The sequence below is a fragment of the Microtus oregoni genome, unplaced genomic scaffold (assembly GCF_018167655.1).
Source record: "Microtus oregoni isolate MIOR12 unplaced genomic scaffold, Mior012 000005F_ref0000423, whole genome shotgun sequence".
In the NCBI taxonomy this organism is placed as follows: Eukaryota; Metazoa; Chordata; class Mammalia; order Rodentia; family Cricetidae; genus Microtus; species Microtus oregoni.
In genome coordinates, this window is record NW_024543064.1 from 14,611,893 (window position 1) to 14,755,474 (window position 143,582).

The 143,582-nt window shown below is 50.2% G+C and overlaps 1 protein-coding gene and 1 non-coding gene across 2 annotated transcripts; both read left to right on the forward strand.

The window, feature by feature from the left end:
- The first annotated feature begins 31,467 nt into the window (after positions 1–31,467).
- On the forward strand, positions 31,468–101,147 carry Vwa5b1 (von Willebrand factor A domain containing 5B1). Its single transcript, XM_041653093.1, has 23 exons — positions 31,468–31,638; positions 31,927–32,223; positions 52,262–52,424; positions 54,319–54,462; positions 56,072–56,342; positions 58,870–59,015; positions 59,734–59,865; positions 60,402–60,526; positions 64,942–65,118; positions 70,400–70,510; positions 72,440–72,642; positions 73,090–73,204; positions 73,537–73,722; positions 76,063–76,234; positions 77,796–77,986; positions 82,656–82,857; positions 83,241–83,555; positions 86,825–86,962; positions 90,372–90,506; positions 92,700–92,774; positions 93,656–93,710; positions 94,472–94,589; positions 96,107–101,147. Exons 3-23 carry the CDS (start codon positions 52,286–52,288, stop codon positions 96,614–96,616), a joined length of 3,660 nt encoding a protein of 1,219 aa, XP_041509027.1. The 5' UTR covers positions 31,468–31,638; positions 31,927–32,223; positions 52,262–52,285; the 3' UTR covers positions 96,617–101,147.
- LOC121449013 lies at positions 77,078–77,182 on the forward strand. Its single transcript, XR_005974471.1, has one exon. It is a non-coding gene; the product is annotated as a U6 spliceosomal RNA (small nuclear RNA).
- Positions 101,148–143,582: the final 42,435 nt, after the last annotated feature.

A 143,582-nucleotide genomic window follows, 5' to 3' on the forward strand; every position in this document is an offset into this window, starting at 1 on the left:
TGATGGCAGATCAAGGGGACTGGCAAGGCCTGTCCACATTCTTCCACCAGTGTGACATTTCTTCCCTGATATTAGGCAGGTCCTCCCCTGATTTGAAGTCTGATGACTTATAACCAAACCAAGTAGATAAGGGGATTTCTTTAAGGCAAAGTCTCAAGCAGAAAGGCAGGGCCATAGTGTGACATCTTAAGTTTTATGACTATCACTAGGGAAAAGGCTCCCATTCCCTTGACCTGCCTTGGGGAAGAGGAATCTAGTTTCTGTGCTTTGCATTAGGGTTTTTTATGAGGGTCCAGAGAAGGGAGGCCAGGAGGGCAAGGGAGAGAAATGTTGTTTCCTAGGGCTTCCTTTGTGACACAGACTTTTGAGCCCCCTATCCAAGAATCAACAGGCACCCTCACAGTGAAATCTGAGGGGAAATAATGGTGGAAGTGTGGGGCCAAGGTAAAGACTGCAGTGCCCTGGGGTGGTCACAGTAGGGGAGCAAAATACCCTGGGCTGCCAGGGAGAGATCAGGAAGCATTTAGTAGCAAGCTGAAGAGAGACAACTTCTTGTGGAGAGGGCCTTTCCAAAATAAAAGCTCCCGGTCTTTAGAGAGCCATCAGCCTGCCAGGAAGCTGCTGCAGGAAGGGGCCAGGGAAGCAAGAGCCCACTCCAAGTCTCCCTCCCGCAGAGCTGGTGACCAGCAGGACTCCCAGAGTCCCTGTGTGGCTAACCCACTTTGGTCCTAACCTCCCATAGTCTAAGACTGTGGTTTCATAATGTCCTGTCAGGGCTGACCCTTCGCCGGCATCCAGTGAGTCCGTTCCCTGAACTTCCCCGGTGCTTTGTTGATGGTTTTTGCACAAGTGTGGCCTGGTGGTCCAGCCCTGACAGCATGCGGAGCGCAGAGATGGTCTTCCTCACGGGTCTCCAGCAAGCTCAATGAGAGACATTTCAAAGAAGCTCACTTATCAATGCCCAGCCTTTCATAGACAGCCAGCCAGAACCAAAGCCAAAATAAAAAGCAAAGCCCCCACAAAGCTAACAGGGATGGCAAGGAGCTCAGAGTGACAGCGCTGCCCAGCACACATGAGTGTCCCCCACTCACTCCAGGGCATCAACAGATATGGTCCCAGTAAGCCTTTTTTGTTTGTTTGTTTGTTTGTTTGTTTGAGAAAGGGTTTCTCTGTAGCTTTGGAGCCTATCCTGGAACTAGCTCTTGTAGACCAGGCTGGCCTCGAACTCACAGAGATCCTCCTGCCTCTGCCTCCCGAGTGTTGGGATTAAAGGTGTGCGCTACCACCACCAGGCCCCATTAAGTCTTAATAAGAAGCCATGCTGCGATCTCCATTTTACTCCTCACTCCCAGAACACTGAACATACCAGACAAGCCCTCTCCTATTGACTTATACCCGGTCCCGATTCATGCTAGCTCCATTTGTGTATATGTGTGGTGGGTGTGTGCACACACAGGTGTGTTACGCACATGAATGCAGTTATGCATGATGTCCATACAGACGCCAGAAAAGGACATCAAGTGTCTTCCTCTGTCACATTCGGTCTTGTTGTCTTGAGACTGGCCCTCTCACTGAATCAGAGGTTTAGACTAGGCTGGCTGGCCAGCAACTCACTTGTCTCTGCTTCCTACAGCTAGGATTACACACATGGACAGCTATGTTGGCCTTTTTATTCGGGTGCTGGGGATTTGAACTCAGGTCCTCGAGCTTGCACAACAAGTGTTCTTAACCACTGAGCCATCCATCTCTCCAGTCCAAACTAGCTCAATCCTAGAGATAAAAACTAGACTGAAGATACAGCCTCATGTTGGAAGAGTCTTTACCTAGTGTGCATGAGGCCCTGGAATCTATTCCAGGTACAAAAAAGTAAAGTAAAATATGAATATGAACACAAATGAGGGCTTTGAGACTTGGGAGAGTTACATGAATGCCCCGGGTAAGCCATAGGTTCACAGTTCAAACCCTAGACATCCTGAGTCTGGAACCAAGGCTTTCCACAAGTCAGAACAACGGGGAACAGAGTCAAGCTGAATCAGAACGTCAGAGATGGGTCAAACAAAAAACTGCCACCCCCACCCCGAATGTGGGGAACGCAAGCATCACAGACGTGCCCTCGGGTTTTCACTGCATGAAGGAAAAAGGAGAGGGTGCAGTAAGAACTGCTCATGGAACCTTCTGGAAAAGAATCTTCTCAGTGTTCAGTGAGATACGGGAGAGTGGCTCTAACTTGAGTTTCCAGCCTCCTCACTGCTGGCCCTGGTCACTTGGGTCATTCTGTGGTGAGGCTGTCCAAGGCATGGCAGGAGGCTGAGTGGCCCAAGTGTTAGCAGCAGTCCATCTGCCCTGATGTCGCCACCCTGCGACGGCAATGTCCATGCCCTTCCCAGATAACGGCTCTTCCCACCTACTTCCCACCTCGATTCTGACTGAGAGCCACAGCTGTCAGTTCTGAGTAAGGGTAAAAAGCTGGAGGAAGACTCAAGACAGAAGCCTTTCACCTTAAACAGATGAAGGTGCCACCTCCGCATGGCAACCCCGGACTCAGGAGGAAGGAAGAGCCCAGGATGAGGAATGCCACCCAAAGACCTGGTGCTTTGATGCAAAGATCATGGTCTTCATCACTGACCGGGCAAGGCTCCGAACATGGGTCACTCATTGCTACTCAAGGGGTAGGCAGAGTTCCAGACTGTGAGAAGGGCAGAAAAAAAACTACATATCATCAAGGCTGTATTCGCCCAGGCTGTCTCTGCCCAGGCTGTCTTGGCAAGGGGCTCCCCAGCAAACCGATCATTCTCCTCTATGGCCAGGACTCACAGAGCGCTGTACCCCTCCCCCTTGTTTCTGAATCCGACAAGGTCAGGTTCTGTGGCCGCTAGACTGACATCCATCTTCCTGCCTGCTCTGATGATGTCCTTGCTCGCCCTCTAAACAGCTGGCCAAGGATGAGTCACTTCCCCAGGAGAGTCATATCTTAGAAAGGGAAAGGGGAGGGGCGTGAGGGAGAGTGTGGAGATACAGTGAGGGATGGAGCACGTGGGAATGACAGCGTGGTTGGGCACCCAAGGTGTGGCGACCCAAGAGCTGAAACCTAGCGATACACTGGGGGCCAGGGTCTCCCTGTTCATCTCCTGCTCATCCATCACACACACCTACTCATCCTTCAAGACCAACCACGGTGAAGGAAAAATGGAGCTTGTTATCAGTGGGTACAAAGTATTCAGTCAGGTATCCCCTGGATACTGGCGATTCAGTGTTTGAATCCAGACTGTGAAAGCCCCATCCTTGTTCTGTTGACATGAAAACTCCAGCTTAATTAACCCTGATCCCAAACACTACCTTCTCTAGGATGTCTAGGCCACCCCCCCCCCCATCAGTCCATGTTCTCTGTCCCACCTAACTTCCTGGGCCTTTGCCGCACTCTTGATAAATACATGTCGTTCTATGAAGCTTCGTTTGAACCTGCTTCTTCCATAGGGCAGTGTGCTCTGTGGCTCATCTTTCTATTCTCCATTACCAGCATGGAGTCAACACACCACCTATTGCCAGTGGCCTCTCCAGCACCCATTCCTGCTATCTCCCTGCCTAATAGAATCCCGGCATGGTGACAAGCTTAACCAAAACCAGTCACATCATCTGGAATCTCAGATACCATGCAATTTTGCAAAATGAGTTCAAGTTGAATTCTACAGGGTGGGCTCTTAGTAGAACTATGGCTTTCTTGCTAAATGACCGAGTCTTGGGGTGAAGTACGTTCACTGGTCTCTGCCTCCGGTGTTGACTGCATGGACACAGTCAGAGCCGTCCTCCCATGCCCTTGAAGATGAAGGACTCACAGCTGAGAAAACACTAGGAAGGAGCTTGAATGTGTGGCTTGTAACAGCTTTCTGCTTCCTTCCCTTGGGCTGGCTTTTAAATATAAAAACAACCCCCAGTTGGGGTGACCCAGCATGGGCCTCTGCTCTGGGTAGCTAAATGCACTCCTTAGTGCTGTGGCCCATCGTAAATGGCACTCGGGGACCTGTGATGACCCAGTTCAATGTCCAGATCTCTTGCCTGCTCAGCTTGGGCACTGTGGCCTCTAGAGGGTTTGTAAAGACACGCTTGAACGTCCGGACTCCTTAGGCTTCTTGTTCTTTGGCTGGATATTCTCTCTCTCTCTCTCTCTCTCTCTCTCTCTCTCTCTCGTGTGTGTTGTGCCCATGTATGTGTACATATGTGTGCAGGTGATGTTCATTCGTGCATGCTTGTGCACATGGAAACCAGAGACCGACTTTGGGCATCTTTCTCTACCTCTCTCGATTTTATTTATTGAGATTTGTCTTTCTTATTTTTAATTATGTGTACCTGTGTGTCTCTGTGTGGCTGTGGGTATGTGATGAAGATTCTTAAGGAGGCCAAAAGCATGAGATGCCCTGGAACTGGAGTTATAGAGGTGGGAGCTACCTAACATGGGTGCTGGGAACTGAACTTGGGTCCTCTGGGAAAGCATCATGTGCTCTTAACCACTGATCAAGCCCATCTGCATTATTTTTTGAGACAGGGTCTCTCACTGAAGCTGAATTTCACCATTTTGGCTAAGGGATTGGCCAACGAGCTCCTAGGACCGGCCTGTTCCCATCCCGTACCACACGCACGTGCTACCATCCTTGGCTTATCTGTGGATATTTGGGGTCTTCACTCAGTTCCTCATGTTTGCACAGTAAGCACTTTACCCCCAGAGCCCTCTCCCCAACCACTCTCCCACTACGTGTAATACATAAAGATTCAGTGCAAAACCCGAAATGGCCCTGTACTACGTGCTATACGGTACTATGCATGAAGCTCCCATGCCACTACAGGTCAGTACACACAGGCCAGGAACTAAGCCTGGAGACTTCAAAACACACGCACGGATACACAGACAGACAGAGAGAGACACGGACACGGGTCATCCTTGATACAAGAATGCCAAGTTTATTGTGCTCAAGGGCAGCTTATATAGGGCTCTGGCCAATTCCCAGCTCTCGGGATCTTTCAGCTGCAGACCCACCAGCCTGCCATCAAGGTCCCGTGCTCAGAGCAGCTGCAGGCAGCTCAGAGCAGAGGAAAACAAGTTGTTTTGCTCAGAGCAGCTGCAAGCATAGGAAACACAAGCCGCTCACAGGGAATTCAGGGTCCGGGGGTCCACAACCCCCAATAGCTCCCAACAATTCAGGGGTACCCTCCTTTCTTGGAAGAGACTTGTTCTGGGGGGCATTCCTCATCTATCCATGGAGGTTCAGAGGGGGAATCTGCGGAGCTGTGGGTCCAGGCCTTGGCCTGAGATCAGCTGCAGTTTTTTTGTCTTTCAGCAGCTACGTGCAGAGCCACGGGTCCGCCATGCGGGGGCCACTGTGCTGAGAGAACAAGAACTGACCCTGGGGAAATCTGTTCATCACACAAAAGCATTGTGGAAGGCTCAGCTGCCCAGAGCACCGCGGCTTCCAGGAGAGGGTGGCAGATTGGGTGACGTCTGCAAGTGGCCTTGGGTTCAAAGCTCTGATTGGTCACCTGCTAGTGGATGTCCTTCTGGGTGCCTCATGGAGAAGAGAGGGGCATCGCTGCTGATCTCTGCTGGTTCAAACCTGCGTCCAGCTGCCCAGGAAATCTACACCGGACAGGATGCGAGCAAAGCCTTTCCTGAAGTCAAAGGATAATTAAGTCCCCAGGGCTGACCCCATCCAGGTCCCCATCTCTTCTGCCATGGTACTTTTCCTGGAGTGTGCCTTCCCATACCACCTCCAGTTACTGCAGACTGTATGGAGCTAATTCAGGATAAAGGATGGGGTGGGGCTTTAAATAGCTCTCTGGGAGACCAGAATTGTAGGACTGGGGTCCTACAGAACAGGACACTATCCCCAAACTCAGGGTGCCCCTCTCCAGATCTCCTACCAGGATGGCTGTAGGGCAGACCCACCTGCGGAGACAGATAAACCCACTTTTGTCTTTGACTCTCAATTCCCTCACTTGTAAAATGCATAGACTAAAATTCATCGTTCTTAAACGATGCCGAATGTTAGAATAAAACCCCCAAACATTCTCCCTGCACTGATAAAGAATTGGACACAGAGAGGGCCGGCTGTTTCTCTAAGGTCACACAGCTGGGAAACAAAGCGGAGGTTCACGGTTTGGAAGGATGGGCTGGGCCTCCTACACTGCTGAGCATGTAGTCTTAGAGGAGCTGAGAATGCTGATGCCCCAGTCTCGAACACCTTGTTCAGATCTCATGGGTTGGGGTGCAGCTGTAGAAGGTATTAGGAGAAGGAATAGGAGTCTTCTCTGTAAGGGGCTGTGTGGTAATTGCCACCAAGTCCCAGGCCGAGGTTCAGCCAGTGGGAGCTGCTATCTGCTAGAGCTGTCCTTGTTCATGTATATCGAGATCTCAAAGATGAAACAGGAGGAGGTGAGGGTTGGGAAGGAGGAAGAAGGACTCTGGTGAGATGGCCATGGTCTGTCACTTCTCTGCAGCACAACCATCCTGTCCCACCAGCCATAGCAACAGAATCCCATATTCTGTCAACCAGGGAGACAGGCATGCACTGGTGGTTAAGAATGTTCCAGGGCCTGGAGAGATGGCTCAGTGGTTAAAAGCACCCATGTGACCATGCAGCAGTTCACAGGGCTTTGTAACTCTGGTTCCAGGGATCCGTACTGCACGCATGCATCTCTCTCTCTCTCTCTCTCTCTCTCTCTCTCTCTCTCTCTCTCTCTCTCTCACACACACACACACACACACACACACACACACACACACACACACTCAGGCAAACACATGCAATAAAAAATGTAGTTCAGGGCTGGGGAGATGGCTAGATGGTTTGCCTCTGTGGCATGAGAACCCATGCCCAGTGGGCCTTGCAGCTCCCCTACAATTCCAGTCTCAGAAGGGAAGCGTGGGGTCATCAGAGCAAGCTGAGCTCTGGGTTTGCTCGAGAGCCCTGCCTTAGCGAATGAGGTTGAAGAGGCTGGAGGATGACGGCCAACATCAGCCTTTGCCTCCACGTGGACATGTGCGCAAGTGCAGCTGACCCCCCCACACACACACAATCACATACTCATCACACACACGAAATATGGGTAAGAGGAAAACCAAATGCTTTGTTTGTAGGAGAAAGGATGGGTGAACACAGCCAGCCAGTCAGCAGAGGCCTTGCTGCTGCACTACCCAGCACAACCTGGAATTTCCAGGGAACTGTCAGAGGGAATCATAATTACTTTATCATAATTCATTTAAGCAGTGAAGAGCCTGAAGCACAGAGAGGTTAAATAATTCGCCCAAGGTCACACAGCAATGAGTCAAGCCAGGTAGCAAATCTAACTTGTTTGGGGTTTTTGTTGTTGTTGTTTTGTTTTGTTTTCCCCTTCAAATTCTAGTCTAGAAGTCATTAGGAAGTGAATGATTCTCTGCAACCTTCTCTCGGAGGACAAAAAACCCATCATGTCAATCAGTCTTTTTTTTTTCTTTGACGTTCGCCTTATCTCTCCTTTCCTAGCGGACGCAGTGCCCGCAGCTAAATGGAGCAATCGTGATAATTAATAATAACATTTTACACTTAGAACTTCTCTCTGCCAGCAGCTGCTCTGAAAACATCTAATCATTCAGCCGCAAATATCAGCCAATCAGCCAGTCCCAGGGTGCTGATGGCGCTTGGGCCACCAGCTCCTGGGCCAGGTCCTGGAGGGACAGATGGTTTAGAAACAGATTCAAAGGGCAGAAATAAAGTCCCACCAAAAGTGGCTTTGGAATCTAAGGCACGGTAATGGAAGACATATTGTGTTGATATCTTGATTGTGCTCTAACAAATAAAGCTTGCCTGAGGATCAGAGTGTGGAGCTAGCCACTAGTTAGCCACAGAGGCCAGGCAGTGATGACACGCACCTTGAATCCCAGCCCTCGGGCTGCAGAGGCTGCAGAGGCCAATGGACCTCTGTGAGTTCAAGACCACCCTGGGCTACCCTAGATAGATCAGTCTCAAAGAGAAACAGAGCCAGGCGGTGGTGGATCATACCTTTAATCCCAGAGCTAGGGAGCCACAGGCTTTAATCCCAGCACTAGGAAGATGGAGACAGGAAGGGATATGGCTGGGCAGAGAGAGGAATATAAGGTGGGAGGAGACATGACCAAGGCATTCAGGCATTCAGTCTGAAGACTTGTAGAAACAGGATACCCTCTTCGGTCTGAGGGTTTCGTAGAAGAAAGAACTAGTAACTGGCTTTCGCCCTGGAATATCTCCGGGTTTTTATCATTAAGACCAATTAGAAATTACGCTACAACATATATTGTTTGTCCTTCTGTGAGATTTAGCACTAAGTGTTCCTCGTCAGGCAATCAAGCCTGCATGGAGTTCATTGGCCAAGGACAATCGGCACACAGAGTGCTGCAGGTGGCGCTTTCTACAGCGGAGGGCAAGGTGGTTAAGGCCACAGGAAGCGCACAGGCAGAGGGGTGGCAAGATGGCTCAGCTGCTAAAGGGCTTAGCCCGAAGACCTGAGTCTGGACTCTCCAGAACTCACACAAAATCCTGAGGAGGTGGTGTGCACCTGTAGTCCCAGTGATGGTGACCTGGGGGGCAGAGCTAGGAGGATCTCTGCCTTTGCCTCATGGGGTGCTTGCAGAGTGAGACAATACCCCGGGGAGGCATAACAATTAGGCCCTTGATACACATTGGCTCTAACTAGAACCTGCAGGCTTCTCCAGGCCCCAGGTCATGAGTTTTCAACTCTGAACCTCAGTAAGGAGAGACGGCAGGACCCTCCCGTCTCCTGTCTCTCCCGTAAGGAGCCCAAGGCTCACAGAAGTTAACCTGAGTTGCTCAAGGCCACAGACTCACAGAACCTGAGCCGGTTGGTTCTGACTCTACAGATGGGCCTTCCGCCTCTGTGAAGCTCAGGGCAGGCTCCACCTCTCTAGTGTTTTCGGGGAGCAAGGAAGCAAGCAACTGCCTGGCAACCACTCTGGGAAGCCCTGATCTGCATCCTCGGCCTCTTGATCTGCATCACCTCCTCTGTGAACCCCACCGGGCTTCTTCAGTAGCACCCACACATGGTGTTCACTGTCCAGATCCAGCTCACCCAGATCTGTGACTGGTCTCAGGTCCCAGGAGGGATCCCAAAAGTGGGCAGAGCTTCCCTCGGGACAAGCAGCTGGCAGGGGTCAAGGGCCTCGCAGCCACTTGCCTCTCTTCTCTATGCTCACCCCTCCGACAGCCTAGGCACAAGTTTTCCAATGCCTGGTACTAGCGTTTCTCCATTAGTAAGCAGAAATGGGTTCATACTCTCTAATCAGCATCTGGCTTTCTCAACTACTCTCCTTCCTCCCTTCCCCATTGTCTCTCTCCCTTCCCTTATTCTTCCTTGATTCTCCTTCTTTTCACCTTTCTAGCATTTTCCCTCTGCCCCCGACAAGCCTCCCCCCGACCCCCACCTCTGACCATGACCATAACCATGACCACTCTGCTGTCAAATTCTCTGCACCCTTTCCATGTCCCCCCTACAGAACACCCATCTCCCATCATGGGGAAGCCTGTGATGAGGAAGTGGGCCTCCGGAGCCCTGCATTGCCAGTCTCTCTGGGGAGTGAGCTGCCCACGGAGAACCCAGTTCTGTTTGGCTCCTCCAGTCCCTGTCATGGCCCAGCACGGCCCACACACGGTGGGCGAGCCTGCCTATTCTGAGCCCAACAGAAGGCAGCCCACTTCTCTGCACAGGGAGCCACTCTGTCCACCGGCGGCTTTGTCTTAGTGGAGGCAACGGTCAGGCCTCCATCTGCTTTCTTCTCGGTTCCAAATACACCTGGGGGTGTTGGGGTACTGTTTAGGGGCTCCTCTGACTTACGACCCTTGAGGTAGAGCTCACGCCCAAAGGTCTGGCTCATTTTAAACTGTGGTTCCACTTAAGTTGTGCTCACTCACAAATAACAGAAGGTCCGTCTAAATGTAGCTTGAACAATAAGGGGGTTGTTAGCTCAAGTGCTAAGAATTCTGGGGGCAGACTTGTTCTCCAGCCTCCTCATCTTGGGCTCGCGCCCATGCTGGACTCCTGGCCCAACCCTGGGTCACTTGTCCCGTCACCGCACACACTCCATAGGTGGAGGGGACAGAGGTTAGGTCACTGGGTCCCATTGTTGGCTGTGTGAGCTCCCATCTGGGGGGCCTTGGCCAAGCACACTAAGCTCTCTGACCCTCAGTTTCTTCCAAGGGTGCAGAGGGTCTGAAAAGAAACCCGAGTGCCTGGCACAGTCCTGCACAGCAGGGCTCAGCTCCTTGCAGTTTGTGGCCTACTTTTCCTCCTGCAGCTTCCTCAGGGAGGGAGGGAAGCTAGGAGTGCCAGTGTTAGTACTTAGAAGTGCTCAGTTTATGCCTTGGCTTCGTGTGGGCGTTGTTCTAAGCAAACGGAAGCCTCTTACCCTGGTCACATTTTTCTCTTTTTCCTTTTCTTCTTTCTTTTTTCCCTTTGAGATGGGGTTCTGCTATCTAGCCCCACCAGGCCTTCAATTCTGTGATCATCCTGCCTCAGCCTCCCAAGTGAGAGGGTTACAGGCGTGTACCACCACGTCTCGCAAGGAGTGCTTTAACCTGGCCCCAGGTCCCCATGGGGAACGTGTTCCTCTGGAGCCAGGCAGTCATCCCTGGCTTCTTTTGTGACTTGTGACTGATCTGTCCCCAAGCACACAGCTACCCTTCTCCATGGGGCCACCTCAGTACAAACTCAGCGTCACTGCCTGGGCTCGCCAGGGCAGCCCCAGCGAAGCACCCCCCCCCCCAATCATCTCCCCATTGGAGCACCCTAATGTCTCCCTTCCATAAGGACACCTGTCATGCTGGCCTAGGGGCTCGCCAACCCCGGAAGGACCTCAGCTCTACTAATGACGTCTGGAAGGACACTGTCTAGACAAGGTCACAGGCTGAGGTACTAGTGTTAGCGCTTTGATGTGTGAATCTGAGGCCACAATCCAGCCCATGCTTACACTGCCTTGCAGTAGACTCTGACAAAGTACTCACTCCTTTCAACCTGTGTTCTTGCTCTTGGGACCTTTAACCCAGGGTGCACTTCCCCTCTGTCTACCTAAAAATACCATCCACCCTTTAAGGACTATTTTATCTTATTTATAAAATATGTACTTTGGGCTGGAGAGATGGCTCAGTGGTTAAGAGCATTACCTGCTCTTCCAAAGGTCCTGAGTTCAATTCCCAGCAACCACATGGTGGCTCACAACCATCTGTCATGAGGTCTGGTGCCCTCTTCTGGCCTGTAGGCATACATGTAGACAGAATACTTAGAATACTGTACCCATAATAAATAAATCTTTTTAAAAAATATGTATTTTCTGTCTCTTTTTACCCTTTTACGTATCTATTATGACTTCCAGTTTAACATTTTTTAGGGGATTCCCAAGAGTACAAATGAGTGGGGCTCTGTTTCTTGCGTCTTCTCCAGGGCTCTTTTCCTCATGTTTTTGTTGTTGTTTGAGTTTTTTGTTTGTTTGTTTGCTTGCTTGCTTGCTTATGGGTTTTTTGTCCAATTCTGATGGATTGGTTTTTGTTCTTTTTTTTTTTTTTTGTTTGTTTTTGGATTTTCGAGACAGGGTTTCTCCGTAGCTTTTGGTTCCTGTCCTAGAACTAGCTCTTGTAGACCAGGCTGGCCTCGAACTCACAGAGATCCACCTGCCTCTGCCTCCCGAGTGCTGGGATTAAAGGTGTGCGCCACCACCACCCAGCAGATGTATTGGTTTTTGTTTTAGCTTATTTTTTTATTATTATTATCCCCTAGAAGCCTGTTCATTTTCTAATGAGACAGAAATGGGATAGATCAGGATGGGAGGGGAGGTGGGGAGGAGCTGGGAGGAGAAGAGGGAGGGGAATCCATAATCAAGATATATTATGTGAGAAAAAAAAAATCCATTTTCAATAAAAGGGAAAAAGAAAAAAAGAAAGAAAGAAAAGAAGCCATCATTGTGGAGTTTATTTTTTGAGGGGCCAGCTCGGTGTTTATTTTTGTTTCATTTTCATGCATTCTTTTCTGGGGGGAGTATTTTGTTTTGAGACCCTTCCCTGTGTAACCCGGGCTAGCTGCCATACCCGGCTTAAAAGAGCCAGTATATTTAGTTCTGCTTAGATAAGGAAACCAGGATCCACAGAGTTTGGAGTGCCTATGCGAGTCCACCCAGCTAGCTACTGACCGCCGGGATCCAGTGCAGACGTCTGCTCTTTCTAAAAGCAGGTAGGAAGAAGGCGGAGACAGAAGACGCCTGAGATTGCCCCGTGCCGCTCCTCCAGCTCAAACAGACAGGAAGTCTGTTTTCTGTCCATATAGTCAAGATGCTGCAGGGGAGAAAGCCATGCTACATGTCTTCAAAGAGCACGACTTTGTGTGTGTGTGTGTGTGTGTGTGTGTGTGTGTGTGTGGTGTATGCATGTGTATGTGGTGTGTGTATGTATGCTTGTGTGTGTGCATGCAAACATGTGGAATCCAGAGGTCATTCCTAGTGTCGTTCCTCAAGAGCTATCCGCCTTGTTTGGTTGAAACAGGCTGTCTCTCTGGGACCTGGAGCCGGGGAGTTTCAGTAGTCTCGGCCCCATCTCCCGCACTGGGGTGGCAGATAGCATCGCATCTGGCTTTTGTGTGGGGTCTGGGAACCCAACTCAGGGTCTCTGCTCACAAGGCGCATTTCTCACTAAGTCGCCTTCCCTGAACATACTGAATGCTTCCCAGAAAGGACACGGTACCTCCAGAGAGGTTTTCCCAAGTCACAGCCTCTTCAGGCTTCCATATAAACATGCTGCGTCCGACTCCTGCAGCTAAGACGGTAGGAGGGACCATGGGCTGCACAGAACAGAGTCCACGCAGGTCCCTTAAGCAGCAACAACAACAAAAACAGCAACAACAGCAATAGCAGCAGCAACAACAACAAAACAGATACTGGGGCCAGTACCTACAGGCAAAAAACAAATTTTTTTAAAGCCACAACCTTAGCCATAAGGGAAACGCCAATCAAAACCATAGTGAGATTCCACCTGAGCCCAGTCAGATGCTGGTGGCGGTGCCAGGGCCAGCAGGAGGGGGAGGGATCCTGATCCACTGATGGCAGGAACGTGGATCCTTCCAGTCACTGCAGAAATCAGTACAAAAACGAAAGCCAGTAAAACTGGGACTACCACATGGTCCAGGTACGGTTCCTGGATGTGTATTCAAAGGAATCCGAGTCAGCCGTAGGAAGATTATGGACAGAACTGATGACCATCGTGTTAAACAAATAAGCCAGACTCAGAAAGACAAAGGTCATATGTTTTCTTTCCTGTGTGAACTCTGGGTTTTATATATGGCATGGATGTAGAAGTCGGATGCTTTGGATAGAAGAAGGGGATGAACAGAAAGACTGAGCGGACATAAAGGATGGCGTGGGTGGGTATGACCAATGTGTGTGGCTTCCCTGCAAGGAGATGTCACAGTGGAACCTCTCACTTTGTACAGCACGTATATGCTAATCATATAAATTGGAGCGTGTGACATAAGGAAAGAACAGAAGGAAGGGGATTCACTGTGGGGGATGAGGAAGCTTCCAGGTCAGAGGAAAAAGTGGAACGAACCAACCAGACCTTAGAACAGACGGGAAGCATTCAGGCCTGTGGATGAATAACGCTCACCCAGCTGCTGCCTTCCTGGGACTTCCCTTTAAACTCCAGGTACAATTCAGTAAATGTATTAGTTTGAATGTAATCAGCCCCATAATCTCACAGGGAATGGTACTATTAGGAGGTGTGGCTTTGTTAGAGTAGGTGGGGCCTTGTTGGAGGAAGTGTGGGCAGGCTTTGAGGTTTCCTATGCTCAGGATACTGCCCAGTGTCTCAGTAGACTCCCTGCTTCCTACAAGCCAAAATGTAGCCAGAACCATATCTACCTGCATGCCACTATGCTCCCTGCCGTGATGATAATGGGCTGAAACTCTGAACTGTAAGGGAGCCACCCAAATTAAATGTTTTCTTTGTAAGAGCTGTCACGATCGTGGTGTCTCTTTACAGCAATAGAAACAAACTAAGACAGGTACTTGAAAGGTTTCTGTACCCAGATATTAAGTCTCCCTGCCGATTCAGTAATCCAAATGAAACCAAATTAAAAGTTAAAAGTCCAGGTTTGCTGTTAAAATGCTCCCAGAAAATTCTCCAGCCCCTAGAGAGGGTAGGAAGAAGAGATGGACAAATGCATAGCCAGTCTCTGGGGGCAGTTTAAATACCCTGTAGGTGTGGTCTTGAGCATCTCTGGGGGAGGAACCACCAAACAGTGGGCTTTCTGAGATGGGACAGGGTGTGGAGAGAGAAAGAGAGAGAGAGAGAGAGAGAGAGAGAGAGAGAGAGAGAGAGAGAGGAGACTGATGTGGAGCTTCCACCTGAACAGTACTGTCAAGTTACTGCCATCTGAAAGGTTTCTGTACCCCAATATTAAGTCCACCGATGAAATAAACCAGATCAAGTCAAATTAATAAGACCAGGTTTAATCTGAGCAAAGCAGCTCCTGCTCTCCTGCTCACTGTATGAGTCAGGTATGGTTAGGATGATGCTATGTAACAAGCAATGCTTCTGCCCAATCCAGATGAGTTGCCTCAATGAGCACTTGTTTTTCTTGCTAATGGGTTTGTGATTTGTCTGGGTTAAAACTTCAGGCTGCGGGGAGAGTTCTGGTCTCCTTAAATGTCAACCAGACTCTGCAAATGCTTTTGCTCTCTTTGGGTGTGTGGACAGGAGCAGGGCTGTGCATGCGCAGGTGGAGGCCCAAGCTTGATCTCAGTTTTCCTGAATGATTCTTTCATCTTAGTCTTCAAGGAAGGCCCTCTCAGCCAAACTCAGAGCTCACCGGCTCTGCTGGTCTCACTGGCCAGCTTGCTCGTGGATATCCTGTCTCTACCCTTTGAGGCTGGAAAGACAGGCAAACCACTTTGCCCATCCATCATTTGTGTGGGTTCTGGGTGTCTGAACGCCAGTCCTCTTGATCACCCAGCAAAACTACCCACAGAACCTTCTCCCCAGCCCACAGTGCTTCTGAAGGCTCCTCTTTTATCATGTCTGCTGATACTGCAGCAATATAGCAAGTCTGGAAAATGTGCTCTATGTAAGGAAGCCATAGCAGGGGTCAGGAAGAGGGGAGAACCTAAGGCAAAAATACCACCTTCAGCTACTGTGGCAGCCCATTGAGAAAAGAGCAGCCTTCCCAGGAGTACCAGACTAGCTATGTTTCAAAGGACAGTTTTGATCCAGTTGATCTCCTATCTAAACTGTTTGGGGACAGTCCAGATTGGGGTCTGCCTTCAGAGTTCTGCACAGTCTTAGTGTGTGCACACCTTACTCCAGCAATGCCGGGTCCTCTCGTGATGACCTGAGCTCAGCAGGAGGCTGCCTGCTCTCAGCACTTGCACTTCTGTTTCTCTTCATTCATGTCTGTCTCTAACCCCACCCCTTCCTCCCTGGAAAGCTCTTTGAATCCTTCCAGACTCTACCAGGATGCCATACCTTCAGGGAGGACTGCCCGACCCCTTTCTCATCCACAGCCCTGAATCCCTCTTTCTTGTTGTGGGCTAGACTATGCTGCCCAAAAATTCTCCAGACCTAGAATGAACTCTATTGGGAGGAAACGGTCCTAACTATTCCATTTAAATGAGGTCACTAGGGAGAGTTCAAATCCAGGAAGACCGGTGAATATAAAAGTGAAGGTGAGGGGCTGGAGAGATGGCTCAGTGGTTAAGAGCATTGCCTGCTCTTCCAAAGGTCATGAGTTCAATTCCCAGCAACCACATGGTGGCTCACAACCATCTGTAACGAGGTCTGCTGTCCTCTTCTGGTCTGCAAACACACACAGATTGAATATTGTATACATAATAAATAAATATTTAAAAAAAAGTGAAGGTGATTAGGGCGCGCACACGAGCACACGCATGCACACACACGCACATGCATGCACGCACACGCGTGCACGCACACACATACACATGCACACATGCGCACACATGCATGCGCACACGCATACGAGGGGGGGAGAGGAAGAGCGAGCGAGCAGGGGAGCACAAAACGACATGAAAGAGGCCATCTATAAGCCAAGCAGAGAGAAGATGCCAGCCCTATAGCCCTTGATCTCAGACTTCCAGCCTCTAGAATCCTAAGAACATAGATTTTTGTTAACCCTCTCCAGTCTGTGACACTTTGGGGTGCCAGCCCTGTCAAGCTAACATACTCCTAGAAGGTTCTGTCAGAGCCCAGACCACAGTGGTAATCACAGTGGTTGCACAATTGTTTATTCTTGTCTCTCCTATAAGGCTAAATATCTACACAGCCACTCTGAGATCACACATCTGTTTACTGTGTGCAACACACTGTAGGTGTTGGGACGAGAGTGAATGAATGAACGAATGAATGAATGAAGTGAACGAATGAGCCTCATCCAGATGAGGAAGCAAGGCGGAAGGCAGAGGCTGGCACCAGGCAGCTCCTGCATCAACTCTTGGCATTTCTCAAAAGAGCTGCTCAACGCTCAGATCTGAAATTTGATTTACTCCTGTATGACATCATAGCCATCACCATGGCAACACCCAGCGATGCCTGTCTGCCAGACAGAGTCTCTGCCATCAGCAAAGGGCAAAGGGACTTAGAGGATAGAAAAGAGCCACGTAGAAGGTATGAGCGTCAGATCTGCTACACGGCAGCTGGGACCCGTGGAGCTGCTGCTGATGTAACCTGTTCTCCTAGGGACACTCAGGACCACCTGCTTTGACCCAGAACTCATCCTGGGGACAGATCAGCCTGCAATAAACAAAATTACAAAGAAAAGACAAAGTTACATTGGTGGAATCCACATACAGCCCACAAACAGACATGAGCCCCCTGGTCCCTTGTGTTTCTGTGAACTTTGCCCTCATGTCTCCTGACCAATGAACAAAGCCATTCTTCCAGTCTTCTATGCTGCCTGCTTCCTGCCCTTCCATGCTCCTTACCGGCTCCCTCTCCCTCCCCTTCTCTCTGCCAGCGTCTGTTAAGAATCTGCTGTAGCTGGGAAGTGGTAACTGGTGTTCAGAAGGGAGACTCAGTTCATCACGGGGCATAGTTCCTGCAGGGAAAGAGCTCACTCCTGATCGTTGCCTTCTGGGGGAAGCTCTGAAGTGCTACTTTTGTTTCTGGGGCATCGGTGTCATGAGCAAGCCCCACGTACAGCTCTTTCAGCTTCAGAGTTCCAGGTGGCAGCTGGTTGAGGTTGGCACCCTACTAGTGCCCCCAAGTATTGAGGAGGCAGAAGTGTTAGTGACCCATCTGAAAACCCAGGGACATTCTTACAAAAGGCCAGGGGAATCCAGATCCCAAGCTCTGGACCCTGTGATTTGTACTTGGAGGCCTCCCTTTCCCTCTCTCTGAGCCCGTCTTAACACCTCAGAAGCCAAAGGATCGGAAATTTAGATGCTTGATAGTGTTGACTCCCAAGCCAGGCAGCCTGACTGTGAAACTATGATGCTTCAAGATGCAGGCACTGCCATTGCTCAGGTCTGAGAGTTCACGCCACCAGCCTCAGTATTTCGATCCATAAAATGGGTATGCATTGGCTACATTCCTGGATTATTGTGGGGAATGGGGCCATCATGTATAAGTAAACAGAACAAATACCAGCTGTTCCAGTAACTTCTGCAGGTAGGTAACATGGTGTCTTTCAGCACCTCCCACCCCCCACCTCCACCCCCACCCCCGCCGCTGCACTAGAAAGAGCAAAGTGCTGGGAGATGCCTCCTGAGCAGGAGCTGTAGTGGTCGGTCTTGGCCCCGGGGAAATCCAGCCCTGACAATCTGCCCAGACTCTGCCAGTTTTTTCCTAATCGTTGATGCTCTTGAGGGACTCGCGACAGCTGAGCTCACTCTTCTTCCCATCACTCGGCAGCATCTGCCTCAGCCCTTACCGACAGTTAAAGAGTGAGGTCACTGGGGGCCATGCCTTAGACTGACAGCCTGTGACAAGTTAATGGGGCCTCCTGGAAGTCGGATTCCATAGCAGCTTCCTGCCAAGGCACCAAGAGGTTTCCGTGTGTTTAGTTTGCTTGATTGGTTGACTGGTTGGTTGGTTTGGGGGTGGGATTTGTAGAGAGTGGCACCGGTCTTCAGGCTCTGTAAGGTGCCTACCCTTTGTACTGGGTTTCATTACTATATAGTAGGGCGTGGCACAGAGTGAGTATTCACAAATACTAGGTGGATGGATGTCCGAATAGATGGTTGAGTGAATGGGAAGGATGATGGATGGATGGATGGATGGATGGATGGATGGATGGGTGTGAGGGTGGATGGATGGATAGATGGGTGGGTGGATGGGTGGGTGGATGGGTGGGTGGATGAATGGGTAGGTAGATGGATGAATGTCTGAATAGATGGGTGTGTAGATGGGTGAATGGAGAGATGGATGTGGACATTGATGGGTGGGTGGGTGGGTGGGTGTGAGGGTGGATGGATGGATAGATGGGTGGATGGATGGATGGACGGTTAGGTGAATAGATGCATAGGTGGATGAATGAATGGTCAGAGTATGGAGAACACAAGTGAAAATTGCACATGAGATGCTGGTCTTAGGGTTCAGTGGAATGTGGGCTCTGGGAAAAGCTATAAGGACCCTTGACATGAGTGGGCTCCTAATAACCTTAAGACCCAGATCAAGTCATTGTTTGGACATATGTAAGATGATTATTATAGAGGTAGGGACTGCGAACTAGCCCAGCTTCATCTGGTTCATTTTAAATGGGGGTTTGAGCCTTTGTTTTTCCCACACAACAAGAATATAGATATGATACCTCCTTATAGGGTCTTAGAATATTTTTTGGATACTGCCAGCTAAGCAATTTGAATAGTCTGACAGGTACCCATGTGCAATCAAAATTCACTTTCATTCATAATACCAACACCTTATAACACACAAACACCGACTATTAATATCACTATCTGGGGCAGAGAAAGAGCAAGACACTTGCCTTTATTTTCTTACATTGTTTCCTGATGCCCTCCCTTCAGGATCCCAGGGAACCCCAGGAGACCAAATGGCACCCCCATCCCACCCACCTTGGGAAGACACAGTGGCCATATTGTAAAAAGCATGGTAGAGACCCCAGCTCAGCTGCATTCCTTCTGGGTCAACTTGAGCCTCACTTTTTCATCTATAAAATGGACATGACTTTGTGCCCTGTATATGATTTTTTTTTAACCAGCTGTTACAGTAGAATCATCTGGGGATGGTCTCAATGAGGAATTGCCTACATTCCTCAATTGTCTAGATCGCTTTAACTGATTTGGGAAAACCCACTGTGAATGTGGACAGCACCTTCAGGTCACACCCAGACAAACAGACAAGCTTCTCCTTTTGCTCCCTTGGCCTTCACTCTAGTTGGGGAGTGCATCTACCCTGTTGCTGTCATTGTTGATCCCTTCATTGATTTCAGAACCAGCCTCCAAGCTTTCCACATGGACGGAAGACCACAGCATTCCAGGTCTCTAGCACCATATTTGGATGCCAAGGCATCCAACGCCACAGACTGAGCAACCATCAGGTTCTCAGGCTCTCGGGTATGAGGCAGCCATTGTTGGATGACTCTCACTGTGCTGGGTAATTCAGCTTCATCAATCCTCTTTTAATGTATGTTTGTTCTATTGGTTCTCTGTCTCCCCACGTGCCCACTCAGAAAACCTCAACTAATATACCAAGTGGACCAGCTACTCCTCTAGTTGGCATTACAGAATACCTGACAAGAGCGACTTCAGGAAGGAAGTGTTTGTTCTGGATCACAATTCAAGGGTGCACAGTCCATCACAGTTCAAGGGTGCCCAGGCCATCACAGTTCAAGGGTGCCTAGTCCATCACAGTTCAAGGGTGCACAGTCCATCGCAGTTCAAGGGTGCACAGTCCATCACAGTTCTAGGGTGCACAGGTCACCACAGTTCAAGGGTGCTCAGTCCATCACAGTTCAAGGGTGCTCAGTCCACCACAGTTGAAGGGTGCACAGTCCATCAGGGCAGGAAAGGCATGACAGTAGGAGCATAGAAAACTACAGTCAAGAAGCAGAGAGAGCTGGACACTGTGCTCAACTTTCTCTCTCCTTTTTATTTAGTCAGGACCACAGCCCGTGGGATGGTGCTGTCCACATTTATGGTGGGTCCATTCACCTAATTAGGCAAATTTAGGCAACTCCCTTAGAGTCATGCCCAGAGCCTTGTCTTCTAGGTGATTCAAGATCCCGGCAAGTTGACAGTCAATATTAACTATGGCATCAGAATTATTCAAGACCCTGGTCTGGGGAGATAGTCTGGTCCATCTGCCCTTTGCCCTAAAGAGGGAACAGGAAACATGCAGAAGAGACCCTGCTCTCAGGTGGACCTTACAGGATGAGGCACAGGCTTCAGATAGAAAGCAGCCTTGGGGAGTTAAGTCACTGTGTGTTCCGGAAGCTGGAGGGAAGGGGACAGAGCGGGGACTGTGACTACTCAGTCTGCACATTGTGCTGTAAGCGGGTGGTCACAGCCTGTCCTCCGTGGTATTCGATCAAAGCCAGGCTTTGACGGGAACTCTGCCATTTCAGGCACAGTAGATGATAATCAGGGCAAGATCGGATGCCACAAGTCCATCTGGGGGCTGATTAGAGCTGTGTGAACACGATGGAGAGGCCTGGGTGAAGCCGAGGCAGTAGGAAGGGATGTGGGGGTGGATTTGAAATGCAGGGGTCAAGTATTTACTGAGGGTCGCTTTCTATGCCTCCTACCTTCTATGCCTCCAGCTCTTCCCTTGGCGGCCACCTGATCATTTTCAAAAAGATCAGACCACATCTCTCTGCTTAAAAGCTCTCTGATGACCCTTGAGATTAAAGTCAGATTCCTCAGTCTGTTCCATGTTGTTTCTTGTTCTCTCTGCCCCAACCACACTGTCCATCCATGCATCCCACCACAGGGCCTTTGCGTATGCTTTCCTCAGTGCTAGGAAGCTTCCCCTTATCCTCTGGTCAACACACACTCATTGGGGGCCTCAACTTGCATAGTTAGAGCAACTTCTGTGGCCAGCCAGCACCAGGTAACTCTCGGCATTAATTAGCATCAATTAGCATTAGTTAGCATAATTAATTAGAAGTTCCCTCTTCCACTGAAGTGGAAGCTTCACGATGGCAGGCCCTGGGATGTTTCTTACTCCCTCATCATAGCCACAGTGCTGGACACTAAGCACTAGGTAGGTGAACGGATGGAGCCATCAGGGTTGCCCTGAAGCCAGATGCTGTGTTCAACACTGTGCAGGACACAGGCAGGGACTCTTTCAAAATGAGAGATCAGCCTCGAGAACAAAGATGCCACTACGGGCCGGGCGGTGGTGGCGCACGCCTGTAATCCCAGCACTCGGGAGGCAGAGGCAGGCGGATCTCTGTGAGTTCGAGACCAGCCTGGTCTACAGAGCTAGTTCCAGGACAGGCTCCAAAACCACAGAGAAACCTTGTCTCGAAAAAACCAAAAAAAAAAAAAAGATGCCACTACGGACCCTACGCCTACCCCACCATCAGCATCCCCAGAGCCTCTTGGGGGCTGGCATCCCCTGGCAACATTGACAGCAGCCAGGCACGACCTGCTGGTGCTTACCTAAGCCATGCCGGCTGGACCCAGTCAGAGAGGAGCTAACGCAGACACCATGGCAACAGCCGGCTCCTCAGAGGCCCAGAATGGCTCCCGGGAATAGCCAACCAGATTTCTCTGCTCTCTGGAAACTGGCCCAGGGTTTGAGTTGAGGATGATGAGAGCCTTTGGGGGGGGCTGAATGCTCCTTCAGACTTCTGAGAAAACATCATTGCCACTGATTGCCTGGGAGAACTCAGGGAGCCACTTTTGTATGCATTGGCCCAACCCATAGACCTGTTCACAGAGACATTCGTTCAGGGCCCTGGGGTTCCTCAGTGGGGGAGAGGGAGCCACACCCTAGAGTAGGTCAAGAAAGGCTCACCTCCTCTACACAGATGAGGTTGGGTCATAGCGACAGGTGGATGTGCCCTTTCACCTGCCTGTGTCCAGGGTCCTCACTGACACAGGAGAGATCAAAGCCAAGACTCTTGCGGTGCTTCTGTGAGACCTGGATCTGTTACTCGGGTGAGCGCCCTGGAGCACAGAAGGCATGGGTGAGCCTTCCAGGCAGTGTCTTCACTGCCTGGGTGCTGCTCCTGTGTAAAGGGCACTGTGAAGATGGACTGTGACGTCATCTATCGTCTGGGGAGTCCCCCCCTTGAGTCAGCAACATCCTGAGAGCGGCCTGCCTGGGCTTTGAAACTGCTGGAACCAGACATTGCTACCCTGGGCACTGATACGTGGCTCACGTGGCCTAGCAGAGGAGGCTTTATCCAATTAAGTCTCTCAAGTCTTGGGCAGACATGTGGGGGGGGAGGGGGTTGAGTCTTCTTAACAACCACTTTCCAGAGCAAGAGGGTGAGGGCCAGAGAGCTCAAACAACTTCCCGTGCTGTCAGCCACGGAGCCAGTCTCTCCAAATCAACCGTGAAGATGCCACTGAAGTTGCTCACCCACCGACTACAAAGGACCCCTGTGAGCCACCCTCGGCCTGAAAGCCACAGCTTCAGGCAGAAGTGCTTCTGGTGTGATCACCATTGCCCGAATAACTATACTGGCGGGCACATGTGGTTCCCCCAAGTCCCCATCAGTGATGTGGAACCTCGAACAAGCAAGAGTTGCTGGCAGAATGCTCCAGGACAACATCTGGGCGAACAGACACCTCTCACTTCTAGGCACCACCCTGTCTTTGCCGTGCTTAAGAAGATTCAGCACAGGCCAGAAACAGCCCTGCAGCCAACGGATGCCCGGCTTCCAGTCCGTGGGGCATATGCTGCCAAGTGCCAACTGTGCTCATGCCTAGTCCCCAGAAGGGAATTCTGGGGCTTTCTGGAGACCCTGTTCTCTGCCTAAACCAACTCCAGAAGTGTAGGTTGAGCCTAGATCCCCCTTTAAGAATGCAAGAATGGAAGGGATACAGATGTGTTTACTAAGTAGGAACCATTTGATTGCCACGAGAGCGAGGGGTCCTGGTGATGTTGACAAGTCACCGGTAGGAGCTCAGAAGGAAGAGGCAGGACCCCTGGGCTAGTGAACTGAAATCCCTGGAATCAATGTACTCCATGTTCAACAAGAAACTCTGCTAACAAACGGAGAACGACACCTTATGTCAACCTCTGGCCTCCAGATGGACACGTGTACATGTGCCCCATGCGGACATACAAACATCCATACACACACACACGTCACATGCATACATACACATGCAACGATTATCATAATACATACCTGTTAGTTCAAGGCCTTTATCAAAACAATGCAGGCCTGGCCCATGTGTCTGTGCTCAGGGCAGACACTCTACAACCTCCCCTGAACCCAGGCCTTGGCCCCAAGGCTTCTTCCATGAAATCACCCTTCCCAAGCAGAGGCTGGACCTGCCTCCATGGCCGATACAGGACACACTGGACAGTGAGGACCACTTCCAGGCCATGGACAGAAGTGAAGGCCTGAGAGACCCAGAGAGTGACTCCAGATCCCAGAGTCCCCATTCCGTAAATTTTCAAGCCATAAATGTAGAACTGTTCAATCACTCAGGACACTTCCGAGAAGCATTACCTAGGAAGCATCCTGAGAGCATTCTCTTCAATAAATAGCTGAGAATTCATTAATTTCTTAAACCCAGCAAGTCTGTACTGTCTGTTCATGGGCATCTGCTGTCTGGTAAGTATTGTGAAGTGCTGGCCAGCCTCTGAAGCCAGGAACATAAAACGGACACGGCCCCCACCCTCACAAAGCTGGGGGTTTGGAGAATGGTAAGCAAGGGTCAGGCAGGGAGATGGAGAGCAAAGACCAACACCAAACCAAGGGAAGGCAATACAGCAGTCGTGTACAGCATGCTCCAGGAAAATAAAAATGGTCCCCCAGTTCATCAGAGGAGGTCTGCCAACAGCACGTCACAGGGTCTTGCTATGTAATCCAGGGTGGCCTTGAACTCCTAATTCTTCTGCCTCTGCTTCTCAGGTGCTTGGGTTTCAGGCAAGTAACACCATGCCCGATTTATAGATGTTTTAAAGAGCTGGAAAAATAATATTTCTCAGGCTCTCTACATTTTCCCTCAGAAGCATCTCTAGCCTAGAAGTTGTGCCGTGCTACCTAGGGCCTGTGAGGTCAAGGTCAGTGGCATCTCGATCTCACCCTGGCTCTAAACTGATCATATGACTCTGTTTTGCTTCCATGTGACCTCATATACTAAGGCATCCCTGAAGAAAAGGAACAAGCTTATGCCTTCATCTCCCTCCATTGGTGTTGTACAGGGACCGAGCACACACGTGTTATGGGCTGGATTGCAGGTGTTGGGAAATGGGCAGAACAGGCCAAGCTCCCAGCCCTCAGGGCTTGCAATTGGTGCTCCAACCCTCTACATCTATTTGGTATCTGTTGCGCTCCAAACTCATGGCCAATTTTAGGCTCTGTTGTGGAATATTAGTTGAAGATGTGTTACATTTATGTATGCTGTGGAATATCGGCCTAAGGATACAAAGGTGTGTTGCAATCCTTTACATTGCATTTGTTTAACTCTGTAAAGCTCTGTTACTTTGCCTGTCTAAAACACCTGATTGGTCTAATAAAGAGCTGGATGGCCAATAGCTAGGCAGGAGAGAGAAATAGGTGGCGCTGCCAGTGAGAGAGAATAAATAGGAGGAGAAACCTAGGCTTGCAGGAGGACCAAGGAGCAAGAAAAAGAGGAGAGGAGGACACCAGGGGCCAGCCACCGAGCCACCCAGGCAGCCACAGAGGAAGAAGTAAAGAAAGATAAATAGAATAAAGAAAGGTAAAAACCCAGAGGCAAAACATAATTAAAGAGAAACAGGATAATTTAAGTTAGAAATGCCAGCTAGAACCAAGTCAAACTAAGGCCAGGCATTCATAAGTAAGAATTCCAAAAAAAAAAAAAAAGCCTGGATACATGCCTTTGCCCAGAACAGATCTCTGGTCCCCACTGCTGCCCACTACTGTCACCACACAACCTGGTCTTTCCTCATCTATCTCACCCACTTAGTACAGAGCCCTTAGCCTAGGCAGCATCACTGGGTCTTCTCTCTCTCTCCCTCCCCTCCCCTCATCCAATCAGCCACCTCCCCATCACCAGTACCGCCATGCCACCATCCTCTCTCTTTACCAGTGTCTTCCCTGTGGACCTCCCCACCATACTTTAACCTGCGCTGAACAGCAGCCAGGAGAATTTCATAAGATGGAACCAAAGCATGCTTCTCCCCTTGTTAGACCTTTTCAGCGACTACATTTTCCCAAAAGAATACATCTCATGTCTCCCAGGGAGCCCTATACTTCCTCGCTACTTCTTGCTCATCACCTCCCTCTGTGGACCCCACTTATTTTGCTCTAGCTCCTGTTCCTGCTGGGCTCTGAGAGGCCTTCTCACCCTCTGCACCTGCGGCCCCTGGTTCTGAATATTTCTTCTTTGCCCTGTTCTTGAACTAAGTGAGACCCCGGGCCTTCCTATTTAATTGTGCGGGCCACTCCCTCTTGAACAGCCTCCCTACCCCTCGCCACCACCACCCCTGCTGCCACTGATTTTCTAACCCAACAGGCCATCCCTTGGCCCAGTGACTATAGCATTTTACTCAAATGATTTCCTTTAGAGTATCTATCCACCTCTTTATGGTACGGGACTCATGATGGAAGGAACAGTGTTATCTTGTGGGCTGCTGGAGCCCCGAAGGAAACATTGTGTTTATTGAATTTGGACAACAAACATTTCCCAGATAGGTTTTGAAGATGACCTGAGTCGGTGTGGATCAAAATGCCTGGCACTGTCCTGGGTACACTGGAGGTCATCAGCACGGGCACAGTGTGTCACGGATGACCTGAAGACTAGAAATGTACTATCCTTCCTTTTCGGGAAGAAACACAAGGCACAAGGAATGGGAGGTGCTCCTGCAACATGTCTGAAAGTCTCTCCCTCCTTGCCCCTTTTGCGACGAGTCTATTTTTACAAAGCTGGAGGAGCGTGGCATGAGATTGACAGCTTCAGAGATTGGCCCTTTCTGCTTCCCGAGCAGCCTCTCTCCTCCGTCCTATTGCTCCCAGCAGCCACCTGTTCTGGGACAGCCACCTCTGCCTCATCCCTCCATCCTCAGTGAGCTGCCAGCTCCCACCCCGCACAAGGCCAGCTGTGCTGCTGCTTCCAGGACAGCTTTGAAGTCTAGAGTTGTCACCACTTGTTTGTACCCAGGCACTGCTCATGGCAACAGATCATGAATAAGGAACGAGCACCTGACAGACACACAGCTGTCTCCTGCCAGCCCTGACCCCTGTCAGCCACTGTCTGCAACCCCAGGTAGCTTGCCTCCTGCAGAGAGAGTGAGGGACTGACAATGGGCACTGGAATCAGCAGTAAACCCCGTTCTGCTCAGTAGGCGTGGAATGAGCCCTTTAACGTACAAAGAGCTGTGCCTGGATTCCAGCCTCGGTTCTCCCACTAACCAGGAAATGGATAAGTCCCTTAACTTTTCTGACCTCCTCTTTCCTCATCTATAAAGTAGTACAGTAATAATTCTAAATGAGTGCCTATCTTGATTTTTAAGAAAGGTCTCTTTCATCACGGGTTCACTTGGTTTCATTAACTCAGTTGTTCTGCCATGTGCTCACTCTCTGCCAGGATCTAAGCTAAGCATGGTAGATACCTAGCAGTCCAAGAGGTAAGTTGTTGGCCTCCAGTGAACTTGCACTGGGGCAGGGGAGAAAGACATCAATCAAATGATCTCATAATAAAATATTAACTTGTAGTCACAATTAATGCTATAGAATCGATAAAGGATGGATACCAAGAGATCCGGAGATCTGCAACGGAAGATGTGAGCTTGAAGCCCCATGGGAAATAGGTGGTTGAGCTGACACCTGAAGAAGTAGAAGTGCTAACTGAAGATCAGCCAGAAGGAACATTTAGGCACAAGCAACATCTCTATTTGAGGACAAAGCCCAGGGACCACAGGGGAATCCATTGTTTTCCAGGTTGTAGAGTAGGTGGCTAGACAGGGAAAGGGACTGGAGACGTCAGTGGTGTAAGACCTATGGGCCCCTGTTGGTTGAGGCCAAGGGCATTGTGTCCTCCTGAGCCCCAGGAAGCCGCATGCAGGTCTCATTGGTATTTGTAAGGTATGGCAGGGTACTGAGCAAGGTTCACTTTGGTTAGTGTGCAGAGATTGGAGGTTCCTGAGAGAACAAAGGAGGTGACAGGCTGTAGGAACTATTGTGAAGGAAATGGGGGTGATGAAGGCAGGATTTGAGAAAGCATCCACATGGCCAGACACACATCAGTGAGGAGAGGCTATTTGCCAGATATATATAGTCCACACGCGATGGGACCAGAACTTGCATTTAGCCTTGAGAGACAGAGGTTTGATCAGTATCAGGCACCATTTTTTAAGTGAGGTCTGAGTGACTCTGAGTAAGAAGTGTCCCCTAAACCAGAGCTGTTTTTTTTTCTTAAGTCTCTAGATGCCTTGTTGATGACCAGGCTGGTCAGTACCCACTGGCTGACCAGCTTTTTCTCCACCCATGCCAAGTCTTCAGTCAAAGTCAAAAGATGCCAGTGGCAGCCATGAGGAGATAGGAGCTTAGGAAGTGTGTGAACTCAGGCATCCCAACCACCGAGAGTCCTGATCCTACGCCGTTGCCTTCTTGCCGTGTCCTGTGCCTCACCTGTGGCTTTGCGGTACCACACCAACATTACAGCCAGCATATGAGCCGTCATGACCCAAGCTATGTGCCCTGGGGCTGTCCCTTTCACCAAAACCTCAGCTACCCTATGCTAGCAATGGGATACTATGGTTCTGGTCAAGCTTCCTCAAAGATGTGGTACTTTCATTGTGCAAGACACATGGAGGATAGCTATACAGAGAAGAGAAGGGTGTTGCCAAGGCAGAGGGAGCACGGTGGGTAAAATCCCAGGAGCATAAAACAACTCGCGTCCAGAATTCTCGTCATTTTGTATGGGTGGAGTAAAGGGCCCACCCAAAGGACCGGACAGAGGCCAGATCTGAGAGAAAGAATTAAACAGCTATCAAAAGGCCTTGAATTTTATGTAAGTGAAGCTTTGTGAGAAGTCCACGGAATTGAAGGGCCCAGGGCTGCTTGAGAAAGGGTGACAACAGGGGGCAGCCACCATCAGACCTAGCTACAGCTTGGAGACTAGATTGGAACCCATTAGACTGGAGGTGGAAAGACCCAGTAGGGAGCGGTTAGGAGGCTGGACAAGGGGAAAGATATAACTAAGCAATATAGGAGGCAGGCTCTGTAGAAGGCAGCGTGTCAGTAACCTTTATCTGTTCAACTACCTGCAAAACAGTCTTGGCCTCTGCAGACCCCGCATTCACACTCAGTGGACCCCCTCAGTAACCACAGCAGAGCAGGGCCTCTGAGGGACACTGTGCCGTCAGCTCCATGCTCGGAGTATCTAGGAAGAACCCTTTCCCATTACCCTGGACTACACACACCACACACCACACACACACACACACACACACACACACACACACACGTTGTGGTCCCAGTTGCCCTACCAGAACTGCCCTGAATCCTCTGCCAGACTTGCCCTGGCCTACCAAGGTGCCTCCACAGGAGTAGTTTCTCACACGGAGTCTCTGTTGATCACACATTCCCCAGACTCCCTTTCCTGTGTGGGCAGAGACAAGCGCACGGCTTCCAGTCCTGAAAGGAGAGGGTGGGTGGGAAAAGAGGTGTGCATTCCCAGGCAGAAGGAATTCTCTTGGGGAGAACCCCACTTCTCCTCTGTACTTACCCCCACCCACCTTCCGCGCTTGCTGCCCTGCCAGGCTATGACCTCAGTTTGTTGGGAAAGGAGACTGGAGGAAGGGAGCGTGGATTCCCCGTATCCTCCCTGTCCAACTGGGCGACCAGGGAAAGTTACCTCCCCACTCGGCACCTCAGTGTTCACACCTATAAAACATGAGCATTTGTGGAAGGAACATTTGGTGTTTAACAAACATTCAGATGGTGCATACGACGCGTCCTGCTATCTTAAGTGCTTTGCAAATATTAACAGCGGGGAGATTGCAGAACAGAGAAGGTAGGCTGCTTCCCTAAGGCACACAGCTGGAGATGTCAGTATCAGCAGCTGAACTGAAGCAGTGCAGAACCGGGCCACACTTAACCTGGTGTGTATGACATCGCCTTGCCTTCTGTCTTCTCTGAACTTCTATAGTACAGCGACAAGGCCCCTTGGTGTTCTGCATACTCTGTCTTTCTTTAGTTCCTCTGAATGGGTGTTGTGGGTTGAACTGTCTCTCCTGCCTATCAGGCAGGTATTTTCTTTTTCTCCTCGATCTTGGCATGTGTCCATCCGTGGCTGTGAGTGAAGGCACGCCACCCCAGCACACATGTGGGAGACTCAGGTCAACCTCTGGTGCTGGTTCTTGACTTCTACCTTGTTTGTGGTAGATTCTCTTGGCTGGGAACTGGGGCAGATTTCTCCTCTCACCTTCTCATGCTTGCTCTACACTCGATAAAGATGAGGGTTCAACAGGCTGGCTACAGGGAGCTGCTGAGTGGCAGAGAAGCATGCTGGGTAGCCAGTGCTGTCATCACCTCTCCCAGGTTCCTGGGAATCTCTGTGCTGTTTATTATCAAACACCAGCCCAGACTAGTTTGCGGTGGGAGAGTATAAGAAGCCGGCAGTGAACTTTGTCTGGTGCCTCGGCCTGTCCTCAGAGGTTAGGGGATGCTTTCCATCCTCCAGACCATTGTCCTCCCCCATGACAGCAGCTTCCTTCTCTATGGAGGTCAGACCCCCACCCCAGAGACTTTGAAGGAGAACCCGGGTGACACAATCAATTCTGAGCAGGTTGTGTCCCACACCAGGCTCTCCTCACCCGCCCCAAAACCAGCCCCCACCCATTGCATCTCCCCAGCAGTTCTCCGAATCCTCCCCAAACTGCTCTCCAGTGTTCTGCTGGGGGGTCACCCTCAGCTGACCCACACTTATGAAGCTGGAAGAGACCTGAGGCTCCAAGCGGCACGTCTAATGAAAGCCCTCTCAGAATTCTAATGTGGCTGTCTAATTGTGGAATCACTGGCTCAAGGACTTCTGGGTAAAACCAGATCACCTATGACCACAGGAAGAAGACTGTGGAATATCTATTCCTTACACCAGAGCACCCATAGTGCATAATACTCACCACCCCTCGTATACCTCCAGAATCTGCCTCCTCTAAGTCAAATCCGGGAACATGTCTGATGGGGAAGGTAGGGTAGAGAAACGGAGACAGACAGACCTAAGTGTGAATCCCGGCTCTCAACCTTTTCTGCACCTTCAACTAAGAGCCTTGCCTCTCTGTATTCATTCACGAGGGGAGGGAAGCAGCTACCTCCAGTGTTGCTAGGAACTCAGGGCTCCCCAGCTTGGTATATGGGGCCTGACACATAGTGGTATCTACTGAAGGCCAAGAGGACGGAATGCAATGTTTCCAGCAGAGAGACTGACGGGTGAGCGTGTGCAGCCCTGCTCTGCCGTTGCTTGAGGGTGCTCCTTGGGTAAGTTGCTCCACTCTGTACAGTTTCTCAATAACACTGGGCAGGGGGGACCCCTTCTTCTTGGAATTTTCCTTATGGAATAAGTGAGTTGAGACACACAGTCATTATTCGTTTCACCTTGCATCCCTGGCTATCTTGTGTTATTAGTAGCACCCACCCTCGTCTTTGGGACCTTTACCTTTGGGCCTGAAGTTTAGATTTAGTATTTCTACTTGTCTGACAATGAGAATTCTATATCTGCCTGGCCCGATCTTAATAAAACCCCTGGCTCTTTGAGTCACCCAAATTTCTACCCAGAGCCCCCACTTCCTGGAGCTGCCTAGAAATTTCTCCCATGTTTGGCCTGGCCCTGGGTAACCAGTGATGGCTTGGGACCCATAAAAGACACTGGCAGATCTGCTTACTGCCTGGGACCACAGTACCCAGGGCCATCTGCTTGCCTGCATCATGGCCTCTTGGGGGGGAACTGGAGTGACAGCTTGGAACAGTTTTCTCACAGATGAACTTGCAGAGGAACAACACTGGGATCTGGGGGAGGCTAGCTCCAGAGTCAGGACCCTGGGAGCTCTGTCCAGCATTGAATTGCCTCAAGGTGCAGCAATTTGTTCCCCCTGGGAGGGGCTGCCCAAAAGCCTGCCATCCCTGGGAGCCAGACATTTGCTAGCAGTCCCTGCAGGGGTTAGCCAAGCCTGCTAAGTGGCCTCCTGCTTCCTCTTGTGCTTAGGAGAAGGGGGAAGGGAGGGCGCAGGGTGGGGGAAGGCTGCACAGTCGTGTGAGCCTGGGGTGATTGTCATGGTTACGCTCTGACAAAACAAATGGCTCTGCTTCCTGCAGGCCACCTAAACAGCCATCGCAATGTTGGCATTGATCAAGCCAGCTGCCAGGGCAGCCAGGCACTGGGCTCGGGTACCAGCGCCCAGCTTGGGAGCCCTCTCCAATAGCTTTGGGCACAGGGAAGCAGCTGCTGCGGCTGTGGGGAGAAGTGTTTGCCCTCACACATGTTGCTTCTGGGACAAGGTAAGGGTCGGTGCAACCAGTGCCCTGCAGTGCAAGGATAAGGGACCTCATCCCAAGTGCAGAGGGTGCGCATGAGTGTAGAGGCACGGGGAGTTTGTATGGAAGTGTCTGAGCACTGTGTGCTCACTCTGTGGGGAGGGGCTCAGGAGGTTCCAGCATCATAAGTGAGGATGTAACCACATGTTGCTCCCATGCCTCTCTCTCTCTCTCTCTCTCTCTCTCTCTCTCTCTCTCTCTCTCCCCTCCCTCCCTCTGTCTCTTCTCCTCCTTCTCCCTTTTCTTCCTTAGTGTCTGTTTTCTGTGTGTAATTCTCTCAGCGTCTCCTCCCTAAGTCTCTGTCTCTCTTTATCTGTCTGTCTCAGCCTTCCATCCCTGCCACCTCTTTCCACCATCTCCCTGTCCCCATCATTTCTAATCTGTCCTCTAGGGCTCCAGGGCAGTCAGTGCTCCGCGGGCTGCCCACCCTCGCTGCCAAGCTCCAGGCTCGTGCCTGCTGCCCTCTGGGTGCCTGGCGTGCGACTGTCTCTACAGCCGCTGGCTGAGTGTGCTTTCTTCTCTGAGCCCTCACATCCTGGGATCCTGGAGGTAAGAAGGCTCTGAAAAGAGAGGGGGCATCCTTGGGTAGGAAGAGGTGGGGGGTCAGGGTATTTGGCACTCTGAACGGTGATTTCTGCTAACGTGCCAAGCCCCTGCTGAAAGTGCACTCATATCTCCTGCCGCAGCTCTGGAGGTCCTAGGAAGTCCTAGTGTTTTATTCTAATGATCCTGTCTCAGCCAGTGGCACAGGAGGTTTGGGAGTTGGGGGCCCAGAAGCCTCTAGCCCCTCCTCCACTTTGAAGAGCAACAGGCACCTCTCTCTCTCTCTCTCTCTCTCTCTCTCTCTCTCTCTCATCAGACAGTATACCCTTCTCCTTCACTTCCTCTGCTGGGACTTAAGCCTGTTTTCTGTGTCCACCTATCTAAACCAAGCAAGTCATGGGAACTGGGCAGAGGCCAAAGTGCACAGGGTGGCCTGCAGCTCACTGGGAGGAGGGGCACTCAAGGGCACAGAACTCCTGCAGTTAACTGGGATCAGACTGGGGACTGAGCCCAGTGGTCCATGATATATGTGGAATATGTACTGGGGAGGCATATAGAGGCACATTTCTGGAGGGAGATGATGTGTATGGAGCAAGTCACATGAGTAGATGAAGTGGACCATGGTACATGTATATAAACATGTTCACATTTCAGGAATATACGTGCAGTGTGCTTTTTAACCAGTGATGCGAAGGGAATTAAGAATGTGTGTGTGCGTGTGTGTGTGTGCGTGTGTGTGTGTGTGGGTATGAATTAAGATTGTTAAGACTGTGGGTTAAGCCTGGCCATGGGGTGACTGAGCAGGACCCCTGAGGTCTGACATATGAATGCAATGTGCTTCAGCTTTGGGGTGCTCATTCATCTCCAGGGGCAGTGCTTGGACCATTTCTAACCCAACTCAGGTCATAATCCGTGACTCAACACAGTATGGGAACTGTGTGCCTCTGGGTAACCTATGGGGCCCCTGTTTTTCAGGCTTGAGACAGGCCAAGATGCCTGGCATGGGGGTGACTTGGGCTAGAAGTATCCCTCCACCATAGCTTTAGGAGCTGGGAAGCTCAGGGGCCTGTAGCCTCCTGTCATAACCACTGTCCCCAAACGTGGACCAGATGTTGCTCTCAGGATGGTCCCTAGCCATTGGTCATCAGGCTGTGGGTCAAGTTATCCAGGTCATGGGGAGATGTACCTGGGTGGTAACAATGTGCCGTGGTGGGAGGGGATTTGGGTGTCTACCGAGATACCCTTCCCAGCTCACCTAGTCAGCTTTGGCTGCTTGCCTCTCATAACTGTTCTCCTTCCAGAGAGTACCTCCTCTGACTGGCTGTTCTCTCAGGGCCAGACAGGTGATGTCAACCGTAGCCCTAGGGAAGTCATCTGTATAAACATCCTGGGGAATAGAGTCTGAAGAAGGGGCACCTAGGGTCCTGGACAAAGACCATGGCCTTGGCCTTTTTCTTGGTTCAGGTTTGGCTGTGTGCCGTGGTTTTTCACAGGGCCTCCAAAGACTTAGCTCCAGAGCCCAAAGGCCAAGCCCTATAGACTCTCTTGGTCTCTTAGGCTCCCTTTCTTTAGCCAAACTGGGGAGAGCAAAGCCATGTCAGGTGACATTCTAGCAGCAGGGAGGTAGAGTAGAAACGGATCAGCAGAGTTCAGTGAACCAACCGTACATGGCTCCAGCCTAAGGTGTGTGGGAGTACACAGGTCTTTCAGTCTTGTTAACTCCACCCAGTTTCTCTCCTTCGCCTCGGGCACTTACCTAGCCGTAGAGCTGACCCCTGTAACCCTCTATATACCTGGATTCTTTATAGCAAGGGGATTGGGGTCCAGAGTGCTCAATGAGGGACAAGGACTAAGATTGGGGGTCAAGGGTGTTAGTGTAGGGGAGTGCAGGAAGCCACAGATGCATGAGGCCATGTGGAAAAAGAGAGGCAGGGAAGTGTCTTTTCTATGGCGGGCTGTGTAGACGGGTGGAGAAGGAACAGAACGGTTTGGTCCCCAGAGTGTTGAGTCAGTTTGCACGATCAGGCAGGGCGGGTAGGGAAAGGGACAGGAATGAAAGTCACTGAGTCATTGGATGCCACCTGATGCCAGGTACTTGGCTGGGTGTTGGGTTTCTGTTCTCGAGGAAATGAGAGCTCAAGTTGGAGAGGGTGGTAATCTATTTCCTAAGCTTATGTCAACCGGTACCCACAAGAAGAGCCCTTGAATTTGCGCTCTAGGAGCCAGTCAAGAAGCCAGGGATGGAAGGGCCGAGATAGTCTGGGGTTTAGAAGCCATTGTAGACATCCGTGGATCGTCCACTTGCTCACTGTAGCTAGGAGAGACTGAGCCACTGTGAGAGAGAGCAGAGAGCTGGCAAGGGGGACAGCCTGGGATAAGAGCTTTAGGGACATTTCACCTCCAGCTACTGGCCTCACTGTCTCCCGGCCCTGGGAATGAACTCGCAGAAGCGGGAGAGGGAGCAGTTGGAGAGGAGGCCAGTGGCTAGTGTGACTGTGCCAGACCCTTACCCTGGTGCAACGGCAATGCCATTTTATTAGAGAGAGGCTGGAGTTGGGGCAAGTGGCCTAGCATTTCCTCAGTAGGTGCTGCAGGCCGGGTATGTGTGAGAAGAGGCACTAAGGGTCTTCGTGCTACTTCTAGAGATATTCAGATCACTCCATGAATGGCAGCTCTTACATATACCTCAGAGGAGGAATCTAGTTGGACTTCATGGAAGAGGAGGCGGGGCTTAAAAGAGCCCAGCAGGGTAGGTAGCTTTAGAGAAACCCGGACATGGGTGGTATGGCTCGGAGTCAAGGAATGAGACTAGTCCAGGGCACAGAGTCAGGACTAATGAACAAGCATAAATTATAAGAGCCTGTGAAAGAGTCTATGGGATCAGGGCTCTTGAATCTGCCATGGGACCTGGAGAAATCGGGAGGATCTTGGTCCTGTATCCATTCTGAAGCCCATTGCTAAGTGATGGGCTGTGAAGTCTTCCTCTTCCTGCGTCTGCACTAGGACTCAGACTCCTGCCTGGAGACTGCTCAGAGTCTCTTCTCAGGAGACTATGACAGAAACCAGGCTAGAGCAGGGAGCTAGAGAACAGCCTACAATGGCGCCAAGCAGGCATAGCTCCAGGAAAGGGGTGGTCTATCAGGTTTATATTGTATCCCCACTTCTTTGTTCAGGTGTAGTAATAAGGGCGGCGGGGCTGTGTTCCCAGCACCCCGGCCGCCTGCCCAGCACCCTGGCTGCCTGCTCGGCTAGCTTATGCCCCGAAATAATTACACGGACACTGTATTCTTTTAAACACTGCTTGGCCCATTCTCTTCTAGGCTAATTCTCACATATTAATTTAGTCCATTTCTAATCATCTGTGTGTAGCACCCCAAGGTGTGCTTACCAGGGAGATTCTAGCCTAGTCCATCCTGGGTCGGAGCTTCATCCCAGGAGCGGGGCATGGCGTCTCTCTCAGGCGTCTGCTCCTGAGAGCAGAGCGGTCGAGACTGACCTCACTTCCTCTTCCTCCCAGCGTTCTGTTCTGTTTACTCCTCCCACCTAACTTCTAACCAATAAAATGGGCCAGGGCAGTTCCTTTATTAGCCAATGACCTTCCTCCATCATTCAGGCACCTTGCAGACCTCTGCCTAATCTACTATCTGAGACCACACACTTGCTGGAGTCTAAGCTTAAAAGTTTTCCCCATCAGGGTCTTGGAGGGAAGCTCACAAACCTGAATTAGATTCCCAGAACCCACGTAAAAATACCAAGTGTTACGGAAAGTGATTGTAATCCCAGCTTTGGAGGAGCTGAGAAGGTGGATCGCTAGGGCTTGCTAGCTAGCCAGTCTTCGCTAATCGGTGAGCTCCAGGCCTGGGAAAGACCCTGACTTAAAAGGAGGTAGATGGCATTCCTAAGGATGACACCAAAGATTGACCTCTGACCTACACACACACACACACACACACACACACACACACACAGGCACTCATACTCACACACATATATATATATACTCACTCACACATATGCTCTCTCTCTCTCTCTCTCTCTCTCTCTCTCTCTTATGGTTTCTATTCCAGTGATAAAGCACCATTAGCAAAAGCAACTTGGGGAAGAAAGAGTCTATTTCAGCTTCTAGCTCTCAGGCCACACCTTGTCACCGAAGGAAGTCAGGACAGGGATCCAAGGCTGGAACCTGGAAGCAGGAGCTGATGCAGTGCCCCTGGAGGAACATGGTTTACTGCCTTGTTCCTCACGGCTTGCTCATTCTGCTTTCTTATAGCACCCAGACCAGAAATGGAACCACACACGGTGGCCTATGCCTGCTCACATCAATCATTAAAAAGAAAATGCCCAATAGATTTGTCTACAGGCCAATTTATGGAGACATTTTCCCAATTGAGAGTCCTTCTTCCCAAATGAGTCTAACTTGTGCCAAGTTGACATAAAACTGACACACACCCTGCACACACCCTGTACACACCCTGCACACACCCTGTACACACACCCTGTACGCCCCACACGCCCTGCATACACACCCTGCACACACCCCGTACACACACCCTGTATGCCCCACACGCCCTGCATACACACCTTGCACACACCCTGTACACACACCCTGTATGCCCCACACGCCCTGCATACACACCCTGCACACATCCCGTACACACACCCTGGATATACATCCTGCACACGTACACAAAGTCCGCGTCACAGAAGGATACTAATGAACTGAGTCCTTGTGCAAATGGTCAGCATAAGCACTTGCCCTTACTCAGGCCCATGTCAAACCTTGCCCATTGGTTGGCACCTGTGTCCATCGATGTCTTGGAGGAGAAGAGATGGCCATAGAAAGCCAAAGGATTACACCATGGAACCGAAATCTCAGGGAAGCCATGAGATTGAATGAGGAGATTTAGAAGGGATGTTGGGTCTTTTGTTGTAAGCAGAGGCTGCTTGTACATTTCCCGGCCATCCAGACCCAAAATAATCACACAGAAACTATGTTAATTAAATCACTTTTTAGACTATTAGCACTGGCTTCCTATTGGCTAGCTCTTACATCTTTGAATTAATCCATTTCTGTTCATCTGTGTATCGCTATGTGGTTGTGGCCTACCGGTAAGTTTCCACCTGGCATCTGGCGTCTGTTTCCTGCTGCCGCTCCATGGCTTCTCACTGACTCTGCCTTCTTTCCTCCTCTCTCTGCTTGGAACTCCCACCTTGTTGGACTCTGCTAAGCCACTGACCGAAACAGCTTTATTCATTAACCAATAAGGGCAGCACATAGACAGCAGGACTTCCCACACCATTTTGACCCAAGCAATGCCATAGACAAAGGAGAACCTGGTCACCAGGCCAATGAATGGCAGGAAAAGAGAAAATTGACAGCAGTGAAGTATGAAACATCACAGTGAGCTAAGCAGAGAATTCTCTAGAAAACTTGTACCTACCCAACTCAATACTTAATTTGCTCTTTGTTCATTTACAGTTTTTGTTGTTTGTTTGTTTTAGTATTTTTGTTTTGTTTGGTTTTGTTTGTTTGTTTGTTTGTTTGGTTTTTTGAGACAGGGTTTCTCTGTGTAGCCCTGGCTATTCTGGAACTTGCTCTGTAGACCAGGCTGGCTTCATACTCAGATATCCGCCTGCCTCTGCCTACCGAGTGCTGGGATTAAAAGTGTGCGCCACCATCACCCAGCTTCATTGAAAATTTTAATATACACTTATAATCTTATAATCAATGTAGAATTCTGTTTTCAAGTTTTTAATCTTGCTTTTTTCCAAAATAAAATCCCAGCTGAAAACTTTCCTCACCATTTCCCATGAAACCTGGTCCCTGTTTTAAGTGGAATCTAGGGTCTATCTCTGATCCAGTTATTGGGGGACAGGATAGGAGTCTGTGTTTTAAAACTTGTGAGTTGAGTAAGTGAGTGAACGAGGAGGAAATGGGGAGCTGTTGCTGGAACTGGGAACTTTCAACCGTTGTTGGGTTGTTGCTTCCACACTGTCCACCACCACACCTCACTCCTCTGTTCATTTATTCAACATTTAATGAGCATCCGCTGGGTGCTAGCCACTCTCCTGAACACTATTGGGAAAACGAAAACTGTCTTCATGGAATTTATTCCATAGTGCGACCCCTAGTCAGTGTCCTTTTCTGCCACGCCCCAGTCTCTGCCCCTGACCATCATCTTAGCTTACAGACCAGAGCAATCATGGCTTCACTAGCCAGGTTCCATTGTGTCACAGTAACAATAAGCACATGTTCATGCCACATGCCCAAAGCAGGTCACATGTCATCAAGGAATGCCACCGCTCCTACACCCGTTTTTCCAAGATTGCTATGGCAGGCAGGAAACAGGACATCGCTAAGCACACACTGATTTTCAAAGTCTCCAGTCCAGAAGCAAAGGGCTTTACTTATGCATAACTCACAGGTTGAAACAAAACACACTTCAGGTTTTAAAGAGGGCAGGGGCACACAGCCGGCCCTGTCTCTATGATGAGGAGAGCACAGATCTGCTCAGCAGCGTCGAGATCACTCTAGGTTTAACCAAAAGAACATGGGCGCCTGTCAGAACACTCACAGGACATAGGGCAGAGTGGAGAGATTAACCTAGAATAGCCACGTCCAGAGTCTTAGCTCAACCCCAGTCCTTGGCTCTCAGCTCTAATCAGCAGATGAGACTCCCTGTGCTAAGAGTCAAACTCCCACCCCTTAGCAGGGCAACAGGCTAACTTTAGCAGAAGACTCAACCCTCCTTTGCTTCCCATCTAAGCCCAGGTTCCCTGATCCTGAAGAGGGAGTCACGGGGCCGCTGGCTTTTGTCTCTTGTTTTCCCTCTCCCCTGGCTCTTGGAGCTCTAACGTTTATGGATGTGGCGGTGCCTTGATTACAAATTGCACAAGGTATGAACGAACAGCGGTGCTTGTATGACTCACGGCTGCATTTGAAAATGTTAATTGGTCACAGGCTAAAAGCTCCCTGGACAACTTTTAATTACATCATTTTTACTCTTTCAAGCCACCGAAGACTTTTCCGAGGTGGCCCATGCACAAGCCCTTTTCGAGGTCTGAGCTTGGCTACCTTGGCCATGTCCTCCTATGACCCCTACATAGGAAGAGTCCACCATCATGCCTTCCAAAGTCAGCCGAAACTCTCAGTATGGAGGTTCCCACCTCCTGTCTCAGCACTCAGCTTGATAGGCAGGAGGGCTGATCGTGACTTTGAGGCCAGCCTGTACTTTATAGTGAACACCAAAAATTAAATAAAAATAAAAAAGCTGGGGGGACGGGGAGCTGGTCGCTGTGTGTCAGGCCTGTTGTACTTCCTCCTGATGGCACTGGGTAGCAGGCTTAAGTTCTGTGCCCTTCTCACAGGTCAGGAAACAGAGGCTTAGCCATGTGAAGTAATGTACCATGTCACTGGGTGGTACACACCAGAGCCTGGCTTCAAGCTGAATTCTGTCAGGGATCTAAGGCAAGAGCATGTGGCTCCCAGGCCGACTGAGGAGGATGGCAGCTACCTCCTCTCTCACTCTGATTGGCTTAGTCTCCATTGCTAATACCTCTGATTGGTATCCGGGCCTCTCAAAAAGAGGATTTTCTGGTGGCTAAGGGATTCCCTATCTCTGGGTGTTGCTACGACATTGCAGGAAACACGGGGACATGGCTTTGTCAGGGTTCTGGTCCCACATCACCATTTACTACAAGCTCCCTGACCCAGGTGGGTTTCTTAACTTCTATTTACTCTAATCATCTCTAAATCAAAACAAAGGGATGCTCACACTTAGAGAGTCCCGAGAAACTGGGTGATAATCCAGGCATGCTGATTAATGCAACACTTGACTCCACTGCCTTCTGTTTGGAGTTAGGCCTCTGAGTCCACAAATCCTACTTCTGTAAGCCCAGTTGACACTGGGGGCGCTCAGCATCCCAAAGGCAGTGACTCCCACCTGTGACTTATTAATTTTCTGAGGGTTCACATAAGCCCAGGGGCACAACAAACCATGTTCCAGGTTGGTTCTCCTGCTGCTTGGTGCCAGTGCCTGGAGAGAGCTACGTTGAGATGGCTCCTTCCCTTTCATTCCGTCACTGGCCCATAGAGGTCACATGCTTAGTGCTGATGGCAGGAGAGTAAAGAGGCTGAACTGCTGGTTAGAAACTTTCACCCCACCCCAAGGACGGGAACCAGGGTGGCAAGGAATCCCGAGGGCACACCCAGAATCCAGGGAAATAAGAACAAGAGCAAGCTGGCTGCAGGTGCACTGATTGAAGGCAGCGAGCAGCAGAGGGCCATGGTCCAAACTATAGGTTCCCGAACTTAGGTTCAAATCCCGCCTCTATCGCCATGTGACTGTGTGACCGGGAGGCTTACTTAACCTCTCTGATATTGGTCCCCTACCCTGTAAAGGGATAATCTGTCTTACAGAAATTCAACGAGAGCGTGAGGATCCTCCAGAAACCTACCCCCAGTCTGACCATGGACAAGCAGTTTCCTTAAAAGGGCAGGGTGGTGGGGATACAACGCAGGGCATGGCTTCTGGTCTGACCTGTCCTGTGTCTCCAAAGTCCCTCAGTCCCTGGACTGCCCACTAAGGAAAAAAGCCTGGCATTTACTTTCCTAGCAGATGTCTGGCCTGGGCACAGCTCGATGGGGCTCATTCTACCCGGGTCCCTCATTCACTAGTTCTGTAAACAGGCATTGAAGGGGGATAGGGTTCAGAAAGTGAGTGCCCAAGCCCGGAGCCCCACCATCCAAGGCTGTGTCACCTTTAGCAGGGGTTGGAGCCTTTCCAGGTCTCAATTCTCTTGCCTGCAAAATGGGAGTGGTAGGCTAATAGCCATGCCCACTTTCCTGGCCCGGCCTGAGGATTACCCCCACCTCCTCCTAGAAAGCATTCGGGGTTATACCTGGCATTGCGTCGGTGTATTGTTGTTTCATTTTTTTTTAACTGTTTTGGACATTTTTCTGTATGCTGGGAATAAAACAAAGACAATGACATCTCTGGTTCCTACCCCTAGGTCTCACACTTTTAGAAACCTTAGGCAAGGACAGACACTAAACCTGTGCCCCCTCTCAAGGGCAGTTTCAGAGTAGCCCTTTCTCCATCCGTCATCCTATGCACTCCTCTGCAAGTAGGTAGTCACGGACTGGAAGCCATGTTAAGAATCCATTTAGTGCCTCTCCACGGGGCTCCAGGGATGCTGGCAGCTGGGAGGGGGGGAGGCTCACCTTTAAAGGTACCGCAGAAGGGTGGTTTAAACTGAATTTGTGGAAACAGAATCCAATTTTCCTAGCAACACGTGGCCTTGTTTGAGAAGACTTCAGCTCTGCAATCTCCCTGGGGCCCCAGGGAGCAGGCCACCTGCCAGTCAGCAACATTTGCAGGCACTTAAGCCACACCTCCAAGCAGCTAAGGATGTTGATGGAGATCCTATTTCTTCTGAGTTTATAGGTGGCACCTGCTCGGTTCTCCCTTCTCCAGCTGGTCACTCCCTCTTAGCCAGAAAGTTCAGGAAGTGTGGACAGCCTGGGCCTCAGCCTTCTTAGAGGTGACTGTCTTGGACATCAGCACTGGACAAACTCCATTCTCCCAGGCAAGAGGACACTCTCCAAACACCGAAGATAGAGAGGCTGGGCATTTTCTGTTTAATCATTTTTCCAGGAAAGACTACGGATGCCTCTGAGATGGGGTGCTATGAGCTTTGGGCTTAAGGAGAAAAATTTCTCTACTATTATAGATGAGCCCACAGTCAGGACCTTAGTCTCACTCCCTGATAATATAGTCTATCCTATTCACTTACCCACAAAGCCAGTATATGGCATCACTCATTGTGTCTGTTTGCTGTGGGTCTTAGTATGTGGCTCAGGCTGGCCTCAAACTAGGCTCTTTCCTCCTTAGTCTCCAAAGAACTGGGATTACGGGCATGCGACAGCACATCCTATCAGTATCAACTATGGGTCCCACACTGAGGGGGACAACAGACATCATTTTATTATTTAGTTAATTTGGTCAGTTCACATACAAAGTACCGGGCTGCATCTAGGCATCTTCATGCAGATGTGCTGGTATACTTTGTCCTCATCCTGACCCTCTCCCCTTGCCTCCGGTGTACTCGCCCCACATCCAGCTTCTCGGTGCTTTCATATCCCATGGATATTCTATTACAATCTATTTCCTACCTCCGTTAAGATCTCTTCCTGCCTCTCATAAGCCCCTTTCTGCTTTCATGACCTCCATGCATGCGTACAAACACACACACCTACATCCATACGTAACTTTAAACCTAGGTTCTGCATCTGTGAGAAGATGGGGCGTGTGGTAGTCTTTCTGAGTCTGGCTTATTTCACTAAACATCCATGATTTTTCACTCTGCCCATTTTCCTACAGATGTCATGATTTCACTTTTCTTTATGGCCACATCTGCTGTGACTATGTGCCCCCTTTTCTTTACCCATTCATCTGTCCATAGACATCCAGACTTGCGTCATTTCCCAGCTAGTGTAAGTAGTACAATGATCAACACGGGTGTGCAAGTGTCTCTGTGACGTTTTAACCTGAAGTCCTTCAGGGAAATGCCCGGGGATGCCATGACTAGATTGTACAGTACAGAATTCTGCTTTTTGTTTTTGTTTTTTTCTTTTGAGGATGCCCTGTATTGATTTCCACTGTGGCTATGCAGGTGTATATTCCCAGGAACCATGAAGGGTTCTTCTTTCCGCACTTCTCCAGCGTTGGCTACCGCTTGTCCTTTTGATGACAGCCATTCTGACTAGGGTGAGACCGTCTCAAAACAGCTTTAATTTGCAGTGCCTGGTAACTAAGAGTGTTGAATATGTTGAAGACTGTTTATTGGCCGTTTGTGTTTCTTCTCATGAGAGCTGTCTGTTCGGTTCATTAGCCTGTGTGCTGATTGGCTCATTTAGTTTCCAGTGTTTATTTCTTCAGTTCTTTATATATCCTAGATATTAATTCTCCTGTCTGGTGTGGAGGCGGCAAATATGCTTTCCCTTCGTGTAGGCTGTCTCTGCTGACTGTTTTATGTAATTCTGTTGGTCAATACTTACAATCCTTTCTTGTGCTGCTGGGATCCTATCCAGAAAAGCCCTGCCTGTGCCTATAGACAGAGTCTCTGCCTCCAGTTCTACCGAAATGGGTCCTGGTTGGGTGACTGCAGAAGAGGACACAAAATATGAGAACAGGGACCATGTCTGTCTTGTCCCTGGCCACTGGCTGGGCCTGGCACAGATTCTAGCCTTCGGTAGGCATGCCCCGTGCATCTGCTGATGAAATACAGCACACCCAAAGGAAATACAAGGCATGAGAATTGCTGACTTTCTCTGCAGGAAGGACTTGGAGGGCTCCATGGAAATGGGGGCCTCTGAGCTGGGCCTTGAAAGAGGCTAAGATTCCCTCCAGGGCCCCGGTTAAGGCAGCAACACCAGAAGACAGAGCTCAGAGTAACAGTGGGGTGGGGGTGGGGGGGGAAAGGTTCGTGATGAGCTCCAGGATGAGATGAACACAATAGAGGTGGGGATCTGGCCCACAGATGGGTGATCCTGGAATGGGAACCAGAATGTGGGAACCCTAGAATTCTAGAAGCTTAGTACAATTGACTTAGACTCTGGGAACTTACTCACTGTGGACCACTTTGATGAAAGGATTGAGTTGCCAGACTGTGGTTGGGTCTTGAGCTCCCTCAAGAAGTGAAAGGTACCAGAAGGAATGGGACCCCAAAAACTGAGGTAAGAGGGTGGGATTGAGCCCAGGTTAAAGCGATGAGTTTGTACTCTGTCTGCTACAAGCCCTGCTGAACATGATCTGGGATGGGGGGATCTGGCCAGGTTGGGGGTGTGAGACTTCCAAATGCCAGGACAGAGCCAAACGGCCATTTCTGAGACAGTAATGTTGAGTTGTTCTCAGTTAAACAGATTTTATTTCCTGAATGAGACCCTGATCAGAAATCTGATTGGCAGAAATCCATGGGAACCTCTCTACTCTGCGGGTGTGCAGAAAGCAAAGTCCTGGAGCACTAACTCGGGCATTCAAGGCACACAGCACCAGAACAGCGGGGCCTATTGCTTTGATAGCTGTTCTATATGCTCTAATGCCTAGTAAGTCTCCAGCATTCCTCTGAACACAGGCCTAGCCACACCGGTCGAGGTCCTACCTCTGTGCTTCTTTTTTTGTTGTTGTTGGTTGGTTGGTTGTTTGGTTTTTCGTTTGTTCATTTGTTTTTCTTTTGGGGCAGTGCTAGGAATCAAAGGGCCCTGTATACATGCTGGACAAGCGCTCTACCAATGTGCTGTAGCCCAGTCCTTTCTAAATCTCTTTTTACAATGTCAAAGTCCCCTAGCAAAGGAGTGTAGAGAGCCCCAGGCCCCAGGTGCCCTGACATAGATGCTCCCCATCCTACCTGTGAAAGTTGGAGATGCCGATTCCAGAATTCTTCTGCCTGCTCCTTTCTATCCCTATTCTGTCTCCCATCCACAGTACAAGCTGAGAAGCAGCTCAGGACAGGGACAAGGTTGCGGAAGGGGGAGGGGCTAGTGCCCATCGAGGCTGGTCTCTGGAGAGCTGTGAGTCTGAACTCGTGAAGTGGTGCAGAGGTACAAACCCTAATAGTGTCGGTCAGCACAGAGGGCCTATGAAGGCACCCTCATGAGAGAGCTTTCTCTGAACCAAGCCTGACAGAGGACATTAAGGCAGAGGCAAAGAGGTCACAGCCAGTGCTCACAGAGAACTTGTCAGCCTGTCCACAACAGATGGATGGTTGCCATGCCTTGGGATATGGAATGTGACAGACAAGGCGCCATGGGATATGGAAGCCATGGAGAGACATCAAGAGTGTCAAGAAAGACTTCATGGGGCTGGAGAGATGGCTCAGCCAGTAGAGCGCTTGGCATGTAATCAGGAAGACCTGGTTTTGGTTCCTAGAACCCATGAGGAAAATGCATAAGCATGGTGGTGTACATCCAAAATCTCAGGGCTGAGGGGATGCAGACAGGCAGGTCCCAGGGACTCACTGGCCAGCCAACCTAGTCAAATCATTAAGTTCCAGGTAACAGTAAGACACCTTGTCTCGAAAAAAAATAAGGTAGAAGGTTTCCTCAGAAATAATACCTGAGGTTAACTCTGGCCTCCACACACATGAATGTGAACCTGCACACATACACCCCAGACAGACAGGCAGACAGATAGACACTCCATATATATATATATATATATATATATATATATATATATATATATATTCAATACAGCTATGCACACATACATACACTCACACTCCAGATACACACACATTCTTCCTCAAACATACATATACTCCATACAGATACATATGTGCACACATACTACACACACATTCCATACAGATACACACACACACTTATAGACACACATACATACATCACAACATAATACACTCTATACATATATACATATTACATGCATACACACACCATACATGTATACACAATACACTCCATACAGATACACACACACACACACACACACACACACACACACACACACACACACGGAGAGACCCAAACAGAGGAGGGGACAGGAGAATAGGCCTTGCATGATGAATGGGACTTTGAAAAACAGAGAAGGTGGCAGCCATTATCTCAGAAAAAAGTTCCAGGATGACAAAAAACCAGCGTGTTTGAGCCTCAGTATCAGAATGTAGGAGGAAGGTTGATATACAGTACTTGGCTGGAGGTGACGCTGGTCAGAGATGAGGGCCCACGGGGAAAGCCTTAAAGAAGATGCAAGGAATTTGGCTTTGCCCCACTGGACAAAGGCAATGGAAATCAATTAAGGAGAAACGGAGGCATGTGTGCATGTGTGTATATGGCGATAAAGAAAACAGACTGGGCTGAAGGAGTACTTAGGATGTTACGGGGTGGTCCAGAGGACAGCAATGAAGCAACAGGACTTGGTAGATGTGGAGACAAGAGAACACCTAGGGAAACCTCCCAAGGCTTAGAAGAAAACTTCGTTCAGAAAGCAGAGTGTCCCCATGGTGAAGCGTGTGGACTCCACAGTCCCGCGGCTAGGGCTCGTCTCCAAGACTCACCACTTCCCAGCTGTGGGATCTTGAACAAGTCCTCTCACCTCCCTGAACCTCGGTGTTTTGTCTATAAAAGAGAGATAGGAAGGGGCCAGTAAGGTGTCTCGGAGAGTAAAAGATGCTTCTGGTCAAAGCAGACCACCCGAGTCTGATTCCTGGCGCCCGCATGGTGGGAGGAGAGAACCGACTCCCTGCAGCCGTTCCCTGACTTCCACAGGCATGCTGTGTCATGCACACGCACAGTAAATAAAACGCAAGAGATTTTAACAAAAGGTAGGAAGAGTAGCTGCCTCTCATGCACGTTGCCAAATTACAGGTTCATGGCACTCAGAGTGGGATTCATCCGTTGGCGGAGCATCTGCTGTGGGCGACGCTGTTTTCTCGGTAACAGATACAACAGCAAACAAGCTAAAACACAATCCCACCCTCGTAGGCTCATACTCTAGAAGAGCGCGGGGACACGTTAGACAAAATAAACAGAATACACATTGGAACAGGTGTGTGTGGCAAGGAAGAGACTCAGCAGGGGAGTCTGGGAAGCTGTGGGTAATACCACAGAGCAATCACCAGTGGAGTCTGAAGTTGAAGGCTCAGTGGAGATAGAGACACAGCAAGAAAAGAGCAAAGGATGCTGGGTCAAGAGAAAAATGCAGGAGCAGATGCATTGTCCCCAGAGATGCTAATGGAGCCAGGATGGTAGCAGGGCTGGAAAGGGAGGCCCTGAGGCAGGGGCCAGGGAATGTGTGATTGGGACTATGGGCACAGAAAGCAACAGAAAGAGGCCAACAAGCCAACAAGCACTGGGGCTCCCTCAGAGAGATTTTTCCAGGACACAAGAGTGGTGTTCTCATAACAGTAAGGGGGACCAAGCAAGGCATCCATCGGACCCTGCCACTGAGGTACCAACCCAGGAAATCAGCAGACAGTACAGGTTAGGTTCATCCTAACTCAGGATGCAGAGTCCCAGGAGTTGATTGGCATATGAGGATTGGTGGCTGTAGTGGCCCTATGGGAGATAGGCTGTGGCCAGGAGCTGGTCCAGGCATGGGAGACTCAGGGAGATGGACTATGGTCAGGAGCTGGTCCAGGTACCTAGAATAGTTAAGCATCCTCTCTATGAAACTGTGGATTGTTACAAGAGAATTAGGCCTTGTTGCGGGAGGAAAGGAAAGTTTAGGGACTCAGTGTCACACACAGGAATGGAACTTAACAACTTCAGCCTACAGGGCTCCTCAGAGGAGTCGCTGAGGAATCCGGTAGCCACTCCTCTCCCTCAGGAGAACCAACAGCTGGATTGCTGTTGGGATTGAGGATGCGTTAATAATGAATACTTCCTCATTGCCTTATCAGTGCGAGGCTGGTTCAAGAAGCATGGATTTGGCCATGAGAAAGCCAGGCTCTGTCCCTGCAATGTGGAGGGGAAGCAGATGCTGAACGACAGCCAGAATAAACAGCTATTTCTGATGTGCGTGCGAGACTGCTACAGAAAGCACAAAGAGGAAGCCAAGCGAGTCCTGGAGGAAAGGGCTGAGGGAAGGGGTTGCCAGGTTAAATGAAACGTCAGTATGTGCCTGCCTTAGCAAAGGCCCGAAAGGGGAGCGAGCCATGCAGACATCCAGGAGAAGGCTATTTCTAGGTGTGAGGACATCCGTGTGAAAGACCTCAGACAGAAGATCTGGAGAGACAAAACCATGGGGGTGCGGGGAGGGTGGTTCACAAGGAAATCCAGTCTGCAGGGCTTTAAGATCCATGGAGCACATCAGGGGGTTTTACTCTGGCAGTCACATGACTGTGTCCTTCCCTTCAAAGGGTGGTTGTGACTGCTTCGCTGAGAATAGGGAACCATGGGGTGGACGCTCAGGAATGGGTCAGATTCTAGGCGTGCAGTCTCGCTGTCTGTCCCTTGCGCTACCATCTATAGCCCCACCCTGCCTTGTCCCCACCACAGAAAGCCAGCACCGAGTGTCCTTTGACGTCCTTGCAGCAGCTGAGAGTCACTCATTCATTTTTACTCTATAAATATTTATTGAGCCAGGCGTAAATACAAATAGCGTCCCGAGCACGCAGAGGACCATCATTTGAGCTTCGGCATTTCTAAGCCACCAGAGGCCACCTTTGATGCCCTAGAAAGCCACAGGGAATTCATACAGGTACCTCATTCAGTATGAGATCCAGGGGAAACTGGTCTGGCACCCCATGCCCTTCCCATCATTCCATCTGCTCCTCAGGGAACGTGAAACCGCAAACAAATGATCACTCAGAACACCCCTTCTCTAAACCTTCCTGCCTGCCTTCCTCAGCCTCTCTTAAAAGTTTTGTGTGTTTTGAAACAGGATCTCCCGAACTCTAGCTGGCCTGGAAGTTTCTGTGTAGGTCAGGCTGGCCTTGAACTCACAGAAACCAGGAGTTCTCGCGTGAAGCAGGCTTTCTCCTTTTCATTTGGTTTAGGACTCAAGCTTGAAAAATGTTACCGCCCACTTTTAGGGTGGGTCTTCCCCCACCTAAAATTAACCTAACCAAGATAGTCGACTATCGGACCCTGATGTACTGAACCTCCAGCCAGTACTAGATCCCATCCTCAGGACAGACCAGGGTCTCACACGCATAGCTCTGGAGATGGGTGGGTTTGCCACTGTCTCTCAGGATTCCCTAGAGCCTGCTGCTCACTGGAGGCCCAGGCTGGGAATGGAGCCAGGAGAAAGGACACCCAACATAATTGCTCTCCAACAACCTCAGGGACCTACCAAAAGACCATCAGACACACCGCCACCAAACTCGTCTAGGAGCAAACACGTCTCTCGCCAGGCCTCAGGGTCCTGTCAGCACAAGATTAACACCTTATCAGTTCTGCAGAGAGTAAATGAGACAATATATGTATTTGGCTCATTGTCGTCGCCTAATAAATTCTTGCTGTCATTTGCGGTGTCTTCTTGACTCCCCAGTTTCATCTGTTACAAGATTATAAACTCTCTGAGATAAAGCCGTGTCTTATCTTCGTCTCCTCAGAGGCTATAGAGGATCTGAAACACAGTAGAGACTTATCACTGCTGGCAAACGTGTGTGAATAAGGGCCCTTGGGGTTGAAAGTCTACCTCTCCCAGGTTTTCAAGCTTTTGTACGCGTATATACTGTTGAGCACCTGACATACGTCTGTTCCTCCTTTTTCTCACCTGTCTTCCTCCTCCTGGTCCCCATTGTCCTCCACTAATAATTTTGCTTCCACTTTCATGATACATGCATGAGCATACATGCAAACATATATGTTATTATGTGTATCAACATGAAATCTGGGAACCACAAGGGAAAGACAACCTGGGATCTGTCTTTCTGCGGCTGACTTGTTTTCTGTAATGTGATTTTCCCCTGGCTGCATGCATTTCCCTGCAAATGGTGACTTCATTCTTCCTGAGGAATCTAAGATATCCTGCCATGTTACAGATCCCATTTTCTACGTGACTGCCATTCTGATGGGTGGCATGGGCTCTCAGCACGGTTTTTGACTTGCATTCCTCTGGTAGCTAGTGAAGTTGAATATTTTTTAAATGCTTTGGTCATCTGCATTTCACCTTTTGAGAACTGTTCATTCCCTTAAGTCATTTATCAATTGGCTCGTTTTATTTCTTGTTGTTTAGTTTTGAGTTCCGTGCGTAGTCTATACGCTAACCCTCTTTATCAGATGGATGGAGAATTTCTCCCATCCTGTTGGCCAACCCTTCATGTAACTGTTTCCTTTGCCGTACAGAAGCTTTTAAATCTCACGGGTCCCATTTGTCAATCATTGGCCTTACTGTGGGTCAGCATCAAGAGGGTCTTTTTAGAGCCAGTCTGGCCTAGGTTGCAGAACCTCCCATTCATACCCACTTTCTGGGTGTGAGGCATAGGATGGGAAGAGTGGGCTGGACAAGATGCCCGTGCCACACTCTACCCCAGAATGTACCAAGGCTCGAGTCCAAGTCCGCAGTGCATCTGGTTTCCCCCATCAACATTCTGGACAGTAGAGAGACTGTGAGAGAAGGAAGAGAGAGGACCACAGATAGCGTGGGATGCGGCTCACTCAGGAAATGAAGTCTGTCATCTTGCTTGCTTCCTGCAAGAGGCCGGCCTCTGCTCTGGCCAGCAAGACAGACAACAGAGCACTGGAGCCAGCGGTGTGCTCCCAGCTCTCTTCCGCCTTCCGTTATCAGCCAGCCTGTCAGGAGATAAGGCCAGCAGAGCTGTCTGGGCTCCAGTCACAAGGGAGAAGATAATTAAAAAGATGACGCTGGCCAGGCCGTGGAGGGGGCGGGCAGGGGGAGACACCTGAGAATCTCACTGGAGACATCAATAGGACAGAAACTGGAAGCACAACCTTCCCTGAGAAGGGGCAGAGTACTCAGCACTTAGCAAATAGTGCCATCAGATGGAAAAAGGTCACCAGTCCAGGAGCTTTGCCTGGCTCAGACAGAAAGAGGAAACCCAGAAAGGCCCCCACTTACACCTTCGCTCCCCACCATTCAGAAGCATTTGCCTTTGTGGGAGGTCCTCAGAGACTCATTAGGTCTCCATTCACAGTCCTGAAGATTCAGCTCCGGCACGATCTAGATGGTAAAAAGATGAAGCAATTTGTTATTCTTTCCACTCAGTTGGCACCGAGAGGTCAAAGGAGAACCAATTAGGTCCTACCCACATCTCCTACAGAGAACAGTTACAAAATAACCTCGCAGGACTAAAGATGCTCAGATGAGCTGGTAGAAATATGGCAGCAGAGAGAAGATGGGGTGGGAGAGAGGGATGAAGGATGCTGGGCAGAGATAGTCTGCCCTCGACCATTATGGAGGAGGGGGGGAGGGGGGAGGAGGAGGAGGGGGAGGGGGAGGAGGGGGAGGAGGAGGAAGAGGAGAAAGCTCCTCCATCAAAAGCAGGAGTGGGGCCAGACTTGCAGGCAGCATGGCAACACAGAGGCAAGAAGAGGAAGCTACTGAGCCCCTAGTGTTTGAACTGCATTGCTAAGAGGTGGGGCTTAGGTGAAGAATGGGCCCTGGACCAGTTTGCATTCAAAGGGCTTTGGTGGCCATTGGTAGGTAAAAGAGAGTGGCAGGGATGATGGGGACATGCTCACTTTGTGTGCTGGAATGGGCCTGCTGGCCACTGGCTTCAGCCAGAAAGAGTATATTCTATGCTGGGAAGAGATAAAGTCCAGGTGGAGGTGGCACCTTGGGACCTGTGTGCTGGTGTCAGAGAAGGAAGGCCATGGATAGAGTCAAGGGCTTTCCCTGAGAGAAGTCCCAGCCCTAGCCATGGGTCGGGTATGGGGAATGGCAAGAAAGACCCATCTGGAAGGATGGCAACTGTCCTGATTTGGGGGTCTTTGGTGACTTTTAAACCCCTCCTTTTTGGGTTTTGAGACAGGGTTTCTCTGTGGCTTCGGAGCCTGTCCTGGAACTAGCTCTTGTAGACCAGGCTGGCCTCAAACTCACAGAGATCTGCCTGCCTCTGCCTCCCGAGTGCTGGGATTAAAGGCATGCGCCACCACCGCCCAGCTGACTTTTAACCTTTAACAATCCACGTGTTGACTGCAGCGAGTTGGTTTTCTGCAGCCAGGGAAGGGGACTTGGAGAACTGCCGCAGTCAATACCTTCATTTTGCAGAGAAAATGTGATCCTCAGAGATCAGGAGACATAGGGATGGGGTGAGACGTGAGTCCCTCATCCCCATCCATGCACAAACCAGGAGGAGGGGGAGTAAGTAAGTCCAAACTGGTTGGTTGGTCACTTCCGCGCTGGCCCTAACTCTGGGTGCCATCGGGTTTTTAGCTTTTCTACTTGTGCCGTGAGACGTCCGTGACCAAGTCCCCTGCTCTCGGGATGCTCATTAACTCTGAAGTCCCCAAGGTAAGCAAAGACCATGAGGCTGCAGTTTTTAGGGCACTCAAATGAGATTAGGCTTGGAGGGTTATGGGCCTCTCCTCGGTACCCAACTGCCCTGTCTCCTCCAGGCCCTGAGCTGAGGAGCCAACAGAATGCCTGGCTTGCTGAACCGCGTCACGGGGGCAAACCTGCCTCTCACTGTGTCTGATGTCACCTCCTATGTCAGCGGCTATGCCCTGGGGCTCACGGCCTCCCTCACTTACGGCAACCTGGAGGCTCAACCCTTCCAAGGTAACCCCGCGTGGATTTCCTGGAACCACCTCCTCCACATTGAGCCCTTGTCCTGTCACTCACTAGCTGGCTGGTACTGGGCTCCTTCCTCTGCAAAGTGGGATTTCTAGGACGGCCCCACGGGTTTGAAGTGAAGGAGAACAGAAAGCAGGAAGAGCTAAGATTTGGGTTCTGTAAGGAGGAATTGCTGAAGTAGCAGTACCTGACGAGAAGCCGCATGGGTGGAAGTGTGGATAGGAGCTATCACTGGGCAGTAGTCTGGGTAGAGGACAGGGGCTGGCTGTCACGCACCTCTCCTTCCCCCAAGCAAGGGACTGACAGACGTTGGCCAGGGATTAACTGCGGGCAGGATTCTCTCCCCTAACCCCTTTTGTGTTTGCTTGTTTATTTGGTTAGTTGGGTTTTTTGTTGTTCTTGTTTTGTTTTTTAGACAGAGTATTGCTGTATAGCTCTGGCTAAACTGGTACTCACTATGTCATCCTGGCTGACCACATACCCTCAGCAATCCTCCTGCCTCAGCTGCTAAGTGCTGGTATGGCAGGCAGGTGCCACCACATTCGACCTGGATCGCCTTCTTATTCGGGGTGATGGAGTCTCCTAATGGCTAACCCATTCTCCCAGGCCCTGTGTCCAAACTCTGTCACTGCCCCAGTGCTGCTCTGGGGGCCAGCACTACCTGAAAGGAACCTACATGGGAACTTTCTTCTCGGGAATGTGGGCTGGACAAATGGCCTTGCTCCTCTGTTCGAGGGAGCCTAGACCTGGAGACTGAAAATGGGCTTACCTAGGGACCCTCGAGACACTGATGAACAGCTGTGAGATTGACCAGCTTTCTTCTTGCAGGAGGGACAAGTGTCCCATTTTATAGATAAGGAAACTGAGGCTCTGAAGGACAGGAAGTCAGGGTTTGTGGAGTCCTCACCACGGTCTCAGCACTGTGTTGTCTCCATGTCAGAAGAAAGGAATTGAGGTCTTCAAGCTCAGCATCACTTAAAGCTGACCAGAAATGCAGGCTCTCAGGCTCTGCCCCCACAGGGATTCAAATCCAAACACGAACAACCTCCCGACAACTCACATATTCCTCACGCCAAAGTTCAGCTCTAAAACAATAGCCAGGCATGTGGATGCTAACTGGTAACCCAGCTACTCCAGAGGCTGGGGCAAAAGGATTGAAATGTTGGGGTCTAGCTGGGCTATGAAGCAAGTTCAAAGCTAGCCTGGATAACTCAGTGAGACGCTGCCCCAAAATAAGTAACAAGAGGTTGGGACTGTCACTCGGCAGTAGATCACTTGCTTAGCTTGTGAAAGGCCCTGGGTTCAATCCCTAGAACGTCAGGAGAAGTAAGGACATAAGAATGTGTGACTCCTACTGTATGGTGCATGCCTTAATGCAGGCACCTTGAGGCTTGCTGTAGGTGGGGACACTAGACTTAGAGATGAGTGTCCTGTCCAATGTAACAGGGTTAGGAAACATGAAAGGCCTGGATCTGAACCCTTTTCTAGCTCTTCCACAGCCCCACCTACTGATGGCCAGCGGCAAGCCAGTGATCATGGACCAAATTCACCACCCAGTCATGTACCGCTAGGCCTAGACACAGCCTACACGACAGCCCAGGCTTTTATTTTGCTTGGAAACCAGACTCTGTGGCCCCTGAAGTTCAGACATCCAAGGGTAAAAGCTGGCAAGTGTTGGACATATTCACTTCTTCACGCTGCCTCCTGCTGCCCTCACACTCCTGGTTCCAGCCCCGGTTGGCTATGTCCCCTCGAGGGCCAGTGAGTACGGTCCACAGATCCAAGTACAGCCCTGGAAGATTCCAGGCTGACCCCCTCTGGGAGCTGGACATGTAGGATGAGGCTGAGCACCCTGTGACGCTGGCCCTCACTCCGCCAGGTCTGTTCGTGTATCCGATGGACGAGCATACCACAGTGGTTGGTTTTGAGGCAGTCATTGCTGACCGTGTTGTCACCATACAAATCAAAGACAAAGCCAAGCTGGACAGAAGCCACTTGGATATTCAATCTGCCACTGTCACAGGTAAGAAGTCCCCGTGGAGCATGGTGAGGCTGACCTGGGTGGAGGCCGCCCGAGCCAGAGCCTCAGGCGCATGGCAAGGCAGCATGGGACTGTCTTTATTTCCATATTCAAGGTGCAATGAGGATCCAAAGAGGGCAGGTCCCAGATCTTTCCTGCACAGAGACCGTGTGGAATGAGTCACACCACGGGCTGGATCCTAGCCTAGTTTTCATGAGTGATGTGAGCTTAGATAAAAAACAAATCTTGTCTGAGGACTGGGGAGATGACTCAACAGTAAGAGAGCTTGCCGCACAGGTGTGAAAACCTGAGTTTGGGTTTGAGACCAGCCTGGTCTACAGAGCTAGTTCCAGGACAGGCTCCAAAACCACAGAGAAACCCGAAACCCTGTCTCGAAAAACCAAAAAAAAAAAAAAAAAAGAAAACCTGAGTTTGGATCCCTAGTATCCAAATAAAAAGCTGGGTGTGACTGTCTGTCCTTAAGACCCCCAGCACTGAATGGGGACAGGGGTCAGAGACACAGGCGGGAGTATCCCTGCGCTTGCTGGTGAATCAGCTTAGCCAAAAATCCTTAAACTCCAGGTTCAGTGAGAGACCCTGCCTCAAGCGAACAGTGGAAAGCAAAATGGAAGAAGGCACCCAGCATGCCCTCTGGCCTTGATGTACTCACAGGTGTGTGCACCTGTGTACAGATGTGCACACATACTCGGCCACACGCATGCATGCACACATGCACAAGCACACACATCTGTTAAAATAAGTAATCAGAGCCACTCAGTGCTAAATCAGTGCTTTCCAAGAACTTATGCTACCGTAAGTTCTGGCAGCATAGCTAGTGATTCCTGCTAGTGAGGAAGCTGAGGCTCAGAAAAACAGAAAGAGGCAGTGGCAGGTTCAAGGTCACACAGAGTGTTAGTGACTTGGCCCATACCAAGTACCACACAATGTAAGCAAATCGGACCATTGACTGTCAGATGAAATGGAAGATGTCAACATGAGCATCCAGATGTAGACAGATTTTTTAAATCAGCACTCATGGATGGCACCTTCTGGGTGTGTGTGTGTGTGTGTGTGTGTGTGTGTGTGTGTGTGGTGATCTTTTGTGAGCTGGAGAAATTGCTAGAACGTTCCCAGGAATGACCATGATGGGACATCAGAAGTGTCTGTGTTTGTGAAGGTGCTGATGTTATTAGAAGAGAGGAGGGAGACTTGACTGGGGACTAGGAAGGCTCTCACGGTGGGGGAGGAGGTGATGGATGGCTGAGACTAGCCAGTGGGACTTTGAACCTTTCAGATGAAAGCAAACACATGAGAAGAAGCAGGCGTGCGTCAGCTGGTGCCTGGGTGGGGTTTGTGGGGTGGGCACGTGATCCTCTGGTGGGTTCTCTTTGTGGTTCTGAGTCTCCTAATGGAAAGCCACAGCCTCCACTCAGATCCTGAGGGTACAGAATCCAGCCAATGAGCTAATAATTGGCTGAGCAGCTTAGGCAAGCCGACCCTTAATGGTGGGCCTCAGTTTCCCCATAAGCCTAAAGGGAACTACTTCATAGCAAACTTAAGAGGGGGCTAGGGACAAGGTCTGCACAGCACCTGACACCAACCTGGCACTTAGGGAACATTGCACACGATGGGGTTTCCATCGCCCCTCATTCCTGCACACCGGGAAAGGTGGCCTTGGATGAGGATCTGGAGCGGATTCTGTTCGTGGTCAACCTGGGAACCATTGCTCCCATGGAGAATGTCACCATCTTCATCAGCACCTCCTCGGAACTCCCCACGCTGCCCAGCGGGGCTGTGAGGGTCCTCCTGCCGGCTATCTGTGCCCCGACTGTGCCTCAGTTCTGCTCTCACAGCTCCGGCTCCTCCAGACAACAGGCTCAAGGGTAAGGAGGCCCTGCCCAGACCTGGACCTGATTGGGGGCAGCAGGAAGGAGACAGGGAGGGGCAGGGGAGGCATTTGGGCCCTCTTACTTTCAGGGTTCCAGAACAATCTACTGGAAATGCTCATCTGGCACTGGCAGAGGTGCAAGGCTTTAGAATTTCCAGGGGTTATTTTTCAATGCACTTAAGAGGGATTTTTATGAGTATTTACTATATGGTAAGCCCTAGGACTAAGTGTTAGGGATAAAATATGATTCATGCTGTTTAGAAACTTGGAGGGTTTGGGCAGTGGTGGCACACACCTTTAATCCTAGCACTTGGGAGACAGAGTTGGGTGGATCTCTGAGTTCGAGGCCAGCTTGATCTAGAGAGAGGATATCCAGGACTACACAGAGTTCTTGAAAAACAAAATCAAAGAAAGAGAGAAGGAAGGAAGGAAACAAACTCAGAGGGAAGCCAGGCATGGTGCCATGCCCCCTTTAATCCCAGCATGCAGGAGGTAGAGGCAGACAGATGAATCTTTGTAAGTTCGAGGCCAGCCTGGTCTACACTGTGAATTCCAGGACAGCCAGAACTACATAGTGAGACCCTGTCCCCAAGCAACAATTTGAAGGGAAGAGATCATTACTATCATGCAACAGCCGTGTGATTCTTTATGCCTGTGGCTTGAATGCATAACTAATTGTATAAAAACTATGGTTTGAGAGAAGCTCTTTGGGCTCAGGAGGTGAAGAAAGGGTATCCAGAGGCCAGGCCAGGCCAGGCTTCATGAAGACCCTGACAGTGAGGACAGGACGGGGCCTAGGGAGGAGCTGACACAGGCAACAGGTAACAGGCTGTAAGGCTAGGAGAGCCCAGCAGATTCTGCATCTCCCTAGTGCAGCAAAGAGCATTAGTGAGGGCTTCCAGCTGGGAGAAAGGGGGTTCTTCTACAGTGTGGGAAGGGAGGGAGTGCCACGGCCTGGGAGGTACCTGCTGAGACTACTGTCTATGAAAACAAGTGTTAACTGTGTGTGTGTGGGGGGGGGGGGGAGGGTCGGGGACGCAAAGAGAAGAGGATGATGTAGCTGCTGTCTTATAGAGCAAACCAGGATTAAACAACAGCTATGATCTTTATGATCTTCCTCCTCCTCTTCTCCTTCCTCCTCCTTCTTCCTCCTTTTCTCTTCCTCTGCCCTCTCCTCCTCCTCCTTCCACTTCTTCCACTTCCCCTCTCCACCCGCCCCCTCCTCCTGAGCCGTTGGGGATGGAGCCCAGACCCTTACACTGGCTATACGCATGCTCTACTGCTCATGAAGCTATGGAAATACATTCTAGAGGGGCAGGGAGTATACAGAGATCCTGAGGCTGCAGCAGGTTTGATTGGCTATTGTTGGGCTGGAAATGGCTACGGCAGAGTGTAAGAGGAGGCGTTGAGCTCACAGGGTGGTGGAACAGATCACATAGATCTTGAAATGCCAGGAGCAGGTGGCAAAGCTGACCTGGGCGGGTACTATCAACCCCATGTGTCACTTTGCAAGTCCTGCCCATGGGGCTACAGTGTGGGTTTGAAAAGCAGAATCTGACTGGAGTATTCTGGACTTTAGTAGAGCAGAGACCCCTGGTGAGCTAGCCCCTCATTCCAGCTGGCAGAGTTGACAGTTATGCCCTTGAGACATCTGTATCAGCTCCCCATGAACCTCACGGCTGCCCAAAGCCAGCTGGTGCAGTGTTTGCCAGGCCATTGGGAAACGTGGGGGGGGGGGGGGTCTCCCGTTCACTTCCAGGAAAATGGGAATTAGACTACAAGCCAGGAAAACCGTTTGACTATGATTAGCATCTGCCCTTTACCTGGGAACCCAAAGAAACACTCTTTATAAGGTCAAAAGGAGACCCAGCAAGGCTGTTAGTGTTGGGGTGGTAATTGTGAGCACAGGGAGGAAATGAGTGCCTGGCAGTGGGTAGCCCGGTGTGGTATCCAGCCACCAGCAGGAACTTTGAGTGACAGCATGTGGCCCAAGCTCAGAACAGACTGAGTGGAAGTGAGGGCATCACTGAGATGCATGATAGATCACGGGCACAAGGCCATGTGACCCAGCAAGTCATCTCATACCAGAACCAGGCAAATCTGGGCCGGGATGCCAGCTCTGCCAAATCCTAACCAAGCCCATGGGTGAGTTGCTCTGTTTGCTGGGCCTCAGACCCTCGTGTAGGAAGTGTTGGGCTCTGATGTCCTCCCCCTGGGTTTGTGATGTGAATGATGAGGGTTGAGGCACTGGGAACCCATGTCTGGATCTTGGCCCATCCCAGGTATTCCCCAGTAATAGTTATGGCGTCTCTCTGCATCCAGCCCCTCCCTGGAGTCAGGCTGAATGTGATGACAGAGGTCCTGGGATGGGAGGAGGTATTTGAGACTCACAGTCTTCTTATGCTGCCTTCCTCTGTCTGGGCTTCATCCTCCTCCCCCTCCTCCTCTTCCTCCTCTTCCTCTTCCTCTCCTCACTTCATTTTCCTCCTCTCTCCTCCCTCCTCCTTCATACACCTTTCTAGCAAAGACCCACACTGCTATGGCATCCAGACTGTGGGCTCCTGGAATGGGCTGTGTCTGGCCACCCTCCTGGATACAGAGGTGACCAACCCAATGGAATATGAATTCAACTTTCAACTGGAGATCCGTGGGCCATGTCTGCTTGCAGGTGAGAGGGCACTACCCAGGTCCAGAGAAACAAAGGAGATGGAGCTTCTGACCCAAAGCCTTCAGAGAGACTGGGGAGGGCAAGAGGTCACAAAGACCACCTAACCCAGACAGAAGTCAAAACTGAACAACTCAGAGCTGGATGTCCCGAGATAAACTTCTCCCCAGGACAGCTTTCACGTTAACCCAGCCCGACCCTACAACTTCCCTGGGGAAATATCTTTCAGAGAGTGGTAGGTAGCTCAACCTTCTCCTAGAGATTCTGGGGTGAATTCTGGTAGTGGAACATTATAAAATTCTCTGAATAATTTCAACAGGTAACCATGGCTGAGAACTGCGGTTAGATAGTTCCTTCCCAACCATCTTGTGGTTTTAAAGGGTTTTTTATCAGTGAGTGTTGATTGCAATGCAAGGAGCTCTCAAAGAGCACCCACAAAAGTGCCCCACCCATGGAGCATCGAGCTCTTTCTGGTTGCTTAGCAACATTTGTGGGTACACCCCATACCCCAAGAGCAAGTTAGATCTTGTGGTCAGGAAGGAAGGACCACTGGGCACAATCTACACTGTGGGGAAGCTGAGGAGAGTACCCATGCTCACACACCAAGGTGTGTGTCCATGTTAGGGCCAGCCTGCCAATCATCTCCAGCCTAGGTCTCAATCTCCCTCTAAGCTCCTTTCTCTCTTGTCCCTCCCCTGTCCTGTCTTTCTGTGCCACTCAGGGGTGGAGAGTCCCACTCATGAAATCCGAGCAGACGCCGCCCCCTCTGCACACTCAGCCAAGAGCATCATCATCACCTTGGCCAACAAACACACCTTTGACCGGCCAGTGGAGATCCTCCTCCACCCTAGTGGTATGGTACCCCAGCGGGGGCTCTGCTGCATTTGTGGAAAACACCTAGTCAGGGCAAGAATTGGGATGGGTGGGAGATGGGAGAAGAGACCAAAGACTTGCTCCCAGGGAAGTCTGTCTCTATTCAGCAAATTCCCAGCCCCAGGGATCACCTGCCTGGGGGTGGGGTGGGGCTCGAATCCCTATGCTTGCTGAGCAGAAGTTGCTCTGATACTTTGTAAACTCTTAGAGCCATTCTCTGCCCCCTTAAAAGCTCACAAAACGGCTGGCCCTGAAAAGATGCCACAGGCATTTGGCTCAGCATCAGTCCATTTGACATAAGGGTAAACTGAGGCCCACGGAAAGAAAGTGGTACTAGGCTTCCTCTACTAAGGAGTCTTCCCCTGGCCCCTACTGCCTCACACACCCAGGGATGTCACCCTCTACTCCAGTTAAGTACCTACTCCCATCCCCCATGAAGAAATCACCCCTAGACGACAGCCCCTGCTGTGCCCCTCACACCCAGGCAAAGGCTGAGTGTTGATCTCGTCTGTGCAGAACCCCACATGCCACACATCCTGGTGGAGAAAGGGGACATGACCCTGGAGGAGTTTGAGCAGCACTTGAAGGGGAAAGCGGATTTCATCCGGGGGATGAAGAAGGACAACAGTGCCGAGCGGAAGGTGAGCCACTGGTGGCAGAGCTGGGGCACCCTGGGGACCTGTCTCACTGAACCCTTGGGGCCTCTGCGCCTGGAGTGGAGGGCATGACTCCCCTGAGGTCACACCCTAGGCTGGTGACCATATTTGGACAAGAAGTGAGAGGTGTTTCCTTCTGGGGTCCCAGATACCTCAGGGAAGGTGGGTGTGGACTTCCTGATGCAACGATCACCCCATCCAATCTCCCTGACGGCTCAGCTTCTCCTAGTACCCTCCCCAGCACTCCTAAGCCTGGCAAGGCTTGTAGCTAAGTACAGATGCCATCTTGGCCTTATTTCTCCAGGCCACTGCAGCCCTATAGCCCCCTCTTCACCTCCAGGCCTCAGAATGCTAAATAGGTTCCTTGTTCTTCCATCATCTGGAGTCCTTACTATCTGCTACAAAATGGATGAAAAAGGGGCCAGGAAAAAATGTCCTTTCCCTCTGTCATTCCCCAGTCCCGACAGTGAAGGGTAAAGGGGCACTGACTGCAGGAGGGCAGGGCAGAGGGTGAACCCGCAGCCCCACGTTGAGCCCAGTGATCTCCCTTCCACACATGGTGCCCCACACAGCGCATATCTGGATGCCAAGCGTGAAGGCACATCTCTTTCCATGGACGCATTTGCTGATAAGCAGTCTGAGGCCCAGGGCCCAGTGTTACCTCTAGAATTAGATCTGGGGGTATCGGGGCTAGAGGACCGGCAACTCTCTTAGAGTGGGGTGCAGTGTTACTGCACTTAACTGTTCCTCACCTTCTCGCTGCCCTTGCTGGTACAGGGCAGTGGGAAGGGAAAAGGACAGGATGATGTGGATCACCTAACTGCTTGCACCAACCCCACAATGGGAGACTCCAGTGGAAACCCCTGATGGGGGAGATTCAGGAGGCTTAGTATCATCACTCTGCTTACAGAGGGAGGAGGGGGCACTGCCTTGCAGATGAATATGCTAGAAAGGGAAGCTGAGCGAGGTCTCAAAGATGACAGAAAGTGTGGCATGCCAAAGGTGCCACCAAGCTCCAAGAACAAATGATGCTGTCTCCCAGAACAAATGATGGCGTGGAAAGGGTGACACCCCTCCCCGCTCCCAGGCCTGGAGGTGGCTGCCCTGGCTGCCAGGCCTCAAATCAATTAGCTCTGGGACCACTGTGGCTAACGAGAATTAATATGCTACCTTGGGTTCGTTATGCAAATAGCCTGCATCCTCACGGAGTTCTGAGAATGACGGCGATCAAGAGGCAGCTGCTCAGAAGTGATGAGTTTATTGTAATTGGATAATGGCAGCTTGAGGAGCCATTAGGGAATCCGGAGCCAGGCACCCATTTGTCCCTCTGAAAGGCGGAATCAGGTTGCTAGAAGGAGCTCCTTGTGGCTGGCAGAGGTTGCTGTTCCTTTTTTGGGCTCTGTCCATCCAAAAAAACAGCCAAGCCAGGCAGTGGCCTTTTGGCAAAGGGGGTTCTGGGTGGGAGGGAGAGTGGGATTCACAGGTGGAAAAGAAGTCAGGTCAGGGGCATCCGGAAGGCAAGCATCACCCAGGAAGGATGGGTGATGAACTGCCAATGGCTGATGTAGCAATGAAAGGGCAGGACGTGCTGGATGGAGGAGATGGAGGTCCTAAGAGAGACAGAGACTGAAACAAACCAACCAAAAGATGGCACACAGGGGGGTGGGGCTGGAGAGAGAGAAAGAGCCAGTGTCTCTTTTATTCATTCAGCAAACACTGAACTCCCAACTGATGCCAGGCGTTCTCAGTCCTAGAGAAACAGCCTTGGAAATGTTGCATTCCTTACCTCAAGGGACTTATAGCCTAGAAGAGGAAGACCAGCAAGTGAGCAAGACTGACTGGGAGGGGGCTGAGACCATGGGAGAAGCAGGACAGGATACCATGATGGCAGGCGGTCTTTAGCCAGGTGTCAAGCAAATACCCATTTGAGAACAAGATCTGTCTGGCAGAGGCCCACGGGGAGAGGAGTGGGCAGAGAGCGCAGCCTTTGGGATTGCAGGCAGAATAGCAGGATGCAGCTGAAACAGAGCCCAGTAGTGGGCAGACATGTGGGACTTCATAAAGTACAGCATAGACTCCATGCCTTAGAGTACTGGGAAGCTGCTGCCGGCCGCTGTGTGTACAGAGACCACAGGGAGTCAGCAAGAGGTGTCTGTGGAGGTAAGAGAAAAGCCTGCCCCAAACTTGGGCAGTGCCACAGAGACAGCAAACAGGACACGTTCAGGGGTCTCTTAGGTAAGGAGTGAGAGTTTTTATTGAAGAATGGGCTGGGAGGGGTCTGGGAGAGAGGAACACTGGGGACAACTGCTACATCTCTGGTGTGAGCACAGGATGAGTGCTTATGCCCACTGTTAAGATGGGAAAGAGAGAGAGGAGAATGAGAAACACACACACAGAGATGTGTGGATGCAGACAGCCTGCGGTGGAGGGAGTGGGGATGGAGGAAACAGATCCAGTTCAGAATGAGCTGGCTAGAGAGTCAGGAAAAGGGTTCTGCAGCTGTGTGGAGCCTGGGGCAGGCCCGGAGCCCAAAGGAAAATACAAGGCCAGAAGATAAAGGCACCTGCTTGACAGCTAAGTTTAATCCCCAGAACCAACATGGTGGAAGGAGGAAACAGATTTCTACAAGCTCTCGTCTGACATCCTCATGCACACGCTCACACAACAGCAAAATTCATAACAACACATCAATGTAAAAACAAATAAGCAAAACCAGAAAGCGAACTAGCGAAAGGTTGGCAGTAATGTGCCTGCCGTGCAAGCATGAAGCCTGAGTCCCATCACAGCGCCCACATAAAAGCCAGGCTCACAGGCCTGTGATCCCAGCACTGGGGAAGCAAAGACAGGGGATCCCTGTGGTTTTCGGACAAGTCAGTCTACCCGAATGGGTGATATTGAAGTTCAGTGAGAGGTCGTGTTTCAAAAACTAAGGTGGAGGGCAATTGAGAAAGACACTCAAAGTTGACCTCTGACCTCCACGTGCATACACACACACACACACACACACACGCACGCACGCGCGCACGTACACAGGTAAAATCAAATAGAACGCCTTGGAGCCACTGTCCTTCCTGACTGTCACTGCTCATCGCTTAACTGAACACCACAGGACTCCCTGGAGATACAAGAGACCAGGATGAAGCCCAGTAGCTAGAGAGGAGACAGCAAGCAGAGCAAATGCTGCACTCAGTGTGAGAAGTGCTTGAATCCCCCAGGATGGGCAAGGGTAGCCGCAGCAATGATAATGACATTGACTCTCCCTGGGGGCCATCGTCACAAGTGTGGCATCCATCCACACGACCACTCCACAAGGCAGGCATGCGTGCTCATTTCATAAAAGCAAATATATCCACGTGGAAGGGTGGGGAAGGCTTTGCAAACATGGATAATGTGATAGAGAAGAGTCCATCTGATGGCAGCAGGGATCCAGTAAGCAGAATGGTGACCAAGGTGAGCCAGAGAGGGGCTTGCATCCACTGTGAACACCAAAGGTCATTACTCAGTTAGGGGGGGTTCCCCCTCTATGTGCTAATGTAACTCATCCTCAGGACCACCATAAGAGGTCAGTGTTTGCAGCCCGCTGTACATGTGAAGAAAGGCTCAGAGGAAGGACTTACCTGATGCCACATGGTTGCATGGCATCAGAGTTGGGGTTCAAACTTGGAAACATGCAAAGCCTGTGTTTACTGCTGCTGCATGCCATCCTCTAGTAGGCACAGGATCCAGGGACAGCCAGCCTGGAAGCTTTCGGCACAGAGTATTAGTTGGATCTAGGTGATGTTTGGCGAGTGATGGGGCGCTGGTATGAGTCCCCGGGATTCCTCAACTGCCCAAGTGTTGCATGACTTTTTCCAGAGTGATGTGGACAAGTGTCTGTGCACCCCAGGTGGACCACCAACAATGAACTAAAGAAATGATCCCACTTCCAATGTAAATTAGTGAACCAAAGAGTATGGGGTTACTTACAGGAGCATGGTTGACTCAAAGGCCTCAATAAACAGCCCAATTGAGAGTGAGCAAAGACTCAAGAAAGCTGCATCCCTGGAGCTCCCCGAACAACTTGGGCATATTGAAGAGTCTCCTCTTTCCAGCAGTGAATGCTTCTTCTAGAACCCTGGGCGGGTACCTTGTGAATCCTGTAGGTTTCAGGAACCCTGTGAGACCTATGACTTGTGTTGACTTCCCAAGCCTTGTAAATCTAGAGTCCTGGGCAGGTGCCTTGTGAATCTTGTAGGTTTCAGGAACCCCATGAGACCTGTGACTTGTGTTGATTTCTTGAGCTTGTAAGTTTAATTTCCCTCCTGGGTCTTAAGGACCCTCCCTGCCACAGGAGGAGATGTTTTAGTTAGAAGGAAAGGGCTACACTCCACCAAATCTGAGAGTGTTCCCTTCTCCTCCAGACAGAAGTCATCCGGAAGCGTCTCCACAAAGACATTCCCCACCATTCGGTCATCATGCTCAACTTCTGCCCTGACCTCCAGTCTGTGCAGCCCAACCTGAGAAAGACCCACGGGGAGTTCATCTTTCTCATCGACAGGAGCAGCAGCATGAGCAGGACCAGCATCCAGTGCGTCAAGGTACCGTGTGTGGGGACCCTGTTCCCGGGAGCTAGGGCTCAAGTCCATTGACTGCACTCCCTTCCACCTGGCTTCCCAAGACTTTCCGTTCTAAGAAGCCACTTGCTCAAAATCAGTTTAAGCAGAGACACCTAAACTCAATTTGTTCCCAAAATAAACCCTTGAAGTGATGGAAACAGAACCAGAGAAGCTATCCATTTGCAAGACATGAGGTCCTTCACTTTCTGCAGACTTGTGCTGCAAGCCTGGGCTGGGTAAAGCACTCTACTAGGTTCTGAGTGGGAAGGGGCACGGGTGGGGGGCATGTGCTGGGAGCCTGGCATGTGTGGGATAACAGGCTAGCCCCTCAAAGTGTGTCTAGGTTTTTAGTCCAAGTATCCTAAGAGATTGAGCCTTTTGTCACAGCCTCCACATGAAGAAACGGTTCTTGAGAGTTGTGGTCAGCTACCCATAATCCGTGATCAAACCAGTGACTGCCTAACTGCCCCCCACCCCACCCGACATCACAGAGTCACTAGACGTGGCCCCTATAAGTAGAACCCAAGAGAAAAGATTGGATTTGCTCTGGGTAGGTAGCCAACTCAGTAAAGTGCCTGAAAGGACTAGAATTTTTTTAATTAATTAATTAATTTATTTATTTATTAAAGATTTCTGTCTCTTTCCTGCCACTGCCTCCCATTTCCCTCCCCCTCCCCCAATCAAGTTGAAAGGACTAGAATTAGAGTCTCAGAATTCATGTCTAAAAAAAGTCTTCAGGTGCGGTGATGCACACTTGTAATCTCAGCACTGGGAGACAGAGACGGGTAGACCCGCGTGGCTCACTGGCCAGTCAGCCTAGCAAGCTGGTTCCGGTTCAGTGGTTGACCTTGAGAACAGCACCCCAAGTTGTCATCTGGTTTCCACTGGTATATGCACACACATGTGTGCACGTATATGAGAGCGCATGCACATACACACACATACACAAATAAAAACATTTATTCTTTCTCCCAAATGACTGGTGGTGGACAAAGCCATCTTAGGAAGAAAGAAAAAAATCCCAAGATGCTAACATAGTCAGTACCTCATAGAGCTCACAGTCAAGTGTGGTGTGGCTTAATAGCCAGTCAGAAGGCCTGGGAGTTTGATTTTTGTCTCCCTGTTTTGGAAGCTCCAGAAAAAAAAAAAATACAGAAGAAGAGCCTCCCTTAACCACCACAAATCCCCTCTTCCCTGCCAGGAAATCATTAAGCTTGTTATGGAATTATCCAATGTTCCCTTTTATTGTGACTTCTGCAGGTGTCTGTCTCCCCATCTGGAGTTATGAACTCATTAAGGGAAAAGAACTGTCGCGTCCTCATCTGTCCCCGTGTGGCCTAGCTCTGTACTTCTACGTAAAACACCCTCATTCTGTTTATTGGACTGAGGGATGGATTGTAGCTCAGGAGAATGAGAGAAGGAAAACCAGGAGAAAGTGGGCTCTCCTGTCACCAGAGAGTCCACCCTTCCTCTTTACCTCACCCAGGCGGTGGGAGCAAGCTCTTGTTTCCAGAGCAACAGACTCAATGAGGAGAGAACTTAGGTGGAATCCACAAGGCCAGCAATCTCCTACTCCCCTTAGTTCCTCCACATCTTGAATAAGGTCGGAAGGATCATAGATGAGAGCCAAGAGCCTTCTGGAGGCATCTGGACACAGGGATGTGAGATTGGGGAGGTCCTTCTTCTACCCCTGCCTGCCACCAGAGGTGGAGGCAGGCGGGGAGCTGTCCGAGCTTTCTGGAGTGCTGAAGTATACTTGTAGCTAGTGTGGCTCTCTACAGCCTGTTCCACACCCACACTGAGACACCCCCTTGAACATGTAAAAGAGCCCCAGCATTAGAAACTGAAAACAGTCTTTGGAAAGCAGTGCATACCCTGTCCCTCATATCTGGGGTAAGGAAACTGGATCCTTAAGGGGTTAAACACTTTACCAAGTATCACAGGACTGGTGGAGGGGCTGAGCCTTCCAGATCTGCGCCCATTTTTCTTGTGCTGCTTAGGAGAAGCGAGCCATGGCATCTGGTTTTTACAAAGCTCTCTTGTTTATGTCACTTCTGCTGTGTGGCATGGTTGAAGGAGCAATCCCGGGGTCCAGAATTGATTCTGTCACAATGGCTATGTGGCTTTAGACAAACTGATTCTCAACTGTAGACCTCATTCATCTTTTCTGTGAGGTGAGAAGAAAGGATTGATCCAGGGAGGGCAATTGTATGTCGTGTGGCCCTCTGCTTCCTGCTCCGCAGCCTACCGAGACATCAGTAATTGATCCTGACTGACCCTTCCCCGCCACCCCACCCCCACCCCTGCTAAGCCTGGACTGTGTCTCTGCGTTCTCCTCATGCAACCACTCCGGGAAGCTGTTCTCGTTAAAATGAAATTGTTTATGAGCAGGAACCCACTTCGTTAGCTGCAGCCCTCTCCACCCTTACCACTTCAGAAATCTCTGACAGGGACATTCTCTAGTCCGTCCTTCAGTCCCCTTTCCCCGTGGAGTCTCCCCCTTACTTTTTTTCTAGTTCCATTCTCTGGGCTCAAGGTCATCCCTTCACAAATGGCTCTGCGCCCGTGCAGTCCACTCAGCTAAGCATGACCCTTTCAGAGAAAGGCACAGAAATTACTCGGGGAAAGCCTTGCCAAGGATAAGGCTGGTGGGGAGGTAGGGTGGGGATGTTTGAGTCATTCATCATGGTCCATCGGGTAGAACTTTTAGGGAATGCAAGGCTGAGGGAGGAGGGGAAAGAGTAGAAATCCAAACAGCCCACGCCAAAGGGGAAAGTTCAGGCAATTTAATTTCCGGCAGCTGGCCTCATTCTTCAGCCGCCACTTGCTGCCAAAAGCAGGGCTTTAAAAAAAATTCCAATAGGTGTGAGCCGAGGCGATCTGTATGGATCAGCAGAGCCTCCTGCCAGCAGGAATATGCATTAGTGGCCAATGAAAAAAAGCAGATATTGACTTCTTTCGTAGAGACACAAAATGTATTGACACAGGCTGTGCAGAGAGGCAGCGGGGACATTAATGGCAGCATTTAATGTGAGTGTTTGCAGAAGGGGACAGAAGAGGGCTGCAGGGCTGTGGCGCTTAGCCCGTTGGATGATGTGGCAATTGCCGGAATCAACTGGCAATGTTTGCTTCTATGTTCTAGAGTATTATGTTCTGTTTCTCTGAAACTATGCTGAGATTCCAGGGAATGGGAAGCATAAATATGGAGGTAAAGGGGAAGACCTTTCATTTCCGCCTCTGGGCTGAGGCACAGCCAACACAAATGAAGACTTCAGAGCTGTATTAGGGATTTTTTTTTCTCTTGATTTGATTTATTTTGTGGACATTCTGGGGTGTGTGGGGGTGCCAGAGAACAACTTGTGAGGTTCATGTCTCTCCTTCCATCATGTGGGTCCTAGGGATGGGCAGCCGGTGCCATCTCACCAGACCCGGTGCTGGGTTTTTGAACATCAAAGCCAGAGGCCCAGGTTTGTTTTTTGTTTTTGTTTTTGTTTTTGGATTTTTCAGGACAGGGTTTCTCCATAGCTTTTGGTTCCTGTCCTGGAACTAGCTCTTGTAGACCAGGCTGGCCTCGAACTCACAGAGATCCACCTGCCTCTGCCTCCAAGTGCTGGGATTAAAGGCGTGCGCCACCACTGCCCGGCTAGAGGCCCAGGTCTTATGACCCAGAACAAGGCCTCAGCTTTCCTGAGCCTCCACCCACTTCCCTACAAACTAAGGGCATTGGTGCTAACACAGACCTCACTGGGTTGGTAACAGCCCACGTATGTCTTCCTCTGTGCTCTGAGGCTCAGGCAGACCCAAAGTCGAGTGATTAACGGGAAGGTGGGATTTCCACTTGAAGCTGCTTGCTGGCCCACTGCTCTATACTCTGTGTGATAGCGTCGGAATGTGGTTGTTAACTGAGGTTGTCTAACGCTGCGGCCTCCCGCCATAGCAGCGGGGTATTGGTCATTGATCATCACTCTTGCCAGCCTTCCTTCCCACCGTCACTTCGGCTGATTTCCTTCCTTGCTTGCTTCCTTTCTAGATTTTGGTATACAGTTGAGATACACATGTAGCCCAGATGGTCTGGAAGTTCCTACATAGCCCAGGCTGCCCATGAGCTAGTAATTCCCCTACCTTCAAATCCCCAGTGCTGAGATCTGGGACATGCACCACCATAATCAGCCTCATTGATTTCCTCATGTTTTCTCTTTCTTTTCTCCCTTCCTTCCTTCCGTCATTCTTTCCTTTCATGTGTGTGTGTGTGTGTGTGTGCACATGCACATGTGTGTTGCATGTATATGAGAATGCAAGTTCATGCATCCATGCTCATGCATGTAGGAACCAGAGCAGAATATTGGGTATCTTTCCTCTATCATTCTCTACCTTGTGCCTTTAATAAGGGATCTCTCCCTGAACCTGAAACTCACCTTTCCAACTAGGTTGGCTGGTCAGCCAGTTCTCATGATCCGCCTGTCTCCACCCACCATTGCTAGGGTTACATGAATCCACAGCCATGCTCAACTTATTATTTGGGTGCTGGGGATTCGAACTTGGGCCCTCGTATTTACAGAGAAAATGCTCGCACTCTCTCCATCCCCACACTATTATAGTTAGCACTTTTACCAAGATCTCCTGGTGGTGCACATTTACAGAAGATAGGGACACTAATGTTCAGACTCTGGAGGTCAAGAGACATGCTTGAATCCTTGCTGCCCTGTTTACTAGCTGGATGCTCAGCCAATCATTTGCCCTCTCTGAAGAATGGGGATAACAATGAACCTGTTGCTGAGGCTGATCACAAGGCAACACACTTGGAGTACACCATTTGTATCTAATAAATATGAGTTAAAGAGACTTCCTTGGGGATGTGTCGCCAGTAATAGGATGGTGCTGATGCAGGGGTCTTGGATGAGCGTCAACAATGGGATCTTCCCTCAATGTCACGTTGGCTTTGGCAGAGGGGAATGGGCAGACCCTGCTCTTCTCACCTCTCAATGTCAGCAAGAGGTGATGGGGCCTCCCAGGCCATTGCAGAGTGCTCATGATGAGTCAGGCCTGTGCATGGATTGGGGGTCACATGCTGGTAGCTTTGATGGGTCAGCCTCTGGCCAGGAGCGGCAGATTTTATGATACATAGAGAAGGAGTGCTGGGTGCAGGTAGGGTGACAGGTCCCTGTGGAGGTGGCTCCATGCTGGAAATGGCAGCATTGATGTGTGGTGACAAAGTAGCAGTAGCCCCTAATGAACTCTGAGAATTCCTTTTCTTGCCTGGCAGGAGGCCATGTTGGTGGCTCTTAAGAGCCTCATGCCGGCCTGTCTCTTCAATGTCATTGGGTTTGGATCTACATTTAAGACCGTCTTTGCTTCCAGTCAGATCTATAATGAGGTAAGGAGAGGTAAATCTGGACCTGGGTGGGTGATGGGCAGTGGTGAGCAGGAAGGAGAAGGGAACAGCAAAGGGGTCACACTGGGGACAGCCTCAGAAGCTGCCTGCATGAGGCTTGCTGATGTCTTCAGAAGTCTTCTGTCCCTTACAGTAAAGTCTGTGAGATCATGGAGAGCTGGGACAGAGGATAGGGACACATCTGTCATGCCCATGGCCAGCCCCTATCTCTTGAGGATCATGGGTTCATCCACGGCTGAGCTACAGAAATGAATGGCAAGAGACAGAAGAACAATTAAATGGCCAAGTGGCTTTAAAAGTGGTTGTGGGGTCCTTACAAGGCGAGAGCTGCTGTTTGGAACAAAAGGACTCTGGCCCCAGCAGCAAAACTGAGCCAGTCTATCCAGAGCTGAGAAGATGGGGGAAGGGCAGACAGAGTGAGGAAGGAGGAAGGAGAAGAACAGCACTGGCCACTTACTACTATAAGTAAAGGATGGATTTTTAAAATAAAAGAGAAATACATGTTGAGCTAGGGATGGTGGCACATATCTGCAATCCCAGCACTGGGAAGGTGTAAGCAGGGGGTCAGGAGTTCAAGGTCAGCCTCAGTTACATGATGAGTTTCAGGTTAGCTTGGGCTATGTGACACCCTGTCTCAAACAAGCAAGAATAACAATGCCTTTGATTGCTAATTTTTAGATCTAGATAATCAAAAGGAAAAAAAATGTTTGAATTTCCCTTGATACCATCAGTCAGACAAAAACAAAAATGACAAGGAAAAGTGATATTTCCAGGTCACCTTCTGTGCGTTTCCACACATTTTCAAGTTAGGGACTAGGTCTTCCACAATGGGACACGACCTACTTTCCCAGTCTATCAGGAACATATTTTCATGCCAAATAAATCCCATCTGTGACATCATTTTAATGACTGCCTGCCCATGGCACAGACAGAATGGGATTGATTTGTTTACAAAGCCTGGAAGCTGGCCTTTCCGTGGCCTTCATGTTTTTCTACTTAGTCATTTTTGCTTATGGATTTCCTATGCATCTTTGCCTGTCTCCTGGGATGAATTCAAAGCTATGTCCTCATCATAAGACTTGATATTGACAATATTGACCATTACTATTATTTTTTAAGAGAAGGTTTTGCATCATCTAGGGAGACTCTTAATTCACACGCAGTTGAGAGTGATCTTGATGTTCTGGTCCTCCTGCCTCCACCTCTGGAGCAGATTACAGGCATGCTCCACCACAGCTTGCTCATATGGGGTTGGGAGTGGAACCCAGGGCTTGCCTGTATACTACCAACGAACCACACCCCCAACTTCAGTATTGTCCATTTCTTCTAAGTTCATCCAAACATGGATATAGGAAGAGAATCTTCCTGAGCCAGGGGCAGGAGATTGAATCTAGAGGGAATCAACCCTTACTGCAATGCCATCTATCTGATGTCCATAATACATGGCGAGCCGGTCCCCACAGGTCGGTCCAGGAGAGAGGGGATCTGGAGCCCAAGCTGGGAAGCAATTGTCTTCTCAAAGTGTCATGGGAGTCGGTGCCAGAGTCATATTCAGTGTTCATGTTTGAGGATGCTCAGTACTGTGCTCTTTCCTCCGTGCCCCCTGCTTCCCTTACCAGGCAGGGATATTACTTGTGCTGAGCAGTTAAGAGCTCAAAAAGTCCACATTTTTTTTCTGGGGGTGCTCATGTCCCTAAAGAAGAATGCAGAGAGGACAGTATTGTCATTATTCTGCAAATGGTGGCATTTCAAGACATTGACGGGGGATGAATTTCATCAGTGGCTGGTAATTTTCCGAATGGGAGGACAGGGGTATATTGGCTGAACTAAGAGCTAGAGAAGAGAGTTCATCCTCAGGAGGCACGTGGTGAACCTAGGACCTGTCTGCCCTGCCATGGTCCTTCCCTGCAGGCGAACTTGGCCAAGGCATGTGACTGCATCCAAAGAACACGGGCTGACATGGGCGGCACCAACATCCTCTCCCCTCTCAAGTGGATCCTGCGGCAGCCAGTACACCAGGGCCACCCAAGGCTACTCTTCCTGATTACTGATGGGGCTGTGAGCAACACAGGGAAGGTTCTGGAGCTGGTGCGGAATCACGCCTTTTCTACCAGGTCAGCCCGCCCTGCGGGTCTAGGGTCTGATTACCCCCAGGCTGCCTGAGTTTGGGGGAACCCAAATGAGAACAAATTTTCACTGTACCAGAAGGAGAGGAAAGCACCTACACTTCCCAGAATGCCTTGTTTCCAGGATGCTGAGAGGAGATGCTTTCCATGTGTGCCCTCTCCCTCCCTCTCTCTCTCTCTCTCTCTCTCTCTCTCTCTCTCTCTCTCTCTCTCTCATGAGTTGCTACAGCTTAGCAACTAGAGACTACTGTCAGTGCTGACTGGGAGTTGGTTGTAGTGTGTGTGTGTGTGTATGTCCATGATAACTCCTCTTCCTCCCCAGGCTTTTTACCTGAAGACAGAGTCATCTTTAAGCTGCCTCTGCTGAACTATGCTCTGTCTCTTAGTCTGCTGGGGACAGTGACCCAGAGCTATCTTCCTGTCCCTGTCCTCCAGGTGCTATAGTTTTGGGATTGGACCCAGTGTCTGCTACAGACTGGTGAAAGGACTGGCGTCTGTATCCAAGGGCAGTGCGGAGTTCCTGGCAGAGGGGGAGCGGCTGCAACCAAAGGTACACAGAAGGACCTCTAGCATCTCCCAGTACTGCAGCTTCAGCAGCCCAGACAGGCCCAAAGCTGAGCTCTATGCTGGGCCCTTGAGTTCATCAGAGCGATCCTTTGATCCTCTGGTTTTCTCCTTTATAAAATGTTAAACTCAGAGCTGATGGCCAAGATCCATTCCAAGAGTCTAAGGAGTTCAGAGGTGTGTCCACCCCTGGATCAGCTGCCCCAGGCCTGCTGTGCCTTCCTCCCCTCAAGATCACATTCTCACCATCTTTTTGTCTCCTTATCTCTTCATGTCCTCCACACACATCACCCACTCCGTTCCGACGCTCCGCAACAGATGATCAAATCCTTGAAGAAGGCCATGGCGCCAGTGCTGAGTGACGTGACCGTCGAGTGGGTCTTCCCTGAGACCACAGAGGTCCTGATCTCACCTGTTAGCACCAGCTCCCTCTTCCCTGGGGAACGGCTGATGGGCTATGGCATCGTGTGCGACGCCTCCTTGTACATTTCCAATTCCAGTCCAGTAAGTACCTCAGACGTGTGGGAGATTGGCTGAGGGGCTGCCTCCTGGCCCCTCTCCCAATGCTCATCGTGGCTGGTTTTTAAGGAGTTACAAACTCAATGCCTGAGGTGGCTAAGTAGAAAACGAACTTAGTAATATTAAAAGATAAGAGCCGGGGACATGGTTCAGTCAGTAGAGGCCTTGCCATGCTAGCAAGAGGACCAGAGTTCAGTCTCCTGTGTAGAAATGCCAAGTACAGTGACATGCACTTGTCTTCTGGCCTTCACATATGTGTGTGCACATGTGCACCCATGACCACAGGGACATACATGTTCACTTGCTTGTAAAGTAGACATGTATTTAAATGAAAATGAAAGAGGGACACCATGAAGGAGAGCAGCTATGGCTGAATTCTTAGCTAAGGCCAAAGGAGCAGAGGGGAACATGGCCAGTTGCCTAGGGTTCACCTGACAGGACTAGAAAGCCTCCATTCATGGTATTGAAATGTTTCTGTACTGCGACACAGGCCGTGTATTGAATGTGCTTATAGAAAATTGGAATGCTATACGAAATGTCCAGAATTTTTAATGGCTCATATGAATGTGTTATAGAAGGTGGACTATTCAACTACACAGAGAATATTCTGAACAAAATACTGGCCACAGTTTTTTTTTTGTCCCCACATTTCTTTTGCATGGTCCATGTTTTATTTCATTTTAATTATACCCGGAGTCCTGCAAGACACTAGATTATCAATACACATTTCTATAGAGGAACCCAACCAAGTCATCAGTTCCTCCTCTTGGACTGGAGAAATAGTCCAGGCAAAGTAAAGTGTCTGCCTCTCAAATGTGAGGAATGGAATTTCACCCTGGAACACACATACTTGAAAAGCATTGTAGCACCTGCTTGTAATCCCAGAGCTGGGAGGTGGAGGCAGGAGGATCCATCCCTAGGGCTTGTTGGCCAGACCTTGAGCCTAATGACAAACTCACAACGCGGCTTACCTCACTCAGGATAGTGTTTTCTATTTCCATCCATTTGTGGGAGCCTAGGCAGTTTGGATGCTCACCTTACGAGACCTGGATAGAGGTGGGCAGTCCTTGGGCTTCCCACAGGTCAGGGAACCCTGATTGCTCTTCGAGCAGATGAGGGAGGGGGAATTGATCGGGGGAGGGGGAGGGAAATGGGAAGCGGTTGTGGGGACGAGGCAGAAATCCTTAATAAATAAATAAATTTAAAATTAAAAAAAAAAAAAAAAAAAAAAAACAAACTCACAACGCGGAAAGACCCTGTCCCAAGGAGGTAGACAGTGATGAGCGTTGTTGAGGATGACACCCAAGGTTGTCTCCTCTGGATTCCACACATAGACCCATGTATATACAGTCTCATGGATGTGAAAAGACATATGAACATGCACACATACATACATACACACACACACACCATTTTTTTCAAGTTCTGTGTTCTTCTCCCATGAGACTGGCCATGTTGTCTCCTGCTACTGGCAGATGTCAGATAAACATCACCTTCATCTGCTGTGGACGTAAATGAAACTGGCCATTACCCTCCTGGAAGGCCATCAAGAAATAACTCGTGAAATCAGAAATACACAACTCTTCCAATCCAGAAATGTCACTCCTAGGTTGCTGCCCCAGAGATGACCATGGGGCATATGGTAGTAAAGACAAACAGTCATGAAGCAAGTGCTTCACAACGAAAGGCAGCAGAATATTATACAACCAGATGTTAGAGACAATGATAGGCAGAAAGAATGCTCCACGTACAAAGTTCAAGATACTAATAAATGTTTATGGTCTGGTTTTTGTAAAATAAAACATGACCTCCCAAAGTGTGAACTCTGTGTGTGTGTGACTGTGTGTTTCATGAAGAGTAAAATGAAAGGACACATGTTTTATCTATTAGGAAACAAGAATGAAATTTAGAATTACATTTTTAATTTTTTCAGTGTACAAAGTCAATGATTAAATATTACCATAATATAAGAAGAAATTCTATTTTCTCTCTCTCTCTCGTTTTTGTTTTAATGTTGCGTTGTTGAGACAGACTTGTACTTTGTAGCCCAGGCTAGCCTGGAACTTGCTATGTAGCTCAGGCTAGCCTTGTACCACAGTTCCTGAGTGCTGGAATCACAGCTGTGAGCAACAATATCCAGCTCCATGTTCACCATCTCTTGACCAGAAATTCACCTCAGTTCTCCAAACAAACCAGCAGGCACTCCTTCCTTATTCTGCTATGTTCCCAGAGGTGGACACCCACCTGAGCCCCCCTCACACCCTTTGCTACCCACGGAGGTCCTTGCTGAACCTAACTTTCCTCTCACCCGTCTTTCCTCTCCAGGACAAAAGGCGAAAGTACGGCACGTTGCAAGCTCAGGAGTCCAGCAGCTCTGTTTTCTATCACTCTCAGGATGAGGGACTTGGTCCGGGCAGTGGGAACTGTGCCAAAATCTTCAACCCAGGGCAGACCCAAGATGCCCATCCATGCAATGGAGACTCCCCCTCCCATCACGGTTGGTCCTCTGCTTTCTGCGCTGCTATGTTCCCTTTTCCTTGGAAATGGTAATGATTGCTACCTTATATTGACCAGTTACTACATGTTAAACATTTGATAAAAACCATCTCTGGGACCAGTGGCAGCTGTGTGTGTGGATACAATGATACCCACAGTGTACAAACCAGTTAGCAGCTATGGGGGTGGACATGCTGATACCCATGGAACAGACTGGGAGACAAAGACTACAGAATCTCAGCAACTGGCTAAGTTCTTGGATACTAAAGGAGGGGGTCAGCCTAGACCTATGTGCCTTTGTAGAGTTTGATGCCACTTTCAAAAAGCATTTACTTTTTTTTTATTTTTTTTTATTTGTGGAGAGGGGGCAGTAGGATGGCTCTCACCTGGCACCTGCCCTCAAGATCCCCCCTTTTAGACACAAAGACACAATTGACCTTAACTCTGATAAAGCAGAGGAACAACTGTGGTAACCCCAGAGAGAGAAGAGCGAATCTGCCTAAGATCACAGGCGACTGAGGGTGGGTTCTTAGTCGTGGAAAAGGAGAGGAAGTGCCTTAGAGCAGAAGCACTCAAGCAAAGCCATGGAGGTGTAGCACATAGAAAGCTATGTAGCTGGCCATTGGCTACTCATCTCTTCCAGTGTCCTCTGACCACTCAGCATCCCTAAAGGGGACAGGAGGGACCGGGGAGATGGCTCGCTGGGTAAAGTGCTTGTTGAGCAAGCACGGGAAAGTGATTCTGGATCCCTAGCGTAAAGCCCACTGTTGAGAGGATGCAGGAGGATTCGGGGGCATGCTGGTCAATCTAGCTTATCAGCAAGCTCCAGTCAGTGGGACGTCCTGCTCTCCTTGGCAGAACATGGACTAAAATTAGGACGATGTGGGGGAGATTAGCATGGCCCCTGCACAAAGGTGACAGGCAGATGCATGACACATTCCATAGCGCTGAATAAATTCAACATGAAATAAATGCGAATAAAAGTAAAAATCCTAAGATTGAGGCCGGGGAAATAGCTCGGTGAATCAAGTCCTTACCACACCAGCAAGAGGGCCAGAGGCTGGCTCCGCAGAACCCATCTGAAATGAGTTGAGTGGAAAACAACTGGGGAAGATTCCTGACATCAACTTTGGGTCCTACCTACACACACGTGCCCGACTACCCACCCACACACACTATATCACACCACATACACCACACACACACACGAATGCATGAACACTGTACAGACATACACACACAAATTTAAAAAGAAACAAGGTAGATAGCAATAGAGAAAGAAACCTCACATTCATCTCTGGCCTCCACAAGCATGCATGTGCGTGCACACACACAGGAGAGCACACACATACATGATGAAGAGGATAAAAGGGACAGTTATGAGAAGTTAGACCAGGACCAGACCTGGCAAGGCTTTGGATGCTAAGTGAGACACGTGCACATATTGCTGTAAGAAAACGGGAACTTGAGACATTACAAACAGGAAGGTGGCATGTTAGTCCCTTTCTTTCCCCCCACTACCCTCCACCCTGATAACAACCCCTCTTACTACCCTTGTCCAGGTCTGGATGTCTCCCGACGACGGAGGGCATACAGCACCAACCAGATCTCTAGCCAGAAGACCAGCCCAAGGCCCACCACAGCCAGCGACCCCACTGGGATTGCCAGGAGACACCCACTGAGAAAAGCCAAGGTGCAGGACCTTGCCAATCAGGGCAGCTCAGAGAGCCAGCGGTGGCAGATTGATCTGCAGGTACCTAAACAGGACTGGGTGGGAGGGGCTGAGAGGAATTTGGTTTGGCTATGGCTCACACAAAACAACAAAGATGGAGCGTTTATCAACACAAGAACACGGAGTATCGGGTAGAATGCAGAATCCAGATCATGCTAAGGCCAAGCTTCCTGTTGATGTTAGTTTTCATATACATTGATGACCTCAGACTGGTCATCTCTGGCTTGGTGAGCTTGCCCGAGCCCTGTACACAGCACTTCCCCATAGGCACAGGACACTGTATAGATTCTTGTCATTAAGTTTTATGGTGCCTGGGAGAGGAGGGAGTTTGGAGACCATCCACCCTCACTTGGTACAGATGTGGCAACTGAAGGTCAGAGAAGTAAGCCGACTTGCCCAGAACCACACAATGGATTTGACCAGGGAACCCTGGCCCTCGGGGTTCTTGCTTTCCTCCTTTACACTGCTGGTCCTTCCATGACTGGGCAGTCATTCAAGGCAAAGAAAATAGGAGTCGGGGCTGGAGAGATGGCTCAGTGGTTAAGAGCATTGCCTGCTCTTCCAAAGGTCCTGAGTTCAATTCCCGGCAACCACATGGTGGCTCACAACCATCTGTAATGAGGTCTGGTGCCCTCTTCTGGCCTGCAGACATACACACAGACAGAATATTGTATGCATAATAAATAAATAAATAAATAAATAAATAAATAAATAAATATTTAAAAAAAATAGGAGTCAGAGCCACCACAGGAAAGGTCACCAGTGTCCTGTTAGGTCATCCCTCAACAACCTCAGCATCATTGTTGTCAAGGCTCTGCCATAGGGGCTGGTCCTGGACATGATAGAATATCTCTGGGGCCAGGGGGATAAATCCATCTAGTTGAGACCACTATGCCAAACCACATAATGACTTAAGCATTCTTTTTAGGACAGAAATCACTTGTCCTAAGCATGTGGGCCCAAGCAGCTTCCCACCACCTCCAGTGCACCTTCCCACTTCCCCACCACGTTCTCTCCCAATCTCCACATATGCACGGGCCACATACCACTTGGCCCCTGGGGACTCTCTGGGCTTCTCCAGGGACCCTCGATGTACATGGTACACGATAGTCTTGGAGTTAGACATTCCTCTCATACATTTCTGAACCCCTCTGAGCCCCACTGCCTAATCCACAAGATGGGGCGAGTGTAGATGGTGAGCCACCATCCGCTAGCAGATACAGAGTGGAAGCAGACCCCAGACAGAGGAGGCTTCCAGGCGTTAGGGGATGTAGGGTCCAGTCCCAGCCCAATGCCTGGCTGCAACCTGTGTTTCTCAATGGCAGCTCTACTCACTGAGTGTTCCAGGCAAGCTAACTCCTTTCTTCCTCCTAGCTAGCTCCATCTCTTTCTCCTCTCCTGTCTGACTTTCTGGGGAGATCATGCCCCTCCCCGGCACTCCACTCTGTATATGTAGATTCCCCAGAGTCTCTGGCTGGGGGAAAAGCTAGCTGGTAGATGCTTCTGTTACCATGGAAACTGTAGCAGAGTCCATTTCTCTCTGACCCAGTATGGGTGGTGGTAAGGTCAGGAGAGAATATCTCAGTGGAGGGGTCAGGGAGTCATAGCTGGGCACCTGCCCCCCACAGAGGTACCCTAAAAGTGGCCACTCTCCTTTCTTTCCATGCTTCGAACCATAGAGACAGGAAGACAGCCCTTTTGTGGGAGACACATGTCAACAAACATGCATACTTAATAGTGTGAAGAGACCCCCAAAGTTTACTGATATCCCCCCCAAATTACACGACGCCTGCTAAGGGATTTTGTCTTCTCATCTTGTTCTCCGGCCAGGTCATGTATGTGGTCTAAGAAACTGGAAATTCATTTTAGCTTAAAATTCTCCCCTCACAAAAGTCATCCGAACTACACCGAATTCGGAATTAAACCTTTCAAACAGTTCCGCTTGGTATAAAGTACAAATAAAGTCTCCCTCCCGACACCAACACGCACTTGATTCCGAGTACGTCTTTCTAGAAATACCATGCACATACACGTATATGCAGAACGCAGGCATATTTTAATAGCTGCTTATGCAAACTGCCCCCCCAACATAGTGCCACAGTGCTTTTTTAAAATACATTTTTATCACATTTGTTTCCACTGTATACACATTTGGGTGGGCGAGTGGGCGTGCATGCGTCTGCACCCATGTGGAGGTTAGAGGGAGAATTCCTAGGAGTCAAACTCCGGGTGTCAGGGTTGGCGGCAAGTGGCTTTACCCACCGAGACCTCTCACTCACTCTCAATGGCTTTTGGATTCATGTTTGTATACAGTAAAATCACTCTTTCTGTGGAACAATTCTCTGAGGCTGATAATCGACAACTTTACTCTTTGTCATCACTGAGATACAGATCTGTCATAATGTAACATTTAAGGTAATTTTTCTCAACTACCTTCTCACAGGAGTATGAGGAAATCCTTCTATTCAGTATTGTGAGGGCCTGCATTACATGGGCATACTATAACTCACTCTTCCATACTGATGGAGATGTAGTTTCCAGAAGGTTTTTTTTTTTTTTTTTTAAGTCAGGGTGCCACTGGCTGGCCTGGAACTCACTGTGTAGACCAAGCTGGCTTCAAACTCACAGAGGCCTGCTTCCCTTGCCACCTAAGTTCTAGGGTTAAAAGCATTGCCACCCCTACTCAGATTATCAACACTGCAACCAATAAATACACAAGGCTTGACCAGAGACCCTGGCACTCCCATGGTTCCCACAGGGTTGAATTTGTAAAAGTAAAAATCGCTGTCTCAGGTAGCCCGTGGATTTCAGGTGGTGATAGGCAGCCCATTGTCCCAGTGTGTACCCCCGCCATCCATAAGAGATGCTAACACATTGCCACCAAACATTTAGGTATTTGTGAATCTCCAATATGAACAAAGGTGGCTTTTTTTAACTGCCATGGCTCTGGACGTGCCCGCTTCACTTATTGGTGTATTCGATTCACACCGCTGTGGATGAACGCCCTCACTATTCTAATTTTGTCTTTTCCCTCCAATTACATGCGAATTTTTTTTTCTTTTAAAGACCCGGGTAAGGATAATTGTTTATTGAGTACACCGGAAGAGGGCAAATGGGCTGGGCAGTAGGTACGGTGCCACTTGTCCCTTAGGACAGTGATACACGAGGCAAGGGGGTGGGGTGTCTTCCTGTGTTTGAAAGAAGTCTCCTTGTATGTAGCTTCTGGGCAGATAGTTTGTGTCATGAGGAGGAGGGCAGTTCAGATTGGCTGGTGAATGATCCTAGGATCTTAGCATGAGTCACCATGGATACCATCCAGGCGTATAGTCAGTCTCTGCCATACAAATCAGGGTAGCCCTGGTCCAAGGATAACATCACCTGGTGCTGGGGTACTATTCCTGGGGTCACGTCAGCCTGACATGCTGTCCTGTTATGATCCCTGAGTCCCATATGGTGGAGAAGTGTCGTGTGTGTCCTCTGGCCACGCATGCTCAATGACATGGCTTTACACACAAACACACAATGGTAAGGAAATGAAAATGCATTTTTTTTAAACAAACACATGCATTTACAGAAGTCAGTGGTTGGGTGGGACCTAGCTTAGAGGATCCTGAATTCTCAGGAAACCCAAGAAATACCAAGAGCACTTCCTTTAAAAAAAAAAAAAAAAAAAGAACTCATCATACGTGTTGGAGGGTATTTCCCATCTACCCCTTGGCTTTCAGATACTTGTTTATACCAAGCCCAAGAACAGATAGATGAAAATCAAAACAGACCAAAAAGCCCGTAAACAACGCCAAACACACATGCAAGCTTTGTAAGACGAGTGTAGCGAATTGATAAGCCATGGAGAGCCCACTGTGTTCCGTAAACAGTGCTGAGATCTGCAGCATTTGGAAAATCAAAGTAAAAGCTGGCTTCTCTCGCCTTATGGGAAAATAAATTGCATATGAATCAAAGACTTAAACACACACAAACAAAAATAACAAAACTTTTAGAAGATTTTGAAGGGGGGGTGGGAAAGACCTCTTAAGCACAGCATATGGGGAGACATAAGGGAAGGGCTGGTAATTTTAACTACACACAAAAAAGGTTTGAAGCTTTATGCCAAAAGGAAAAGTGGGTTTGGAATTCTCCATGGCGCAGGGTTCTCTGTGCCTCAGAGTTGACCTGTTCCTGGGAATTTTCTGGTTTCTGTTTCTCATGGGTGGTGGAGACTAAACCATGAGTCCCTGGGTCCTGCGGTGACAGCCCTGGGAAGAGCTGTGGGGCAGAGAGAGAGGGAGGGGACAGAGAGAGGGAATTGGGGGGGGGGGGCTCAAAGCCTCCAGCCACCATGGGCTTCACCTCTTCCTTCATTTTTCTTCTTTCCTCCTTCCTCTTCCTCCTTCCATCCTTACTCCTTCTCGTCTTCCTCTTCTATCCCTCCCTCCTCCTCTCACTTTCTCTTGTTCTCCATTCTCCCCTCCTCCTCCTCCTCCTCATCTTCTCTTTCTCCTCCTTCTCATCCCCTTTTCATCCTCTCATCTCCATCCCCATTCCCTTCCTTGCCATTCTGCCTCTGGCACCTCTGCATCTTTGCATCTTTCCCTCCGTCTGCGCCCTTCCTACTCCTCTTGCCTCCCTCCTCCCACTCCCCCTCCTCTATTTGTATCACCCCTCCTCCCCTCCACTCCTCTTGCCTTCTTAGCCCTTCCTCAGCAGTGGCCATGACCTGAGCCAGGGCCCCAGACTACACGGCCCAGGGGCCCGCAGGCCCTCCCTACTGCCTCCAGGCTGCCAGCCCTTGCTGCTCTCTGGTCAGAAGCCCCAGGCCTGGAACCCTATGAAGGAGCTGGACCCTGGTTCCAGCCCTAAGTCTGCCCCTGACAGCCGAAGCTCGGAGGATCTGGGTAAGTGTCCAAGGTCCGAGACTTGAGGGGACAAAAAGGCCCAATTTCAGGTGTCAGGGTCAGGGGACCAGTGGCTGCCTGTGTCTTTGTGAAACTCTTGCTCTGAGAGAAAACTCTTGCTTTCTAGTCCCACCTTCTCCTCTCAACCTGACTGTACCACCCCGTCTATCCAGCCCCTCAGGGACAAGCTTCCTGAAAGGTGGCTCTGTCTGTCCCTCTCTGGGACAAACCCAGGCCACCTGTGCTGCACTAGTCCGCTAGAAAGCTGTCCTCAGCGTCTTAAGGGATGGGAGACTAGCTTTGTGTTTTCTAGAAGTGACTGCCACGGGGGTGGCTCCCTGTCTCTGGCCTCAGGTTCAGCCCTCTTGTCCCTCCACCCACAGAGCCACTGCATCACCCCTCCACCTTTGAAACGGAGATGTCCTCAGACTGGGAGCCCATGGCTGAGTCGGAGGAGCAAGTCAGTCCCTGCAGGCCTGCCACCCCAGGCCCTGTACAGGGGAAGGCCTTAGTCAAAGGCCTATGCGACAACCAGCGTCTGCAGTGGGAGGTGAGCTTTGAGCTGGAACCGCCAGCCCTGCAGAGGGAGGACGAGCAGGATGCCGACATGTGGAGCGAGACCTTCCACCACCTGGCAGCGCGCGCCATCATCCGTGACTTCGAGCAGCTGGCGGAGCGCGAGGACGAGATCGAGCTGGGTGAGCACCCAGGATTGAGGAGGGGGCCTTATGCCCTACCAGAAGCCAGCCCTTTAGAAGCACCGTACCCCACCCACAGCCCAAGGCCTGCAGCTAGGATCCCATCAACTGCCCAAGATCCCCCTCCTCAGTCTTTAGAGATCTGCCTACACCCCAAAGCCCTCAAAGCCTTTGCTCGAGGGGTCCCAGTAACTCAGCCATTTCCCTAGGTTAACCATCTAACCGAGCAACTCCACCCAGTGTCCCCTCCCATGCCTGAATGTCCACCCCATCTCTTACCAAAGCCTTGCCCATACTACATGGAACTTCCTCTAATCTCCTAGTGTCCTGCCCACCGTGCTGTGTATGTATATGCCCACTGCTCTTTACGGCACGTCCTAATGCCAAACCCACACCCCCCAAAAAAGAGTTCATCCCTGCCCTTCATAAAAACCCCTCCCACAGCCTTGAAGCCTGCCCACGGAGGCACAGCGCTCTGCCTGCCTCCTAGATCTACCCATTCTCTCATGGAAACCCCACACCCGATAAAGCCTGCCCACGGAGGCACAGCGCTCTGCCTGCCTCCTAGATCTACCCATTCTCTCATGGAAACCCCACACCCGATACCCTGCCCTCACCCCATTCTGCTCAAGGCTCCACTATTATTCTTCCTCCCCTGCTCTATCACTTACCACCTCCCAACACCCCTGTAGTGGCCAAGGCTCTCTGCCTGCCATTAGCTGTCTTCAGGAGCCTACACTCCACCACACCTTTCCCCCACATATTTAATGGCGCTTGGGACTCTATCCTCAACCTGAGGTATCCCCTTCCTCAACCCTGGCCTCCTCCATTCTCCTCTCTTCCTGCCTGCTTCTCTTCTACCTCTGTCCCTACATCCCTTCACCCCCATGCTCCCTCACACTCAGCGTCCCGTGCCTGGTTCTGGAGACCCAACAGTGATAGGAACTCCTCTGAGGCAGAGCCTTTCCTATAAGGTCCTTAGACCTAGCCAAGATCCAGCACTCTCTCATCAGCTCCATTGACTTCCTGACCATCAGCTGGGGACCCGGCTGGGGACCAGGCTAGGTGCTTGGTCCTGTAGATGCTTCTGAAGGTTGGTTGGCATAGAACAGAGCAAACCCATCTTTTCCCAGGAGCACCTGGCACTGGCTAACAGAGGCCAGCATTAATCAAAACAATTACAAAGAAAATTAAGCGCTGTTCAGAAACACATGAATCTAAGCCATGTACAAGAGGGATGGTTCAGGAGCTAATTTAGTTCAGGAACTGGGGCAGCCTTTCCCCAGAACATGACTATTGAGATCTGGACGAAACTTGCTTGGAGAACAGAGACAAGGGCCAAGAAGAGTTACACAATTCCTTTGTTCTAAGTTTATGCTTCATTTGCATACTATGTGACTTATATTTCATTTGTATTTCAGGGTAATGCGTGATACTCTTTTCTTCCCATGAATATTCCCCAGCCCTCATTTCCCTGGCTTCTGGAAAGTCCCCAGAAGGAGGCTTCACTACTTGGTAGAAAGGGCCCATCTTCCAGGGCAGGTCATCCTAAATCCTAACCTTGGGTCCTTATTAACTTGCTGTATGACCCTCCATGGAGTCCTTCTCTGGTTTTAAATCTCAGAGAGAGAGAGAGAGAGAGAGAGAGAGAGAGAGAAATATCTGTGTGTGTGTCTGTGTGTTTGTGTGTGTCTGTGTATGTGTGTATCTGTGTGTCTGTGTATCTGTGTGTGTCTGTGTCTGTGTGTATCTGTCTGTCTGTGTTTTGTGTGTGTCTGTGTGTTTGTGTCTGTGTGTGTATCTGTGTGTGTCTGTGTACCTATGTGTGTGTCTTTGTGTGTTTGTGTCTGTGTGTATCTGTGTGTGTTTGTGTGTGTGTTTGTGTCTGTGTGTATCTGTGTGTGTCTGTGTGTGCGTTTGTGTCTGTGTATCTGTGTGTGTGTTTGTGTCTGTGTATCTGTGTGTGCCTGTGTGTGTGTGTTTGTGTCTGTGTGTATCTGTGTGTGTCTGTGTGTGTGTTTGTGTCTGTGTGTATCTGTGTGTGTCTGTGTGTGTGTTTGTGTCTGTGTGTATCTGTGTGTGTCTGTGTGTGCGTTTGTGTCTGTGTGTATCTGTGTGTGTCTGTGTGTGTCTGTGTATCTGTGTGTGTGTCTGTGTGTTTGTGTCTGTGTGTCTGTGTATCTGTGTGTGTGTGTCTGTGTGTTTGTGTCTGTGTATCTGTGTGTCTGTGTGTGTGTCTGTGTATCTGTGTGTCTGTGTGTGTGTTTGTGTCTGTGTGTATCTGTGTGTGTTTGTGTGTGTGTTTGTGTCTGTGTGTATCTGTGTGTGTCTGTGTGTGTCTGTGTATCTGTGTGTGTGTCTGTGTGTTTGTGTCTGTGTATCTGTGTGTCTGTGTGTGTTTGTGTCTATGTGTATCTGTGTGTGTTTGTGTGTGTGTTTATGTCTGTGTGTATCTGTGTGTGTCTGTGTGTGTCTGTGTATCTGTGTGTGTGTCTGTGTGTTTGTGTCTGTGTATCTGTGTGTCTGTGTGTGTCTGTGTATCTGTGTGTCTGTGCATCTGTGTGTGCGTGTTCGGGTGGAGGTGGGAGTGGGAGTGGTGGATAGATATATCCCGAGGTGCGAGGGGGATGCTGGGTGTGACCCTCTACCACTCTCTACCTTGTTCCCTTGAGACAAGAGTATCTCACCAAACCCGAAGCTTGGGGCTTTGGAGTCAAGCTGACTGACCAGTGAGCCCTCTGGGTCCTCCTGTCTCCCTCTCCCTGCATCTCCAGCAGGGGTCACAGGTGGCCATGGCCACACCCAGCCTTGCAGTTGTCCACTGGAGATATCCACTCATGTCTTCATGCTTTCTTAGCAAGCACTCTTACGGGTATGTGGAGCCTCTCCCCAGCCGCAGCTGTTCAATCCTCTTCGCCAGGTCATAGGTTTCATCTGTTCTGGAACCGCAAAGCCCTGTAACAAGGTCCCCATTAGTCATCCGCAAGATTCAAACACAAAATACAGACAACATAGAATACCTCTTAAATAACACAAGCTACTTAAGGGAACTGGCTATCTTTTATTCTAAGATAATGAATTTTTTTTTACATTAGAATATCCTTTATCTTTGTGAAATGATGATCTTTTTTTTGTCTGGATATCTTTAATTAGTACATTCAAGATCTATTTGATCCCAAAGATGGAGTCTGATGGCCAAACTCTCCTTCTAGTGTCTCCAAGCAATACTTTCTGATCCCAAGCAATGAACCTCACTCTTCCTCCCCTAGGGTCCAATCGCCGGTACCAGGTGAACGCTGTGCATACCAGCAAGGCCTGCAACATAATCAGCAAGTACACGGCCTTCGTGCCCGTGGACATAAACAAGAGGCGGTACCTGCCCTCGGTAGTGAAGTACCCCAACTCCGGTAAGGCATGCATGTTAGCCCATGGGCTTGAGGAGGGGCTGAGATGGCCGGAAAGGGCAACCCTGGAGACAGGGGTGCAAGGCCATGCGAAAGCAGAAAGGCTCCCAGCAGGTGGCTGGGCCACTGAAGGGGAGAGGAGCAAACGCCTTTACTGTATTTGGTTTATCTCAGGAGGGACAATGAATGACAGAGAGTCCCAAAATGTCTGGAATGATGCAACTTAGGTACAGATGGGTCAGAGTGGCAGCCTCCCTGCTGTTCCTGTCTTGATTTCTCTTGGCAGGTGTCTACATGGAGAGAAATCAAGCGACACATAAGGTTACACACTGTTTCCAAAATACGGGTGTGAAATAGTCTATCCCAGAAAGAACGCTTAAATGCTTTATCTGTAATATAGTGTATTCCATTGCAGGGAGCTCCCATCATCCATCGGGCCCAGCCTGTTAACAAAAGCCTATCATTCTAGTTACTCAGAAGATTGGTGCCCAGGGATGCAATTCAAGGGCTATCTGGGCTACACACTCAAAGGCTAGCCTGGGCAATTTAGCAAGACTTTGTCTCAAAATAAAAAGTAAAAAAGAGAGCCAAAGCTGTAACTCAACAGCAGAGTGCTTGCCTAGTGTGAGAGGCCCCAAGGTCAGTCCCTAGAACTGATGTCTTTTGTTTGTACACTCAACCCATGTTCTAAAGCATATTTTTATCATCTAACCCCCATAACAGGTTCTACAAAGTGATTCCATTAATACCCCATTTGTCAGATGGGACACAGAGGCAGAGGAGATTACATGTCCTGAGGTTACTGAGCAGGACAGGCAGAGCTAGGCTGTGAATCCCAGTAGCTTGGTCCAGTCTGTGTTCTTGCCTCATTCTGTCTCTTAATGTATTGTAACCAGGGACTGGCAAGGTGACTCAGCAGGCAAAGGCGTCTGTTGTCAAACCCAAGGAGCTAAGGCTAAGTATGATTCCTTGGAATGCACATGGTTTAAGGAGAGAAAGTTGTACTCTGACCCTCGTGTGTGTGTGTGTGTGTGTGTGTGTGTGTGATGTGTGTATGTATCTGTGATGTCTGTGTGTGCCTGTGATGTCTAGGTGTATCTGTGATGTCTGCATGTATCTGTGATGTCTATGTGTGTCTGTGATGTCTGTGTGTATCTGTGATGTCTGTGTGTGCCTGATATGTCTGTTTGTGCCTGTGATGTCTATGTGTATCTCTGATGTCTGCATATATCTGTGATGTCTGCGTCTATCTGTGATGTCTGTGTGTGTCTGTGATGTCTGCGTGTTTCTGTGATGTCTGTGTGTGTCCGTGATGTCTGCATGTTTCTGTGATGTCTGTTTGTATCTGTGATGTCTGCATGTTTCTGTGATGTCTGTGTGTATGTGTGTGTGAGAGAGAGATGTCTGTGCATATCTGTGATGTCTGTGTGTGTCTGATGTTTTTGTGTGTGTCTGTGATCTGTGTATATCTATGATGTCTATGTATATTTATGATGTCTGTGTGTATCTGTGTCGTTTCTGTATCTGTCTGTAATATGTGTATATCTATAATGTCTGTGTGTATCTGTGGCATTTCTGTGTATGTATATGATGTCTATGTGTGTCTGTGTAGATCAGTGATTCTCAACCCTCCTAATGCTGTGACCCTTTAATACAGTTCCTCATGTGGTGATCCACCAACCATAAAATTATTAACACTGCTACTTCATAGCTGTAATTTTGCTACTATTATGACTCGTAATGTGGATATCTGATAAGTGACTCCTATGAAAGTGTCGTCTGACCCCCAAAGGGGTCTTGACCCCCCGGATGAGAACAGCTGGTGTAGGGGGACACTTTTCATGGTTTGTTTGTTTTTGTTTTAGTAACTCTGGGGTTTTCCTTTTCTGAATTTTACTTTCTTGGCATTTTCAGGGCCTTGTCCTTGGTTATTTTATGTTTGTTTGTTTGCTAGTCTTACTGAGGATGGAACCCAGGGCCTGGCTTACTGGGCAAGCACTGTACCCCTAAGCTACAGCTTCAGGCCTACAGTTCTTTTTTCCCTTGACCAGACCTCCAGGGAGATATTTAGAAACCAAACATGCTCTCCTCCCCCCTTTTTCTTCTCCCCTGCCCTTTTCCTTACGTGTGTTTCCAAAATGACCCCCCATTTCCAGTTCCCCGTTTCCAGCTCAGTCCACCAAAGCTGGACCAGAGGCTGTATTCTCACTCCTGTTTTAGGGAAGCTCCCCTCTCTCCCCTTACCCAGCTCTGACTCTGTGGTCGGCCTGAGAGATGGAGGACCCAGGATACTTATTCCAAACCCTAAAGCCTCTGTAGTCTAGCCCAGCTCTCCCCATATGTGTGATAAGAAACCAAAGCCCCTATTTCTTAGCCTGTAAATAGCTGTCTAGTGCAAAAAATAGAAAATATCAAGTCAGGAAGTGCATTCAAGGACCCTGGGTTAAATAAAGCCTGAGGCTTTCTCTGATGCGGGAGGTCTCAGAGCCCGTAAAGTGTTGGTTCACATCAAGATACCGGGGAACAGACTGTGGTCTACAGCTTTTTCAAATGTATTCCCCAATGAGACTATTGTTTTCTGTTTATTTGTGTATTTGTAGGTGTGTGACCATATAGGTGTGTGTGTGTGTGTGTGTGTGTGTGTTCGTGCATGCATGCATGCATGCGTGCATGTGTGTATGTGTGTGCCCACATATAGAGGCCAGGGGTCAACCCCAAGTGTTGTTCCTCAAGTGCTGTTTGTTTGAGATAGTCTCATTGGCTGGAAGCTCAGTGAATAGGCTAGTTGGATGGATGGACAGATGGTGAGTCCTAGGAATCCTCCTGCCTCTGCCTCCCCAACACTGGAATCAAAAGTGTACACTACCACACCAAACTTTTTCACGTGGGTTCTGGGACTCAAACTCAAGTCCTTACACGCTTTACTGACTGAGCTGTCTTCCCAGAAACACAGCTCTTAGTTTTAAGAAACAGCAGATAGGCTAATGACCTCTGAGAATGTGGCCTCCTAAATACGGTTTAGGGAGTTGGATTCATCCTTCTGCCTTCCATTGGCAGTGCTTGGGGCTTCAAGGATCTGTGTAGGAGAAGGGTGCTGGGACATGGGACATTTCACAGTATGTCAGCAGTTATATTCACCTGGTGATAGAGATTGTTATCCCCATTTTCCAGATGGGGAAACTGAGGCTCAGAGTTCACATCCTATCCAGCTAGTGCAGGATGGGGCTGGAGTACAAACCCAGATCTTTCTGGCCCCAAGGCTCTTAGTCTTCTGCTGTGCCTCGCTTGCCTACCTTAGGTTAACTGAAAGACAAAAGAGCCATTTGTTGGCTGCTGTCAGCCTTGGGAAAAGGGCAGGAACCAACAAGTTCATGCCCATCTGATGCCTTAACCTTCCTTGTCCTCCACAAAGGTGCCATGCTCCGAATGGTCAGCTTCCGGAACCTGACCCGACAGTGGAAAGACTTGTCTTCTGGTGTTGGAAGGTCTCAGACCATGCTCAGAGAACATGCCTCGGCTTCAGGAGACAGCAAATTCCAGACCCTAGGTAAATGCCATTTTGTGTGCCCAGAAGCGCAGGCACCCCTATGTCCAAGGCCTCAGGGGCCCCTCTTTGAGTCTGCAGTCTTGGACCCTTAAGCAAGGAGAGGGCAAAGCCAAGTCTCCCGGGTTCTGGGGGACTAGCGTAGGCACAGGGGTTTGGTATAACTCCAGTACACAGCTTTGTACAGAGCTGGGAAGCAGGAAAGGGCAGGCAGCTTTCCCCAAGGCCTTCCTGGGCAGCGTCCCCTCTCGCCCTCAGCTGCCAGCCCTCCAGCCTGTGGCTTCTCCCAGACACCAAGTTCTGGGAAACCTAACGAACAGGAGCAAGTGATGAGCAAAGAGGCCGTTCCATCTACCCGGGTCCCACCATCTGCCGTTTTCTGGATTCCTAGCAGCTCCCTTTCAGCCTTCACCTGATTGCCTGGTGCTCAGAGAACTGTGGCATGACCTTTGAGTGACCTTGAGCTGATTGACAGGCTGGCTACTCTCCATCTGTGTCTGTGCCTGGCTTTCTGGCTCTCCATAGAGAGCCTATGCTCATCATAACCACTTCCCTTGCAACCCTCCATTGAACATGAGGAGGACACCAGAGGCCACGCCCTGAGCCTCCTCAGCCACCCACACTGTAAGAATGTTTCATCAGAGGGAAGAGATAGTAAAAGAAAGACTAGAGTACTGGATGCCCAGAGCCGTTCTTCAGAAATAAGGACAATCAATGTCTTGGCCTCTTTGTGTCCCAAGACCCAGCCCAGCCATTGAGTTTCTGGAACTTTCCTGTCTAACTGTTCTTTCTCTACATCTCAGCCCTCAGCAGGCAGAGGCTTCCATTGACATCACAAGCCTCTTCCTCCGGGTCATCCTTTGTTCAAGCCCCACATCCCCAGCCCCTCAACTCTTACGCTGCCCCTACCTAAGGCAGTGAGCAGCCTTGCTTGAGAGGTCCTCTTGTGCTCAGCTCTCTCCTCGCTACTATGAACCCCTCACAGGCACCTTGGTCAAGAGAGGAGAAAAATGGGTCCGCGAGAAGTTAGGTGACTCACTCAGGGTGACAGCGTGTGCAGGAATCAAGGCTTGGATTCAGGGTTTGGCGGTGAACTGTGACATTAAGTGGCATTGTGGTCACCTCCTGGTTCAGTCAGTCAGCCACTCCATCTCTAGCTTGTCCTTGGACTGAGTGCTATGGCAATGAGATCCCCTTTTCATCTGGGGAAACTGAGGCTTTGCTGAAGGTGTTTATGCACGCACCTCTTTTCTATAGCTTAGACCCTCCCTTCTGTCAGATTGTCCCTTCAGTCTGACCCCAGAAGTGACAATCCTGAAAATCGTCACCTTGGTTCAGCATGGTATTGGTGACTCCCCTGTCACTGTGATAACAGACCCCGAGAATAGCAACTGAGGGAGGAAAGGGTTCGCTGTAGTTGGTGGTTCCAGAGGGAAGGAGCCTGTTGTGGAGTCAGAAGAGCAGAGGAAAACGCGATGCGGGGCCGGGAGTGGGGGCGAGGGAGGGCAGAAAGTTGGCTGGTGATGCTTTCATCCACTCACAGGCAGCAAAAGAGAAAGAGAACAGGAAGTGGGGTGAGAATACAAAACCTCAAGTCCCGACCTGGTGCCGTGCACCTTCCAGTTAGGCTTGACTCCTAAAGGCTCCATAATCTTCCCTAAACTTCCCCACAAACTGGGGGGCCTAGTGTTCAAATCCATGGGCCCGTGGGAGAGACTTCTCATTTAAATCACAGCAAGGATGATTATGGACCATGATTCTCATGTCTGTTTTACAGACAGGGAAACTGAGGCTCAAAGCCTTCTGATGAGTCTGGGCTATGTTCCTGGTGCCTCCTGGGGACCTAGAAGGAACATCTCAGTGGGCATAGACCTGGGAGATACCACCGCACCCAGAATCTGACTCCCATCCTGAAGTCTCCGCTCCAGGCTTGCCCCCAATTCTCTGTGGGGTCTGTAGTCTGAGGCTTCACTGAGTTCTTGATGATACAGTAAGCATTATCTGAGCCATGTCTCACTGAGTCCTTCCAATGACACAGGAAGACCCCTTAGCCCCGATTTACAGTGTAAACTGACAAAGTGACCTTATCAAGAGCCCACTGCTTAGTGAGTGAGGGTGTTAGGTCTTGGAGCCCAGCAGGGTAGGAAGAAAGGAGGGGTGAAGGGTGTTCAGGCCCCCTGACATCCTCTGTTGCAGCCCTAGAAGAAAGCCCTGCTTCGACCTTCAATAAGATCCTGTCCCCCGCCCATGAGAAGGACACAGCTGCAGAAGGTAAGCAGGCAGCCGGGGCCAAACCTCTTACTGCGTTGGCGGAATAGGAGAGGTACCAGGGGCAGGGAGGTGTCTCAGCACCAGCAGAGTGCCCAGAATGTCACTGATGTCTCAGGACAGCCACAAGAGATGGAGAGGACTGCCCCAGTTTAAAAACTAAGAAGCTGAGACTTGACTGGGGGAAGCAGTTTGCCCGATGTCACCTAGCAAGTTTGTGAGAGTTGGGCCTAGAGTTCCAGTTGGAAGGCCATTGTCCCATTGCACCCAGCATGACATCCTCTAGCAGGATTGCCAGCTCAGTGTCTAACCCAGAAACGGTGCCATTGGTCTGAAACTGTCGCCTCCTAGAAGATGCCAGGGTCTCCCTGCAAGAATCCTATAGGCTCACCTGCCCCTTGCCTGTGCCACCCTTGTCCATGCACCTGCCCCTCACCTGTGTCACCCTTGTCCATGCACCTGCCCCTCACCTGTGTCACCCTTGTCCATGCACCTGCCCCTCACCTGTGTCACCCTTGTCCATGCACCTGCCCCTCACCTGTGTCACCCTTGTCCATGCACCTGCCCCTCACCTGTGTCACCCTTGTCCATGCACCTGCCCCTCACCTGTGTCACCCTTGTCCATGCACCTGCCCCTCACCTGTGTCACCCTTGTCTGTCACCTGTCCCATGTCTATGTCACCCTTGTCTGTCACCTGCCCCATGTCTATGCCACCCTTGTCCGTGCACCAGGGGTGCAGCTGCCCAGCAATCAGTTCTCATCCTGGTGCCATCTATTCATAGGCAAACTCCTACCCCACTCATAGCCTGTTTCCCCAGGTGGGAGGTGACTAAGTGGACAGGTCCCCCATCAAGCCTAAGTCTGTCATTCTGTGACTCCCCAGGTCCTCCTCACAACCTGTCCTCCCTGAAGGCCTCTGAGGCTCTCTTTGGATCCAAGTAAGTGGAATTTCCTCTGGGAACACGATGCTTCTTTCCTTTTCCCGTCAAAGGCAGAGCCAGCCTCGCCCCACGGGTGCTGCAAAGCCCCGCTACCTAGAGCCACCACCATGGGCCGGGTCTCTCTAAACCTTGGAAGGCCAATAAATAGTAACTTGTGTCTTCGCTGTGAAAATTTTACCCACGCAAAGCAGATTCCAGAGGGTGCATCTTGGACTTATCTGGTGGAGGGTGCAGTCCATCACCGTGGGGAAGCCATGGAGGTGGGAACGTGAGGTGGCTGGTCAATCACGTCTGCAGGAAGGACCCCGAGAGAGATAAACTCTGGGGCTCAGTTCGCTTTCCCCTTTTCCTTTAGTCCAGGACTCCAGTACATGGGATGGTGCTGCCCACATTTAGGGTGGGTCCTTCCTCTTCAGTCAGCCCAGAGAGTCAGTCCTCTCTTCATTGATTGTAGAGCCTGTCAGGTTGACAGCATTAACTGTCACAACTATCTTTGGAGTCTTCCCACCCCTGGACGCAGATGGACACGGTACCCATAGACAGCCATGAAAAACACCGACCCGTTCATTGCCCCATTGTTGCTAACAGAGGAGGTAGGGACGGACACACCCCCTTTCTCCAGGCCTCCATTTCCCTGGCTGTCAATGAGGAGATTGAGAAACACCATATGTTAGGTCCTTCTGGCTCTGTCTTTCAGCAGCCTCTGGGCAGGTACCAGAGGGCTGGGATGACGAGAGAACCTATTTCTGTCTACACAGATTGAATCTCAACAAGCCCAGGCTGCTAACCCGAGCCGCCAAAGGCTTTCTCAGCAAATCAATGGCCAAGACCCCAGAGTCAACTCCTGGCAGCCAGAGCTTGGACTACATACCGCTGGTGAGCTCCAGACCTCAGACCCCTCCTACCCAGCTCAGAGCCCCCCCCCCCCCCGCCCCGCTTATGCCTTCCCCTCTTCAAAGGGAAGGGGCTTTCCTCCCAGTACACCTATCCAAAGAAATCCTGAGCTTCCTCGAACTCCCCATGCAAGCAGACACCAAGGCAGAGGAAGCAGCCAGGAGTTCCCGCTTAGGGTGTGTGTATTAGCCAATGCCCGTGTCAGGAGGCTTTTCTACACGTGGCTGTCCTTGCCTTAAAAATTCGCAGGACTTTGGCAGTGTCCTACAACCTCATCCACTTGCCTGCTCTCGGTACATAAAAATAAGCCTTGAAATAGCACGCAGGTGAGTAAAAGTCACTTCCTGAGGACATGCCCATCTCCAAAAGTGGTTCTGTAGGTGGTCCAGGGTGCCACGGTGGGAAGAGAAGCCTGGCTCTTCAGCCTGCAGCTCTGAGTCAAGGAACAAGGCGAGCGGGTACTACCACCTCTGCGTGTCCCTTGAGCTTGGAGTTCATGGGGCGCATGAAGGAGAGGCAGAGTTTGGGTACATCACTTCAGGTCTCCCTCCCTCCACACCCAGGTGTGTGCATGGCGTCATTTGGCATCCCTAAAAGTCCAGGTCAGCTGAGCACTTACGTATATGGTTGCTGTGCAGGGGTTAACTGAGCCTGCTCAGTGCAGATCCTGGGGAGATAAATGTAATTTCTGGGATGAAGCTTCCAGTGGAAGGCAGACTAAGAACCGGGCAATCAGACCCCTTGGGAGCAGTGGGGGGTTGCTTTGGTGGGAAATACAGGTAAGGCTCTGGAGCCTGAGGCGGGGGTGCTGACAGAACGAACTCCTGGAGAAGGCAGTGGTTGAGCCAAGACCTGACTCTTGAGGAGTCATGGCCAAAGGCCTTGAGAGGAGATAGCTTGGTATCTGGAGAATGGAGCTGAGGGGTGGAAATGCAGAAAAAAAAAGAGGGGGGCAGGTGATGCAGGGCTTTATAAATCACACGCTGGACTTGATCTAATAGAAAACTGAGTAAGTGGGAAGTTGGTCCAGGCCTTCAGAGAATGTGTTTCCTAGGCTTTGTGGAGGGAGGGCCCTCTGAGTGCAGGACAGATGGACAGATGTGGAGGAGGAAAGAGAGAGGGGCAGGGAACGTGTGAGAAGGCAGGCAGTGGGCTGCAGTCTGTTAGGACGTAGAGAGTGACCAGCATGCATGCAGGAATAGGGGTGAGCAGACTGGAGTCTGCTGGACAGGCCTCAACGATCCCAGTGGCCAAGCAGAGCCTCCACAGGGTGAGAGGCAGATTTGGAGCCAGGATAGTGAGTTTAGCTTAGAGAATGATTGACCCACAATGCTGAAGGATAAAATGAAGCCATGCCCTGTTGACTTGGGTATCCCGAAAATAGGCAGAGTGGGCAGGAGGAGATGAACGAGCAGACTATGTGGATCTGAACTTTATGTGGTGGGGAGCTCCATGGCCTGAGAGGTTTGAAGCCCACCGAGACGCTTCTCTGCCCACAGGTGTCTCTGCAACTGGCCTCGGGAGCCTTTCTGCTCAACCAAGCCTTCTGCAACGCCATCCAAATCCCCATGGAGAAACTCAAGTGGACCTCACCCTTCATCGCCCTCCGAATGTCCCTCACCACCCGCCGGCACGATTCGAAGAGCCAGAGTCCACAGCACAGCACCAGTCTGTCCTCTCCGTCCCCACCCCACGACGACGACAACCCCCTGGAGGCCGAAGCTGAAGGCAGCTCAGACCTGGAGCCAGGCCTGCTGTTGGAGCACACAGGGAAGCTCTGGGCCACCGTGGTGGCACTCGCATGGCTGGAACACAGCTCGGCTTCCTACTTCATCGAGTGGGAGCTGATCGCTGCTAAGGCCAGCTCGTGGCTGGAGCAGCAGAAGGTGCCCGAGGGGCGCACGCCTAGCACACTCAAAGCCACTGCCCGCCAGCTGTTTGTGCTCCTGAGACACTGGAATGAGAACCTGGAGTTCAATATGCTCTGTTACAACCCCAATTATGTGTAGGGAGGGGGAGAGGGAAGGGCCATTTGGGTTGGTAGGGGAACTTTTTGAAAGTGTAGCCATTATAGTGTTACTAGAAAAGGCCTTGCACACTGGCAGTGGGTGGGCCTGAATTCAATTCCAACCTTGCTACCACCTACTAACTTTAGATAAGTCACTGTCCCATCAGGGCCTTCGTTGCCCATCTGCAAAACAGGAGGGTGAGAGAAGCTGTTTAACTAGATTTTTAAATATTCCTTCCATTCAGACCTTCAAGCTCCAGAACTTGTTACTATTGGGGTATGGCAAGAGAAACACACACACACACACACACACACACACACACACACACACGGGGTTGGGGGAGAGTTTTCCCTGGAGAAAGACCGTGTTGGTGTGCACTAGAGAGAGCAAAGCCCTCTCAATAAAAGGTAGATAAGAAAATCCATCAAAGATAAGCAACCAGAACCATAGCTTGCTCCAGGCACCAAAAGACCTCCTCTGTTTATTGCATTGTGGGATAGGCTTGTGTCTCCATGGTAACAGTCCAGGGGCTCCAACTTCCACTAGGAAGCCAACCAAAGAACCATCCCTCTCAAGACTTTGCAAGAAATTCTTCCTGGTAGTTGAGTACTGCATGGTAGGTACTAAGTTTGGCTTCCTAAGAAGATGCAGGCACGACCAGTAATAGTTCCTGTCCAGCTGTCTAGTCTAGAATAGGCAAGCTCACAGGAGTCAGTGAAGAAGCCAGACTTATTTCCATGCCTTCCGCTGTTGGATAGAATGACTCCATCCATTGGTACGGAGGGGCTAGAGCACCTCTGTGTGCATTGCATTCTGGGATAGTGGAGATGTGGCCATACCACATTCTCAGGCAGAGAGAAAACTTGACAGCAGCAACAGAACAGGTTTGGCTGCAATGTGTCTGGACACGAAAGGGGATAGAAAGGCCTTGAAACTTTAAAGCGTGCGCTATGGGCCACCCTCTGCCAATCTGGGAACACCATGTGATAACCCTGAACTGGTGTCAAACTGTCTAGTATCTCCCCTTTCCCTTCACATTTCCTCAGAAGTGTGCCTAGATCTCACCAAGGAAGCACACTAGCCCAGGACCCTAGACAGAATCTGGGCACCCCATAAAATCCCCTCTTTCTAAGGTCTAAACATGTCATATTTGTCTCCAAAAAATGGTCCCTGATATGAAATCCTACAATGTTTCCTTTTCAGTGAGACAAATCTTGATTAAACCAACCCATGGGTTATGGGCTGTGGGTTGGGGGACAGCTCCATGAAGATTCTAGTCTGTATTGGGAGCCAGCGGCAGGGATGCTTCCACAGAACACCCGCTGAGTGAAGGACTTGGGTGCTCTGCTCTGCTCCCTGCCCTCAGGTCCTGCTTTGCCCCCGGCTACACTGCTGCAGCTTCCCAGAGAATCCTTTGCTGTCTGAGCGACCCTTTTGAAGAGGCTAGTCCCTACTTCACTGAATGCTTCCGCTTCCAGCTCACCCTCTGGGGAGAAACAGCTCCTGACCTCAGATGGGGCAGAATGAAATCTTGGGCATTGGCTTAGCATCAGTGTCCCCAAGAGAGACAGGTATTTAGATTGTCTTGCCTGAGGTCCCAAGGAGGTATGGGAGAGACTTGTCAACTCCCTTGCTCCATCAAAACCCCCGCTACTTCAGTTCCATGGCCAGCAACCCTTGTTTCTCCAGGATGGCAAAGGTAGTGTCCCTATCTGGTCATCACGAGAGGAAAATGGTCAGGCTGAGAGTCAGAATGTTGGATCTCGATCCCGATGCACCCTCAGACAGTGAGAGACTTCCCTCCCTTCTCTTGGCATTTTAGAGTTCCATGCACTTCTTCCTGCTAACGTTCCCAGACTCCCTCTTGGTAAGCTTGGATTTGCTCTACTTCTGAGTAACTTTGAACATGATGTCTGAGCACTTTAGAACTTCTCTCTTCCTCTAGCAATGAGCAAACTGGACTGCCTAACTGGCACCTGCCCGTGAGCTTGATCCCAGAACCTCAGAACCTGGAGAAGACAATGGCCGTGGCTTGGAGCAGTCCAGTTCTCATCCAGCATAGAATTAGCTCTATGGGCTGCCTAGAGAGATAGACTATATCCATGCATCAGCTTCCAGAGCCCAGCAGTGTGTTTGATGCAGAAGCCACCGCTGTTTTCTGCAGCCTGAACTCACCCTCCCAGGACCATAGAACCAAGGAGCAGATCCCCCGGTATCCAGTAACTCAAGGACTGGGGGAGGAGTGTCCAAACAAGAGGCATTCGTAAAAACTGCTCCAGTGGTATTTCAACAACTTGTAGCCTCAGTAACCACTGCTTGGCTTGCAAGCAGATGGCCAAAGGGTTGGACCTTAAGGGAAAGATCAGAGCCCTAGGTAGTGAGCACGTGCATAGAAACTAAAGTGGTACAAAGATCGAGGGGCACACTGTTGTCCCTGCGAGCTACGTGAACTTGAACTCATTTCATTTAGTTTTTTGGGCCAGCTTCGCTTTCCAGGTCATGTCAAAGGGACACTGATGCCCTCGCTGTGTGAAGAAATGCCCACTGAGACTGTCCGGCCAACCTCTATTCTGCTTTTCGTAGTAAAAACATGGGCCAAGAACCGAGGAGCCTGTGGGCTGGACCCAACCCAGCCGCCACTGCGCTGTGTGACTTCTGGCAAGTTGCTGTCTTCCTCCAAGGCCCTGTTTTATTTTTTTATAGAATGATAGGATTCTACTAGGCGCCCGCTTCCAAGCTTGTTCTTACTCATCTATGAGAAACTTCTGTCTGTCAAACACACAGGGAACACCTCAGAAAACAGTCATATGCAGGCAAGGAAGCTAAGGGGTTAATGGCACCACCACTTTCCAAGGAGGTCATCCAGAAGGTGGCTCTTTCAAAGGTACCCAGGTGAAAAAATGCTGGTTGGGGGGGGGGGGGGGGCATTTCCCTGGGTTGGTACTGACATCCAGACCGCTTTTATAGAGAGCTTGCTGTATGGAATGCATATGAAGTGCCTCTGTGGGCACACCAGGGGCCATCCCTGTCCCTTGGGAGTCTCCCACAACCCCTCTGGCACTCCTTGGTCCAGGGCTGGGTGTGTCTCGACTGACCATTCTCCAGCACCATGATCTTGCCGTGTGTGAGCGTAGCTTCAGCCTTGCACTGTCTGAACACTGCTGACCCTAACTGGCAGATCTCTGAGCACTTGGATATTCTCGCTGGCATGAGGACAACTGGCCACAGTAACACAGAAAGGAGCGTCCAGTGTCCTTTGGGTCTACCGCCTGCCCTAGGCGGATTGTGTCACTAAGGCTACTTAGCTGAGGAGTCTGACTCTGGAGCCCAAGGAAGCTCAGTCTCCCACTGAGTAACTTGGCTCACACTGCACTTGTGAATTTGTGGTCTTGGTTTCCAGTCAGGCCTCTGTTTGATGGTGTGTGTGTGGGGGGGGGGGTTGCAGGCAGGATTTGGAGGAAGCTCCTAGAAACCACACACACACCAACATCTTTGAGGGCCAAAATTCCTCTGCTGGTCACTGCTCCCACCTTCTCCCTTGGCAGGGACTCTTAAAGGAGAGGCTATAGAAAAGAATCTGCCGTACCTGACCACAGTGGCCTCCTCCCCGGAGACTGGCTATCCCATCCCCCTGCCTGGCTGGAATAAGCATGACACCCCAGTACTTGTCATTTGAGGTTTTAAATCTTGTCTCGTTCTGACTCACTAACATCTCAGAGTAACCCCAGGAGGAAGTGAGCTCTGCATCCTTAGTGCCCCCAGACAGGAGAGGGAAGGTATATGTCCATTGCTTCAGCAATGGGAGGAGGCTTTTTTTTATAGCAGGAACTAAGGACAGCAGAGGCAACAAAGACACGCTCCTCCATTGTAACATTGTAACTCTCTCTACAGTGCCACCCAAGATAACAGGGCCATGCGTGGCATTGTGCAGCTGAGTAACCTGATCCACGGAGATCTGTCCCCAGGCTGTGGACTTAGTGACCTTGCCCAGTCAGTACTACAGTTCCCTAGTGGGGAGTGCCCTGACCCCTGTGTCCACTTCTTCCCTGACCTGGTGACTCTAGCCTCACACCAGCGCTGCCTCCCCAGATGACCTGATACTACGTTTGTGAGATGTCTCCTGTTGACGCTGCAATTCACCCAGAGTCTTGGTCCAGTCGTCCGGGGCTTACAGCGCTTGTAAGGCAAAGCGCCTGTCTCCGTGCGTTCGTGTGGTGATGTGGTATCATTTTAACTGTTTGCTCAGGTGGCTTTGGCTCAAGTGGCATGGCCGGTGCTTGTCCCTGTCAGAGCCTCAAGTGCCTATCACACGCTGCCCTGTATTTTTCTCTGCTCACCCAAATAACCCCACAGTGCCTGGGATACTTCCTGCTTCTTGGAAAATACATTGCCAGCTTGCCTGGTGTAGCCAGTTACACTGATGTTTGCAGAGGCCCTAGATACCAGCTGTCTGATTCCAACCACACTTAGCCATGCCTACCCTCGGATCATGTGTGTGTATCTATTTTCAAAGGAATGGCTGCTTTGCCACGGTGTCTCCTGTCCTCCTCCAGGCTTTTGGCTCATAAAAACTGTCCGTGTGACAAGATTATACTTGTGTCTGCTGTTTTTGTTCTCAGAGCCCAAGCTAGCAGGACAGGAATGGGTTCACCTTCCTTAGTGAGCTGTGTATGTCTTGGCAAGGGTGCCTCTTAAGGTGACCAATGAATGGCCTAAGTTTGCCTGGGACTGAAAGGACTGAAAACCTTGGAAAGTTGTAGGGAAATAGAAGTTGGTTCCCCAGAAGCAGAGCTGGAGATATGGACAAACTGCGTGCATATACATAGTTTAATGGGGCATCCCAGGAAACAGCCTGGGAGAGGTAAGAAGTGAAATGGGATATTGTGGTATATTTTCGAGAAACGTACAGAAATGTCTATTCACCCCAGAAAAGGGAAGAGGAGGAGAAAAGATTCGAAGTCCACCTCAATGAACCAAGGAGTTTATTGGGGTTACTTACAAATGCACGGATGACAATGGGGACGTCCCCTGGGTGATTCGCAGGGAAGCTATGCCACTGAGGAGTGCCACCTGCACCCGGAAAGCTCGAAACATTTAAGCTTCTGAATATTCTCCAGGCAATTGTTTCCCTTTTATATAACCTCAGGGAGGGGCCTTGGGAAGAGCTCCCACGCCTCCCTACCCCTCCCTCCTGAGGGAGTGTTAACCCACCAGATCACATGAGGGCCACCTGGGGGGATTGCTGCTGCCATGGTTTCAAGACTCCGGCCACATACAACCCAGAGGAAACAGCCACCCAACAGAGACATGTGAAGGACCCCTGATAAAGAGAATGTTGCTCAGGTTACTACCGTGGCCATGAACCTCATTCTGACCAGGAATTCTGGGAGCCAGAGTGATAAAAAACCTTGAGCTTGCCATGATCAACCGTAACTATAAGCCAAAAAGAATGCCTCCCCCCACCCGCTTAACATAGCTTCTTGTCAGGTATTTTGGTCATGGTTGCAAGGAAACGTGATCAATATGAGCCCTTTGCAGATTACAGAGGAAATCGTCGCCTAAAATAGGAATTCCCATCAGCCCCCAAAACATCGCTATAAGACACTACCAGTCCCTGCAGATAGTGTGGGATGCCAGCAAGCTGAGCTAAAGCAGGCACCAACACCCTGCTGGCCAGCCGAGAGCTAGTTGTCAGTGTGACCAACAAACCCTGTCACTGTCCTGCTCCCACTAGAGGCCCCTGTGACACTCCCTCTGCCTTTGGGACGCTCCTGCAAAGGCCAGGAGGGCAGTAGGGACCTCCTAGTCCATCACACTGGAAAGAATGTGCTGATGGAGAAAAGGGACCCCTGAGCTATCTCCAGGAACTCAGTGAAAGACAGGAAGTGACCACACCCCGGATTCTGGGCCTGCTGTATCCCCTCTCCTGCGACAGCCTGTCCCCACAGGGCACTATGGGCCTGTCACTCCACGGCCTGAGCTGCCCCCGGGGCTCTCAGTTCACCGTCACCCTGGTCTGCTGAGTGGACTCCAGTCCCACTCTGTCAACCTTCATCATTCTGCTGGAATCCCCAGTGGCACTCCCTCCCCCACTGTGACCCTCTCCTGGGTGGGAGCACCCAGCCCACCCACACCCAAAGTCCAGCTGGCACAGAGATCAGGCCTTGTAAGAAGATAGGGCTGCACATCTTCTATTGCACAATGAACCCTGAGTCATCTTAGTGACCTGTGACGAAAAGGGGTCTTTTCCTATCCCAGATATCTAGGATGTTGGCCAGACCCCACTGTTAAACTCAGCTCCGAGGACAGTAGGGAGGTGGTTTACTATGGCTTTCTCAGCCTTCCTAAGACAAACTGGTCTCAGAAAGATTCTCAGACCTTCCAGAGAGCAGATATGCATCTTCCCATGGGCTGACGCATCCCCGTGTACCCAGCACCTGGGGCTGAACCTGGGGCTCCACAGCAGGAAACCCTGTGACATTCAAGTTGGCATTGCCATCTTGATATCCAGCAGAGGGCGCTGTGGGTGTGCACTGCCTTCCCAGACCAGGGCTGTGTAAGGCCTGGATGTGGGAACTGAGGAGCAAGCGCAGGGATGGAGGCCAGCAACACAAACTGATCCTGCCAACAGTCTCCCTACTCAGCTGTGTGTTCCGACCCCAGGCTGGCTCACCTATGCCTGGAAAGGACAAAGTGGCCATGGGATCCTTGCCTGCTTGGCCCACCCCTCCTTCTCTCCTCTACCAGGTTTGCACCACTCCCCACAACGCCATGCAATGCCTGTTTCTTTCAGACAAGCTTCCCAGGTCTCCACTCAACAGCAACCTCATATTTTACTGGGAGGGCCTGTCTCCTCCATGAGACTGGGAGTTCCCAGTTCAGGGAAAACCTTCGGGACAGATGTCCCTGTCCAGTTCTGTATACTAGCCCGCTCCCCTCAGACTGGAGACCTTCCAGGGGCAAGGTTTTTGTGTCTCCCATCAGACAGAGCTCTGTCTCCTCCACCGAACTGTGCCTCCTTCAAGGCAGAGCTTCTGTAGCTCCCACCGCTCCTGTGTCCGCAACAATCAGTTTGGGGACAGCCTCTCTGTCACTCACTCAAGAAGCAAACTGAAATGACCCAAGTCCCATGAGCTTTGCACACTGAGTATATGGATCTAGACATATACAATACCACCAATGTCAGGGGAGAAAAGGAAGCGATGGATCGAATTTTAAGAGTGGAGACCTTGCTTCTCTTATAGGCGCCACCCTTCTCTCTTCCTTGACAGACCCCCTCCGTCCACACTGTCACCTCACACTCTGCTCATGTCCCTTGTACTCCTACGCCACCTATTCTCCCTGCCTGCAAATGACATTTTACATGCAGCCTCCACAGTGCCACCAGGGGAACCTCAAACATCCCCGCCGGCTCCCACTGCCTCTGGAGGGGAAATCCACTGACTGACATATGAGATCTCTCACAAAGACTAGGGGGGGGGGGGTGTCTCACTCTTTTTTGTCACTTTTTACGTAGTCATACCAAGTGCCATCCCCTTCATCTATAAGCCACACTGGCTTCTAAACCACAGGGTCCATGACAAACTTTGAGATATAGCTGGAAGCAAAATGAAATCCCCGCCTGCACTGCCATGCTAGGGTGTCACAGCGAAGCACCACGCAGTGGCGTTTAACACAGGCGACTACTGTCACACAGCTCTGGAGCCCCCCCCCCCCCAAGTCCAAGATCACAGCTTCACTCTCCACACAGCATGCCCCCAGGAGTTTCTATCTCCGCTACTCCATTTTTATAAAGACACTAAGTCAGGACCCACTCGGACAACCTCCCTTTAGCTAAATTACCTCTTTTCTACAACTTACTAGTATTGTTGTTGTTTTACAGTAGCGTGTGTGTGCACACATGTTTGTGTGCATGCATGATAAAGGAACATGCATACGCCATCGCACAGGCTCCAGGGATGAAATCTGGATTGTCTGGTTTGCACAGCAAGCACCTTTGCCCACTGAGTTCTCCTGCTGGCCCTACCTTGTCACTCTAAAGACCCTGTCTCGGGGCTGAGGAGATGGCTCGGTCGCTAAGTGCTTGCTCCACAAACTGGAGAACCAGAGTTTCGATCCCCAGAACCCACATGAGTGCTGAGTAGATGTGGTGGCCCTCCAACCTCCAAGCATGGGGAGAGAGGGTTCCCAGAGCCAGTTGGCTAGCAAGATTAACAAGAGTGATCAGACTTGGTTTGACTGAGAGAAACTCACTCAGTAAGGTGGGAGAATGATTGGGGATGATTCCTGGTATCAGTCTGGCGCACATACATGCAGGCCATACATGCACACATGCACCCATACACATGCTAGCAGACACACACACATACATACATACACATACATACATACATACACACACATACATACATACATACATACACACACACATACACACACATACATACATACATACATACATACATACATACATATGCCAAAAAATGGAAGGAAAACATAAGAGCGTATCTCCATATCAGGTGTCATTCTGGAAGTTAGAATTTCAGTGTCAGACTTAAGAGCAGCATTGCACCTGTCCACTGTCTCCAGGGGGCTGACGTTCTAGGAAAGAGAGCCAGGCAACCAACATAAAATCAAGTAAATATATACCGACATGTCCTAGTGAGGTTTTGGGTTTTGTTGTTGTTGTTGGGTTTTTGTGTTGCTTGTTTTTGTCAACTTGACACAGCAGGTGTCACTTGAGCAGAGGAAATGCCCCCATCAGACTGGCCTGTAGGCAAACCTGTGGGGAGTTTTCTTGATTAATGATAGCTGTATGGAAGGATTCAGACTGCCTTGGGAAGCGCTGCCCTGGGCCGATGGCCCTGGATAGGACAAGAAAGCAAATCAAGCAAACCAAGGGAGCAAGACAGTCGGCAGAGTCCCCCCTCCCCACCCCCGTGATCTCTGCTTCAGTTTTGATTGACTTGAGATCTCTGCCTTGAATTCCTGCCCCGACTTCCCCTGGGAATGGATTACAGCCTGTAAGCCAAAGAAACCCTTTCCTCCTCCAGTTGCTTTCGGTTGTGATGCTTGTCACAGCCACAGGAAGCAACCTGGAGCTCAGGACAAAACCTAGTGGGCAGCTCAGGGAAGCACCATTAGAGAGAAACAGGGTAGCAGATTGCTAAGGCAGACCTGTTTGATGGCCAAGTGCAAGGCCAACCCACTCATCTTTCCTCAGTAAAAGCCAATAACCAAGGTACCATTTGAGGGATGCTAAACGTCAGGAGGACAGGTGTGGCCCCAAGCTCATCGCCTATGTTCCTCATGGCTCTAGGAGTATCATCTGGTGCTATACATAAGGACATTGAAGTTCAAAGACATCATATATTCTCTGTTTTCTAGTGTTTCTTTTTTACTTGTTTTGTTTTTTTACATACCAATCCCAGTTTTCCCTCCCTCCTCTCCTTCAGCTACCCCCACTTTCCCCCCACCTCACTCCCCATTCGCTCCTCAGAGTGTGTAAGGCCTCCCCTGGGAAAGCAACTAAGTCCATCCTATCACCTCGTTGAGGCAAGACCAAGCACCCCTCTGCCATGCCTAGGCTGAGCAAGGTATCTCTCCATAGAGAATGGGTTCCACAAAGTCAGCTCATGCCTTAGAGTTAGATCCTGTCCCACTGACAGTGACTCCATATACTGCCCAATCCACACCATTGTCATCTGCATTCGGGGGGGCTAGTTCAGTCCTATGCAGGGTCCCCAGCTGTCAGTCCAAAATCAGTGGACTCCCACTAGCTTGGGTCAGCTGATGCTGTGGGTTTCCCCATCATGATCTTGATCCCTTTGTTCATATTATCACTCCTCCCTCTCTTCTATTGTACTCCAGGAGCTCAGCCCAGTGGTTAGTTAGATCTGCTTCCATCTGTTTCTGGAAGAGGCTTCTAACTTCTCTGGGGTTGTAGACCATAGGATGATTATCCTTTGCTTTATGTCTGATTTCCACTTATGAGTGAGTACATATGATATTTGTCTTTCTGGGTCTGGGTTACGTCACTCAGAATGGTTTTTTCTAGTTCTGTCCCTTTGCCTGCAAATTTCAAGATGTCATTGTTTTCTATTGCTGAGCAGTACTCCCCTGTGTAAATGTAGCACATTTTCTTTATCCATTCTTCGGTTGAGGGGCATCTAGGTTGTTTCCAGGTTCTGGTTATTATGAATAATGCTGCTATGAACATAATTGAGCAAATGTCCTTGTGGTATGAGTGTGCCTCCTTTAGATATATGTCCAAAAGTGGTACTGCTGGATCTTGAGGTAGACTGATTTCTAATTTTCTCAGAGATCTCCATACTGGTTTCCATAGTGACTGTAGAAGCTTGCACTCCACCAGCAAAGGAGGAGTATTCACCTTACTCCATATCCTCTCCATCATAAGCTGTCATCAGTGTTTTTGATCTTAGTCATTCTGACAGGTGTGAGATGGTATCTCAGAGTTGTTTTGATTTGCATTTCTCTGATGGCTAAGGATGTTGAGCAATTCCTTAAGCGTCTTTCAGCCATTTGAGATTTTTCTGATGAGAATTCTGTTTTGATACGTACCCCGTTTTTTAATTGGATTATTTGGTAGTTTTATGTCTAGTTTCTTGAGTTCTGTATGTATTTTGGAGATCAGACCTCTGTCTGATGTGGGGTTGGTGAAGATCTTTTCCCATTCTGTAGGCAGATGTTTTGTTTTATTGACTGTGTCCTTTGCTTTACAGAAGCTTCTCAGTTTCAGGAGATTCCATTTGTTAATTGTTGCTCTCAGTGTGTGTTACTGGTATTTTCTTTAGGAAATGATCTTCTGTGCCAATGTGTTCAAAGCTACTTCCCACTTTCTCTTCTATGAGGTTCAGTGTGACTGGATTTATATTGAGGTCTTTGATCCATTTGGACTTGAGTTTTGTGCACGGGGATAGATATGGCTCTATTTGCATTATTCTACTTGCTGACATCCAGTTATGCCAGTACCATTTGTTGAAGATGCTTTCTTTTTTTCCATTATATAATTTCAGCTTCTTTGTCAAAAATCAGGTGTTCATAGGTGTGTGGGTTAATATCAGGGCCTTTGATTCAATTCCATTGGTCCACCTGTCTGTTTTTATGCCAATACAAAGCTGGTTTTATTACTGTGACTGTAAAATAGAGCTTGGAGTCAGGGATGGTGATGCCTCCAGAAGTTCCTTTATTGTTCAGGATTGTTTGGCTATCCTGGTTTTTTGTTTTTCCATATGAAATTTAATATTGTTCTTTCAAGGTTTGTGAAAAATAGTGCTGGGATTTTGATGGGGATTGCATTGAATCTGTAGATTGCTTTTGGTAAGATTGTCTTTTTTGGGTTTTTTGTTTTGTTTTTTGAGACAAGGTCTTTGCAGCTTTAGAGTCTGTCTTGTAACTAGCTCTTATAGACCAGGCTGGCCTTGAACTCACAGAGATTCTCCTGCCTCTGCCTCCTGAGTGCTGGAATTAAAGGTGTGTGCCACCACTGCCTGGCTAAAATTGCCATTTTTACTATGTTAATTCTACCTACCTAAGGGCACAGGAGAGCTTCCCATTTTCTGATATCCTCTTCAATTTTGTTTTTCAAGGGCTTAAAAAGACATCGCATACTCCATCCACGGTCGTCCAGCTAGAAATCTATGTGGGAAGGATTCAAACCCAGGTCTGTCCATCCCTGGGGGCCCATGTCCTCCAAAGCATTTGCTCCACACCACCTATGTGTGAGCACTCCTTGGCTCAGCTAAATGGGCTGAGTTGGCTGGGTTTTTAGGAAGGGGGCCTTTTGAATAGGCTTTTTGCCTTCTCTCAAGTTTAATTAAAGGAAAGTTGCCCACTAGGAGAGGAGGCTCAGCCTCAAGTGGTCTGCGTTCTACTCCCTATACTGTCACCGGAAGACAAACAGAACCCATTCCATCCTCTTCCCCCACGGGGAGGCATCTGGGACCAGGAGGTTCAGGACCCAAGAGAATCAGCGATGATCTTCCTCTTCATCCTGGTCATCACACACTGCTCCCTGAAACCCAGTGCTCACTCCCATTGCTTTCCCAAGCAAAGGAAGCAGTAGACAGGCCCTGGCTTGGGGAACTCTGAACCTAGCTGCTCCCACTGTGGGCAGCTTTAAGCTGTCAGAAATGGAAATGATGGGTAGAAACCTCTAGGTTCCCATACCATTATAATTGGAGACACTGCAGCCCCAGGAAGGATGGGGCCTGGACCGAAGCTACTCAGGTTCCCCCAAACAGCTGTTCTCTCTGAGTTCAAGAACCAAAGGTACCCCGTGGTGACACTGTTGGACAGTTGTGGAGAATATGTGCGCGCACATGAGGGCTAGAAGTGGGGTGTTTCAGAGGAGCCGTAGCAGGAGCTAGATGCTCAGGTGGGAGGATTCAGCGGGATCAAGAGCTGGAAATCAGCGAAAGAAAGGCTGGACCACACAGATGTATCTTGTCAGTCTCCATTTTGTGGAAGGCCTCCCCCCTGGTACTATAGCCGGCCGGGGTGAAGATCTGGGCGGGAACCAACCTGCACCGACCACTCACACCAGAGTCGCCACTGCTTCCATTTGTCCATCATTGTCCCTCTTTATCTGAGTCTCTCTCAGTTGGTCACCCACCCTTGCTCTGCCCCCTCTCTCTAGAACAGTGGTTCTCAACCTGTGGGTTGAGACCCCTTGGGTCACCCAAGACTATCAGAAAACACAGATATTTACCAGTGGCAAAATTACAGTTATGAAGTAGCAACGAAAATAATTTTATGGTGGGGGGCGTCACCACAATATTAAGAACTGAATTAAAGGGTAGCTACATTAGGAAGGTTGTGAACCCCTGATTTAGAGTTTCTGCAAGCCAGGGTTTTCTTTCTCAATATTTCTCCCCCTCCTGTCCCCACCCCAGTGCCTGCACTCCCTTCAGAACCCAGAGAATCCACAGCTGTCTTTAACCCAAAATCCTGCCAATTAAATAGTTCCTTCCGGCTCCAGCGGCGGTTGCTGACGTGGGGAAAAACGAACGCAGAGGCCGCCTACGCGGGTGGAGCGGGGAGAGGCAGCCGCCTGCTCCCCGGGATGCTGCGGGGATGAAGGATGCTTTGCTGTCCCTCTCTGCCCACACCGGAGCCTGCTGAGACCCAGGCACAGCTGATCTGAACCTTATTCCCTCCAGCTTTGTGCTGGTGAAGGAGGGGCACTTCATACCCACAAGACCTCCCTGTGTCACCCCTAAGGTCCTGAGGTCCCCAGCCCTGGTTCTCCCACACTTCCTCCTGACTCGCTAATTCCCCCAAACCCACAGGACACCAATCTGATTCTTTGATTTACTTCTTGATTCTCAGGTTTTCCATCTTTCCTAAACCGCAACCTGACACCTCATGCCACTCCTGACCCCAAAATCCACCCATGGGATCTAGACCCTGCCCCAGATCCCTCCCTCAAGACTGCACACCGTGCCCCAGACGTGAGCACTAGCTTCGAGACTCCCACCCAGCACTGCCCTAGTTCCCACCCTACAGGCTACACCCTCTGCACCCAGACCTCGCATTCTGAGCGCCCCTGCACTCTGGTCCCTCGAAGTCCCCATGCTCTGTCCTTGGCTTCCCCGCTTGGAGCAATGCTGGCTCCGCAGCCCGGAAGACGTCGCCGTGGGAACCAGAAGGGGGCACATTAAAAGCAATTAGCCCGCACACAGTTGGCAGCGATACCTTAATAAATAATAGTCAGAAAGGCATGTAAATAAATATTAGAGCGCATTATGCGGGCAGGAGGCGCGGAGAGGCAAGGGAACCCAGAGGCCGGTGGCGACGCCTACCCGCCTCTGGAGACTGGCACCGGCCTGCGACTGCCAGGGATACCCGAACCCTGAAAGCCTGAGACCTACGGCTAGGGCATGAGCAGAGATGGAGAATGAGGCCAAGGGAGATAAAGCAGGCAGAGATGAAGAAGAAGAAGAAGAAGAAGAAGAAGAAGAAGAAGAAGAAGAAGAAGAAGAAGAAGCAGCAGCAGCCAGGCATAACAGCCTGTTCCTTTAATCTTAGCTCTTAGCAGGCAGAGGCAGGCAGATCTCTGTGAGTTTGAGGCCAACCTGGTTTACATAATGAGTTCCATGACAGCCAGAGCTACATAGAGAGATCCTATTTCAAAAACAAAACAAAAATGGAATGAATTGGTGCAAGGGAGAGTAGAGTGGAAGGAAGGCCTGGAGGGGACAAGAATCAGTGACTCTCATTGGCCAGCATCCCCCTCTTCCCTCCTCCTCGGTCTAGATTGACATCTGCCCAGACTCCGCATAAGGAGGCTTAGCCCCAGCCCCAAAGGCTCTTGGCTACTCTCAAGTCGTGCACAATGGATAGCCATCAAAGGCTTCCTGCTTAAAATGTCATGGCTTAAGAGGCTCCCATGTACACCTCCAGCCAGACCTGGTTCCTCTGACTTGAGGAAGAACACACACCTTCCTTTCTGGGTTCAGTAGATGGGTGGCTTCCCCTTTCTACCCTTGAGACCAAAACCTTAGATTCATTCTTGATGCCTCTCCTTTCACCTAGTTTGTAGCCTGTCTTATAAACTAGCCATCTCTGCCTTGGATATGTTTCCAGAATCTTCCCTACTCCTTCTCTGTTGCCTGGCATTAGTGAAGCTCTTTCAGTCAAGACAGGCCTTCCTTGAGCTCCCACCTTGACCTCTCTCTGGTTCTCTGTGGAGCTATGAAAACAAGGAGCCCAGGGACCAGACCTCTACTCCGCGGGTTAGTGCAATGGAAAAGCGATTGTCCTTAAAATGACCCACCAGGCCTGACCTCACTCTCCTGCTCCAGCCCCCCCTCCCCCCGCCAGCCTCCTCCCTGTTCTTCAACCATGCCAAACCTGTTCCCACACTAGCACGGCCCGGCACTGGGTGTTCCCTCTCTCTGGAACATTCCCCAGATGGCATCAAAGTAAAGCCCCATTTTGCAAATTTGAAGGAAAGAGAGGAAGAATGGAGGTTGGAGGGAGGGGGAATGATAAGAGACTCCAGGTGGGAGGGAAGAGCACCGGGCAAAGGCCAGGTGGCCTGGGCACGTGCCCAGTGTGAGCAGGGCTAGGAAGGATGCTCACCGGATGGGGTTAGAGATAGCTCCGAGACTGAAGTGTGTGAGCCATCCTGTCACCAACCTGGTACCCAAGCTGCAGAGGGCTAGATTGGTGATCTGAAATGGAACATCTCTACCGACACCCCCCCAACCCTGGGGCATGGAGCCCCAACTCCACCTCAGGCCCCAGCTGGGAGTTGGACCCTGGTGCTGCCGGCAGCACTGCATGGGTAGGCCCCTGGTAACAGCCACAGTAATTACTGGTTGTGTGCGATTAGGGGATAATTAGGCTTAATAAGTCCAAAAGTAATTACCAGGCAGGCTGCCTGCTGCTTTGGAAAACAGAGGCCCCCAGCGAGCTGGTGCCAGGGCATTGAGAGGGGGAAAGAATGGGCATTGTTGGACATCCAGGTGCTGGCCCATTTCTCCTGCTGATGCCCACATCCTCTGAGAAGCACCTTCACCAGGGACTTGCTCGCCTCCAGAGACAGGAAGCTCACTGGCACACAGACAGCGCCTCCCACCACTGCATGGATGTCGACATACAGTCCAATTCTGCACACCATCTGCCTATGCCCACCTCCCTGTGACCCCTCTACTTCCTCACTTGGACAGCTTAGCAGAGGAAGGGACACCACACCGAAGTATATCATTGCAGATATCACCACAACTGTCTCACAGAACTTAGTCCCACTGCATGATGGAGAAACTGAGGCTCTAGGGGGCCTAAGTTCATAACAGTAGAAAGGAGTAAAGTGGAAACCCATTGTTATTTCCTCTGCTCCCTGAGTCCCTTGTCTTTTTTTTTTTTTTATGCCAGCGCTGGACTGGTAGCAGGTGCCTAGCAAGCCCTATGGTGCAATGAAAAGCACACCCTGGATTTGCAGTCTTTGGACCACTTTGGGCTTCCATCTTCCTATCTGAGGCATTTCTACTCCTTCAGGCCAACTCCAAGGCCCATGCTGGTCCAGGATCCCTGTATCAAGTACCAGAGAGAGTCTCAGACACCTTCTCCAGCCCCTCGTTTCCTCCCCTCGTTACTGAGTTACCCTTTAGCAGTTTCCGGGAAAGGCGCCATAAATAGAGCAGTGAGCAATACTCTTTTCTGGTCACACAGCCCTGCCTTACCTCTACTTCAGACACCTGGCTTCAGCTCATGCTTAAAAATTTGGTTTTCCTTCTCATCAAACACTGTGAAAGTTTGCAGAACTCCAAGAATATCATGTAAACGTTCACTTATAGGATTATAGTCAGCTATGATTGTTCATAGGTTAATGCTTTGTGTCATTCTTCCTGTTTGATGTCTAAGGCTCTAGGGGACCTAAGTTCATACCTGCAGTGGGAAGCAGAGTCAGTACCCCATAATAAGCTATGACCAATACTGAGCTTCTACGCCCTGAACCCCTTAGAAGCCATGCTACCCCTTTCTTAGACACTCCTGTCTCCCCATCTCTTTTTTTATGCATCAACCTTTTAGGGCATGAACAGTGCTGTCTTTATTGTGTGCGTTATTGTGTGCATTAGACAAGCGGGGTGCAGGAAGCAGAAACAAGCTTCTCCAGGCTCACAGGGAAGCCTAGTTACTTTTCTATTGCTGTGGAGAGACACCACAGCTGGGGCAACTTATAAAAGAAAGCATTTGATCCAGGAGTTTGCTTACAATTTCAGAGGGTGGGTCCATGTCTATCATAGTGGGTGCACGGACAGCAGGCAAACAGGCATGGTGCTGGAGCAGTAGCTGAGAGCTACTGCTGAGATCCAAAAGTTGGAGTCAGGAAGAGAAAGACTGTGCCTGATATGGGCTTTAAAAACTTCAAAGCCCACACCCAGCGGCACACCTCTTCCAAAAAGGCCACACCTCCTAACCTTTCCACCAAACAGTTCCACCAGTTAGACACAATGCACTCAAATACCGGGACAAACTATGGGGACCATTCTCATTTAACCCACCACACAGGATCAGCAAAAGACAGACCCAGGATTTGAACTCAGGTCTGGTTCCAAGTTTGTACCTATAACCTCAAAGATACCTTGCTCTGGGATATCAGATAGCAAGATGAGACAGGACCCAACAGTGGAATTCACTGTTCTCTGCAGCATTAGAGATGGGAGATTCCTCCCAGGCTTTTGAAACCTGCTTCCCCCATTCCATAGCATCCTTCTTGGTAGACAGCTCAGCACAGCTCTTTCTCCACAAAAGAGAATTTTCCTCAATGCCCCCTGGGAAAGAAGAGTCTACAGTCAATACCAACCTAGCACCTTCCTGTGCAGTTATGAGGTAGTGCACTGTGGGGACAGGGCACACTTGAGGAAAAACGAGAACATTTCAGCTCCAAATTGCTAGGTCTGGAGGCCAAGGAGAGGAGTGGAGCAGGAATTGCCTCACGTAGCTCCTGGGGACCACGGAGGACCATTCTCACAGAAAAAGGGGCTGTTACTGTGAAACTAAGGGGAGAACCCATAAATCTGTGCCTGTGGCCATTCATAGGAAATAAATATCACCTGCAAACAGTGTCCGTGGGAGATGGGGTTTAGATCTGGGAGGCACAAACACCAGTCAAGGTAGCAGGTTTCGAAACCACTACCCATAAAAGATTTTCAGCATCCAGAGACAGGCACTGAACCCTGAGGATTCAGATCCATTGGGTGAGATGTGAAGTCTGGAAGGCAAAGCATTAAGTTAGATGCCCCCCTCCAAGACCCACCAACCCCAGAGTTACAGCTGTTCAAGTCAGCACTGGAATTGGAGGCTACTGCCCAGAGAGCCATGATGTTTCAGCACCATGGACAGAGAGGTCTTAGCTATAGGGACAAACCATCACTCTGGAATATAGGAGGCTCTTAAAAAAAATAAAAATAGGACTGGGGGCATAGATCAGTTGGTACAGTGCTTGCCGAACATGGACAAGAGGTCCTGGATCTGGTGTCCAGAATCATATAAATTGGGCATGGGGGCACACACAGGTAATTCTAGTACTTGAGAGGTAGAGATAGGAGAATCAGTTCAAAGTTACCCTAAGCTATACAGTACACTGGAGGCCAGCCTGGGCTACATAAAACCCTCTCTCAAAAACATTTAATTAAATACTTTAGAAAGTAAACCAACAGTGGGGGAGATGTGGGAGCTTCTCACATCCCTCTCTAGTGGGCAGAAAAGAAGATACATTCTTGATGATTGCTCGGGTCCATGTCTCAAAGGAGAGGGGAAAGTTGTGTTTATTTGATAACAAAGGAGAAAAGAGTGATAAGATGAACTAGCCTCGGCCTGGACATCCTCCGGAACACTCTCGCGTTCTGGACAGTGTAGTCTTGGGAACGCCGTTCCCGTTTCCCTTCTCAGGGCCTGCCCATGACATTTCTGGGGGCCCTGTGGTCAGTGAGGGGAAAGCTGGTACACAGCATATTTAGTCCCAGATCTGTCCAGTGATTAAGAGCCACTTTTTCCACCTAACTCACTCATCAGTATCTCGAACAAATGAATCATCTCAAACCTGCCCTTCTCAAACTGTGACCTCCATGACAGGAGTGACCCAAGACAGGTATTTCATGCAGGCAAAGAAAGAAAAAAAAAGGGGAGCTGTAGCCAAAATCAGTCAGGATTATAGAGGTAGATGAAGTCAGAGGGGCCTTCTGCCTGTAGAACTTCTAGATGCTCTGATATGCTGCCATTGTGTGTTTATTATTTCTGAGACATGAGTGGGAAGTATTCAATGTTCCCAATCTCCCTCACATGGAATAATTATAATAAATAACGTGTAGTGAATTTTCCTTAAGGGCCAGGCACTGTAACTCTCCTAGGAAGTGGGTATTATCACTGTCCCCATTTTTCAGAGAGGAAAACTGAGGTAAAAAGCACAAAGGACTTGCCCAGAATCACACATTCCATGAACTACAGAGCAGAGACATGAACCCAGGTGGGCAGGCTCCAGTGTCTGTATTTTGCGCAGCCTGGCTCAACTGCCTCTCTCAAGTCCAGGACTTGAAGAATAGTAGCCAGTGTGGGAAGTGTTGGCCTAAATGCATGTCTGCTTAGCTATGGGTATTTTGAGCAATAGATTTTTTTTCTTTTCCTGTAATTTTCCTTTGGGTTGATGTTGAGATTATGGGCAAATGGAGGTAGGACCAGATGGTGACCGGGAGGTAGAAGGAGTCCTGTGGGCTTTTGAACTAATGAATTAATTTTAATTAAGATTGGCTTTGAGGCACGTGACACGGGGAACTGCTGTGCTTCCGATCAATCGTTGGGGGCCAGAGAAAGGAGAGAGACAGAGGCCACAAGAAGGGTGGAAAGAGGAGAGGGGGAGAAAAAGGGGTGGAGGAGGAAGAAGAGAGAGATGTGGGTAGGGAGGAAGAAGCATGAAGAGAGAACGAAGAGGCAAGAGAGAAAGAAAATGCAAAAGGAAAAAGAGAGAGAAGAAACTGATTCACAGAGCCCTCTCTAACAAGGGAGAGAGAGAAATGAAGACAGGGTCCTGGGATCCCTAGGATCCTGGACTCAGGACGCTTCCTGTCCCGGCTTTGTTTTCTCAGCCAAGAGCAGCTGAAGAGTGTCCTTCATGACAACAGGTGAGACCGTTAGTGCAGGGCTCTTCGGGGGTGCCTGGGGACGGTTCCAAGACTGGCCCTTCCTGTGAGCACGGCCCTTCCCTCCTTTGGTCCCCCATTCTGGCCCCGCTCCTTGTCAGGTACTTCTCTGTGCTGTCGGCTGGGAACCAAACGGCTCCTGTCAGCCACCACTTGCAGCCTCCACTCTGCTGTCCCCTGCCTGGAACTTCAAAGGAGCCTGACACAATTTCTCTGCAGCCATCCCTCGCCTGTCAGATGGCTCCGTCTGCACAGGATTCAGCTCTGCCTCTATCTTTGAGTTAAAAAAAAAAAAAATGAACGCTGGATTCTGCCCCTCTTCATATGGGAGCATGGGCACAGGGACAGAACTGAGTGTCCCTGGTGACAGTTCAAGCTCTGGGCTGGGCCTCGGGGCTTCCTTGAGGGCATCTGGATAATAAAATCCCAATGTCCTAAACCCAATGGACTCCAGACCCATCTAAACCAGCCCCCACCCTCGCCACAGGCCTCTCTAGCCCCTCTAGGAGGAAATTTGGGGATGGTGTTGCCATGGCAACCGTGATACCAGAAATTGCTGTTCGTTATGCTCAGGGGATGGAATTATATGACCTGGAATCTAAAACACGCAAAGCAACTGGCATTATGGAAAGAGTAAAGTTGCTCTCAAAACAGAGGGGCTCAGAAAGACACATGCGCACACACACACACCTTTGCTGGGCCTAGCAAGTTGGGGTAGGGGAGACCTGAGTGCCAGGCAGGATCTTAGAGTCGGCGATGCTTCCAGAAGAATAGAAGCAAGCTGAAGGCATGAAAGGCTCTCAAGAAATACCTCTTTTCTAAGCAGGGGACAGAGTCAACAGGGCATCTCAGAAACTCTGGCTTAGATCATGACCCTTTGCCAGAAGCCAGGAACATCAGCTAGCCTCCTATGAAGGATGTCACCCTCTGCGGAGTGGACTGGCAGGACCCCAAGCTATCTTGCCATCTGCCCACTGCTCAATTCAGCCCTGGTTTGACCCAGCCTCTATCTATGTTCAGGAATCACAAAAGCATAGAAAAATCAAATCTGAAGCAAAGTTTGTCTGGGGAAAAAAACACATGATTTAAATACTGTTTTTCCTCCTTGAACTCTACTTTCCAACATTTAAGGTTTTTTATATTTTGTGTGTTTTGTGTGTTTGGGAGTTTTGTTACATGTATGTCTGTGCACCACATGTGTGCCTAGTAACTGTAGAGGCCAGAAGAGGGCATTGGATCTCCTCAGAACTGGAATTACAGATGTGTGTGAGTCACCAAGTGGGTGCTGGGACTCAAACGTGGGTCCTCTGGAAGAGCAGCCAGTGCCCTTAAACACTGAGCCATCTCTACTTCTCCCACTTAACATTTTAAGTATTATTATATTTTACAAAAGTTTGCAAGGCCTACACAGAAGGACAGAAGGCCCCCATGGGCCACAGAGAGAGAGAATCTGACTTCCACATTCGAATCTTGACTTTCATCCTCAGTCATGGGCTTTAGGATCTCCTGGACCTTCCCATCCTGCGTTGTATCAATGTCTACAGCAGAAGGCTGGGGTGAGAATGGAATGAGTCAAGGTCTTAGAGTACTTAGCATGGACCCTAACACACAGTAGGTACTCAGCATGGGCCCTGATACACAGTAGGTACTCAGCATGGACCCTGATACACAGTAGGTACTCAGCATGGGCCCTGACACACAGTAGGTACTCAGCACGGGCCCTGATACACAGTAGGTACTCAGCATGGACCCTGATACACAGTAGGTACTCAGCATGGGCCCTGACACACAGTAGGTACTCAGCATAGGCCCTGACACACAGTAGGTACTCAGCATGGGCCCTGACACATAGTAGTGAAAAGGCAGCTGTTAGCTGATTCTTTTGGCCATCATGTGAGATTAGGGCTGGTCAAGACCTCATAGCTCTCCTAGACCTTGGCGTTCTACCTCTCAGTCTACAAAGGGTCTCTCTGTCTCTGTCTCTCTCTCTCTCTGTCTCTCTGTCTCTCTGTCTCTCTCTCTCTCTCTCTCTCTCTGTGTATTTGTGTGTGTGTGTGTGTGTGTGTGTCTATGTCTGTATCTGTGTCTGTGTGTCTGTGTGCATTGGTTTGTCTGTTTCTATGTGTCCGTAGCTTCCTGTCTGTCCATTTCTATGTGTATATCTGTTTCTGTGTGTCTGTCTCTGTCCCTCTTTCCTGGTCAGCCTCCACTCCATCTGGAATGTCTGCCCCTCCCTTCTCTGCCACCTGTGCCCATCCTCCACATCCCAGATCCCCTGATCTTGCCCAAGGAACTGCCCACAAGGGGATCCAGAATTCCCAGTTGAGTCAGTGTTCTGCCGGCTGAACCAACTCTCACTTCCCTCAACGTCCAGGAGTTCTGTCCCCTCCACCCTGGCTGAGACTTCTCTGACCCCTGTCACTGCATTTTATAAACCAGTGTAACCTACGCTGCCTTCTGGGTCAGGTTGCTACCTCTGCCAGGAGCCAGGAAAATCTGGGCACACTCAGCCCGTTCAGCAGGCTCTGCACCCCAGCCTGAGGGCGAAGAGCATCCTCGAATGAGTCAGCCCCGCCAGGCCTGGCGTCAGACATACTTTCCCTTGATAATTCCACTGTTCTTGGCACCTAAGACGCAGAGAAGAGCAGAGTAGGCAAGAGAACAATGAATATTTTTTGTTAAGAGCCACCTGGCAGAGTGATGTTGAAGGGGGAGAAAGAAGAGAGGGGAGAGGAAGCAGGCTTGAGGGTTACCAGTACTGTGAAGTAGGGGGCACCATGAAGGCATGAGTCAAGGCTAGCCTCCCTCTACCCTTTTGCCCCACCCAACTCTTTGAATTTCTCCTTCCCTCCTTTTTTCCCTCTTTTTCTTTCATTTTTTTTCTTCCTCCCTCCTATCCTCTCCCTTCTCTCTTTATCCCCCCTCACTGGTTTATTCCCATTATCCATTCCTTTTTTTCATCTACTGTTTTAAATGATTTCCTCTTGGTTCTTGTTCCATGCTGAGTCCCACGCTGTACGAGGAGCTTGGTCTACACTCTGGCCATGACAAAGCTCCTCTCCTCCCTCTAGCCATGCAGAGAGGAGCAGATCCAGGTTCGGCCTCCCTCTGAGAGAGTAGGCTTCCCTCCTGAAGGAGAAACCTGTCGGGTAAAAATTGAGAGCTCTAGGCAGCGGGCACTGCTGGGAGCGGCATCCAGGCAGAAGACAAGCGTGTGAGCAGGCACTGGCCTGGAGTGCCTGGGGTAAAAGGTATGGATGCCCCTATCCTGTCAGGATTACTTGCTGTTGGCGCTGCTTTCAGGCACATTGGTAACTTCCACTTTAAGCCTGGGGAAACTAAGGCTTTAGGAGGTATGTCCCTTGCCTAACGGTACCCTGCCAGGACATGGCGGAAGTAGGACTTACATCTAGATGCAAATGCCTCTTGTAGCCATCCTCACGCCCCTTGACTGTGAGAAACAGCTCAGGGGTTCTCAGAGCAACTGAACCCTGAAGGAGCGAGAGGAAGGTTTGCTGCCCCCTCCCTCCACACCTGCAAGCTATATCGTTCTCCTATAACTCATCAAGAATGGCTGGCATAGAGCCAGTCCATTCTCTCCCCTCCTCCCTCCCTCCCTCCCGCCTTCCTTTCTACTTTCCGTCCTTCCTTCTCTTTTATTAAAACAGAGTCTCACCCCAGGCTGCGCCCAAGCCTGAATCCTCCCAAGTACTGGGATAGCAGGTGTGTGGTGCCTGCCTCGTCTTCCTGTCAGACACCCAGCGCTGTTACTTCTCAGAACTGAGGACCATCCCATTCCTTCTGTGGGCCTCATCCTCCCCCTTAGCCTCTGTCTGGTGCTCTGCTCTATCCCCTTGCCCCGCCCCCACACTACACCCCAGCCATACCACCAGTATCCCTCCATCTCTTCTCTTGATTCTCCTCCTCCCATCATCCCCCACCACTTCCCCCTCCCTTTTCTCGGTTAGCTAATTGGTAAAGTAACGATTAATTGATTGGTTGATTGATTTTCAACAAATTTCTAGGCAGTCTATAGAACATGCAAAACTCAAGATCAGCTATGATCCATTCTGTGTTTGGGGGTGGCCAGATACAGTCCAGGAACTGATGCCAACAGCCTCAAGTCGGGAGAGGGTGCAATGAACAAGCCCAGGATACTGTCTTCCAATGCTGGCCACATTGAGACAGACCAGAAGCGGTGGTTCCCGGAAGGGCCTGAGGGCCAGAACCCCAACCCCATGCTGCTATTACCACTGGTTTCCCAGTGGGGACTGAGGAAGTCGGCAGGTGATGACAGATGAATACCCCCTATCCTGTGCCAGGCCAAGTACCCAGGGCTGGGTATACACAGGAGGAAAAATGGACCCAGAATTTGCCCCTACAAGATTCCTAACCCAGGGAAAATCTCAACACATATTCTACATGCCCTGCTTATGGCTTGCCTTAGCCCTGCTGTTCCTAGAGCCTGTGCCCAGCTGTATGCCTCATCTGGTTCTGTGAATGCTCAGCCTCCTTCTAGTCAGCAGGCAGGGTCCATGCACCCCTGTTCCGTCCACTGGGAACTCACCCTCTTCCCGACATGCTTAGGTTCCAGCCCTCACCCCCACTATTTACCAACTGTATATCATCAGATGAAATCACTGGGTCTTTCTGGGCCTGAGTTTCCCAGTCCATGAGATAATGGTGGTTCTTATCTCTTCGGGGTAAGGGTGAAATGGATGAGTCCATAAGCGCAAAGACAGCACTTAGAAGGGGGTATGGACTTGGAGGTGATCCAAGAGGAATAACTGAGAGAACATGGGTACCAGTCATCAAACCAGCAAGTCATTCTCAGGGTAAAGCTCAGCCCATCCAGCACCAGGTAGCTGTCCCTAAGCACTGCCATTGTGACCCCCCAAGTCACTTTTATGTTCTCCTAGCAGCTCCTGCTTCTATGGAGGAGGGCCCCAAATTGTCCATAATTGTCTTTCCCTTCCAGCATCCAAGGGACCGCCCCTCACTATTGTGATGACACAATCTGCCTGTTTTGTCCTCTCCCAAGGGTCCCTTCCCAGCACAGGCCCTGGTCCTTCCAGAGGAGGTCAGAAAGCATTTGTCAAATGAGCAAAGGAACGAGTCAAGCGTAAGAGCTTGGAGCTAGGCCATCTCGCCTCCTCCTTGAAGACAACCTGGGCATGACTCACAGCAGAGGAACCTCAGTCTCGGAGAGAAACCTTCAAAAGGCACATTAACTGCTGTGCTGTGGTCCCTTGAGAGAACGCCAAAAGGTGGGAGTTGCGCTTCCAGCCCTGCAGCTCTCCCTCTTGCCTGCCGCGGGCTCTTGGGAAGCAGGCCAGCTGCTGCTCTGGGCAGGAGGCCGGGATGAAACTGCTGGCCCGTGTTTCTGACCTGGGTGCCCAGATATGTGCTTGGGACCCTCACCCACTAAGGGGAGGATCACCTAGTCAGCCACGAGGCATGTGCACTCCCAATGGACTGGTGAGCCAAGAGTCTAGGCCTCTTCCTTCTGTGGTCCACGCATCTACCCTGAAGTTGCCTTGAGAGGCATCAGGGGAGAAGAGACAGCATGGAATCAGGCCTCCACAACTGCCACAGTCTACTACACCATCCAGCTAACGAGGAGAGAGACGAAGGCCTCCTCCCGCTCTTGATAATGGAGAGCTTGTCAGGAACCGAGAGAAACTCTCAGCTCTGCCCACAACTGATCTTCCCCTCACGGGATCCCACCATCTTGTTTCCCTTTCCCAGAGGAAACCAAGATGCTGGACTGGGAAATACATGCAAAAGACAACCTGGGCCAGGGTGTGCAAAGTTGGAACTGCTGCCTGGCTTCCCTTGAGCTGACTGGACTCGGACAGTGGAAGGCAAGACAGTTATTAGATAACCAAAAGTTGGAACAGTGTTTTTTTCCAAAATGATGTGTACAGAGCCTCCTCCTTCTCCACAAATGATGTCTTTCTCCCGGCCCCGGGGGTACCTCACTTTATATCTCTTATAGGACTACTCCTCTAGGCTGTTCTGTGTTGATTGCATTGTCTGATTTCCCTCAAAGAACTGTCAAGATACCCATAGCTCAGAGAGACTCTCATTTCTGTGTTTCTGGTATCAGGAGGCACTGCACCTCTTAGATGGCTGCAGGCTTGAGACTTGGCGGTGGTGGTGTTTCTTGGGGGATGGGGAAAGGTTGTTTGTTTATTTGTTTTTACTTTGTTTCATTTTCAGACTAACCTCAGCCAGTGCTCAAAAGTACCATGATGCCCAAACTTTGTAACTTCTAAGAGTTTGTTCTCCCGGAAAACAAGAACAAAAGGCTGGGCACAGCAGTACACACCTGTAAGCCCAGCATTCCGTAACCTCAGCATTTGGGAGGGTAGCACGTCCAGTCTGAGCTATGCAGCAGCAAGGCTGCCCCAATCAGAAGAAAGCAAAGCAAAAGTCAACGCTGCTAGAGAGAGATCCGCTTCTGTGGTCATTTGAAGATTCCATCAAAATGTGCACAGAAGGCACTCGACATCACGCCTACCACAGATAAAGATGGCGGCGGCGACACTAATAATTGCGGGCAGCACTCTGCGGCTGTGGTGGGTGGTACAACGATGATGATGATGATGATGATGACGACGACGACGACGATGATGACAGTTAGCAATGGTGGTGGTAGTGATCGTGGCAGGTAGCAGTGATATCAGTACAGCCAAGTTGGTGGTGGTGATGGGGTGGACAGAGTGGGGGATGGTGACAGTGGTGGGGCTGAGTGATGCTCTTCCTGAGGAGACCTGAACAAATGCCAACTTGCCCCAGGTAAGGAACTGACAGCACACCAAAGTATGGACACCAGAAAAGTCGAGTTTGGTGAACTGGTGAATTTTACTGGAGTTACTTAGAGAAGTACGGGTGAGGAGTTACTCCCAGGGGCAGAAATGACTCAAGGGCTACATCACCGAAGCCCACCCTGGGCAGGGGTAACAGACCCTGAAACTGGAAACCTTTATAGCTCACTGCACAGCCTGCAGGCAGCTCAATAGTTTGGAGCGTGTCTTTTTCACGTCACTCAGTTTGTCTGAGAGTCTCTCCACAACCACAATTCTTACTACCTGGTGCGTCTGGGCAGTTTCAGGAACTCCCTGAAGTCATTGAGTTGTTTCCTTCCTGAGCTTAAGGAACTTCCTTACAGGGTGAAATGTTTCACTTCTCAGTGGTTTTGGAGCCTGTCCTGGAACTAGCTCTTGTAAACCTGACTGGCCTCGAACTCACAGAGATCCACCTGCCTCTGCCTCCCAAGTGTTGGGATTAAAGGCATGCGCCACCACCACCCTGCTGGATATCCTGTGTCTTAAGGAGCTTTCCTCTAAAATGGAAGGTTTTCTTCTGGAATGAAACTGCTACCCAACAGTGATGGTGGTCACAGCGATGATGATGATGGTACTGGTGTTGATGGCAGAAGTAACGGAGTTAGTGATAACCATGGTATGACCGTGGTGGTTATGGTGGTGATGCTGGTGTTTGTGGTGGAGACAGCCATGACTTCTCTGCCTGGGTCAGTGCCAGTTAATCCAGACGACTCCCTCACAGCCTTTGGGTCCCTTCCATCCTTGGCCTAGTAGGCACTTGGAACCTGACAAGGCTTCTGGGCCTCAGCACGGTGGTTGAGGCAACAGCAGGAAGCAGACACCCACACTCAATAAGAGGCTGGGATGTTTCGTGTGGCATGTTCTGCCAACAAAAGGTGAACGTAATAATTTTGAAAGGGATATGTGTGCACTCAAGCTGCCAAACAGCCATGTAATACAGTGCTCAGCAGGGAAGGTGAGACACGTGGGCAGTGAGCAATACGTATCCATTACACCAGACAGGCCGGCAGCCCCACACGGGAATGCAAGCCTGGATTCTTCTTGTGGGTTTACTGTGTACGGGAGAAAACCGCGGTGTGTATTAAGCACCAACTGTGTGCAGGCCAGACTCTGTGAAGGGCCCAGGTGCGTGGGAAACCCAAGCCAAACACAGTGTAGGGTGTATTTAACCCAAAATGCTGACACCCGGCCACTCGCTCAAGACTCCAGCTGGTGTCTTAGGCCTGGGGTCAGCAGTAAGAGCACTGAGAGAGGACAGTCATCCAGGTGCTTACAGCCTGGGGGGAGGGAGACATTTAAACACCCCAAGAATGATGGTGACATTGACCAACATCCTGCCTGCCCTGGGGTTGGAAATCAGCCTCAGGTCTTAAATACAGACAAGTGAGGCCAGGTGCTTCTAGAGAGTATGGAATAAGAGCGGTTTCTCTGGCAGGTGGTGGTGACGGTGTTAAACGGGGTGATGGCAGCAGCGGTGGTGGGGGCTGTCCCAGTAATGATGGCAATGGTTGGTTGGTAATGGTATTTGTGGTGACTTGATGATGATGATGGTGATAATGGCAGAGGCCATGGTGGTGGTATCAGTGATGATAGTGTTGGCAGTGGAAGTGGTGGTAGTGGCGGTGGTAGTGATGGCGGTGGTGATGTTAGTAGTGATGGTGGTGGTGATGGTGGTAGTTGTAATAAGTAAATAGGACCCAACACCCATATCTGCCCTTTCTTGTCATCCAAACTCTTGCCCAGCCGCTGCAAGGCTGCCTCTGAGGCTGTGCCAACCCAACAGAATCATAATTAAATCTCAGTTCTTCTGCCCCAATCTGGGCTTCCCTGGCCCATTATCTGCCACTCCACTTGGAGGCCCACCTTCCTATTCAAGATCCAGGCTTATTCACACACACACACACACACACACACACACACACACACACACTATTCTTAGTGGCCTGTCATGAGCTGTCTAAGTAGGTCACCACTTGATTCACCGCTTTCCATCCCTCTGGCTCCATGATGTGGCCTGTCAAGCCTTTGCTCCTCCCTCCTTGTGACCCCACATCCCCTCAGCCCCTGGTCGTCACCCACTCTCCACAAGCTCTTCATCACGTCATTGCTTCATAGCCCCACTGCTCCCAGAACAAAGGTGTCTGGGTTAAAGAGCATCTTCCAAGGACAAGATCCATGCCTACAGTCCCAGCACTTGGGAGGCTGAAGCAGGAGGATCACAAGTCCATAGCTTGATTGGGCTATGGAGAAAGACCCCCCCCCCATCTCTGGAACAGAAATGTGGGGGAGAAGGAAGGGGAGGAAAAGAAAGAAAACCTACAACCATCCAGAAAGGCCCTGGGGATTTGGCAGCCCTTCCCATCTGCTCTGCCCTCACACCCTATCCATCCAGCCACGCTGCCTTCCTCTCCCTTCTGCAACCACCTGCTTTGCCCACCCCAGGGCCTTTCTAGGCCCTCTTCACTTAGATGATATCTAACCAAATGACACTTTCTCCAGGGAGTCCCTGGAGAAACCATGACCTTCTAGGCTCATTCTGAGCTCCCCCGTGGCACAGATGCGCTCTGGGGCACTGACCAGGTTGCAGTTGTACTTCAGCTCGCGTGATCATTTGATAAAAGCCAGTCTCCTTGAAATGCTAGGGCCTGGGATGTCGTACTCATAGGCTGAATAGACTCGGATGATACACACCCCTCCATCCTGCTCCTGTGATAAACACGAGACTCACTGAGGATGGGTGCAGGCACAGAGGAAAAACAACCTGCCCAAGTCACGCTGAGACATGAAGTTCCAGGGGCAGAGGGATCCTGGCTTCCTTGCTGACTGCTGGGTGGGAGCAGGGGCCTCTGAGGTGAGGGGAGGAATTCAGGAGCAGGGGGCCAGGTCAGGGAAGGCCTTGGTCTCTTTGCACCTGGACTCTGATTCAGAATGCAAACACCCTGGTGAAAAGAATGTGCTTTCCACTTTTCTGCTGGGGCCTGTGACGCCGCATGCAAATGTATGCTAATTATATGTAAACACATTCTCTGGTTGGGATGGAAGAAACTAAAAGCCTGGTCTCAGGGAGAGCCCTCTGGGAAGGGCCCAAGCTGTAGCCCCTTCTGGCCTAGGAAGCTGTCTATGTCCTTGCAGTGGGGGAAGTGTTCACAGGTAGAAGCCCGTATCCTATCCCCCACTCTTGCTCTCCTGACTCCAGGGAACATGGGTGCCATAAAGAGTCTCTACCCACAGTGGCTTCTTTAGGCCTCACCCTGTTTTGTTCAAATCCCCTGGGATGCACCCTCAAAAACAGATGCCATGCTCACCTGCAGAATGGAGTCTATGGCCCTTGGGACTTGACTAACACGCTCCTATTTCTTCTAGAGACAATTCATGGACCCCCTGTTTAACTATCCCAGGTTCCTTATTCTCTCCAGCCAGCAGGGTCTCCTGCCTACCTCAGGTCATCCCCAAGCCTGTGTGCCTCCAACCGGTGATGCTGGGGCTACTCAAAGCAGCTTTCCACATAAGCATCTGTCTTCCCCATCCATCTGGCAGGTCTCTGGGGACCATGACCCATAGGAATGCCTGGCTTATGAGTGGCTAAAGGAGAAAATCGGTGACTCAGTGGAATGACAGGGGTACTAGAAGATGTCATTGATACCTTCTCAGGGGGCTTGAGAATGACAAGGAAGCACTGACAGTGTGGGCTGGGTCATCTGGCCCCAGGCGACCAGGAGGCCCGGCTCTTCCTTGGTTGGCATCTTCTATGGCTCCTTCCCCCTCCCAGCCTCCACACATCCCCCCACCCCGCCCTCAGTCCCCACCTAATTGGCTCTTGGTGGTGCTCCTCCTTACAGAGAGGGAGCTGTTCCTTGAAGCCTCACAGCCTGTGATTAGATCTATGGCAGCTTCCTAAGCAGCTCACTGGTTCCTATGGCAACCCGGCTGGTGCCCGACAGGCATAGGCCACCTGCAGGAGAGGGAGGGAGAAACAGAGACAGGTGTGAGGTTGCTGCCAGAGGCAGGAGACCTAGGGAGAGAGAGGCACAGGGATAGGGGTGGGCTGTGAGCCTGAGAGGGAGTCAGATGGGGTGCAGATGAGGGTTATAGGAAGCAGGGACTTGGAAATGGCGAGGCCAGGCAAGGAGGGAGGGTGTGGGGAGTGGTGAGGAATAAGAGCAGATACTGGGCAAGTCCTAAGGACAGGTAGGGGGTACCTGGTTAGCCAGAGATTGCAAGCTGGAGAAAGTGAGGCAGAAAGTGGCTCTACCTCATACTAGTACACAATTTACTCTAATAAGAAAGAGGACAGTCGCTGCCCCTGAGGCCCTCAGTGTCTGATCTCAACCCATCGCCAGGGGGCAGCTGAGGGTCTTGTTCTGATCAGTGACCAGAGCCTTCAAAAAGTCCCCACAGGGTTCAGGACCACAACCAATGATGAGACTACAGGGTGCATATCATTACCACTTTACAGACATGGCAGTGGAGCAGGGCCATCTCCAGACACCTATACAAGGACCAGCACCGGCGGTGGCATCGAGGTCCCACGTCACCTCGTCAGGACAGGACAGCACAGCAGGAAAAGGTGCCAGTCTGGCATTGAGGAGTTGGAACACTGTCCAGAGTCAATGACCAGTCTTGGGGTCCCTGGCAGTCACTCTCATAATAAACAGGAACAGAATGGACCCTCAGCAGAACGCCTCACTCCTGGAGACAGGAGCCCACTCGGGTAAGATGCCCTTGCCTGTGTTTGATCAAGTCTGTTGGCTTCAGGCTTGGATTCAAATGCTCCGAAGGGGTCTATGGTGGAGCTGGGGTGTGCTTCAGTTTTCCGAGTGCTTGCCTGTCATGCACCAAGCCATGAGCCCCATTCCCCATCGCCGAATAAAAGCCAGCTGTGGTGGAGCACACCTGTAACCCCAGAGCAAGTTCCAGACCAGTTTGGGATGTGTGTAACCTTGGTTCAAAACAAAACAAACAAGTCTCCCGGTGGCTTCTTTCCTATAGCTTTATACTCAGGCAAACTCACTGCCTCCCCCCCCCCCAAGTGGCATTTGGTCAGCAGCAGCTGGGGCACACATCCTGTTCCAATAAAGAGAGACACTCTTTTTACCAACTAAGTCCCAGGGCTTATAGTCATTAAGTAGGAGTGGGTCACATGTCTTCCCGCATTACGACAGTGGCAGAGCCCCAGGCTGCTCTAGGCATTTAATAGGGACTAACCCAAGACTGCCATTGTCCCACTTTGGGGGCATGGAAATTGAGGCATACCACAGACAGAAGTACCCACAGCTACTGAATGGAAGAGCTGGATTTCTGGCCCTCTCCCAGACAACGTGGCTTCAGGACCTAGAAGATGTGGAAGGTCAGATTCCTGGATCTCAGCATCAGAGACCCTGCGTCTGAAATCTGGGGTGGAGCCAGTGACGGACTCCACAGAACTTTGAATGACACTGGTGGCACTGGGTTACCCTCAACTGCTGCAACCAACCCAGTGACTCTGACTTGCCACACCTTTGCCCTACTGCTAACCCTGGTGTGACAAAGCCATAGAACTAACCCCTTAACCGTGTGGACCAAAAAGGAAGGGAGAATGGGTATAATTGGAGATGACAGCTCTGTTATCCCAAGAAGAGATGCTGAGTAACCTGATGCCTTCCTTTTGCCTCTATCTCTAGGGGAGATGAATGTACCCTGCTGATAAAATCAGCTGGCCTTTGCAAAGCACACAGGACTGTTCTCAGAACACGGGAGGAACCCAACAAAAACTTGACAGACACTTAACATGAGCACACGCGTGCCTGTGATGAATAGCAACAATAATACAAAAGCCCTCGGCCGCTCACTTGCACACATATGGGTAAGGATGCAAGCTTCAGAACACATGGTATATGTATGTACGGGCATGCAAGTGAGCCCACCATAGACTATGTGTTCTCGGGGCTTTTCTCACATCTTTGTTTCCTGAGGGTGTTCTCAGGGATTCTGCAGGAGTCTGCTAATGGTGTCTCCTCAGAAGCTTCCTTTTGAGAGTCTGGGAGAGAGGAAGCGCGTCCAGGCAGGGCAGCACTGTGGCTCTCCAGCCTAGTGTTTACTGATTCCCAGCGGGAGGACCTTGAGTGAGTCGCTTCACTTCACTGAGCCTGTTTTTGCCTTCCTAAATAGAGGGCGAGAAGGTAGCTGTCTCAGGGTGGCTGTGCAAAGGAGGAGCCGAGCCCTGGCGCCTGGCTTCTGACTGAAGAGAAAGCTATGTTGGAGACAGCTGTGACAGTGGCTTTCTGCCAGTCAGCACCCCTGGGGTATGGTTCTGGAGGGGTCTCCAGATGGGCACGCTTGCGGGATGAAATCAAGGCTCCGTGTAGCCAGGTCCCCCTCCTGCCCTGTAGCTGTGACAGTGTCAGTGCTGAGTGACTGCCTCCCTTCCCGAGCCCAGCAGGCCCAGCACTGTTGACAGCTTCCCAGAGCACTCAGCGCCTCCCCCTGCAGCTACAAATGGCCGTCTGCTGATTATAAATTGCAGTGATATGTAATTTTCATTTAGGGGGTTGTGTAAACTCATAGGATCCATACTGGGTGTGGGCAGCTCTAATTCACACTGCTCAGTCTCCTGGGGAAAGGGCACCAGAGGCCTGGCGTGGTATGCCTCTCTAAAGGCAGGGACAACAGCCCCACATTCAGGGACCACGGGGTGTTAGAGACAAAACGGTCACCGGGACAGCTCCAGGGCCCTCCAAAGAGGACTAGCTCCTGCAGACCCTCGTGCCATCCTCTCTCCCCTCCCCCAGCAGTGGAGCCAAGCGCTCAAGGTCAAATCATGTGTTCATCATCTCCTCTGGGAGACTCCATGAGTCTCCTCAGTTCCTGGGGCCTCGGTATCTTTTCTCTTCTGTGAAACTGAGCCAATAAAAAGCCCGTGTTGGGGGCTGGAGAAATGGGTCAGCAGTTCAGAGTACACGCTGCTCTTGTAGAGGATCCAAGTTCCCTTGCTCAGCATCATGGGAGGTGACTGGGAATTAACTTTCCAGCCCCTGGGGATCTGACTCCCTCTTCTGGCCCCCTTCGGTACTGCATTCACGTGTATACGTGCCAAACACATACATACATACACACACAATTAAAAGTAAAATATTTAAGAAATAAAACTACATCGTAGGATGCTTGGGGTACACAGTGTCAGTGTACCCCATCTGCTGATGGTTTTGGAGTCCCGAAAGACCTCCAAATCTGCAGATGGCAGGTATACAAAATGGTGCAGTATTTGCTTATGACCCACGCACATCCCCCTGTGTGCTTTAAATTATCACAGTTACTTATAATGCCTGTTGCACTGGGAAAGCTATGCAAGCAGGTGTCAAACTGCATCATCTAGAGAATCACAAAAGGCTCAAAGTTCACATGACGTTCAATACTGGCACCAACTTTTCCAAATATTTTCCCTATGAATCCTTAGACATAGGACCTGTGGGTGAGGGGATCAGACCATGGATGCCCTGGCTGTGACAAGGACTTGGTGACTGGCAGTTAGGATCTCCACTGCAGTTGGTACCTCTCTTAAGTACTGTTCTCTCTTCGGCCCTATTCCCAAGACACCATCATCCAGAGTCCCAGCCCCTACCACCTACCAGGCCCTCAGTGTGTGTACAGTGGGATTCCTGGATCGCTGGCATCACCCAGAGACTCCAGACCCTACCACCTACCAGGCCCTCAGTGTGCATTCCTGGCTCGCTGTCATGCTTCTAAACACATGAAATACTGAGTCAAGCTCCTGTGATGGAGAATGCGTCTCATCTACTGGAGTACACAAAGCTGCCAGAATAGTCCCTGGCATAAAGCAGGCCCTCAATGAGTGCTTACTGACAAATGGAATTTGCCAGCTCATGAGTTTACTAGGCATCACCGAGCACCAAACACTGCAAATGCAAGCAGGAATCCCTCATGATGAATATAGAGACACATGGTCAAAGACATATGAGAGATGGGGGAGCAAGTTGGATTTTTAATTATTTTGGGAGGGGGTTCCTATGGGGAGGGAATGCTACAGGAGTGAGGGGCTAATATGAAGGGGCTGGGAGGTGAGTGGGATTAGGGTGCATGATGTGAAATTCCCAAAGAATTAATAAAGAATTATGTTATCCTTTTAAAAACATCCTTTAACAAAGCTTTGTCAAACACACCTGAGACAGATGGGGGGGGGGGGGGGACTGAGAGTCTCAGAAAAAAATAAGAAAATATTTAAAATATCTTTTCTTTATCCTTTGGTAATTTTACACATGTACACATTGTATCTTGGCCATATGCATCCCAACTTCCTTCACACACACACACACACACACACACACACACACACACACACACACGATGACCTCTATAGAAAAATGGACAAAGAAGTGAAATAATCAATGAATTCGAACACAACAATGGAGTTGGCCCAATCTGAGCAAATAAGATCAGGACTGTAGAGACAGATGTTCTTCCAGAGGACCCAGGTTCAATGTCTAGCACCCGCAACTGTTTGTAACTTCAGTCCTGGGAGATCTGATGCCCTCTTCTGGCCTCCACAAGCACCAGGTATTCATGCGGAGCACAGACACGCGCAGGCAAAACATCCAAATTCAGTAACATTTTGAGAGCTTCATGGGTCTGTAGAGCTACAGCAGACCTTCACAGAGCCAGCGACGGAGAAAGACAGTGACAGAAACAAAAGATTGAAAATTTCCCAAGTTTGGTCAAAAATAAAACCTATAGTTTCAAAAGCTAGGATATCAAAAGCCTAAGGAAATCATATTAAGACAAACCACAAATCCAACTTCAGTAAATGAGAGACAATGGAGAAGATGCTGAGTTCTGAATGTAGAGTACCCTTCTAGTGAATCCCATGTTTGATTCCTAGCACTGCAAAAATGGAGGGAGAGAATGAGGGAGAGAGAAAAGAGGAAAAGAGGGAAGATACTGAAAGCAAAAAAGATGAAATAACTAGGAAAAGATAGTCCAGATTGCCATGGTTTTTCATAACACAATTCTTTATTGATTCTTTGTGAATTTCACATCATGTACCCCCAATCCCACTCACCTCCCCGTCCCTCTATATCCTCCCCTCATTCCTGTACCATCACCCTAAATACCCCTCCCCCCAAATCAATTAAAAACAAAGCAAAAAAACCCACCTTGTTCCTCATCTTTCCAACACCTCTTATTTATCCTAGTGGCATTGGGTGCTGTGGTGTGGATGATCAAGGCTTTTTAGGAACCACAGAGCCCAGATGAACATGGTACAGCATTTTCAATTGCTGGTTTGGGAGGGGAGACAGTCTTTCAACCCTAAATTCTATGTCTGGTAAAATTACCCTTCATGAATCAAGGAAAAGTCAAGACATTATCAGACTAGGCTTGGGGTATAGCTCACTGGTAGAGTATTTATCTAATATGAACAAGGCCCTGGCTTCAATATTTAGCATGTTTTTTAAAAAAAAAAGACATTATCAGGCAAAAGAAAAATAAGAGAATGAGAAGAGCATTCTTAGATTAATAGGGAGAGAAAACAATCTTGAGATATCATGAAGGAAGAACCTAAAAAGTAGAAATATAGGTATGCATTATGGATACCTTTTCCTCATGGGTTTTCTCAGTTATAGTTGGTAACTAAAGCAAACAGTGTAACATTGTCTCAATAGATGCAATGAAATACTGAGGATAATTATAATTTTCAATTAGGAAGGAAAGAGACTTCAAAGGAAGGAGCTTCTACATCTCACTCATACTGGTAACATGGCAACCACAGCAGACAATAAGTTATGCACACAAAAAGTAATACCTAGGAAAGTATACAAAGAGATGTACTCAAATACACTATAGAGACACCAATAGAGAATTCTAGGAAATTCTCAAATAACCCACAAGAAAGCAAAAAGGAGAGAACAGGAATTAAATACAGAGAATAAACAGAAAGAAAAAAATTAAAATGGCAGGTAAGCCCAATCAAACCAATTACATTAAATGTAAATGGTCCAAATGCATTCACTAAAAGACAGGGATTTGCAAAGTAGTTTATTAATAAAAATGATCCAACTATATACTGAATACAAGAAATTCACTTTAACTAAAATAGTAAGGAAGGGTATGTGGCCCCACAGTAGAGCCCTGATCTAGCATGTTTCCAGCCTTGAGTTTAATCTCCAGTACTTTGAAATAAAATATAAATCAAAATAGTGATTAATAATAAAGGCATGATGAGAGAAAACAATGAAGAAAATATATGTCTATAGTTATAAAAAAAAGTATGAATGGTTAAGTAAAAGTAATATAGGAGGTTTTTGGGAGTGGATACCAAACTAAAAGTAAAATATTTTCTGATAGGCAGTTGGTTAAGTAAATTGTATATCCATCCTATTTCTCCCTCAGGGAGGTCCTGGGAGAAGAACACAGAAGGACACTGACATCCTATGGAATGCTACTCAGTAATAAAACGAAACTAAATATTTATCCAAGCAAAAAGTCTAAATATCATTACATCCATGCATCTGTTTTTAAATCTCCTTTTTCTGTTATCAAGTCATTTTTGGACCCCTTTCAACTCTCTCTTTCTCTCTCTCCTCTCTCTCTCCTCTCTCCTCTCTCCTCTCTCTTCTCCTTTCTCCCTTTTTTTGGGAAGTGCTGTTCCTAGAATAAAAAACCATGGGGAGGAAAGGAGGAAGGAAGGAAAGATGGAGAGAGGGAGGAAGGGAGGGAGGGAGAGAAGGAGGAAGGGAGGGAGGGAGGGAGAGAAGGAGGAAGGGAGGGAGGGAGGGAGAGAGGGAGGGAGAGAGAGAGGAAGGGAGGGAGGGAGAGAGGGGGAGAGAGAGACCCTCAGTCTAAGATATGAAGCTTGGGCTTGACCCAAAGGCAGAAGGGGAAATGGAAGAATTTCAAGTTGGGAGCAGGGTGATTGCCTCTGTCTGTGAAGGCTAGGACGAGTGGAAGTGGGGTGCTTGGAAGTTTCTGGAGCTCCCTCAGGGAGGTCCTGGGAGGAGAACACGGAAGGACACTGACAACTTTGCTTGTGCACAGACTCAGTCATCTTCTCTTCCTATTATTTAAGGTTCACCGAAGCCCTGGCACCCTGGGAGGAGGCACCAGGACCAGGCTAAGTGCAGGGCTCTGAAGACACCCAGGTTCTGCCGCTTATCATCTCCCTGAGTCTCCACATCCTCATCAGAAAAATGGGTCAACGTGAGGCTGGGAGAAACGGCTCAGTGGCCAGGCTAAGGGTGTGCACCTCTAGCGGAAGACCCGAGTTGCATTCCCACATCAGGAGGCTCACAACCACCTGTGGTTCTAGATCGGGGGCATCAGGTGACCACTGCTGGACTCCCAGGGTATCTGCACGCACATGGACATACCCACACACAGATGTACATTTATATATGATTAAAAGTAAGTCCTTAAGAAAATGGCCCATTGTGAAGGTAACAAAATAACATTGAAAGGGTGTGTTTGCTCCCTGTTCCCAGCATGAAATGAGGAGTTGTAAGTGATAATGTAGTGGCATTCCATTTGTATTTTAGTAAATAAAGCTTGCCTGAGGATCAGAAAAGTAAAACAGTCACACTGGCCAGCCTTACAGACCAGACAGAAATGGCACACACCTTTAATCCCAGTAGCCACACTAGCTTGCCATAAAAGCCAGGTGGTAGTGGTGCACGCCCTTAATCCCAGAACTAGAGACGAATATAAAATGGGAGGAGACAGCTCTCAGTCTCATTCTGAGATTCCTGGAGGCAGGGTCACCATTTTCAGACTGAGGTCAAGATAAGAGTTGGCTTGGTAAAGTGGCTGGCTGCTTTGCTTTTCTGGTCTTCAGGTTGAACCCCAATATCAGCCTCTGAGTTTTTATAAATGGTGCTTCAGCTAATGACTTCCCCAGTGTGGTAAGTAAAGAAAACAAGGCCCGAAATTTCTCCTGACAGTCACCCCTGTCTTTCATTTCAGGGTGTTTCTCCTGCATACATCTTCCAGAGCTGGAGACTGAGCAGGGTAATTGGCGAATATGCCCAGTTTAGAAGGGAGCACTCCCACTGTTACCCCAACACTCCACTCTCCCCTCCACCCTTAGGTGGCCTTGACAATGAAACCTGATCCAGTTCATTCTTGGAGTCTCCTGTGGTGGCACAGAACACAGGGCCCTACCTCTCCCTATCTCCACCTCCCTTTGCTTCCCCTCCCTCTTCCTCTCTCTCCTCCCCTCCCTGCTCCCCTTCTGCTGCTTCCTCCTCCCTCCTCCTCATCCTTCCTGTAGGACAGGTAAAGCCCCTATCCAAGAGTAGAGCCCCCACGAACAACACTGCCCTGGGGCCAGGCTGGAAAAGCTGGTCCGCAATGGCTCCCCGGAACGAGGAGCTCAGGGTTTGAGTGCTCATTCTGCCACTAACTCACTTCCTCTCCCTGATCTAAGAATGGCTTCTCTGCTCCCTAAGGGCCTCCCACCACCAGTCCAGGGCACCTCTGCCTCTGCCTCTGCCCAGCCCTCCCTCCCACGCTCCTCTGCCACCCGATGCTAATTACACCCCGGTTTCCACCTCCTGAGTTATAGCCCCAGACCTGCCCACAGCTTGTATGAGTTTAGCTTAGACTGTTAGGGCCCCCAGAACCCCCAGGTACCCCTTCCAGTCCAATACTGAACAGTCCATTCTCCCAAACCTCCCACACAAATGGATGCATGCTGGGGGACTCCAGCATCAGAGGTAGCCCTGCCTTTTCTCAGAGAGGCTCAAAGGAGAAGCCTCCACCTGCCTGAGCCAACTGCAGGGGTTGGCAGAGATGGGTTTAAAATACAAGTGTCTAAGGACCCTCTTGCCAGCTGCCCACTCAGCCCACAGGCTGTGCTGCCCACTCCACAGATGCTCTCGGGCCACTGTGGGCGGTACAAAGGGAACATAGGGGAGGGTGAGTCCAGAGGGGACCCGGGGGTGGCTAGTGAGGGGGATGGACACTCCTCAGAGCTCAGACCACAGAACAGTGTGCTTAGGCCATCTGGCCATCCCCACTTCTGTCCCTAGACAGAACCAGGCAGAGTCTGCTCTTATTCTGTCATGGGTCCTGGAGCCTAACAAGTCCAAAAACACACCGTGCCAAGGCCATGAACTGTGTGAGTTTGGGTTGGCCACTTTCCTGCTCTGAGCATCAGTCCCTACTTGTAAAATAGGGACAGTGACCATACAGATTTGTAGGGTTTTCGGGAGAGTTGGGCTAGTGCCTGCAGCACCTGGCTGGGAGAAGTGCTCAGCCATTGGTAGTCTTTGTTGCTAGAACTTATCCAAGTGTGACTGGAGGTGAGGAGATGAGGTGCCCCATCCGCTCTCTTGCCAACCTCCAGAACCCCAAAATCCAGGCACCCCAGTTTCAGAGAAGCTAACATTGAATTCTTTTCTGGGTAAGTGGGCCCCGAGAAGACAACATCCAGAGAGGGAGCCAGAATCTATGGATTCAAGCCTCTTCTCCAAGATAAAAGTGCTGTACCCCTAAAGTGGGGAGGGGTGGTGGAACGCTCCAGGCCACCCAACAGAGGCCCAGAAAGGAAAGTCATGAAGAGCAAGGCCCAAACTAGAGCTCTAGGCTCCTGACCAGGCCACCCGACACCAAGCAGCTTGAGCTTCCTATTCTCACCAGGCCCACTCCCAGTTCCAGGCCTGGGTGGACAGCTGAGCACCGTGGGTGTGGGAGCCAGGCGCTCTGCTGGGCCTCAGCTGGAAGCTAAGGACCACTCTATTCCCAGCCCCCCCCCAGGGCCTACTTCACTCTTACATAACCGGCTGTTCGTTATGTAACCCATGGTTATTGCCGCCTGACATGGAGGTTCCAGAAGCAGAGCAGGGCTGGGCAGAGGCCTCACATAGGAAACAGACTCAGTCACTAGCACTCAGGGTCTGGGGCCAGTAAAGGGCCTGCCACAGACTGAGGATGAGAAGGACTGGAACCCCACACATGAGAGTGAGTTTACCTCTTCAGCAGAGGGCAGGGACTCCAAAGGCCGAGGCTAGTGGAATGCCCCTAACAGGGTCCTTGCAAAGGCAGGGGAGGTGAGAAGATTGGAAGTTGTGGATTGCAGACCCTCAGGGATGAGTGTGAGCTGGACCCAGTAACTAGGTCACTTCCAGTATGTCAATTCACTTAGCCTTAGTTTCAGCATCTAGAGAATGGAGCTAAAAAGTCCAAACTCATTGGTTGCTATAGATACTAAACAAAATTCTTACTACCAAGTATCCAGTCCAAATCAGTGACCAGTCAACAGCATCCATTTGGCATATGGAAAAACTGAGGCTCAGGTAGGGGCACACACTGATGGACTGATTGTACAACTCCCCAAAACAGCACCTGAGAACAGACTCAGCATCACTTCCATTTGACCCACAAAGAACCCAGACCCCAGAAAGTTAAGCACACAGACTTGAGAAGTGGCAAGGCCAGGATTTGAAACTACGTATCTGGCTCATGGTCTGAGGTCTTCGGGACCAATAGATCGAGATTGCAGTAAGAGGGAGTTAAAGCAGAGATGGGCAGGTTCTGGGAAGGCTTGTCACCGTCCGTTAGAAATAGACACCCTCTGCCTGGCGTCCCCCTAGCAGCTGCTGTGCTGAGTGACCTGGAGTCAGCTGACATCTCTGGGCTCTCATCTCCCCCTCTGAACAAGGAGCCAACAATCCCCAGAGCTGTTGTGAGGAAGCATTAAGATAACAAGATGGAAACTGCTGTTCAGCAAAGAATGCATCCCATGTGTCCCGTGGCTGCCACAGATCATCACTTCCCCAGCCTCCAGCTCCCTCCAACTCGACAAGAACCGGGCAAACAGACACCAGGGGCCCCTCAGCTCTTTTGGCAGTGTGAGGCTCCGGTTATGAAGGCAAAGTTCCCATTCATCATTCTTGCCAATGCTGAGGGCCCGGCTGCAGATGCGTGCCCACTTCACAGCCCTCACCCCATCTTCCGTCATCACAGCAGGTGTTTGGGAAAGCCCCTACTCTGTGGTTTGTGACTGTCCTCACTCTCGGTCTTCACAGTTACCCCCAGGCCACTAAGCTCCATCTCCCTCAGTTTGCAGACGAGGAAGCTAAAATTCAGAGAGGTTACATCTCTAGCCTGGAGTTACACAGCTCGACTGAGCAGAACTAGAATTCAAGCTGGGTCTGTTGCTCCATGGTCTTATGAACCCACTCCTCCAGGAAACGGGCCTTGGACCCTTTCTACAGGGACGGAGGTTGGTGCTCAAAGATATAAAAGGCAGAGCTGGCCAGATGGCTCGGCACAGAAAGGCAGCTGCCACCAAGCCTTAGGACCTGAGTTCGAGCCTAGGACCCCACACGGTGAAAGTAGAGAACCAGCAGGGAACTCCCACAGTTGCTCTCTGATCTCTGCATGGATGTCATGGCACACACACAAAGAAAAAGAAGGAGGGAAGAAAGGAACCAGGAAACTCACTCTGTAGACTAGGCTGACCTCAAACTCAGAGATCTGCCCTCCTTGGCCTCCGGAGGACTGAGACTAAAGGTCATCGCACCCAACTGACCTGGGTTGATGTCCAGGGCATACCCCTTGTACATCACTTACAGTACAGAATCTTGGCTGAGACCGTAAGTGAGGGTTAAGACCTTCAGCCTCAGGAGGAGCCGGACTGGGGACACCATGAATCAACGCGGAAAAGCTGAAGCCAGAACAGGCAGGAAACTACTCAAGTCCTAGCACCAAGAGGGCCATTAGAATGGAGCCATCTTCGAGACTCAGGCTCCCTAGGAGTGCAAGAAGTGCCCCACCCTGGCTCTGCTTGGGAAACCAACCAAGATCCCTCTATTTCCAGTAATCTTAAGTCTCCAAGCCTGGCCAATCACCTGGCCGATCCTAAAGTCCTTCCTAAAACCTTAGATGCCTGACCACACCCCTTGGGGAGTCTAATGTGATAGGTAGACAGGGAGGGGCTTAGAAACCTGTGTGCATTTTACCCTCTACAGCTCTCAGACAGAACCCGTCCAAGATATCTAACCCAGTACATAACCTAAACAATATGGTCCATTGCCCGCCTTCTCAGAGCTCACAGTGCCATGTAGGGGTGGTGGTACCTTGGGTTTAACCATCCTGGGATGGATCAGAGGTGGTGTCCGGGGGACTTTGATACAGCTCTGTCAGTCTGTGGAACTGGATGTTGTGTTAGAGGGAGACCTCCAAACACCCCACACACACACACCCTTTAGGCTGATTCTACATTTGGCAGCTAGTAGCCAACACATACTGGACATCAGGCACAGCTTCTGGGGCTGCGGGCACGGCCATGCCCTTGCCCTGTGTTGGGAAGATAGACATAAAACAGACACATCACATGACCCCTCTGCCACTCCAGCAGCAGTCCCACCCATGAGGCCTTTACCTAGGTCAGGAAGCTGGTTTTACAGAGAGGCCATTGAGGTTTCCAAAGCCATCTCACCAGGCTGTGTCCCCATCTAAGCCGGCATCACGCCATGCTTCCCAGCCAACCCTGGGTGCTCTGCTGATTAGAACTTCCTTGTTGCCATGGCAACCCCCCTGGGGAGGCCTGCCCTACTTTGCATCCCTGGCATAGGGCAGTCAGCCTGAGCCCACCCCTGAGACCAAGGAATGGGATAGAGTCCACTCCCTGCAAGAACAGCACCCCCTCCCAGAGAAAATTAAAACCCCCTCATTCAGATGTCGGTCAACCTTGAGCAACATCAGCAACAGGCCAGGACAGAGCCAGGTCCTAGCGAAGGAGAAAGAGCTGGTCCAAACCCTTGTAAGAGAAATGGACAAATAATCCAACTTACCTGCCAGGACTCTCCCAGCATGGGCAGTGGGGAGAGAGACTAAGTGGCAGGTCCCTCTCTCAGCTCTTTCCCAGAAGCCTCTGGTTACTCTTAGGGAGGTGCTAAGATCGTCCCCCCACAGAGACAATAAGAAACTTGCCCAAGGACTGAGGAGCTGGTTCTATCAGTGAAGACCTCCTTTGTAAGACTGAGGACCTGAGTTCAGGCCCCAGAACTCACAAGAAAATGTGGGGTGTGGTGGCATGCACTCACAATTCCAGAGGTGGGCTGGTGGGGACAGGCAAGGGGCCCAGGGGTTTTTGCTGGCCAGTCAGCCTGCCTAGCTGGTGAGGTCCAAGCCACTGTCTCAAGAATATAGTAGTAGTAGTAATAATAACAATTAACCTAAGCAAAGATAGAAGAGGAGAAAGGAGAGAGAAGGGGAAGGGAGGGGGAGAGAAGAGAAGAAGGGGAAAGGGGAAGAAGAAGAAGAAGAAGAAGAAGAAGAGGAGGAGGAGGAGGAGGAGGAGGAGGAGGAGGAGGAGGAGGAGGAGGGAAGGGGAGGAGAGAAACTTGCCTAAGATGACCAGTTGAGAAGTGGGAAGCTGGACACATGGACACAAAAAGCTCTAAGCCACACTGTGGGGACTTGGTAAAGAGGGACTGACTCTACCCGGTTGGTTCCTGAGTCCCTGGTGGAGGCATTTGTCCCAACGTGACAGTCTCTGCCAGGCAGAGGAAGGAGGCAAGTAGTTCAGGGACTCAGCTGGGACATGTGGCCCTAGTGGTCAATGCTGGATAGGATGGTGCAGCGACCACAGGGTATGAGCCTCAGAGGAAACTGAAGCACTCCAGGTGGCCCCGAGGGGACAGCTTCAGGCAAGAGTGCACTACTCCTCTCTTGGCCACCTGCCTGTCTCATACCTGTGGGTAGCTCAGTCATCTACTTAACCCTTGAAGTGCCGACACTGAAAGGCATTTGTTTCCCAGATACCTTAGGGCTTGGGGTTGTGAACAATGGAGCCACTGCCTGAGTTCAAAACCCCGGCGCTCCAACTTCCTCATGGCAAAAACATGGGAACTTGTCAGCTTTCAATGCTGCTGTGACAAAATTCCTGAGATAGCCAACAAGAAAAAAGGCCCATCAGGCAGCTGGAGGAGATTCAGCCAAGACATTACATCGGTTGCTTTGGGCCTGTGACAGTTATATGTCATGGCAGGGGTGTATTGTGGGAGGAAATTTCCACTTGTGGTAGCTGGAAAATTAAGAGAGAGGAGACCCCTTCAAGGACATGTGCCCAACGGCCCAATTTTTTCCCACTACCTCTTAAAAGTTCATAACTTTCAAATAGCCCCTTAGGCATGTGACCAACCCATGAACCTTTGGGAGACATTCACAATGCAAATTATAGCATTATGTCATATCCCCAGGCCCTGTTTTTCGTGTGTGTGTCTGTGTGTGTGTGTTTACGCACACGCACATGCATGCTTATGTTCATGTTCATGTATGTGCGCAGGTTCATGGGAAGATACACATGCACATAGAAACTGGGGCCAACAGCTGTCATTCCCCAGATGCCATCCACCTTGTTTATTAAGAGTCTTTTATTAGCTGGAAACTCCCTGAGTAGCCTAGGCTGGCTAGCCAGCAAACCCCAGATCCACCCGTGTCCACCCTCCCAGCGCTGAGATTATAATTACACATCATGCTTCATGCTACTTTTTCTTCTTTTAACATAGGTTCTGGGGATTGAACTTGGGCCCTCGCATTTGCAAAGCAAGCACTTTACCAGCTGAGCTATCTCCCCAGCTCTCGTTTCCTCATCCTTAAAAGAGGAAAATACTACAGCACTGTGTACTGCCCAGTGTCCCGAAGGTTATATGTACTGTCCATGGTTCACAGCTGTGCTTGGTATCTCCATGGCACATGGGCATGCCCAGACCAACACCTCCACACTGGCTGTACACACAGACCCTCAGTACTATGCCCATAGCGAGCATCTTCTCTCCTGCCGTTGTATAGGTAAACTAACCTCCTCCAGGGGGCTCCAGTGGACACTACACCTATGAGAAGTGACAGGGTGAGGCTACAAGGGACTGAAGCCCCAGAGAGCCACCCTCCAGGTGCCCATCTCCATGTAAGTGGGGCCTTTGCAAGCAGACACCAGGAGCAGGCACACGTGGAAGTATGGTTTGCGGATCACACACGGGACATGCGTTTTCACTCTGACTGATGTGAAGAAATGTTTCTCCTTGCGATGGAAAGAATCTCAGCTCTGGAAAACAAAGATCAATTGGCAGGGGAAAAAAATAGCGCTTAAAAAGCTTCTAGCTCCCACCATGTGCCCATGGTGAGCCACAACGCTACCTTTAGGAAAGAGAAACCTCATGAAAGATGAAAGTCAGGAGGCCCAGAAGGGGTGTCGGACTGGTGGGCAAGGGCTTCTCTGGTTCCGCTGAAAAGAGGCTGTCTCGGGACAGACATTTGCCCTCAGAAAGACTTTAAAACCCATGGGGTCCCAGCTGCCCCCACTTACTGAGGAAGTGAATCTCCTCAGAGAAAAACAGCCCCTGCCCTGTCTTCACAAGCACCTGGGCTCTCTCCTAAGGGTAGAGACTAGAAGATTTCAAGGGTATCTTGGAATTATGCCCTGAAGCAAACCCTCCCCTACTCAAGGTGAGGGGAGAAGCAGCAGGGAGAAGGCGACACTGGAGTACCATAGAAGTGACCAGCCATCACGGTGGCCCAGTAGCCGCTACTACAAACACAGCAAGGAAACAACTAGGGAAATGCCCCTCCTGGTGGAGCAGCCCCTCCCTCCTGGTGGAGCAGCCCCTCCCTCCTGATGGAGCAGCCCCTCCCTCCTGATGGAGCAGGTCCTCCTAATGGAGCAGCCCCTCCTGATGGAGAAGCCCCTCCTGATGAAGCAGCCCCTCCTGATGGAGAAGCCCCTCCTGATGAAGCAGCCCCTCCTGATGGAGCAGCCCCTCCTGATGGAGCAGGTCCTCCTACTGGAACAGGCCCCTGCTCACCTAGCACCACTGAACTTCCAAAGGCACAACCAGCACAGGGCACACCCACCTCTGCAGTGACAGTTCAGTCAGGTGAGGCCCATGCCTCACCCCTAAAGCCTGACACACCCCCACACTGTACCCCACCCAGTTCTCCCTTGTCGATGTTATTAGCTTTATATCATGGCCACACCCAAACAGACCAGAATATACCACTTCAAAACACGAAAGGTCGTTGAGCTGAGAGCAATGAAGAAGCTGGTCAGGGAGCTGGGAGCCAACTCCATGGATAAAGTGCTTGCTGCTTAAGCTTGAGGACCAGGATTCAGATCGGCAGAACTCATGCACACGCCAGGTGGGTGTGGCACCCTTCCTGCCATGGCCGCACTCAGAGGGTGAAGACGGGGCATGGCTGGTGGAGCAAGCTGGCTAGCAAGACTAACTGTGGACGAGCTCTGGGTTCAACGGAGAGATCCCACCTCGGTATATGGGGAGTGATGGGGAAAGGCTGCCGCCATAGCCTCGGACCTCCGTGTGCACACGTTTGTGCGTGTGGAACCATATACGCAGTTACATGGTTATAAACATGCATACTACACAAGGAGATGTGGGAAGAGGAAGAGAAAGAGGAGGTAGAGGAGGATGACAAGCAGGAGGAAGAGGATTCTTCTGCCCAGTG

Bases quoted from the DNA above. Each gene is read 5' to 3' on its own strand.
- Vwa5b1 (XM_041653093.1), top strand. From the start codon at position 52,286: ATGCCTGGCTTGCTGAACCGCGTCACGGGGGCAAACCTGCCTCTCACT. The intron at 65,119-70,399 runs GTACCGTGTGTG...CTTGCCTGGCAG, and splicing joins CCAGCATCCAGTGCGTCAAG to GAGGCCATGTTGGTGGCTCT. The intron at 73,723-76,062 runs GTAAGTACCTCA...TTTCCTCTCCAG, and splicing joins ACATTTCCAATTCCAGTCCA to GACAAAAGGCGAAAGTACGG.